This window comes from Podarcis melisellensis (genome assembly GCF_964234715.1).
Source record: "Podarcis melisellensis genome assembly, chromosome: 8".
NCBI lineage: Eukaryota > Metazoa > Chordata > Lepidosauria > Squamata > Lacertidae > Podarcis > Podarcis melisellensis.
Genome location: NC_138540.1, coordinates 78508495 through 78623765, shown reverse-complemented (window position 1 = coordinate 78623765; position 115271 = coordinate 78508495). Strand labels below are relative to the sequence as shown.

The following is a 115271-nucleotide window of genomic DNA, read 5'->3' as shown; positions in this document are numbered from 1 at the left end:
TAGTGGAGTCTGTAACCTGAAGCATATGTAACCGGAAGCGTATGTAACCCGACGTACCACTGTATTATTAAAACCCTCAGTGTCTCCCCATCTCTCCTTTACCTTTGCTGTTGTTTAAAACAAGCCTTTCTTTCACATTAATTGTCCCACTCTTCTTGCTGCACCCAAATGTCTCTCTTCCATTCCTTGGCTGCTTCACAGGAGAGAGAAAGGATGTGGAGCCCTCAAATAAATGACATTTGCGTCCCTTTCAACTGAAAGTCTCTATGATTCTTGTTCAACTGGCTCACGTTGGTTAGTGTGGGGGTGTTTCAGAGGGCAGTGACCTGGAACGCCTTACTTTGGGCATGTATTTGATTTAGTTCAGTGTCATGTGATGGACCTGGCAGTCTTGCAACCTGCAGTTGCTTGTAGGTGGTTTAGGCTTTGGTCTTTTAAATAAATTACTATTGTTATTTAAAATAATATGATCTGTTAACAGAATTGCATTTTTAAACACATTCACATATCATCATTTGCTATCAGAACCTTAGTGTAAACTTTCTTCCTGGCAGACTCTAGGAACTGCAGTGCTGTGATGTCTTCTAACAGCAAATTTGATTTGGTTTCACTGGACTCCAATTCAAAGGATCTTTTGGAGGATGATTCTATGTCTTTTGAACCTGGATACCTCCTAAATGGAATGCATAATTGGAGTAGATATTAGGATGACATATGTTCAGAGCAGATTTTGAGATGGCCTGATCCTGCAGGCCATGCCCTGTAACATTTCTCCTCTGAAAACCCTGTCCCTGGAGCTTACCCCCCAGGAAGGAGACATGACAACAGTGGATGGGTTTAAAATTAGGCTACAACTTTATTGAATTTCAGGTGTAGGGACCTTGGCTTAGGCCTTGGAAGATATCTCTCTCATAATTGACAGGGGCTGAGGATGCGCAGGGCAGTCAGGCATTGTGGGAGGGGACTATAAAGCGTAAACGTACACAGCATGCCCTCCCACTTCACCAAAGCTGGGAGTTTGACATTATGATGCCACTCCAGGGCCAGTGACTCCCGCAATCCACCCTTTAATTGACCCTGCTAACGCTGCCATGTGGGGGTGCATGAAGATGCTACCCCGAATCACAAAGATAGACATTAGAATACCGACCTAGGCCTAAAACTGCCACCCAAGACCCCAAACTGCGGAGTTGCCACCAAGATACCTACAGCTGAAGCCAACCTCCTAAACAGAAGGGCTGTGCCCTGCCAGTCACCAGTCCTTGAGGCCCCGATGCACATCGCACAACCAAATGGGGGGGGGGGTCAAATGTATTCCATCCACACGTAACAGTTCAGAATTGTCCTTTGTAATTTTGGGGTGGCGAATGGAGACACCGCTGATTTGGTGCATTGTGTTACGCATGGCCCTAAGAATTTTTTGCACTGTATGATTGATGCGAGAAAGTTTATTGGCCCCTCTCCAGCACTGTCGGGGAAGGAGGTCGGACCAGAGGATGGTCGTTGCTGAGCATAGGGCATGCACATTTTTGTGGTCCGCCTTCTCAGATAGAACCAGGCTGATGCCTTTTTGCGCATTTCCTCCCAGGTGCAGTATCAATGCCTCTGGCGGGTTGTGGGCATTGACGGCTCCGCGTAGCATGGGCATCAGTGCACCCCAATGCATGCCTCATTGTCCTATCCAATGTATGCTGGCATTAGGGTGGATGTCAAGGTTAGTTCCCCAAATGTGCGAGGCGACATGGATCGTGGCCCAGGATACAATGCTATGCCCCACAACCCAGATGTTTGTGCCGGGCACACCTGCAATAAAAGTCAAAGGGAAACAGTATATGAAACTGTGTGGGGACGAATGTAGCCCTTGTAGGGCACAGAATTCCATCAGCCCAGAGCCTTGATACTGGCAGAGTCCCAACCCTGGGCTGCTGCTGTTGAAGCTGCACCAATGTGGAAGGAATGACCTGAGAATTCCCTTGGATTGCCACCACAGGACTCAATGGCCATAGGTAAGACTGCCGTGAACTGGCAGCACATCCAAGGGCGTTTGTCTGCATGGATGAGGAAGGCACCCCAGTGGTTAGGACACACTCAAAGGAACCTGCCCGTGTCTCACCACAGGCAGGGGCCATCCTGCTCAGAGGGGGCCAGTGTTGTGGTGTTACCCCTCCACAACTGGTCAGTTTGGATGAACAAATCTTAATTTTTAGGTGGAGCCCTAAGAAACATACATCAGTGTCTGTTAAACCTGAGTGTGGTGAGGAGGGGCTACTGACAATACATTCACCAATGCATAGAGCCCCAAAGAAGACCAGGGAGAATGCTGCATGGAAGAGGTGCGTTTCGAAGTTCGACCAGCTCAGCTCTGGCAACTTGTCCCAAATTAACCTCAGGGTATCTGGTGTTATAGGCTTCCTGCCATCTTGGCGGGGAGGGATAATACAATGCCACCCCACGTGCAGCTTCTTGACATGGAAGCTTTCACAAGGGTCAGGCCACCGGAAACATTTACAGAAGAATGAAATAGCTGCCTTGTAGAGCACTAACGTTTTGATGGCCAAGCCTCTACATTTTAGGTGGAACCAGAATTTTAGCATGTCAGAGTCAGAGGCACGTCTGGAGGCCGAGCCATAGCGGCCACAGAAACACTCCAAGGATGACCAAACTCTGGCATATGAGCGCCTAGTGAGGGTGCTAATGCCAAAAATATTCCCTGCATTACTTCTCTCATCCAATCTGCCACAGGTCATCTGGGAAGTGGTCAGGTATCTGTGCTGCCTCGGGTGCCAGTTCGCGGAAATGCTCCATCTGGAAATGAAATAAAGCATCCGCAATGTCGTTGTTATGACCTGGTATGAAACGTGTCATGAAGGAAAAGTTGTGCTGAAGGCATTCTAGCTCGAACAGGTGCAACACTCTGATGGCCTGGTCAGACTTTGCTGACTGCCCGGCTATAATCCTTACCACTGTCCAACCAGAAGCAAACCCTGGAATTCCTGAAATGGTTTCTCCAGATGTGAAGGGCAACTAGAATAGGAAAGAACTGGGGAAAAGTTAAGTCCCATATGATGCCTGTTGCATGCCTGAGAATACAGTGTAGGCTCCATTACCAATAAAGGAATCAACGCTGCATTTTCTGAGAAGTGGTTGGCGACTAAAGTATTGCAATGAAAGAATTTAAAGTGGATTGGTGACCTTTTCCTTCAGAATTGTAAGAAGGGCTTCATATGTCAGTGTCACCATTTCCTTCCTTTGGTACAATTATTTGTACTTTTATTTATTAAATTTATACACCACCCTTCATCATACGATCGCAGGGTGGTTCACATAATAAAATATAGGATAAAAACAAGGAAGAAATAGAACAAAACTTCAGAACAACACCCCCCCCCTTCCCACAGACGCATTTAAAAGAAAGTGGATTTTCAAACTATGCACAGTTAAATCAGGGAAACTACAAAATTGAATACGTAAACTTGGCTGGATCCAGGAATGTCATTAGGTTCCAGTATCACCAGATGGCTGGGAAGAATGAGCATGTGATGCATTAATGGTTGATTACTTTGTGCCTGACTGAGAACATCTTGGTCCCAATGACATTGTGATGAAACTGAGGTGGGGATAATATAGGAGGGCATGTGGTGAAATTTCATGGAACTCCAGAAAATAACTCATCTACTCACAATTCCTGTTTTACAAGAGTAAGGCTGAGATGGACTGGAAGGGACATTTATCTTGTATTCATCTCTGGAATTTGCTTGCACAAGCCCTAGGCTCAGTGGTTTAGGCCACAGCGTTACCCGTGTCCCCGGCCCTGAAATACAGAGACCTAATTAACCAGGGCAAGGTCCATAGGCAACATGCCCACTTCTCCTCTCTAGGCAGGCCACTAAAAACTGGGTGACGGGATGGATAATCCCGTGATGATCAGCCAGGGTCCCAGGTAAGGGGATATTGTCCTTGCTATAACTTAGCATTATTATTAAAACCATCATTGTCTCCCCATCTCTCCTATACCTCTGCTGCTGTTTAAAACAAGCCTTTCTTTCTCTTTAATTGTCTCACTCTTCTTGCTGTACCCAAATGTCTTTCTTCCATTCCTTGGCTGCTTCATAGGAGAGAGAAAGGATGTGGAGCCCTCAAAACCACTAAAGGACCTTTGCACAATGTATTTACTTCCTAGAACAATGAATTGTCTTCAACATGAAATTCCAAATTCAGTGTTGCTGGGAAACAATAATGGGAGAGTGGTGTTGCTTTCATGTCCTGTTTTCAGGCTATGCACAGTCAAGTGGTTGGCCACTGTAAAAATACTTTTCTTGGGCAGATGGCCTCTCGCATGCACAGAAGCACTAAATCACATTCTGTGTATGCGCAGAAAAGCCGAATCGCGACGCTGCAGGTTGTGAACGTCTGCGGATTGGGAACGTGCCTCCCGCATGGATTTGATATCCTGCGTTCACAATCCAAGCATCCATTGTAATGGAATTCATTCTCGTATAGTACCCATTATTCCTTCCTAGAGTATACTGGGGGTGGCATTTTTGTGAGGACTATGGACAGAATATTTGATTCAGCTTCAAGGAACCACACTTCCAAATATTTCTAGATATATTTTGAAAAATGGTGAAATACTACAAAACGGAACATACCTCGTTGGCTGGTTCTAGGAATAAAGTCATGTTCCAGCATCACCAGATTCCTGTGAATAATATATATATGTGATTTACCAATTGCTGATCATTGTATCTGATCATGGACATCATTTCCCCAGAAGCATTGTGATGAAATTGAGGTAGGATATATGGGGGGGGGGTGTCATTTGATGAAATTAAATGGGGTTCTCAAAAAGGATTCAATTAAGTATTGGTCCCTTAACTTTCCCGCTCTGACCTGGCCACAGTGATCCATGCGATGGTCATCTCCAGGCTTGACTTCTGTAATTCGCTCTACGCAGGGCTGCGCTTGAAGCTGACCCAGAAACACCAGAGGGTACAGAATGCTGCAGCGAGGCTCCTCACGGGGTCTCTGCCATGGGAGCATATTCACCCAGTGCTTTTCAAGCTGTATTGGCTCCCAGTGTAGTACAGGGTCAGATTTAAGGCGCTGCTTTTGACCTTTAAAGCCCTTTACGGCCTAGGACCCTCGTACCTATGGGACTGCCTCTCCCAGTATGCCCCACGGAGAGCCTCAAGGTCCATAAATAGCAACACCCTAGTGGTCCCAGGCCCTAAGGAAGTTAGATTGGCTTCAACCAGAGCCAGGGCCTTTTCAACTCTGGCTCCGGCCTCGTCGAACGCTCTGCCTCATGAGACCAGGGCCCTGCAGGATCTGATTTCTTTCTGCAGGGCCTGTAAGACAGAGTTGTTCCGCCTGGCCTTTGGCTTGGAACCAATTTGATTCCCTCCCGCTCTTTCCTTTTTCCTTTCCTTCTCCTCCTGCAAGGAGGCTACATTTTAATATTTTAACGTTTCAATATTTTAATGTTGTATTTTAATTTTGTTTTTACGTTGTAATCATTCAACTTGTTTTTATTGTTGCTTGTAAGCCTCTCTGAGCCTGGCCTTGGCTGGGGAGGGTGGGGTATAAATAAAAATTATTATTATTATTATTATTATTATTATTATTATTATTATTATTTAAAATACCTGTTTCTTAACCCTGAGAATGGGATGGAGTGTAAAATGCAGGTGGCAGAATTCCATACCGTTTCTAAAAAAGAGTTAATCCAATTTTCACATTGTACTTTGTGTTCCGGTATAAAATTGTACCATGTCTGGGAAAGCATGCAATCTCTAATTTCATCATTTCCCACCCCCTTATTGGACTAGTTCTTTCCACCTAGAACCCTCAGGCTCCCTTCTTGGCCTATAAAACCCTCCAAACTAGGCTCATCCTCCATCCTTCACCTGCTTGTTTGTTCTAAGTACTCTCAGCTTTTGATCTCTTCAGCACTATGACGACTTTCTTGAGTACTTGTCTCCTCTTGGTCATCCTTTGCCCAGGTGAGTAGGAGCCTGAGATCTTGAATTCTTTCTCCAAGAACATTCATTTTTTTATAAAAAAAAAAAATTATTCATTTTCCAAACACAAAATTAAACACAAACAACACACAAAACAAAAACATACAAACATTTAAACATGTATAATTTCATAAACTTATTTTCCTAAACCTTCTTTCCCTTGACTTCCCCATACCTCCCTTTCGCTACATCCTTGTTTTACAATTCTTTAGCAACTCCTCCAGTCCCTTAATTTTTTAATTCCCTTCATTAAGTTCTTTTTAACTTATTTAATTACAGCTGTAGTTCTCTGTTTCTTACTCCTTGACATCTTAACACTCCTCAACTTTACAATAGTTTTTAAGGTATATTTTGAATTTCTTCCAATCTTCTTCCACTGTCTCTTTCCCCTGGTCGCGGATTCTGCCGGTCATCTCTGCCAGTCCCATAAAGTCAATCACCTTTGTCTGCCATTCTTCCAGAGTAGGTAGTTCTTGCGTTTTCCAATACTTTGCCAGGAGAATTCTTGCTGCTGTAGTAGCATACATAAAGAACGTCCTATCCTTCTTCACCACCAGTTGGCCAACCATGCCCAGGAGAAAAGCTTCAGGTTTCTTTGGAAAGGTCCACTTAATGACTTTCTTAATTTCGTTATAGATCATTTCCCAAAAGGCTTTAATCCTCGGGCAGGTCCACCAAAGGTGGTAGAAAGTACCTTCAGTCTCATTACATTTCCAACATTTGTTATTGGGCAAGTGATAAATTTTTGCTAATTTGACTGGGGTCATGTACCACCTATAGATCATTTTCATTATGTTCTCTTTTAAGGCATTACATGCCGTAAATTTAACACCAGTGGTCCATAACTGTTCCCAGTCAACAAACATAATATCATGACCTATGTCTTGTGCCCATTTAATCATAGCTGATTTCACCGTTTCATCCTGTGTGTTCCATTTCAACAGCAAATTATACATTCTTGACAAATTCTTAGTATTGGGTTCTAACAATTCTGTTTCTAACTTTGACTTCTCCTTCTGAAATCCTATTTTCCTGTCCTGTTTGAATGTTTCATTTATCTGATGATAATGCAACCAATCTCGTACTTTGGACTTTAACTTCTCATAACTCTGTAGTTTAACTTTTTCACCATCATATTCTAAGATTTCGTAATATTTTGGCCATTTAGACTCCATTTTAAGTTTTTTCACCTCCTTAGCTTCCATTGGTGACAACCACCTGGGAGTTTTACTTTCCAGTAGATCTTTATACCGTATCCAAACGTTATACAATGCTTTCCTAACAATATGATTTTTAAAGCCCTTATGGACTTTTACCTTGTCATACCATAAATATGCATGCCAACCAAAGTTATTATCATACCCTTCCAAGTCCAAAGTATCTGTGTTTTCAAGAAGCAGCCAATGTTTCAACCAGCAAAAAGCTGCTGATTCATAGTAGAGTCTTAGGTCTGGCAGAGCGAAGCCCCCTCTATCTTTTGCATCAGTTAAAATCTTAAACTTTATTCTGGGCTTTTTGCCCTGCCAGACAAATTTAGATATATCTTTCTGCCACTTCTTGAAACAATCCATCTTATCCAAAATCTGCAATGTCTGGAATAAGAATAACATTCTAGGCAATACATTCATCTTAATAACAGCAATTCGGCCAAACAAGGAAAGTCTCAACCTTGACCATATTTCTAAATCTTTCTTTACTTCCGTCCAGCATTTCTCATAATTGTCCTTAAATAAGTTCACATTCTTAGATGTTAAATTTACCCCCAGGTACTTCACTTTTTTCGTTATTACTAAACCTGTTTCACTCTGAAATCTCTCTCTTTCATCCATTGTTAAGTTTTTTTCCAACACTTTTGTTTTCTGTTTGTTCAGTTTAAATCCTGCTACTTGACCAAATATCTCAATTAGTTCTAATACTCTTTTGGTACTAGTGTCTGGCTGTTGCAAAGTCAATACTAGGTCATCTGCAAATGCCCTTAATTTGTAGTGTCTAACTCCGACCTGAACTCCTTTAACCAACTGGTCCCTTCTAATCATGTTTAACAAAACCTCCAGGACTGATATAAAAAGTAAAGGGGATATTGGGCATCCCTGTCGTGTACCTTTTTCTATAGATATTTCTTCCGTTACCACATTGTTCACAATTAACTTTGCTTTTTGTTTAGAGTATATTGCACCTATACCGTTTTCAAAACCTTGGCCTACCCCCATCCCTTGGAGATTCTTCTTCATAAAGCTCCAACAAATGTTGTCAAAGGCTTTCTCCGCATCCACAAAAATTAAAATGGCCTTTCTGTTAATGTCCTTTTCTAGCAACTCCAATATGTCTATAATGTTCCTCACATTGTCTAACATATGTCTCCCTGGGAGAAAGCCGGTTTGGTCCTTATGAATCTCCCCTAACAGCACTCTCTTTAATCTTTTTGCCAAAATGTCTGCAAAAATTTTATAATCCACATTAAGTAATGATATAGGGCGGTAGTTTTTAACCTGGTTCTTTTCAGTCTCTGTTTTCGGTATAAGTGAGATAAATGCCTCTTTCCACGATTCAGGTGCCTTTTCCCCCCTCCATGATTTCATTGCAGACTTCCTTCAGTGGTTATATTAACCATTCCTTTAATGATTTATAATATCTCACAGTCAAACCATCTGGTCCTGGTGATTTTCCCAGTTGCATGTTCTGAATCGCACCCTCTATTTCTTGTTCTGTTATTTTCTCATTCAAAGTCATTTTACTTTGTTCTGAAATTTTTGGTAGTCCATATTTTTTAATAAATTCTTCTATTTCTTGTTCATTTACTGGCCCTTGTGCATATAATTTCCTGAAAAAACTTTGAAAACAATTACTTATCTCATTAGGTTTGTGGATAATCTTTCCATCCATTTCTAAACTTGTCACAGTGTTCAGTTTTTGTCTCTTTTTCAATTGCCATGACAGGAGTTTCCCACATTTATCTGCTGATTCAAATGTCTTTTGTCTCATTTGTTTTATTTTCCATTCTATCTCTTGATTCATCAATTCCATATATTGCGTCTGGTAATACTTTATTTCTCTCAAAATCTCATGAGACTTTGGTTTAGACCTCAGTTTCTTTTCCCCTTCTTTCATTTTTTCCATTTTTTTTCTTTCCTTTCATTTTGTTTTTTCCTCTTTATAGAGTTCTGTTGAATTAGGAAACCTCGCATCACGGTCTTACTTGCGTCCCAAATTGTTCTTTTCTCCACTTCTGTTCTCAAATTTATCTCAAAGTAATCTTTCAGTGTTTTTTGGGCCTTCTTATAAATCTCTTCATCTCTTCATTGTCCTTAGCGCCAGACTGCTAGTTACCCAGATTTGTTCTCTCCTAACTACCCAGATTTGGTCAATTCTTGTCCATGTCATTTTTGCTTCAGAGAAAAATGTTCCCTCTCTCTCAAGAGGGTTCTTTGTTCTCCAAATATCAATCAAGTCCATAGTTTCAGTCATCTCAAAGAAAGTCTTAGGTAATCTCCCTTCTTTGGAGATCACTTGTCTTTGTGCTTTGTCCATGTTTGTGGAGACGACTCCATTCATATCTCCCATCATTATTATTTTATAATCTAAATAGTCCATTAAAGTCTCATGCAACTTCTTAAAAAATTCGGCCATCCCAACATTTGGTGCATATATTCCGACTATCAAAATTTTTTCTCCTTGAGTTTGTATTTCAATTGCCAGGTATCTTCCTTGTTCATCTTTAAATATCATTTTTGGAGCCAATTTTTCTTTTGCATAGATCACCACACCTCTTTTCTTAACTTTGTCCGATGAAATAAATTCCTGTCCAAGTCTTTTATTTATCAACAATTTTCTATGTATCCTGGCCACATGGGTTTCTTGTAAACATATTATATCTAAATGTTCTCTCTTCAAAATATGAAAAACTTGGCGTCTTTTTCGGGGAGGGTTCAAACCGTTGCAATTCCAACTAAGAAGTTGCAGAGCCATTTTGTTACTAAGTACCTGTTCCTCCAACTGCTCCCAACTTTTGATCTTCCTCCGATGGTGGAATAAGTCCAAATGTTAAGTTTGCAATATCTGTCGGTCCTTTTTCTTCTGTCTCTACTGTTCCTTTCTGCAGGTCTTCCAAATATCTCTCCAAAAACTGTTCTTTGTCTTGGATTGTTTTTATTTTAATTTTCCTTCCTTTGAAATTAAAGGACAGTCCTTGTGGGAACTCCCACCTGAAGGGTATGATATTTTTCTTCAGCAGGTTGACCAAATCTTTGTAGAGGGTTCTCACCTCCAGGATGTATTTATGGATATCTTTAAAAATCTGTACTTGACAATTTTGAATCACCAATGCCTTTTGATAATGCAGGTTCAGTACTCTATCTCTTTCTTCTTTGGACCTCAATGTCTTCTTTGGACCTTGGCTTCTTTCCTTGTCTCCTGCCCAGCCGAAAAGCTGTTGTTATTTCAAATTCTTCTTCTTCCTCCCATTCTTCTTGCCAAAATTCCGAAAAGTTTTGTGTGAGGAATTCCACCAGACTATCTCCCTCATTCTCAGGAACCAGTCTTAATTTCAGGTTCTTTTCCTTTTTCTGTAATTCCCATAGGGACAAGGTTGCATCATGTTCATTCACCTTTTTTGTAATCGGTACAAGCTTTTCCCTTGTCTCCTCTGCAGTATTTTTTGCACTTTCAGCAATCTTTCGTGTTTCTGAACTTTCCTGGATTAATTTGTTAATAGAGTCTGTATTAGATGATACGCTTGCAGTGTTCAAATCCAATCTTGCTGTCAGTTCTGTCAATTTTTTTGAATTCTCTGTAGACAGCTTTGTCAGTGCCTCCAAAGATTGGTTTATTTTGAGCAATGCCTGTGTCATTGATTCCATAGATGCTGTTGTTGCTTTTTCCTGTGCAGCTGGTATTGTGCCTGATATTGAGCCCCTTTTCTTTTGTGCTTGTTTTGTTTTTGCTCTAGTTACTATCTCTTCTGCTGGGCCACTCATATCCTCAAGGTCGTTCTCACAGGAAAGACTTGCCAGTGGAAAAATCCCACTGTTTCTCTTTCAATGTAACAGTTTCTCTTTAAACCCTCTAGAGGGAGCATTCAGTTGTATCCAAATAGAAAGAAACATAGAAGCAAAAAAAGCATAGAGTAGCGGAGAAATTCAAAAGTCCATACTGTAAATCCACACTTTTTTCAATGTAAGCAAAAGTTCAACAAGAAAGTTCCAATAAAATCCAATAACTTTGTTTCAGATAAAACCCCCACTTTGTATCCAGTCTAAGTTGACAGTTAGCTTACTCAGGCAGCCCGACCTGGGGAGTTCGGCAGTGGAAGATCTTTTTCTCAAATTAGTTTCAGGCAGATTTCTAATGTCCAATTTTTCTTCCCCCCCTCTCCTGCTGATTGAGGGGAAGTTTAAGTCCAATGTCAGGTTTTGACAGCTTAAAAGCTACTTCTCTTTTAAAAACAGCTTGTTCTTTCCGTTGCTTTATTTGTCATGCAGTTCGGGGAGGCAGACTTCCTTAGTTTATGCCTTTCCCGTTTTCAGCCAAATTTCAAAGTTTAACTTTAAATATCCCGTTCAGTCTCTCAATCTTACTCACGGGTGTTCCAGTCGAATTTCAGTTTCAGGAAGGAATCGGCGCTCTCCGTTCATGGCGAGGCGGCTTCACTCCACAGGCTGGGTTGCGACTCTCAGCACCGCGCTCACACCCGATGCCGCTCCGGAGCCTTTAAAAAGGCTCTTTCGCAGTGCCGGGGGGGCGCAAAAGGTGCCCAGCGAGTCTCCTTGTTCACAGGCTTCTGCGCCTGTGATTTTAGGGGTCCCCCGCTCGCCGTTGCGGGTCAGACCCGAACTCACGGAGCAGTCCTCCTTCGGAGCTCGAAGCAAGGACCGCCATTAAACGCTGGCGCCGACCGGAAGCATCCTTTCTCCAAGAACATTCAGTCAAGGGGCTAGTAGTGTCCATATGCCACCTTTGAAGTAAGAGAGGCAAAGTAGTTGTTGTGGAAGATGATAGGCATCCAAACAACATGACCAGTCCAACACAGTTGATGCTACCTACGCCCTTGCAGCCATACAGAGCTCTGCAGGAAGGAGAGGAGGTCTAGCTAATCAGAGGACTGGATGAGGGAGAGCAGAGCAGGGAGGCTGGCAGGAGAAGATAGAATCAGCAGAGCCAACTGTCTAGAGAGGCAAGGGGATTGGTCTTCTTTACTGTTCCATTTACTCATGAGGAGGCCAGTGGAGAGGAGTAACTTTAGCCCTGCAGTAGGCTGCGTGCTGCAGATAACTATGGCTCTTGCTGGAGGCAACAGATCAATGGTTCTTTGAGGCACTGAGAAACCTCTAACCATAGATGCCAACCCTATGGGGCTGGGAACACCTCTGCCTCCCCAAGTATGTGATGATGGGACTGAAAATTCCCCAAACGTGAGAGGCCCCATTGTGCCTCCTTGCAACCTCCTTGAACAGGTTGTACTTGTGGTCTCAAGTGCACACAATGAGCACCCCCAACGTCAGGCAGAACTTGGTGTCTCCCTTTAACCACAAGTTGAAAGCACTGGTTGCATGAGCGGGGAACCAGTGCAAGGGCCATCCCTGGTAGGGGATTTGCTTTTGGGGGGGAAATCTCCCTAGGTGGAAGTAGCCAGTTAGCAGTGACTGGGGATGGAATATGGCCCCTGCTGTTGTGGGACCTGGGCTGGAGGAGTGGTATAGAGAGGGGTGAAGGGGTTTTCTTCATAACTCCCCAGCCATTTTCCTGTGGATAGGCAACAGTTTTGATATTTTCCTGGTAGGTAGTGTGGTGTAGTGGTTAGCATACTGAGCCCAGGAGCTGAGAGAGATCAGAGTCAAAATTCCCAATTCAACCACAAAGCTGATCTTGAGTCTTGTTTAGTGGTTGGGTCCTGAGGGTCCATTTAGAAAGTGTGCTTATATTTCCTTATGGAATGGGGCAAGGGGCAATTTTTACATTTGCAGAGCCTTTTTTGAGCGTCAGGATTATTATGGGGAGTGGGGTGCATTTAGGATGGCTCCAGGTAAAGGCAAGTCTAAGGTGGGCCCTAAGGGCAAAGGAAAAGCATGCATAGGCATCCCATTCCCCTCCTGTTCTGTGGAGGAAGAGTCAGACTAGGGGGCTATATTGATGTTCCTCGAGGCCCTGAGAAGGCAGAAGGCAGCCCTACTGCAGCTGTAACTTCAAGTGCTTGTCAGCTAGCAGAAGCAAGAAACACAAAATCCTAACCAAGGTGCTGGTAATTTAATTTCAACAGGTTTGGATGCCTTGGAAGTAAGTACCGATTTTGCTTTGCAGGAAGTGCCAGAGGTGGAAGGCACGCAGGAGGTGGTCATGGCAAAAGGTGAGGCATTATATTCTCAGCAGTGGAGTTGGCCAGGGTGGCATCCGAAATTGCCATGGATTTGTCAGGGTTGGAGTCCAGCTCAGTGGCCTTTCTCCCTTCCAGTGGTGGCTGTGGCTTCCACTGGATTCCCCCTTTATACAAGGGGATCTGCTATCTTGTTGGATGCTTGTAATCAGGAAAGGGGCCCAGGATCTGTGGATGTGACCAGCCACCCTGATCTGCAGGGATAAATCTGATGCCCCCCCTTCATCCAGTAGCACCCACCAGCTCAAAGGGCAAAGGAAAGGGAGAAGGCGGATCTGGATCATCAGTTTTGCCCCACCCTGATCCCTTGGATGTGGTTAAGTGAACGCCATTGCATTTTCAGAGCCATCAGCCCCCACTGGGTTTCCATCTTCTCCCAGCTACCAAAGAAAGGATTTGGAAAGGGGAATATTGTGTTGTGTTCACTCACTTAAATAGGGAAATTCCCAAGAAAGGAAAGGACTTTGTAGGTGAGATTGATGCAGGCAAACCAAAGCACAGGAAGGTGCCAATTGGTTACTGGGGTATTTAAATTTATGCCAGAATTAATATATCAAATTATGGATTTATGGAGCATACTCAGAGTTCATGGGGGGGGGGATTGAAGACCTATGATGAAGCTTTATGCAGCTGGGCAGCTACTAATTAGGCCTGGAGTGTGTGTGTGTGGGGGAAATACTAGCAAATGGGAAGAAGGCTTTGTGTCTTTCCATTTCTGTGTCTGGAGATGTTCCTGTATGAAGAATTGGGGGGGGGGGGAGAGAGAGATGTGCGTTGGTGTGCATGCAGTCTCTAACCCACCACTACATGTGGATCCCGAGACCATTAACATTGCTCGTGTTTGGCTTGGAATACTCTGTTTCTCAAAGACTGGACAACTTATGTTTCCTCTCCTCTCCTCTCTGCAGTGAAAAGCGTGCAATGTTTCAAAAACAATGGGTATGCTTATAATATCGAAGGAGGAAGTTGCTTTTCTCAGCGTACTGAAACCTATTTAAGTGAGTATGAAGCCTTTCTGTCATATTAACTCTAAGTGTGTGAGTGCATCCTGTCCCATTAAACTTTAATTAGTTTAATGCTAAGTAAATGTCCAGTGCACTTCCATCTTCACAAGTCCCATTACAGCAGAGCATTTCGCACAGCGGTTTAAGAAGGGCAGGAGAGGCAGTATCTTTTCAAAGAGGAATCTTGGAGCAAGCGGTTTGGAACTCAAAGAAAAGGTTTATTTACAAAAGAAAAAAAAACCCTGGCGACGAACCACACATATCAGCAAACACGCCCAAGGGGACAAACACACGGGAGACTGACTATTTATACAAACTCATATTCCTGGAAGCTTAATGACTTCCAGCTGCTCAGTGATTAGAGCGTCTTGCTACCTCTTAACCCTTTGATAGCAACACCCCCTCTCGCTCGTAACACTGAGCTGTACCAACCTTAATTCAAATTTAAACCTGAACAGAAACATTTATGAGATTGTGGACTCAAAGCTTTCGTAAAACCGTCTGCGAGATTTTCTTGGCTTGGACAATACTTTGGTTCAATTAAACCTTGTTTTACACTTTGGCATACATTTTGATAACGGATATCCAAGTGTTTTGTGTGTGCCTTGAATTGACCTGATTTAGCTAGTTTAATACAAGGCTGATTGTCTTCCCACACTCTGATAGGTAGGGAACATTCTCCAAACAATTCTTGTACCAGTTGCTTATAAAATTCCAGTTCTCTACATACATCTGATAATGCATTGAACTCAGATTCAGTTGAACATAAAGCTATAAGTGATTGCTTTCTTGATCTCCAACCAATTAATGCATTTCCAAATTTTATCGCCATTCCTGACACTGATTTTCTATCTGGTCCAGCATCTGCCCAACTGCTGTTGGTCCAATATTCAAGTTGTGTGCTGCCCTCTGCTGATAGTTTTAAACGAAACCTTTTGGTAGTTTGGAGATACCTTAAAACTCTTTTTACTCCTTGCCAAGCATGCATTGATGGTTTTTCAGCTTGTCTACACAGCATGTTGACAGCATATGTTATATCGGGCCGAGTCCACTGTGCAATGTGGAGTAGACTGCCTATCACTGACTGGTAAACCCCGGGATTACAGAACTCTGCCTGTTGCTCGGCTTGATCATCCTTTATGTAACTTAACTCCATTGGGGTTTTAACACCAGCACAGTTGTCCATTTTAAACCTTTCCAGCAACTGCTGAATCTTAGCTTCTTGGCTGAGCCAATAGTTCCCATTTTCACCTTGCTGAATTTTAACTCCTAGATAAACAGATACATTGCCTAGTGATTTTATCTGAAACTTTTCTCCAAGCTTTGTGGCAAATTGTTGTGCAAGTTTATCATCCTTTCCACTGTATAATAAATCGTCAACAAATATCAAGACTGCTTCTTGTTCACATCCCGAGCCTTTTAGATAAAGACACGCATCTGCTGCACTCTTTCTGAACCCCATGCTCTCTAGAGCATCGTTTAAGCAGGAATTCCAATTACGGGTGGACTGTTTCAACCCATAAATGGATTTGTGTAGGCGCCAGACCTGGTTTGGCTTGTCTCCTTCAAAACCTGGTGGTGGTGTCATATAGACTTCCTCCTGTAAGTCTGCATTAAATAAGCCACATTGACATCAAAATGAAACAGCTTATTTCCCTTCTTAGCTGAAGAGGCTAGAAGCATTCTTAATGACTCCGATCTTGAAGTAGGGGCATAGATTTGAGAATAGTGAACACCTTTGCGCTGTGAAAACCCTTTTGCAACTAGTTGGGCTTTATATTGCAACTCCTCAGTAGTTGTGGGCTTTAAACGATATACCCATCGACAACCTACAGCTTATTGCCCTTTCGGAAGCTCTGTACTTGTAAACACACCGAGAGACTTCATTGAAGCCATCTCCTTTTCCATTGCTTCCTGCCACTTTACGGCTTCTGAGCTTGGAAGCTGCTGTACTTCCATATAGCTATCTGGCTCACACTGTGCCATATTTACGTATACACTTGTCACCTTAAACCGCTCTGGCGGCTTGCCCTTGGTGGCACGTTTTGACCTGTGCAATTGCTCCTCTTGTGCCCCCTCTGACCGTTGGCTGTCAGAATCTGTCTCAGACTTTATATCTGGATGCGCCCCTAGGGATAAAGACCTCCATTCAGATACCTCCCTTGGGCTTGGTGTTGCAGGTGACCTGCTTTGCTTTTGCTGTCTGCTAGGCCTACTGACTGGCGATGCTGGAACACTCCTAGATTCTGGCTTTTCTACCTTGGGAGAAGAACCTTGTGCCTGGTCAGAATCTGCATCTGAACCATGTGCACCATCTCCTTCTGGCTCACAACCCTCTGGACTTTCATTCTCAGCATAAATGCCTAAAACATCTCTCAAAATGTCAGGGTTAGCATGTAAGTGAGTCCATCCGGACTGCTCACAAAATTCAGCGCTCCTACTGAGGACCACTCTTGTAGTATCCCCATTTGGGTTCATGAATCTTCAAGATTTGGCGTGTGGTTCGTACCCACAAAAGATGAGTTTCCTAGCCCTTGGACTTCCCTTTTTCCTTAACACTTTTGGGATAAGTACATAGGCTTGACATCCAAAACCCGAAAGTAATTAACTTTGGGCTTCTTCCCATATAAAGCAAAATATGGGGTAGTATCAATTACCGAATTATATATTCGGTTCAGAATATGAGTAGCCGCCTGCCAGGCTTCCGCCCAGTAACTTTGAGGGAGTTTAGCATCAAACAACATAGAGTTTGCCAACTCTTGCAGAACCCTGTTTTTACGTTCGGCCACACCTCCTTCTTGGGGGGAATAAGGTGTAGACAGACGATGCTTAATTCCCTTTTTCTTAAAGAAACTCTGCAACACAGACCCGGTAAATTCTACTGCATGAACCCAATTTTTAACTGTTTCTGCAGTATCTGCTTTTGTTTAGAGAGGAAAAAACCATGTAACCTTTGTTTTGTCATCCGAGAGACACAGTGCATTCCTCGAACTTCCCATGCTAGCAACAGGCATTGGGCCACATAGATCCATATGCACAAGTTGGAATACTTTGTCAGATTTCCTATCTGAACTGGGATAGCTGCATCTATGAACCTTCGCCCTTTTGCATGCAGTACAATCCAAATACTTAGTACATTTGTTCATTTTGCACCCTTCTGATAATTCAGGTTGCCTTTTAACATACTGAAAATTAATATGTCCCAGATGGCGGTGCCATAAATGAACACAAGAATCATGGGTAGGCGAGTTCACACAACCAGCATGAACCTGTTCAACTTCATCTGGACTTGTCTCAAAATAATATAACCCATCTCTGCATTCCACCTGCAAAAGAGATACGTTATTCTTTGAAATAGCGCAAACCCCATTTTCAAACACAGTTTTAAACCCATCTCTATCAAGTTCTGACACAGACAAAATACACCCGTTCATTCCCTTTAGCACGTAGGCATCAATTTCTGTTTGCAAACAATTCAAGAACACTGTGCCTACGGTCTCAAAGGAACGTTTAGTTGAATCTGCCATTGTCACAACTTTAAGGGTTTGCAAATGTCTGCAATTCTGCAAACGGACACTAGATGGCGCCACCAGGTGGTGAGATGCACCACTGTCGATCAACCAGCATAGATTGCTGCCTTGGCCACGCTCTTGCATCAACGCCATTGCTGAAGCCATGTGCTGTGTGCTGTGGGAGTAGCCACAACCTCCTCCTCTTCTTCGACGTCCCCTGGAACTCCTTGTCTGGTAACTAGGGGTAACGGCCTTGGTGCTGTCTTGACCAGGTTCACGTGTGCAATTCCTAATTAAATGGGAAGGGGAACCACAGCAAAAACAGTGTCTAGCTGCAAAAGCATTTACTGTGTTCTCAAACTCAGCATCCCCACTCTTAGGCACAGCATAACTCCCCTTTGAAGATAAACCTCTTTCTCTTTGCCTTTTATCCTGTTCATCTGCAAGCCGAGAAGAAATGTATTCAAGGGTTAATTCAGTTGAAGGCATAGCTTCCAAAGTTAGAGCTAGAGTCTCATAGCTTTTATCAAGAGAAGACAACAATATGTATGACTGCTGCTCCATAGAGAAAGGAATGCCCAGCTGTCTTAGTTGATTAAAGGCAGACACCATTTTGGCAATATGTTATTTCACACACGCTCCCGGTTGGAGATGTAAATCAAACAAACATCTTGTAGCATGGATCTTGGCTCCCGCAGTGTTTCTGGAATTTAACCGCTGCAGAACCGTCCAGACCTCATGCATGTTCTTTAACTCAGAAACATAAGGCATTTGCTCTGGTCCCACTGCCAAAACTAGTAGACCTTGGGCTTTCCTGTCGCGTTTCTGTGAAGCTGCTGCTGCTGCTTTGTCTTCTGCAGACGCGTCTGCAGCTGCCTGTAAAGGCGGTGCTTCAGTACAACTCCACAACTCTTTTGCTTGCAACCAAAACCTTACTCTAGCCTTCCAATCTTGACAATTTTTCCCATTGAGTCGCATAAACGGGACAGTAAAACTTTCCTGGGACTCTGCCATCCTCCCTGGGGCTTACGAACGATACTCACACACCTATAGACCGTCTCCCAGCTGCTGAGGTGGCTCCTTGAGGAATAAGACGTCTTCCAGCGAGTACAAACTGCGCAGTGCCTGTTTAAAACTTTCTAGGCACGTTGCAGGACTCAAGCTGCTTTGAAGGCTTTCGTTGTCGGCAACTGCTTCTGTCTTCGCTCCAGTCCTTGCATAAATCACTCTGAACTGCACTCCTTATCCCCTTCTTGACGTACAAACAACCATAACCTGTCGCATTAAACTTTAATTAGTTTAATGCTAAGTAAATGTCCAGTGCGCTTCCATCGTCACAAGTCCCATTACAGCAGAGCATTTCGCGCAGCGGTTTAAGAAGGGCAGGAGAGGCAGTATCTTTTCAAAGAGGAATCTTGGAGAAAGCGGTTTGGAACTCAAAGAAAAGGTTTATTTACGAAAGAAAAAAAAACCTGGTGACGAACCACACATATCAGCAAACACGCCCAAGGGGACAAACACATGGGAGACTGACTATTTATACAAACTCATATTCCTGGAAGCTTAATGACTTCCAGCTGCTCAGTGATTAGAGCGTCTTGCTACCTCTTAACCCTTTGATAGCAACACATCCTTAGGTCTATGGGGTATCGAGTGTGACAACAGAATGATGATCTCACCAACCTTGAGGAACTCAACTTTTTCAACAATTAAATATTAGAATTAAAACTATATTAAAAATCTGTTTAAAATGTACCAATAATTACAATAAAAACAACACAACCCCAACCCTTTCAGTAAAAGCAGTCACTCTCCAAAAACCTGTTGAAACCCACTTGTAAAATGACAAGGTGGGATTTAGTCTAGATTCTTGAGTGAGGTACAATAAAAGCAAAAAAGAAAATAAAGAAGAAAACCTCATGTTGAAACCCATCCATCCCTCTCTATGTTGAAACCCATCCACCCCTCTCTATGTTGAAAACTCTCTCTCTCTCTCTCTCAGCAAGGGAATTCCAGGGTCTGCAAGATGAGATGGCCCATTTCCACATCATTAACTAATAGTGTGGAACCTCTCTCACTCTCTCATACTTTGACTCAGGGAAGCCTCATAGATCCACAGAGCCACTGGTAACCTTCTCCTGACTTTTACCAGCTGCTTACTGTGAACAAACTGTGCACAAATATTCAGGCCTCATCTTTCTCTGACATTTGTCTCATAGCTCCCCCTTAACTCCTAAATGACAATCCCTCAGTGAATGATAATTCCCAACTGCTTAGAAAGCAACCAAATCAGAGTCTACTCTTGGTTGGTGCAGGCAAATTGATGTAGCAATGAGGTGCGCAGCAAGTGAATGCACAGAAGGAGACATGTGTTGCATTCAGATTAGTCCAAAACTTTATTGATTACAGGGATAAACAGCTTTGACACAGACACTGGACATGTAACCAGTCCGCCTACTGACTGATAGACTATTGGGGATGACCAATATTGTAATCCATCAACAGCATGAAGAGCATCCTGTGAACCTCAAGTAGACACTGGCAAGGGGTTCTCTGTGCCCTGAATCCCTGAGCTGGATGTATGGACAAGGAATGCATTCTTCCAAGATCCCTGAGAGGGATCCCATCTGACAGGGTGGGGCTTCACCTCCCATTCCCACTAGGAATCCAGCCCAATGATTCTTCTGCTGCACAAAGTGGTGAAATAGAAGGTTGCATAGAACGTGACTGCCAAACCTACAACCCCTGGAACAAGTCCAGCATGCCATTAAGGATATCCACTAGCCACGCCTTGTAGCCAGCTGCTTAGTAGTGTATAATCTGTCTTGTAAAAAGTCCCCTTGGGCATGCACATTTTGCTTCATCACTTAGTTCATCTTACTTGGTCCTTGTTAACTCAGATGGGCAACTCCACACTTGCCTCTTTCATTTGCTGGGAAACCAAGCAACAGACAAGCATTTTCCTTGTCCTCCTACTGTGTTCTGCCCACACAGACCACCCAATCTCCTCCTCCTCCTTCATTTGTTGTCTTCTTCCCTTGAGTCCTGCAGTGTTTTCAACTGAAAGCAAAGCAGACTGCTGTGACTTGGGTCCATTGGTCACTTCACTTTACTCTCTCTCTCTTTTGTAATTCATTTTTATTGGTTGCTTGAGACATACATGTGAGAGTTCAGAACTTAACTGGTTAAGTTGTTCTGAGTGTGCGTCACATTCCGACGTCAGCTTTTAGAAGCTGGGAGGAGACAAAAGCTAAGGAGGAGCTTGTTCCCTGTACGTTCAGTTCTCCCTGTGATTCTGAGGGAGAAAGATGTTCTCTCCGTGTGTCTGAGAGAGAAAGACATGATTTACTATGGCTGAAAAAAGTGACGGACTTTGTAGCTGAAATGCCGCAATAAATAGCTGTTTATGGACACAAGTGTCTGCTGTGTTACTGTGGGACAGTTTTACACCGCTGCCGTTTTACTCTGCTACGCGTGACCTGAGAAGAAGCTGAGCCAAGCTGAGTGGCGCAGTCGCTGAGGAAGCGTACCGGACCCGTTGTAAATCTCTAATTGGCGATCGTAAAGCAATTAGAGTGTCACGCGAAATCAATAAATTCCAACAAATCACATTGTAACAACTTGATTTTTCTCTAATTAAACATATAGTTTTAAAACATAATGAAAGAAAAAAGAACAAAAATGTGTATTTGATTGATTTGATTCATTTGTAATCCATTTCCGTTTGACTTCCCTCCCCTTCTTACCTCAGTCCTCAGTTTTACTTAGTTGACTGCCCCTCCTAACACAGCCATTTATTCAATAACCTAATTCCATTATGTTTTACTTTTTTCTTTTTTTCTTACAGGAGTTACTCTAAACCGGTCAAAAAAAATTATTCTCCATAATGGTCTTTCAAATAATATTTAAATATATTTCAATCATTTTTAATTTTTTGTATTGTTTGATCTTTTTATCTGACCTGTCTGCTTGTCCAGTTCTGTATACTCCATCAATTTGATCAGCCAGTAACTCTTTGTTGATAAGGTCTCCATTTTCCAATTCTGGGCATTCAAGACTCTTGCTGCTGTGGTGGCATACATAAATACTTTCTTAAAGTTTCTTGGAATTTCATCCACCATGATCCTTAAGAGGAATCTTCAGGCTTTTTAGGGAAGGAGCTTTTAAACATATTTTTAAATTATTTATAAATTCCCTCCCAAAATTCCCTCATCTTTTTTCAGGTCCAACAAACATATGTTGTGCCTGCCACTTCTTTACATTTCGAACACTAGTCCGATTATTTGTTTTAACATTTTTTATCATCCATTCTGTTTCCTGATTCAAAATAACTGATAATTCAGTTTGAAGCATTTTAATAGTTTCTGGTTCTTTGGGTTCTTAGCTATTTCTTTTTCATCATTTTTTTTTCATCTTCTCTAATATTTCCATTCTTTCTTTCTTTTTCAATTTCTTATGAATTGCATTCTGGTTGATGAAAGATCCTCTCATGGATGCTTTCCCTGTCTTCCAGACAGTCTTAATATTAGTTCCTTTGTTTATATTAAATTTGAAGAATTCTTCTATTTTTTAATATTTTTAATATAATATTTATTATTATTATTTTCTTTTTTCCCATTATAACAACCAAATAAAATTTCTTCATCACATATATCTTTGCTCTAACTGAGCTTTGACTTTCTCATGTCCCCCTCCCTGATTTCCATCTGTTATCACTTTTATCTTAGCATTTCTAAATCACCCTATTTATCTTATCTCCATACTTAAAAGACTTCTAATTTTTATAAACAGGTATCAAATCATAACCTACCAATATTTTAAATGAACCCTGCAAGTGTTTTCAAATGTTTACAATGTTCCTTCATATACGTTTTTACTAAAGGTATTTTTGAAAATCTTTTTCAGTTCATTATATATCATATCCCAGTAGGCTTTAATCTTAGGACAAGTCCACCACATATGAAAGAAATTCCCTTCCTTCTCCTTATATTTCCAACATATCTTATATTCTAAATTTTAGTAAGTTTAGTCAGCGTCAAATACCACCAATACATCATCTTCATTAAATTTTCTTTTAATGTCATGCATGCAGTGAATTTAATTGTTTTTGTCCATAGTCTTTCCCACTTCAAATCTGAAGAATTCTTCAAAAGCTTTCTTAGATTTCTGAATTATTCCTTCATCAATAAGTAACGCTTTGTTCATCCTCTATCTTTTCCGCCCTCTTTCTTTCCCCCTCAGGAATAAGGACACTGAATTGTGATCTGATAGGGGCTTTGGATCAATTTCAAATTCTCTCACTCTTAATGTTAATTCTTTTGAGATCCAAATTCCATCCTGCCTGCTGGCAGACTGGTTCAGCTCGGAATAGTATTTGAATTCCTTTGCCCTTGGATATTTAAACCTCCAAGCATCTACTAAATTTCTATTAACTGGAAAAAGTTTGAGATAATCATCCTGTTTTATTACCTACACTTCTCTGAGTTCTATCATGTTTGAAACAACTCCATTCAGATCTCCTGGAAGAATTAATTTCTCCTCCATATAGTCTAACACTGTTTCTTCCAGGTGTTTATAGAAATCAGCTTTATTATCACTGGGTGCATATACTACTCAAGGCGGAGTATGTTTTACCAAGTAAGAGGGGACTTTCTTTTGACCCCTTGGTTCATGCCAGATTTTTTTGTTCAATTTTAAATTTCATTTGTAAGATTTCCCTTTTCTGCTCTGTTAAACTATGGGGATATGGAGATTTCCTGCTTCTTGGAACCGGCATCATGGGCTGCTGCTCTCTTGCATCAGGACCATCCCCTTTCCCCCCCTCCTTACAAAGAGACGAAGAGACCCGGGAAACTCCTCTTTGACAATAACACTTCTATGCTGACCCCAAGACTCCCTCCTGGGGGTTGGGGGGATGCGTAGCCTTCGCGTCTTCCCCCTCAAAGCCCATTAGCGATTGAGCCCTTCTGAGCTCATGCCATGTTCCATCTTGTGGGAAACCAGAAGTCATTTTACTTTACCCCAGGGTAGTCATACCTACCGCCCACTAACGCCCATCTTTCTTGATGGTAAGGAGGATTCAGCTTGTGTTGTAGAACCCCCTACTGCCCACCTAGAATCCTGAAATGGCCACTAGTGGGTAGTAGGGATTGTCCCCAATGCCACCACCCCTCTTTCTCTCTTTGGAACCAGTCTCCATCAATAGGAGTATTGCATCTAGATCAAGGGAAGTAATAGTGCCACTGTATTCTCCTCTGGTCAGACCTCACCTGGAGTACTGTGTCCAGTTCTGGGCACCACAGTTCAAGAAGGACACTGACAAACTGGAACGTGTCCAGAGGAGGGCAACCAAAATGGTCAAAGGCCTGGAAACGATGCCTTATGAAGAACGGCTAAGGGAGCTGGGCATGTTTAGCCTGGAGAAGAGGAGGTTAAGGGGTGATATGATAGCCATGTTCAAATATATAAAAGGATGTCACATAGAGGAGGGAGAAAGGTTGTTTTCTGCTGCTCCAGAGAAGCGGACACAGAGCAATGGTTCCAAACTACAAGAAAAAAGATTCCACCTAAACATTAGGAAGAACTTCCTGACAGTAAGAGCTGTTCGACAGTGGAATTTGCTGCCAAGGAGTGTGGTGGAGTCTCCTTCTTTGGAGGTCTTTAAGCAGAGGCTTGACAACCATATGTCAGGAGTGCTCTGATGGTGTTTCCTGCTTGACAGGGGGTTGGACTCGATGGCCCTTGTGGTCTCTTCCAACTCTATGATTCTATGATTCTATGATTCCAATTAAGGTAAAGGGACCCCTGACCATTAGGTCCAGTCGTGGACGACTCTGGGGTTGTGGCGCTCATCTCACTTTTCTTTTTATATAATATTTATTAAGATTTTTTATAGTAATACAATAAAAATTAAAAAAAGTAACAAAAATACAAAATAAAAATAATTAAAAACACACAGATTTTCCATTGCTTATTTTCCTTTAGCTTGTTTCCCGGACCTCCTCATACCTCCTCTTTTTGTATTCCACTTCAGATTGTTGGTTCAGCAAATCCTTAAATCATTAAATTTTTACCTGTTTCTAACCCTTTTTTCATATTCATCTCACTTTTCTGGCCGAGGGAGCTGGCGTACAGTTTCTGGGTCATGTGGCCAGCATGACTAACCCGCTTCTGGCGAACCAGAGTAGTGGATGGAAACGCTGTTTACCTTCCCGCCAGAGCGGAACCCATTTATCTAGTTGCACTATTAGCTGATGCCAAATAGGCCTGCAACATATAGTAACAGCACATAGCATTAAATGCTAGAATACTCTGGTGACAAATGAAGCCACAGAAAGTTTTTAAAAAGGAAAAAGGGGAAAAACATACTCAGACAGATATAACTGCTTTTCCCCATAGAAGGTTGCATGCAAAAGGATTTCTTGTATTGAGATAGCCAGAGAGAAGTGAGTTCAAGAGATCAGAAAATTAGAGGAAACAGATGTAAAACCATCTTCTCCCATCTCTCAGAAATATAGTACAAAATATAAGGAAGCTTCATGCGTCAGGTCCCTTGATCAGCTAGTTCCATATCAGGTAGAGATGGGTAGTGGATCAAACTATTCTAGGCTCTTTTATAGGGGCAGAAGAGGAAGTCCATCTAGTCCCAATTATGTGCAAGTTGTTAAGGAACTATCCTAGAATATTCACATGGTATTGCAGAAGAAATTATATGTCAGAGGACTGCCATCGGAGAGTCAGGTGGTGGAAGGGCTCAAGGAGGCTAGGAGACCTTTGGATGCGGAGGAAGGAACCAGTAGGGGGAGAGGGAGAGTTCCTGCAGAAACTCAATCGGAGGAATGGCTCCAAGATGTTTCCAGTGAGAACAGCGGGGAGGGCTCAGAACCTCCGCTGGGGTCACGCAGAGAATCCAGAAGGAGAGTCTCCGTCAAGGAACTCTTATGTTGGCATAAATTCCGAAAACGCCCACTGACGGATTCTGCCAGCGATTGAGGTAGCCATGCACCCATGGCTCCTCGGACTGGGAAAGTTTAGGAACTGATGGTAAAGCTTGGAGGACTTAAATGCTTACGCACGAGCAGCCCCCTTTTCCCATTACATTATACTTCAAAGAAACTACTTTATGGATTAGTTTGCTGAATTCAGTTGTTGCCAGGTATTTTCTCTTAAATCACCCATTTGCCCAATGTATTTATATTTCCACGTTCATCAATTTGAATTTTTGAATATCTTGCTATTCCTTCAATTCTTTCTAACAGATGGCTCTAAAGAGACCTACAAGAACAAGGGTTGTGCTAAAGATTGCATCTCAGCAAATGCCACCTTTTCTTCAGTAGAAAACAAATACTTCCAGCATTTCTACTATTGCTGTCAAAAAAAACTCTGCAACAATAGATTACCTGAAAGTAAGTATAACTATCTATCTGTCTATCTATCTACCGCCAAAGATAAATAGCATTGAGCTTTCCAATTTCTTTCCTTGTTACTCTAAGACAAGCAATACTGTTCCAGTCCAAGATTCATTCCTGGGTCATTCAATATCAAGTATTCCAACTTTTTTACCTCAAGAAAAGCCTAACTAGCTTTTCAGACACCTTTTAATTGAATAACTTTCAAAAGAAATGCCTGAAGCAACTAATATTATAGTTGAGATCTTGTTTATTCTGTTATATTTTATTCCAAGAAGACTCATTTATCCCAAATAGAATCCAATAAGGCAAACATTTATGTACAAAATATATTTTTTTAAAAATGAAATTTGCAGGTTGCTCTTTGAAATATTAAATAATCAGTATATTTTTTGAATTTTTAAATCATATTAATTTTGTTAATCCTTTTTTAAAAATTGAAAATTTGGTAACTTAGATTTTTAGATTTAGAGTAAGTCCATTATGTGACATATCATGAAGCTCAGGTTCTGCAGGGATTTGTGTTTTTAGTTTTGACATATCTCAATGCTGGGCTGAGCTTTTAAGGCCTTTGAGTATTCTGGCAAGGTCAAATTTCTCTCTCTCTCGCTTTGAAATTTCAAACCCTCATAACTCAAAAACGGGATGAGATAAAAAAATTAAATTTTAGATTTATACTTAGTTTTGATCACTCAACAAGTATACAAAAGATTAAGAAAATTAGATGACATGAGGTAAAAAAGTTGTATCACTTGATTGGGTGCCAGTGCAATGTTCCCTTGCCAGTAATTAGGGACAGAATTTTGATATACAGTATGTCAAAAAAAATGTAGTGAACTGCCCTGTGATTCTTGAACGAAAGGCAGTATACAAATTTAATTCCTAATAAATAAATAAATAAATAAATAAATAAATATTGAGCTCCCAATGGGACCTCGATAATTCCTTGGAGGTGTTCAGTAAATGCCCCAACCTAGTTTGTATGAAAAATTCTTGGAATCAGCATCACCATGTCATGGAGAAGCACTTTCTACCCAAAAGATTCAAATGACCACTGGGTGTGTGGAAGAGAATGCCCCAAGTAATTGGGGAAACAGAGACAGAGATAAGAACACATGCCCCCTCTTGCTCACTCTGGGACTCATCTTGGAGGGGCAGAACTGCAGAGGTAGTTAGTGAAACTATCTATTGCTGCTGGATGCCATCTAACTGGAGAACCACAAAAGTCGCACTGCTTGGGAAAAGTTGTTGAGCTCTATTTGAGAATAAAATTATTTGGGAACAAAAATATGTTTTTGGGTTTTGGAGGAGATTTTAAAAGCATTGTAAAAAACAAAAATCACCCTACATGATTGGAAAATATGGACATAGGGTAGCCCTAAGTTCCTCCCATTGCTATATTTCATGTCTCAGTTAGTGAACTGTTTCTTTTCTCTCATTGGTTTCTACAGTAGGTCTGCCAAACATTGACGTTTTCCTGTGTCCAGGAATTATTATCAGAAATCAGCAAAATAGCCGGGGGGGGGGGGGGATGCATGAAAGCTTCAAATTTGGTGTCCTCCTGATTTTCACTTTTTTAAACTGCAATGACTGGCAATGGTTGCTGGTGATTGAGTGAGAGATGACTGGGGTGACTGGATGGATTATGTATCTGTGTGCATTTGTGCAGTAAAATGGGATGAGTGATCATGAATAAGAAGCTGGGACTGAAACTGCCTTGGTCATGCTGGCTGATAATATCTGGTGGGCTAGGGACAAAGGTGAAAGCTATTTCCTAGTACTGCTGGATCTCTCAGCAGTTTTTGATACCATAGACCATAACATCCTTCTGGATGTTAAAAGCAACATTTTTCAGCCGTGGGCCAGTCCACCGTCCCTCAGACTATGTGGTGGGCCAGAGATGCATATTAAATAAAACCACACATTCTACTCATGTAAAAACATGCTGATTCCCAGACCGTCTGCAGGCCAGATTGAGAAGGCGATTGGGCCACATCCGGCCTGGGGATCTTGAGTTGCCTGTCCCTTTTCTGGACCATCTAGAGGGGCTTGGAGCTGGAGCATGGTTATATAGTGGTTCTGCTCCTTCCTCCTGGGCCATGTTCAGAAAGTGGTGGTGGGGGGATGAGTGATCAGACCAGACCCCCTTTCTCATGTTTTGCAACATCTACATGAAGCCACTGGGAGAGATCATCAAGGGGTTCGGGTTGGGTGTGCATCAATATGCGGATGATACCCAGCTATACCTCTCTTTTAAATCGGAACCACTGAAGGTGGTGAAGGTCCTGTATGGGTGTCTGGAGGCAGTTGGAGGATGGATGGTGGCTAACAGATTGAGGATGAATCCTGGCAAGACAGAAGTACTGTTCTTGGAGGACAGGGGGCGGTGGGTGTGGAGATTTCCCGGGTCCTGAATGGGGTAACTGTGCCTCTGAAAGACCAGGAGGGCAGCTTGGGAGTCATTTTGGACTCACAGCTGTTCAAGGAGGTCCAGGTCAATTCTGTGTCCAGAGCAACTGTCTACCAGCTCCAACTGGTATGCAGGCTGAAACCCTACCTACCCATTAGGAAAAAAATAAAATTTTAGATTGAAACTTAGTTTTGATCACTCAACAAGTGTACAAAACATGCCCCCTTGCTTTCTGAAAGCCCAGTTCACCATGGGACTTGTTTGATGGGTTTGAACTGCAGATGTAATAACTTTATAGTTTGTGGATATTAGAGGAAGAATCTTAGTGTGATGTGTAGCATTTTGTAAGTTAGGAGATACTTTATGAATGCTGTAAACTGCCCAGAGTGGCTGGGGGAACTGAGCCAGATGGGCAGGGTATAGATAATGAAATAATAATAAAATTATTATTATTATTATTATTATTATTATTATTATTATTATTATTATTATTATTGGAGTACTGAAGACAGAAGGGTTCCTTCACTTTAAACACACTTCAATATATGCTGATGTTTTTGGTTTTTTTGAGATTTTATATTTTATTGCACTGTAATGCATTTAGGTATAAAATTAAATTTTATTGTAGTTTCTGAGTTTTTATATCACTAGGAGACTCTTTTTAGTATTAACTGATATATAATAATCATTAATAAATAAACAGATAAGCACCAAGGCACCATTTATTCATTCATTCATTCATTCATTTGTTGTTTAAGAACTTTACATAGTAACCTTAATCAGAGGTGTGTTTCCAACATAATAACAAAGTATGCAACATGTTATACTTAAACAAGATTATATACCTATTTCATAGTGAAAAGCACTACATAAGTATATGTAATTAGTTTTTGAACACTATATATAATAAACCAAGCACCAAAAACAACTGTGGTCAATAAGTCACATTCACAAAAATAAACTCCCCAACTCACTCCCTAAAAAATACCACTGCTTGTCTGCTCATCTCAGGTCTAAATATCTACATCATCAACATCATTCATTGCAGAAACAGAATGAAGTAGAGATGTTGCAACCCTCTCACAAGATTAGAGAACTGAAGCCTAGGAATTAGAATAAAGATAAATATCTCCAAATTTGTCTGGCAGGGCAAAAAGCCCAGAATCAAGTTTAAGATACTAACTGATGCTAAAGAAAGAGGGGGCTTTGCCCTGCCAGACTTAAAGCTGTACTAAGAATCAGCAGTTTTCTGCTGGTTGAAAGATTGGCTGCTTCTTGAAAACACTGATGTTTTAGATTTGGAAGGATTTAACAACGTTTTTGGATGGCATGCATATTTGTGGTATGACAAGGTTAAAATTCATAAGGCTTTCAAGAACCATATTGTCAGGAAAGCAGTGTTCAATGTCTGGATAAAATATAAAGACTTATTGGAGAATAAGACCCCAAGGTGGTTGTCACCAATGGAGGCTAATGCCCGGAAAAGACTCAATATGGAGGCCAAATGGCCGAAATATTGGGAAATAATAGAAAAAGATGGAGATAGTTGGAGGTTGCAGAGTTTGGAGAAACTAAAAGATAAAGTGCGAGATTGGTTACATTATGCTCAGATCAAAGAGGTTTTTAAGATGGATAAAAAGATAGGATTCCAGGTGGAAAAATCAAAGTTGGAAACGGAATTGTTAGAACCTAAGACTAAGGTACTTTCAAGAATGTATAATTTGCTGCTAAAATGGAATACACAAGATGAAACGGTTAAATCGGCTATGATAAAATGGGCACAGGACATTGGGTACAATATCATGTTTGCTGACTGGGAAAGGTTATGGACCACCGGGTTGAAATTCACGGCATGTAATGCCTTGAAAGAAAATATTATGAAAATGATATATAGGTGGTACATGACCCCAGTCAAGCTTGCAAAAATATACCATTTGTCTGATAATAAACGTTGGAAATGTAAAGAAACTGAAGGAACGTTCTTTCACCTCTGGTGGACCTGCCCTAGGGTTAAGGCTTTCTGGGAAATGATATATAATGAGTTGAAAAAAGTATTTAAGTATACCTTCCCTAAGAAACCAGAGGCCTTCCTTTTGGGCATTGTCGGCCAGAGGGTGCTAAAGAAGGATCGGACATTTTTTATGTATGCAACAACAGCAGCAAGGATACTTATTGCCAAGTACTGGAAAACCCAAGATTTGCCCACACTGGAAGAATGGCAGATGCAACTGATAGACTATATGGAATTAGCAGAAATGACTGGAAGAATCCGAGACCTGGGAGAAGAGGCTGTGGAGGAGGACTGGAAGAAATTTAAGGACTATTTACAAAAATACTGTAAATTGTATGAGTGTTAAGAAAGATGTAAGATTATTAATAATATGGCACCATTAAGATAGTTAAAAGGAGTATGAAGATAAATGAAAATATAAGAAAAGACAAATTTTGGATAAATATTATGCTAAAATTAAGCTTTTAAGGTTTGGGTAAAACTATCTAAAATTAGGGACACAATATTAGAAATCATAATATAAGAATTGAAACAAGGTGATAAATTGCTGGGTAAAGTTCGAAAAACTTAGAACGCAGGAACGAGAGATGCGAGGAAGTCCAAAGAAGTGAAGAAAATGTGGATATTGAAAAAATTATATGTTATTTTGTGTGCTTTTTTGTTGTATTGAGAAAACCTTTAATAAAAAATTAAAAAAAAAATAGAATAAAGATAAATGGGCTGGAACCATGTCTTGACTTTAATATTTACCTCTTGCAGTGCCATTGAGGCGCTTGAATGGGCTGGTGTGCCCAAACCTTGGTGTAGCTGAATCAGAAGTTTCTAAGGGTTCAAATGCCATCAAGTGTTACAACAAGGAGACTCAGTGCATTGAATTTGTTCTTGTTCATGGTAAGTAGAACTGCCTTGCAATGAAGATGAGCCCTTGCCCCAGAAGAAAAGAAAAAAATAGACTTTTTTCGCTCTAACCTTTAAACACCTCTCTCATATTCATTTCATGTGGTGATTTTCAGATGTTTTCTATACTTCCTCAACATAGTTATTAAAAATTAAGGTGCTCCTATTTTTTCTTTTGCACACACACACAGAAACACCGGTTGCTACCAAGATGCTCATCTGACCTTGTCTCTTTTTCTTTACTAGACAACAGTGAAGTTCCTGATAAAGTCGTCAAAGGCTGTGCATCACCAGCTTTTTGTGAATTGGCCAAGACATCAATGCTTAACAAGTACTTTTCAGGCATGATAACACAAACACGATGCTATGAAACTATAGTTTCACCAAAGCAACTCAGCTTTTAAAGGTAGTTAGGAGAGAGCAATGTCTTCTTCCTCTTGGATTCCACTATTTTCTGCAACAGTGGAAGTGGTGGTTGCTTGTCTGAACATGGGAGTCCAGAGCAACTGGTATTCACAGGACTCCTGAGGCTTCTATTTGGTGAATGGGATGCAGGGAATAGAAAACTAAAGTAGAAATGTGGGGCTTTGGCTCATGAAAACATGGGATATGTGTAAAAAATTCCTCTGTTCGTAATCAAAATAAATTGTTGAAGCAAATCAAAACTGTGTTGTGTGTCTGCATTTATCAAATTAAGAATATTTGGTGGCAGTGGTGATGAAGGGCACTGTTTTTAGAATGAAAAACAATGGGTAATTATGAGTTATCTTATTGATTTAGGAAATGTATATTCCAGTCCATATTTCAAAGAAATCTGAGTGGCTTTCAATAACATAAATCTGGAATTCCAAGACTGGAATTATACATTCGTTCTTATTTATTGACAAGTTTCAAATATTGAAGACCTGCTGATGGTCATAATCTCCTCAGTTGGGCAACCTTAGAATACACACACAGTATATAACACTTTTTTTGGGTGGATAGTATTAGGATCAAAACATTTGAAGTCCCTACAACTCTTGAAACAAGCCAATTAGAAAGATTTGGAATATATTAGCTAATAAAAATAAATTCATTTTCACATGCTAAATCCTACTTCAATAATGTGCAGAGAGGAATGATAATATGGAAAAACTGTGTGATAATGGGTGTTATGGTTGGGTCTCTCTCATAGAAGCGAGACAAGTCTGGCAGTAATTAACTCAGGTTTATTGGTCAAAACACACAAATCACTCTGGAGCTCAGTCACTCAGTGTCTGCTTCCAAATTAGCTGTTGCTGAGTCTGAGTTCCGCCCCTTCCTATTCCCACATTTAAAGCCCCACTTTCGTTTCTTTTTCTGTTCTTGCTTCTCATTAATTCTTGTGCACCTATGCATCATGGGATGGGCTATTTCCGGTGCCCCCCCCTCTGAGTCCGAGCTTAAACTGTCTTCCCCCTTGAACTCCCCCCTTCTCCTTGTTCTCCATCTCCTTGCTTTCCATCCAATATACCATTTCTACTCTTAAGGGGAGTTTCCCTTCATATGAGGACATTGACAATGGGTGTTAATGTGAAAAGGGATGCAAAGCAGGACTATAGCAGAGAGAAGTGGCTTCAGATACTTATTAAGTATCTTAACATATCTTAACATGATATGTTAAGACATATCGTAGATGGAATAACAAAAGAAGGAACATTAGAATGCTTAGAGAGTGGTACACAGGAAATGAGGGAGAAGTTAGTGAAAATATTATTTTCAATAGGCAATGGTGGCAGAATATTGAAAATCCCTTATTAAGAAACATTGAGATACGGGCGAAATATAAAGGAAAATTGATACCAGTAAATTCCCCACTGATGATAGAAGACTTCCGAGTAAATTTTAAAAAGGAAATTGAAAAAGAAGAAAAAGAGAAGAAAGAACTTAAAATAAAAGAATGGGTGCAGAAAATGAGAAGCAAACAAATAAGAGATGCACTAACAGGAAGTAAAATAACTTGTTGCGTGTTGAGTTCCACAGTGCCGCCCCCCAAATAATTACACACTTCACACATCAATTTTTGTTTAGGTTTTTGGCATAATTTTGGCCACAACTTTATTCAAAATACAAAAAATTGTGAGTGGTTGCTTAGGCATTGGTTATGACTATCTGTCCTGGCCCTCAAGGACAGAGCTGGCCCTTCCGGACTCCACCGGAAGCCAGCGTGGGAAACAAGTATTGGATGAGAAAGTGAGGCCGGGAAACAGATCCTCACTTCTCACCCTCATGTTCCGGTGGGGCTTGCACGGCCCAAGTCTGGCTCCACGGACAAGGACGAAAGAATGGCAAGCCCCTGGATTCCTTTAACGGAATTCCCTTTCCGCATCATTTGGAGGGGTAGGCACTTACCCCTCCAAGTACCAATTAACCAATGCCTAACCGCCAACCTTACAAGTTGTGACGATTTGCTACGCAGTAGGCAAAAACCAAATGGCACCAGCCAATCAGCCAGATGGCAAAATTCCTACCAGGCCCCCGCTCAAAGGCGAACGACCCCATGACAGGCATAGCAAGGTCAAGCGATCAACTTAAATAAGAACCCCCCTATTAAAGGGAGGGAGGGCGGGTGATCCGATGCAAATGGCCAAGAGGACGTCCCCACGTCTGGCCCTTCTATTTATAACTTCTGACTCCTCCTCCAAATTGGTAACAATCAATATTCCCCAGCAACCCAGTTAACCCTTAAGGCCAGGGTTGCTGATCAATTTGCCTAGTCATGGCAGGGCGGCCTGTTCCCCAACCGCAACACGTGCTCTCTGTTAGGGAGAACACGCTTTGCGTGTTGAGTTCCACAGTGCCGCCCCCCAAATAATTACACACTTCACACATCAATTTTTGTTTAGGTTTTTGGCATAATTTTGGCCACAACTTTATTCAAAATACAAAAAATTGTGAGTGATTGCTTAGGCATTGGTTATGACTATCTGTCCTGGCCCTCAAGGACAGAGCTGGCCCTTCCGGACTCCACCGGAAGCCAGCGTGGGAAACAAGTATTGGATGAGAAAGTGAGGCCGGGAAACAGACCCTCACTTCTCACCCTCATGTCCCGGTGGGGCTTGCACGGCCCAAGTCCGGCTCCACGGACAAGGACAAAAGAATGGCAAGCCCCTGGATTGACTGATGTACCCTTGGGATGTGACAAATTATGAATTAGTCGAAATTCACCAGGGGCCTTTTTTGGCACGATACCCAATGGGGATACATGCAAATTAGGAAACGGGGGGTCGCTAAAAGGACCGGCCATGCGCTGCATGGTCACCTCTTTTTCTATCTTCTTGCGAGCAACCTGAAGTAGCTCGCGAACTGATTTCTGGTTAGCAGGATTTCGTGCCACGGGAGACATGGCTACTGGAATCCGAAAACCAAACGAAAAACCATTACTCAAATAACATGCAGTCTCCCTATTGGGGTAGGATTGCAACCAACTTTGCAAGACTTGCAGGCGAACAGGTGTAAAAGCCAAGGAAGTCAACACATTATTTTCCTGTTCCCGAGGTTGAAGCGGGGGGGTTGCTTTGGGGGTTTGATGAGAACCCCCTTTTCCTCCGCGAAAGGGCCGCCGACCAGCATAACAGGAGGAAGCGGCATGCAAACCATTGCACCTTTCGCACATGTGAGCATATTTGCACCCCTGGCGCTGACAGGAACCCTTATTAAAATCCCAGCATAGAAGGCGACGGGCGGTTTTAAAGGCCCCTGATCTCATTCTCTGTTGTTCTGGCGCCTTTTTATCAATGAGTGGAGCCACGTAAGTGGTCCACACATCAAGATCTTTACGATCCCATCGGGCCGAGGGGATCTTAGCCGCCCTGCGCCTGAAATTCTCATCATATTTGATCGCGGCTTTTTCACCAGCTTTGGTGAAAGCAGAGCAAACAATAGATAAGTAAACTAACAAATGAAGAGATCTCCGCGGATAAGCCGCCATGACCACTCCAGCAAAGACTTGGAAACAATCAAGCCAATGTTCGAATGTCCTGTCTGCACTGGACCCACCAGAGCGCTTCCTTGAAGAGCTCGCCCTCTCCTGGTCCTCTGAAGGAGGGGCCAACTTAAACATCTCAACATAACGGCCATTTGGAATCCTAGCTCGTAACTTAGCCAACAAATGCGAACCTGGAATGACGTCTCTGGCGGAATTGGTAGAGACCTTAACGTCAGGTACCAACACGCCATCTTTACATTCCTGTACTGCCCCATACTTTGCCCAGTGCGTGTTAGCCCGACATTCCCAAGCCCACCTCGGGAGCCCTGAGGCTGCTTCCCCATAGCTCCAGTAAAGCTCCATAGAACTACCTGCCTCACCATCAGAACTAGAGGAAGACGTACTGGTATAAGAGGACGACGAGTCGACCCTCCTCCGTTTTGCGTGCCTCCGCGAAGATCTCTTGCGGCAACGCTTTCCGCCTGAAGACCTTCTGGCAGGCACTGGCAGGCTGTCTTCAATAGAGGACTCAGAATCAGGATCCTGCCGTGAAGGACCTGGGACTGATGGAGAAGAAACAACACGTGAGAGGCCGAACACCGGCGCTGCCTCATCCGGAGGCTGGGCACTCCCTCCTCGGCAGGTGGAAGGTGCCGAACGGCTCCTCCGTCTTGAGGCCCTCCGTGAGGAATGACCCATTCTCCTGGAAGGACCGCTAGTAGCAGGTAAGTGAGGGGGCTGGGTTGACTGGGGATCAACCCCCGAGCCCCAGTTGATGATCCATCTCTCCCTTCTCACTAGATGATGACAATACTGGAGACGAGGCCCCCACTGGATGAGGCGGTCTTGCAGACGTAGACGGCTGACTGGAACAATGCTGAAGGAAGCCATCCATTTCAGCCGCAAAACGAGATAAGGCTGCCGGGTCACCGGCCATGCTTGACACCAGGGACTGTACCCGCCCCACCGGTTGACTCGGTGCCGGTGAACGCAGAGCCTGGGATGGGCCTCTAATAGGCCGTTTTGCTGTGGTAGTTGAGCCAGGGCGAGCTGAAGCCTTCTTTGGAGCCATAGCTGCTAGTTAAAGACAAACACAAGGTCAATATATGGCTTGCCCAAAGGATCACCAACCAAGAAATTAAACAAAAACTAAAATATTAAAATTAGAATCAGAACTAGAATTAACTTAACTTAGAATTAAAATTAAAATTAAAGTTAAAATTAAATTAAAATTAAAATTAAAATTAATTAAATCAAAATTAATAAGTCAGTTAACTGCAGCTAAAAAGAAGATGAATTAAGCTGTAAGTCAAATGAAAGTAAGAAGCCAACAAATCACTACTTGCGTCTTTGCCAGTTATTACAATGAGCACAACACCCTTCTTACAGGAACGGCTGGCAAGCGTTATATTCCCCAGGCAGCCAGCAGGGGTCTCCCACCGGCCCAACAATAAAGTATCAGACGCACTACTGTGCAGAGTCACTTGGGGAGCTGCTGCGCAGCTGAGCCGCAATAGCTCCCGTCGGCCCCTAGGGGGCGGCAAACCAGGAATTAATAAAACTACACTCCCTCTGATGCTGACGTGCAAAATCCAAAATGGAGGTCTGCAAGCAATTACGCAGCAAAAATAGCAAATGCAGGCTGCACAGAGGCCTAGTAGGCCTGAGCAGGCCTCAGACAGGCTACCGCAATTGGCGGGCCACGCCGACGCTCCGCAAAGCACTCCAAGAAACCGGGGGAGGCCAGCGCCCAACGCCCCCCCCGAGACACAAATAAGTCCCTGAAGTGCCGTGAAGGTGGGAGATCGGCGAAAGGCCCAGCCAAAAGGCCAGGGCCTGACAGAATTAAAAACTGTCCCCAGGGGAGCATCAGGTAAGCCAAACCGCCGATGGGGAATGAAGGAGGGTGGCCGGCCGTGCTCCGCAGCCGCGGCGCTGTGAGGCGAATAGGGGGGGGTGTTACCCTTAACAGTCACTCCCTTATGAAAAACCAGGCCTCGCTGAGAACCAGGCCGATGGGGGATAGGAGGAGGGGGAAGCCCACCCGCGCTCCGCAGCCGCGACGCAGCGTAAAGCGAACGGGGGTGTGTGCGAGGCCTTAAAAAAGCTGCGCGATCACTCCCTTTACAACCAGGCCTTGCCCAGAAAACCATGCCGACGGAAGCCCCAGCCGCACTCCGCAGCCGCAGCGCTGCGTAACAGCGAGCGGGGTGTATGTGGGGCGCCAACAAGACACGCAATCCCCATCCACCCAAGATCGGGCCTTGTGAGGGGAACTGGGCCCTTAGAAGGCTGGGAAGCGAGGCTTCCCCCGCCCGGGGGGGGGTCCCCGCCCTCAGCCTCACCTCCAGCAAAACAGGGGTAATTCAGCAAAATTAACAGGGGTAGGATAAACCGAAAAGCGAGGAAGGACGGAGGGGAATGGGGAGTATTCAGATATAAGAGGGGAAGAGAAGCAAGGACAAGGGAAAGAAGGGGATTAAAGGTGCAAGAAATAAGGCTCTGACTCAGTAAAGGCTCAATACAACCGTCTCAAGCGAAGTCTGCTCCTTGATCCGATGCAAACGGCCAAGAGGACGTCCCCACGTCTGGCCCTTCTATTTATAACTTCTGACTCCTCCTCCAAATTGGTAACAATCAATATTCCCCAGCAACCCAATTAACCCTTAAGGCCAGGGTTGCTGATCAATTTGCCTAGTCATGGCAGGGCGGCCTGTTCCCCAACCGCAACACGTGCTCTCTGTTAGGGAGAACACGCTCTTTAACTGTATACAACTTGAGCAATGGACAAAGAAGTAGTTAAGGGAAAACAAGAAATGCAATGAATAAACTCATGATATTTATAAAATATTAGTACAAATGATTATAAAAAGGAGAGATAAAGAAGAAAATATAGTTATAGAAGGGAAAACCTGTGAAATGTACAAAATTTTAGTACAAATGGAGGATGAAGAAGATGAATTAAAAGAGGTGTGGGAAAAGGAGGCAACAGTGCAGATAACTAGTCCAAGTTGGGGGGGTATGGGAAATATTGGAAAATATTGTTTATAAGGATAAAATAAAATTATTATAAGTTAGTATAGAGATGGTTTTAACATCAGTAAGATTAAATCAAATAAACAAGGAACATTTGGTGTTATGTTGGAGGGGATGCTAGGAAACAGGGACTTATGTTCACATTTGGTGGGGGGTGTAAATATGTTCATATTTTTATTTTTTTGAAAAGGGTGTTTAAAAAGATAACAGAAATTACTGGGTTAAAGCTGACTGAAAGTCCAGAGGTAGCATTGTTATCCATTTACGTTGGGGTGGATGGTTCACGGGCTATGAAGGACTTGCTCACAAATTTATTGACACGAGTTATTATAGCTAGGAAGTGTAAGGGGCAAGGCAAATACAAAATGGAAGAAAGGTATAAAGAGGTGTGGGATATAGTTATTAATGAGAAATGAATGTGTGCTATTAAGGTAAGATGGGGAATACGCAGGAGAAATGATTATGAGGAGATATGGAAGCTATTTGTAGAATTTGTACTGTTAAAACAGAAAGGGGTCAAACCACGGCAAGAGGTGTTGAAATTTTGGGAGGTTGGATAGTTACAATGGAATTGTCTCGGGGGTGAAATTGATTTTTTTAAAAAAATGTACAAAATGAAAAAAAAACAGAAAAAACTGTGTTCTGTGGCTGTATTTAGCTAATTACAAATATTTAGTGGTGGCGATGGAAAGCAATTATTAAGTATTTTACTGATTTAGGAAATGTATATGCCAATCCATATTTTGAAGTAATCTCTGAGTGGCTAACAATATCATAAGGATGTCACAAAAATTAAAATAAACAAAAGAGCAATCATCCTACCCAGATTATCAAGAGGAAAACTTTGAAAAAGCTCTAAAATGCAGCCCACTGTGGGTTTTTTATAGCTGTTTTTACTGGAGATTTGCCACACAGCACTAGGCAGCCAGAACAGATTATTACTGTTTGACCGAGTTCTGGAGAGCCACTATGGAATTCAGGAGTCAGGAACATAAGGGGATCCCTGCTGGATCACACCAAAGGTCCATCTAGTTCAGCATTCTGCTCCCAGATTGTCTAATCATATGCCTACGTGGAGCCCAAAAAACAAGGCATGTACACAATAGCCCTCTCCCACCTGGGATCTCCAGTAACTAGTATAAAGAGCAATGCAGTCCAGCTCATGATTGGGGCACTGCTCTCCCACCGAAAATGTCAAGCAATGAAGAACAATACTGCTCCTCAAAATCTCAAAGCAGCACACTCTTTCCTGTCTCATACACATTTTATATATCCATTTCAGTCAGTCTCCTATACTCTGGCCAATCCACTTTTTGCAACGCTAACACAGTCCTCGTCCAAAATATAACTATGGCAAATAGGTTTCTTCCGTGTGTTTATAAGGAAAAGCAACACGATGTGACTGCTTGTAGTGAACCCCCTCCAACATTTCTCTGATAAAAATAGGGATGTCATTCTCTTCCTCCTCTTCCTCCAGTGTATTATTGATACCCTGTCCATCTGAGCGGATACTCATTGAATTTGCTGATGACATCAAGCAGAGAGGGGTAGCTAATGCCACAGAAGACAGAATCAGAATTCAAAATGACCTTAACAGATTGGAGAAGTGGGCTCAAGCTAACAAAATGAATTCCAATAGGGACAAATGTGAGGTTCTCCACTTAGGCAGAAAGAACCAGATGCACAAATACAGGATGAGGGACATCTGGTTTACTAACAGTACATGTGAAAATGATCTGGTGGTCTTCGTTGGCCACACTCTTAAATGTGTCAACATTGTGTGCAGTAGGGAAAAAAAAGCTAACACTATTCCAGGCTGCATCAACAGAAGCATTGTGTCCAGATCAAGGGAAGTAATAGTACCACTCTATACTGCCTTGGTCAGACCATACCTGGAATACTGTGTCCAATTCTGGGTGCCACAATTTAAGAAGGATGTTGACAAGCTGGAATGTGGTTTTTGTTGTTTTTCTGTTTGTTCTCTTTCTGAATGATGACATGGCCTATGGCTAGTACAATAAAAAGTTTAATTGGAATTTCTCTATTTAAAATAATATAATCTGTTAATAGAATTACACATTTAGACTATGGTTCAAAAAATATGTCAAAATTATATAGAGACTTTGGGCTCTATATACCTGAATGCATTTATATTTCAGTTAATTTTGACCTGTGCTTAGGAAACACAAATGAATTTCTATGGATTTAATATCTGATTCCTTCATTTGGAATGATTTTATTATTACCGTATTTATTAGATTTCTAAGCCACCCTTTATCATACGATGACAGGGTGGTTCACATCATAAAATATAGGATAAAATATAGGATAAAAATATAGGATAAAAATAAACAACTTTTTCCAGGCATATAATGGACATGGCAGGTGACCTCAGGGTCATAAGAATGACATAAGAGACTGGCATTGGGTTGAATTAGGCCACAACTTTATTGATTACAGGAAAAAGTAGGTTTGACTATGGCATTGGGCATGTATCCTGCATCAGGCAGCCTGCCTGCTACCTGATATAGGATCAAACTACCTAGCTGGGTCAAACCAGTGCTGGAGTATCAACTGCAAAATGGATTGGATGCCACAACCCCATACTGGCTGTCAGTGGTAGAAATGTATTGGCCCATTGGTCCATTGGTGGACTTTTGGGCAGAGTCAACCCTCCTGGATCCCTTTAATGCGGTGCCCTTGTGACTAAGGATACAGTCCAATGCTTAATCCACCAAAGTAATGATGGTTGCTACAAGGTTGGCAAAAACCTACAAGTTGGCCAGATTGCTTGCAGGAGAAAATTCCTCCCTTTCCCTGAAATACGGAGACCAAACTAACCAGAGCAAGGTCTATAAGCAACGTGCTCACTTCCTCCCTCTGGGTGGGGCCCTAAAGACTGGGTGAGTGGGTGGAAAATCCTGTGACAATCAGCCAAGAGGGCAGCTGACACCTGGCTGCCCCCTTAAAAAGGCTGGGGGTGGGCTACTCCTAGCCCAAAACCCCAGACTCTGATTGGCTGATGAGGCACTAACTTCCCTTACCTGAGGGTCCAATGCAGCTGAAGGTGGGCAGTGCCAGCCATGCCCTCTCCTGGATGCACCTGGAAGTTGGCAGCCTCCCTGAACCCATCCCAGCCACTCCATAAGGCAATGGCTGCCCACCCAGGGACCCAGGTGAGGGGATATTGTCCTTGCTACTACCCAGTATTACAGTGATACCTCGGGTTAAGAACTTAATTTGTTCTGGAGGTCTGTTCTTAACCCGAAACCGTTCTTAACCTGATGCACCACTTTAGCTAATGGGTCCTCCTGCTGCCGCTGCGCCACCACTGCACAATTTCTATTCTCAACCTGAAGCAAAGTTCTTAACCCGAGGTAATATTTCTGGGTTAGCAGAGTCTGTAACCTGGAGCGTATGTAACCTGAAGTGTATGTAACCCAAGGTATCACTGTATTTTTAAAACCCTCAGTGTCTCCCCATCTCTCCTTTACCTTTGCTGTTGTTTAAAACAAGCCTTTCTTTCACATTAAGGCACTCCCGACATAAGGAGGGGGTCTTGCGGGCCCCGCGCCCCACCTACATCCTCATGGGGCTAGCTCAGCCCCGCGGGACTTGGGTATCCCGGGAGTCATCATTCACCACACCAGCCAATCAGCTGGTGATGGGGGCGGGCTTAGGAGAGTTCATTTAAGGTCCGGGCAGCCCCTGCTCGCCCCTTTCTTTTCTTTCAGCCAGCTGCAGATTCCCACCCACCCACCCTCTAGGTTGTCATTTGGACTTTGCTCTGGTCTTCGGCTGGTCGCTGTAAGGGGCCTGGTAGGAGTTTTTTCCATTTGGCTGTATTTTGGAAGCCACTTGGTTTTTTCGCCTACCTCATAGCAAAACGTCACAACACCTTTGGTCTTGGCGGTTAGGCATTGGCAGGGGTATGTTTTTGCAAATGAGTTGGGGGGGAGGAATGCCATCACCTCCCCCAAATGATGAAGAGTAATTCATTAAAGGACTCTGAGGGGGGGGCGTCGCCTCATCCGAAACCTATGGAGGCTAGGGCCTAAAGCGCGATCCCGAGCGGTAACCCCTCGGGGAGTGCCTAGGGATGTGCATCTTGGGGGCTCCCCCTGTTGGTGCTTAACCCTTCCCAGATATATACTGGTTACTCTGATAGGGCCAATGCCTAAAGCCAATACCGCTCTTACCTGTAATCAATAAAGTTGTGGCCATTTTTCGCCCATTAACCTAAATTCTTGTGTCCGGTGTCTTTATTTATTCCATCTGTGGGAGGGGGCAGGAATCGCCGCACAAATTGTCCCACTCTTCTTGCTGCACCCAAATGTCTCCCTTCCATTCCTTGAGTACTTCAAAGGAGAGAGAAAGGATGTGGAGCCCTCAAATAAATGACATTTGCGTCCCTTCCAACTGAAAGTCTCTATGATTCTTGTTCAACTCGCTCACGTTGGTTAGTGTGCTGGTGGTACAGATGGCAGTGACCTGGAGCACCTTACTTTGGGCACATATTTGATTTAGTTCAGTGTCATGTGATGGACCCTTGGCAGTCTTGCAGCCTGCAGTTGCTTGTAGGTTGTTAAGGCTTTGGGCTTAAAAATAAATTACTATTGCTTTTTAAAATAATATTATCTGTTAATAGAATTACATATTTAAACACATTCACATATCATCATTTGCTATCAGAACCTTAGTGCAAACTTTTTTCCTGGCAGACTCTGGGAACTGCAGTGCTGTCTTCTAACAGCAAATTTGATTTGGTTTCATTGAACTACATTTAAAGGATCTTTTGGAAAATGATTCTATGTCTTTTGAACCTGGATAACTCCTAAAAGGAATGCATAATCTGGAGTAGATATTAGGATGACATATGTTTAGAGCAGATTTTGAGATGGCCTGATCCTGCAGGCCATGCCCTGTAACATTTCTCCTCTGAAAATAAGGATATTTTTTCAGGAAGCTTTTGCGAACCCACGCACTAAACCCTGTCCCTGGAGCTTACCCCCCACTAAGGAGACATGACAACAGTGGATGGGTTTAAAATTAGGCCACAGCTTTATTGAATTTCAGATGTAGGGACTTTGGCTGAGGCCTTGGAAGGTATCCCTCTCATAATTGACAGGGGCTGAGGATGCGCAGGGCAGTCAGGCATTGTGGAAGGGGACTATAAAGTGTGAACTTACACAGCATGCCCTCCCACTTCACCAAAGCCGGACGTTTGACATTGTGACGACACTCCAGGGCCAGTGACTCCCACAACCCACCCTTTAATGGACCCTGCTAACGCCACCATGTGGGGGTGCCTGAAAATGCTACCCCCAATCACAAAGATCGACTATAGAATACCAACCAATGCCTAAAACTGCCACCCTAGACTCCAAATTGGGGACTTGCCACCAAAATACCTGAAGGCCCCCTCCTAAAGAGAAGGGCTGTGCCCTGCCAGTCACCAGTCCTTGAGGCCCTAATGCACATCGCACATCCAAAGGGCATTAGCGGGGGTGGGTGTCAAATGGCGCCCCTTGAGGGTGGTCTCAGACCGAGGGAAACAATTTACGTCCAGGTTCTGGAGGAAGCTCATGAGCTTACTGCACGTAGAGGTAAATTTTTCGACTGCCCGACACCCTGAAACCAACGGGCAGGCGGAAAGAGCAAACGGTATCCTCCAACAGTACTTGAGGTGTTATGTCAATGACAGAGAAAATGATTGGGTAGAAAAGTTGGCTCTGGCAGAATTTGCCTACAACAATGCGGAGAATGTGTCCACAGGGATGAGCCCCTTTTTGGCCAACTATGGGTGTCATCCCAGGGCTTTTCCAGGGGAAGGAGGGGAAAGATGGAGCGTCCCGGCAGCAGAACAATTTGTAGAAGAGATGGAAGCGATCCATCGTCAGCTCCAACTCAACCTAGAAAGGGCCAAAGAAGAATACAAGAAGCAGGCAGACAGGAACAGAAGGGATGGTGAAACCATAAGGGTGGGGGACCAGGTGTGGCTATCGACCCAAGGGTTGCCGTTCAAAGGCGGTTGTAAGAAATTGAGACCCAAAAGATTGGGACCATTTGAGGTCATACAACAGGTCAATCCGGTGGCGTTCAAACTCAGGTTACTGAACCACATGAAACTGCACCCAGTATTCCACAGGTCATTACTGTCACCGTACAGAGGGGGACGGGAAGGGGAGGTTACGCAGGGACCGGTCATAGAAGAAAGGGAACGTAACAGCCATGTGGCGGCAATCATTGACTCCAGGTGGAAGGGGAATCAGGTGGAGTATTTGGTAGCTTGGGAAGGGGAACCAGAGGCAGAAAACACCTGGGTAACTGCAGATGAAGTCAATGATGAGGTTTTAATAGAAACGTTTCATCAACGGTTCCCAAGGAAACCTCAGCCTGTGACGAGGTTCCGGAGGGAACATTTTGGCACCACCGACGAGGAAGAGGAGTTCGAAGGGTTCCCAGAATCGGAGCTGGAAGAAGGAGGAGACTCCGATGAGGAGGAGTACTCAGGGACAAGGGACGGCAGACAGTGGAGGGAAGTGTTCGAGTCTTTGGAAGATGAGGGAGGTTCTTTCCGGGGTTTTGCATCCTCACCACCCGTGGAGGAAGGGGCGGAAGGGGGTGAAGGGGGCCCTGGAGGGGAGGTGGATGTCAGGGAACTGCCATCGGAAAGGCAGGTAGTGGAAGGGCTCACGGAGGTTAGGAGAGACTCAGCAGCAGAGGAGGGAACCAGCAGGGGGAGAGAGGGAGCTCCAAGGGAAAGTGAGTCGGAGGGATGGCTCAGGGACACTTCCAGCGAAAACAGTGGAGAGGTTTCAGGACCTCCTATAGGTACACCCACTCCTCGCCGGAAACTGTCGCGCTGAGAATCCCGAAGACGCGTTTCCGTTAAGGAACTTTTATGTTGGAAGAGATTCCGCAAACGCCCACTGTTGGATTCTGCCAGCGATTGAGGGAGCCATGCTTAAGGGGCTCCGTCATAGACAGAGCTTTGCTAATCTGGCCAAACTCTGAGGGACTACACTTTTATGCACAAGCAGCTCATCATCCCATCACACACACGTAACAGTTCGGAATTGTCCATTCTACCGTAATTTTGGGGTGGCGAACGGAGACACCGCTGATTTGGTGCATTGTGTTAAGCATGGCCATATTATTTTTTTGCACTGTATAATTGATGCGAGAAGGTTTATTGGCCCCTCTCCAACACTGACGGGGAAGGAGATGGTCAATGCTGGGCATAGGCCATGCACATTTTCGTGGTCCGCCTTCTCAGATAGAACCAGGCTGATGCCTTTTTGCACTGCCAGGTCATATCCTCCCAGGTGCAGAATCAATGCCTCATGGCGACATGGATCGTGGCCCAGGGTACAATGCTATGCCCCACAACCCAGATGTTTGTGCTGGGCACACCTGCAATAAAAGTCAAAGGGAAACAGTAAATGAAACTGTGTGGGGATGAATGTAGCCCTTGTGGGGAGCAGAACCCCATCAGCCCAGTGCCTTGATAGTGGGAGAGTCCCAACCCTGGGCTGCTGCTGTTGAAGCTGCACCAATGTGGAAGGAATGACCTGAGAATTCCCTTGGATTGCTGTCTCAATGGCCATAGGTAAGACTGCCGTGAACTGGCAGCACATCCAAGGGTGTTTGTCTGCATGGATGAGGAAGGCACCCCAGTGGTTAGGACACACTCAGAGGAACCTGCGCGTGTCTCACCACAGGCAGGGGCCATCCTGCTCAGAGGGGGCCAGTGTTGTGGTGTTACCCCTCCACAACTGGTCAGTTTTGATTAACAAATCTTAATTTTTAGGTGGATCCCTAAGAAACATACTTCAGTGTCTGTCAAACCTGAGTGTGGGGAGGAGGGGCTACTGACAATACATTCACCAATGAATAGAGCCCCAAAGAAGACCAGGGAGAATGCTGCATGGTAGAGGTGCATTTCGAAGTTCGACCAGCCCAGCTTTGACAACTTGTCCCAAATTAACCTCAGGGTATCTGGTGTTATAGGCTTCCTGCCATCTTGGCGGGGAGGGATAATACAATGCCACCCCACGCGCAGCTTCTTGACATGGAAGCTTTCACAAGGGTCAGGCCACCGGAAACATTTACGGAAGAATGAAATAGCTGCCTTGTAGAGCAGTAAGGTTTTGATGGCCAAGCCTCTAAATTTTAGGTGGAACCAGAATTTTAGCATGTCAGAGTCAGAGGCACGTCTGGAGGCCGAGCCATAGCGGCCACAGAAACACTCCAAGGATGACCAAACTCTGGCATATGAGCGCCTAGTGGAGGGTGTTAATGCCAAAAATATTCCCTGCATTACTTCTCTCATCCAATCTGCCACAGGTCGTCTGGGAAGGGGTCAGGTATCTGTGCTGCCTCGGGTGCCAGTTCGTGGAAATGCTCCATCTGGAAATGAGATAAAGCATCTGCAATGTCATTGTTAAGACCTGGTATGAAACGTGTCATGAAGGAAAAGTTGTGCTGAAGGCATTCTAGCTCGAACAGGTGCAACACCCTGATGGCCTGGTCAGACTTTGCTGTCTGCCCGGCTATAATCCTTACCACTGCTTCATTGTCCGATCAGAAGCAAACCCTGGAATTCCTGAAATGGTTTCCCCAGATGCGAAGGGCAACTAGAATAGGAAAGAACTGGGGAAAAGTTAAGTCCCATGTGATGCCTGCTGCATGCTTGAGAATACAGTGTAGAGCTCCATTACCAATAAAGGAATCAACGCTGCATTTTCTGAGAAGTGGTTGGCGACTAAAGTATTGCAATGAAAGAATTTAAAGTGGATTGGTGACCTTTTCCTTCAGAATTGTAAGAAGGGCTTCATATGTCAGTGTCACCATTTCCTTCCTTTGGTACAATTATTTGTACTTTTATTTATTAAATTTATACACCACCCTTCATCATCTGATTGCAGGGTGGTTCACAGAATAAAATATAGGATAAAAACAAGGAATAAATAGAACAAAACTTCAGAACAACATCCCCCCTTCCCACAGTTAAATCAGGGAAAGTACAAAATTGAACACGTAAACTTGGCTGGATCCAGGAATGTGATTAGGTCCCAGTATCACCAGATGGCTGGGAAGAATTAGCATGTGATGCATTAATTGTTGATTACTTTGTGCCTGACTGAGAACATCTTGGTCCCAAGGACATTGTGATGAAACTGAGGTGGGGATAAAGTAGGAGGGCATGTGGTGAAATTTAATAGAACTCTAGAAAAGTACTCATCTACTCACAATTCCTGTTTTACGAGAGTAAGGGAAGAGTCTGGGGTTGCTGCACTCATCTTGCTTTAGTGGTTGAGGGAGCCGGCATGCAGCTTCTGCGTCATGTGTCCAGCATGACTAAGCAGCTTCTGGCAAACCAGAGCAGCGCGGAAACGCCATTTACCTTCCTGCTGGAGCAGTACCTACTGTATTTTTTACTCTATAAGACACACTTTTTCCCTCCTAAAAAGTAAGGGGAAATGTGTGTGTGCCTTATGAAGCAAATGCAGGCTGTGCAGCTATCCCAGAAGCCAGAAAAGCAAGAGGGATTGCTGCTTTCACTGCGCAGTGATCCCTCTTGCTGTTCTGCCTTCTGAGATTCAGAATATTTTTTTTCTTGTTTTCCTCCCCCAAAAACTAGGTGCGTCTTGAGGTCTGGTGCGTTTCATAGGGTGAAAAAATTTCACTTTGACATGCTTTTGAACTGCTGGGTTGGCAGGAGCAGGGATCCCCTTTGTGGGGATTCGAACTGCTGACCTTCTGATCAGCAAGCCCTAGGCTCAGTGGTTTCGGCCACAGCACCACCCGCATCCCCGGCCCTGAAATACAGAGAATTAATTAACCAGAGCAAGGTCCATAGGCAACGTGCCCACTTCTCCCCTCTGGTCAGGCCACTAAAGACTGGGTGATGGGATGGATAATCCCGTGATGATCAGCCAGGGTCCCAGGTGAGGGAATATTGTCCTTGCTGTAACTTAGTATTATTATTAAAACTATCAGTGTCTCCCCATCTCTCCTATACCTCTGCTGTTGTTTAAAACAAGCCTTTCTTTCTCTTTAATTGTCTCACTCTTCTTGCTATATCCAAATGTCTTTCTTCCATTCCTCGGCTGCTTCATAGGAGAGAGAAAGGATGTGGAGTTCTAAAAAACTCTATAGGACCTTTGCACAATGTATTTACTTCTTGGAATAATGAGTTGTCTTCAACATGAAATTCCAAATTCAGTGTAGTAATTTATAATCAAGGGAGCACACTCACTCTCTTTCATACACACAACTTCAGTAAACTGGTTAACTTTCTCTAACTGAGCAACCAACATGCAGGCTTCCTCTTATATCATCATGAGATATGCGCTGAAAGAAGACTGCAAAATAGCAGAAAGCAGGAAACCAGGAAAAGGGAGCGGTTTATGTGCAAGGGAGTAAGAAAAAAGAGGAAAGGTGAAAAGGGGGGTGAAGGGGGTGGTTGTGAACGTTGGTGTGTCTGTGAAAAGGAGACTGCAGAAAAGGAGAGAGGAGAAAGAACAGAAATAGGGGAATATTTGTGCAAGGCAGCGGTGAGATAATTAAAGAGGAAGGGAGGAAGAGGAGGTGAAGCTGAAGATAAGTGAGACAAGTGGTTTGCAAAAAGGGAGTATCAGGCATGGGGGCATGGTAATTTGGAAAGGAGGGTATGAAAATGTCTGCAGAATAGGAAGGGGTGGTGTCACCATAATTGGGTGGAAAATGAGAAGGTGCTTTAATTGTTGCAACGTGTTGCAGGAGGAAGATATAGGAGGTTTTCACAGGCTGGTTTTCTTTCTTTGTGGGGTTGCGTGGCAAGTCCCCTCCCCCTATGAGAAATGAAGACACTGGACACATTATTTAAGGTTAATGGTCATAAAAAGGCCACAACTTTATTGATTAGAGAGTTGAAAGGTATTGGCCTTAGGCATTGGCTCCTATCGTCTACCCGGCATGGAGACTGGAAAGGGTTGTCCACAAGCCGTGGGAGTCCTGTTGAAGTACGCCAACTAGGATCCCACGGGTGTCACCGCTCGGGGGCGTGCCGGGGGCCCTTACCTCCCTAGGTTTCGGACAAGGCAACGCCCCCCGGAGTCCTCTACCGGACTACCCTTTCCATTGGGGAAGGTGATGGCGCTTCCTTCCCCCCATTCATTTGCATAACAATTAACCCCTGCCAATGCCTAACCGCCAATACCGTGGAAGTTGTGACGTTTGCTACGAGGTAGGCGACAAAACCAAAAGGCTTGAAGTGTGCCAACTTGGAAAAATTCCTACCAGGCCCCTTGCGGCGACCAGCCAAAGTCCATAGCAAGGTAATAGCTAGCTAATCCTAAAGGGTGGGTGGGATGGGAAAACCGCTCGGCTGGGAACGGGAAAAGAGGGCGGTCCCCAAGCGTGCCTGGCCTTAAATGGGCTAGGCCCTGCCTCCCCGGCCCGCCGATTGGTGGACGGGGTGGAAGGCACGCCCGGGGATTCCCTGTCCACGCGGGGCAAGATCCCGCCCCCGCATGTGTGGGTGGAGGGTTTAGCCCGCAACCCCCTCTCCTCCCAGGAAGAAATGGCTTTGCAGGAAAGGAGGGGGACATTTCATGTGGACACGGACGTGGGTTTTAAAGTGAAAATGGGTGGAGAGCAGGATTGCAGGATTGAAGAGAAAAGTGGCTTGAGATATGGAGTTTGAAAGGTTAAATTCATGACTAATGGTTGCATTGGATGGGAAGGGAGAGGTTTAGGGTGTTAGCGAACAGAGGGAGCTGAGGAAAGCCCTACTAAAATTGTTAAAAGGTAAGAATTGTAACAATTTATCCACTCTATCTGCCTATCAAAGTGGTCAGGGCTGAATAAAATAATCAACTTCGAATGACTTTAGGCTATTATGCCCCCTTTTCTGGAAATCTGACAAAAAACACTAGGCAACTAGGGCAAATTACTGTTCTTTGGAAGACCACTTAAGATGCACTGAGGGATTCAGGAGTCAGAGATATAAGAAGATCCCTGGTGGATCACACAAAAAACTCATATAGTCCAGCATAGTATTCTTAGGAAACATGCTTGTGAGAAGCCTCTCCCACCTGTGATCTCCAGAACCTTAACGGAGAGTCTCATTGGCTCTTATACGGGAAGAAATGTAGCTATTGTGACTAGTACTCATCTGTCTCTCATAATATGAGAACCTGTGGACATGCAACTTGATGGTTATGTTCTACCTCTGCTGTTGGGGAAAATGTGGATCTGAATGTCTGTTGCTAGGAAACAGTAGTGGGAGAGTGGTGTTGCTCTCATGTCCTATTTTCAGGCCACTGTAAAAATACTTTTCTTAGCCAGGTGGCCTGATTCAACAGGCTGATGTAAGTTCTAGCCTGTTGCAGTTTATAGGAAATCTTCTTACAGCAGCCAAACTCCTCATTGCTTTCAAGTGGTGTTCACCCAGTGTACCTGCTGCAGAGTTGAATGTTCCATAATGTACCTGCTGAAGACGTTTGGCTTCATAATTTTATCTAATCTGACTGCTCATGTGGCTGAGTGAGGGGAGCCAAAAGAGTGAACAGGTTGAGACACTATCAAGCCCTTTTTTAATATGCTCCTGGGGTTGAGAACTCCTGGCCTGGGAGCCAAATGCAGCCCCCACATAACTCTTTACCTGAAGTTTCACTAAATCAAAATGGGTGAAACTTTGAGAGCTGCACAGCCCCTTTATTATCTATATGGGCCACCACGATGAATATACTATTCATCATCAATTTTATTTATGAAATTTCTATCTCATCATTCTTGCCAAAGGAGCCCTGGCTGGATATTCAAATGATTTTTCATTTGAAAATCCCAGTTTATCCTGTCTCTTCTCCTCTCTTCTCTTCTCTTCTCTTCTCTTTTCTTCTCTTCTCTTCCCTTCCCTTCCCTTCCCTTCCCTTCCCTTCCCTTCTCTTCTCTTCTCCAATTACTATACGACTATTCCTCCCACACAAGTCGAAATTGGATGATAAAAAACATTATAATGTAGGGCTGGCAAACATACACATTTTCCCAGACATTACAGGGAATTGACCTCTGAAAAAAGCTCAACAACATTTGGGTTCTCCTTTAACCTCGGGTTAAGAACTATGAATCAGGATAAGAAAAGAAATCGTGCTCCATCGGCCCCATTAGCTAAAGTGGTGCTTCAGGTTAAGAACAGTTTCAGGTTAAGAACAGACCTCCAGAATGAATTAAGTACGTAACCAGAGGTACCACTGTATTGGGTTTGGGGCTTTTCAACATTTGTTATTTGGTCCCACACATCCTGTCAAAGAAACGTAAGGAAGCAAACAACAGAAAAGAATAGAGTTTCAAAGAAAATGAAATGTAATTAAAACTTTTGAAAACATCAATAACTTTAAAAGTCCGAAACACACCCTCCCAGTCAATAATCTGAAGGCTAATAGCCTTCAAATTATTGCAACCTTAACTCCCTGGATCAATAGGAATTTTAAAAACTTGTGAAACATCAAAATGGGAGAGGTGAATGCAGTGCACCAGAGTGGAAATTCCCTGTCATGGGCCAGCAACAAATGGGAGCTACATCATGGGGACTTTCCTTGTTAATCATATGGTCCATATTTTATGAGCAAAATATTTTTTAATTGCTATGTATATGATTTATTTTTTAGAAGTTAAAGTTGTATGAGTTTTAGTTGTAGCTGGAGCTTGTAAACATTGCTTTATCAGCTGGCCTCTCTACTTGACCTTTGTGCCTCTTGGTTAACTGTATCTCTCCCTAGGTAGAGAGTGGCCAGGATGATTTTAATACCTCATTGAAGAAGGGAAGGTGTGGTCCTATAATAAGAACAATGGCTGCGCGGCCCTTCATCCTTCATGGATTTGGATAATTTCAGGCTTTCTTGAATGAGATAGATTATGGAGACAGGGGTAGACAACATAGTGTGCTCCAGACAATTCCCATCAACCCTAGTTGGAATGTCTGGCTTTTGAGGCAATGAGAGTTGTAGTCCAGCCACCTCTAGAAGTCAGCATACTACCTCTCCCTGATCAATATCAATTTCTAGCTCAGCAGGCTCAGCTTTAGCTAAAACAACCTGTGTTATATTATTTGTAAATCACAGTTTGATATGACAATATTGGTGCAGACAACTATATACAGTCATACCTCGGGTTACCTTTGTGTTGCACGTTTTCAGGTTGCGCACCACACCGAACCTGGAAGTACCGGAATAGGTTACTTCGGGTTTTGGTGCTTTTGCATGTGCAGAAGCACAAAATCACATTTTGCACATGCGCAGAAAAGCCGAATCGCGATGTTGCAGGTTGCGAACGCTGTGGATTGGGAACGTGCCTTCCACACAGATCACGTTCGCAACCTGAGCATCCACTATAATGGAATTCATTCTCGTATAGTACCCATTATTCCTCCCTAGAGGATTCTGTGGTTGGCATTTTTGTGAGGACTATGGACAGAATATTTGATTCAACTTCAAGAAACCACACTTCCAAATATTTCTAGAGGATATATTTTGAAAAATGGTGAAATAGTACAAAACTGAACATGCTCTGTTGCCTGGTTCTAGGAATACAATCATGTTCTAGCATCACCAGATTCCTGTGAACAAAATATATATGTGATTTACCAATTGCTGATCACTGTACCTGATCATGGACATCATTTCCCCAGAAGCATTGTGATGAAATTGAGGTAGGATATACTAGGGGGTTATTTGGTGAAATTACACAGGGTTCTCAAAAAGGATTCAATTAAGGAAAATACCTGTTTCTTAACCCTGAGAATGGGAGGGAGTGCAAACTGCAGGTGGCAGAATTTCATACCGTTTCCAAAAAAGAGTTAATCCAATTTCCACATTGTGCTTTGTGTTCCAGTATTAAATTGCACCATGTTTAGGAAAGCATTCAACCTCTAATTTCATCATTTCCCACCCCCTTATTGGACTAGTTCTTTCCACTTGGAACCCTCGGGCTCCCTTCTTGGCCTATAAAACCCTCCAAACTAGGCTCATCCTCCATCCTTCACCTGCTTGTTTGTTCTGAGTGCTCTCAGCTTTTGATCTCTACAGCACTATGACAACTTTCCTGAGTACTTGTCTCCTCTTGGTCATCCTTTGCCCAGGTGAGTAGGAGCCTGAGATCTTGAATTCTTTCTCCAAGAACATTCAGTCAAGGGGCTAGTATTGTCCATATGCCACCTTTGAAGCAAGAGAGGCAAAGTAGTTGTTGTGGAAGATGATAGGCATCCGACCAACATGACCAGTCCAACACAGTTGATGCTACCTACCCCCTTGCAGCGATACAGAGCTCTGCAGGAAGGAGAGAAGGTCTAGCTAATCAGAGGACTGGATGAGGGAGAGCAGAGCAGGGAGGCTGGCAGGAGAAGATAAAAGCAGCAGAGCCAACTGCCTAGAGAGGCAATGGGATTGGTCTTCTTTACTGTTCCATTTACTCATGAGGAGGCCAGTGGAGAGGAGAGGAGTAACTTTAGCCCTGCAGGAGGCTGCTTGCTGCAGATAACTATGGCTCTTGCTAGGGGCAACAGATCAATGGTACTTTGAGGCACTGAGAGACCTCTAACCATAGATGCCAAACCTATGGGGCTGGGGACACCTCTACCTCCCCAGGTATGTGATGATGAGGCTGAAAATTCCCCAACTTTGAGGGGCCCCACTGTGCCTCCTTGCAACCTTCTTGAACAGGTTGTACTTGTGGTCTCAAGTGCACACAATGAGCCCCCACAATGTCAGGCAGAACTTGGCACCTCCCTTTAACCACAAGTTGAAAGCACTGGTTGCAAGAGTGGGGAACCAGTGCAAGGGCCACCCCTGGTAGGGGATTTGCTTTTTGGGGGAAATCTCCCTAGGTGGAAGTAGCCAGTTATCAGTGACTGGGGATGGAATATGGCCCCTGCTGTTGTGGGCCCTGGGCTGGTGGAGTGGTATAGAGAGGGGTGAAGGGGTTTTCTTGATGAACTCCCCAGCCATTTTCCTGTGGATAGGCAACAGTTTTGATATTTTCCTGGTAGGTAGTGTGGTGTAGTGGTTAGCATACTGAGCCCAGGGGTTAAGAGAGATCAGATTCAAAATTCCCCATTCAACCGCAAAGCTGATATTGAGTCTTGTTTAGTGGTTGGGTCCTGAGGGTCCATTTAGAAAGTGTGCTTATATTTCCTTATGGAATGGGGCAAGGGGAAATTTTTACATTTGCAGAGCCTTTTTGAGCCTCAGGATTATTATGGGGAGTGGGGTGCATTTAGCATGGCTCCAGGTAAAGGCAAGTCTAAGGGGGGCCCTAAGGGCAAAGGAAAAGCATGCATAGGCATGTCATTCCCCTCCTGTTCTGTGGAGGAAGAGTCAGACTAGGGGACTATATTGATGTTCCTTGAGGCCCTGAGAAGGCAGAAGGCAGCCCTACTGCAGCTGTAACTTCAAGTGCTTGTCAGCTGGCAGAAGCAAGAAACACAAAATGCTAACCAAGGTGCTGTTAATTAAATTTCAACAGGTTTGGATGCCTTGGAAGTAAGTACCGGTTTTGCTTCGCAGGAAGTGCCAGAGGTGGAAGGCACGCAGGAGGTGGTCATGGCAGCTGATACTGCAACAGGTGAGGCATTTTTTTCTCAGCAGTGGAGTTGGCCAAGGTGGCATCTCCAATTGCCATGGATTTGTCAGGGTTGGAGTCCAGCTCAGTGGCCTTTCTCACCTCCGGTGGTGGCTGTGGCTTCCACTGGATTCCCCCTTTATACAGGGGGATCTGCCATCTTGTTGGATGCCTGTAATCAGGAAAGGGGCCCAGCATTTGTGGATGTGACCAATTACCCTGATCTGCATGGATAACTCTGATGCCCCCCCCCTTTCATCCAGTAGCACCCACCAGCTCTCAGGGGAAAGGAAGGGGAGAAGGCGGGTCTATATCATCAGTGCTGCCCCACACTGATCCCTCGGATGTGGTTAAGCGGACGCCATCCCATTTTCAGAGCCATCAGCCCCCACTGGGTTTCCATCTTCTCCCAGCTACCAAGCAAAGGATTTGGAAAGGGGAATAGTGTGTTGTGTTCACTCACCTAAATAGGGAACTTCCCAAGAAATGAAAGGATATTGTAGGTGAGATTCATGGGGGGAATTGAAGTCCTATGATGAAGCTTTATGCAGCTGGGCAGCTACAAAGTAGGCCTAGAGTGGAGGAAAAAATACTAGCAAATGGGAGGAGGGTTTTGTGTTTTTCCATTTCTGTGTCTGGAGATGTTCCTGTGTGAGGAATGGGGGGGGGGGAGAGGAATGTGTGTTGGCGTGCATGCAGTCTCTAACCTACCACTACATGTGGATCCTGAGACCATTAACATTGCTCGTGTTTGGCTTGGAATATTCTGTTTCTCAAAGACTGGACAACTTATGTTTCCTCTCCTCTCTGCAGTGGAACTGCAATGTGTAACAAACAAGGTGAGAGCTTGTCTTATCGAAGGAGGAAGTTGCTTTACTCAGCTTACTAAAACCTATTTAAGTGAGTATGAAGCCTTTCTGTCATATTAACTCTAAGTGTGTGAGTGCATCCTTTGGTCTCTGGGGTATCTAGTGTGACAACAGAATGCTGATCTCACCAACCTTGAGGAACTCAACTTTTTCAAAAAATAAATATTAGAATTAAAACTATATTAAAAATCTGTTTAAAATGTAACAATAATTACAATAAAAACAACATAACCCCAACCCTTTCAGTAAAAGCAGTCATTCTCCAAAAACCTGTTGAGACCCACTTGTAAAATGACAACAAAGTGGGATCTAGTCTAGATTCTTTAGTGAGGTACAATAAAAGCAAAAAATAAAATAAAGAAGAAAACCTCGTGTTGAAACCCATCCATCCCTCTCTATGTTGAATACTCTCTCTCTCTCTCTCTCTCTCTCTCTCTCTCTCTCTCTCTCTCTCTCTCTCTCTCTCTCTCCCAGCAAGGGAATTCCACAGACTGCAAGGAGCCACTGAGATGGCCCATTTCCATATCATTAACTAACAGAGTGTGGAACCTCTCTCACTCTCTCATACTTTGACTCAGGAAAGCCTCATAGATCCACAGAGCCACTGGTAACCTTCTCCTGACTTTTACCAGCTGCTTACTGTGAATAAACTGTGCACAAATATTCAGGCCTCATCTTTCTCTGGCATTTGTCTCATAGCTCCCCCTTAACTCCTAAATGACAATCCCTCAGTGAATGATAATTCCCAACTGCTTAGAAAGCAACCAAATCAGAGTCTACTCTTGGTTGGCGCAGGCACATTGATGTAGGAATGAGGTGCACAGCAAGTGAATGCACAGAAGGAGACAAGTGTTGGGTTCAGATTAGTCCACAACTTTATTGATTACAGGGATAAACAGCTTTGACACAGACACTGGGCATGTAACCAGTCCGCCTACTGACTCATAGACTATTGGGGATGACCAATATTAGCGTCCATCAACAGCATGAAGAGCATCCTGTGAACCTCAAGTAGACACTGGCAAGGGGTGCTCTGTGCCCTGAATCCCTAAGCTGGATGTATCGACAAGGAATGCATTCTTCCAAGATCCCTGAGAGGGATCCCATCTGACAGGGTGGGGCTTTACCTCCCATTCCCACTAAGAATCCAGCCCAATGATTCTTCTGCTGCACAAAGTGGTGAAATAGAAGGTTGCATAGAACGTGACTGCCAAACCTACAACACCTGGAACAAGTCCAGCATGCCATTAAGGATATCCACTAGCCACGCCTTGTAGCCAGCTGCTTAGTAGTGTATAATCTGTCCTGTAAAAAGTCCCCTTGGGCATGCACATTTTGCTTCATCACTTTGTTCATCTTACTTGGTCCTTGTTAACTCAGATGGGATGGACAGTTCCCCTCCACACTTGCCTCTTCCTTTCGCAGGGCTAACCAAGCAACAGGCAAGCATTTTCCTTGTCCTCCTACTGTGTTCTGCCCACACAGACTACCCAATCTCCTCCTCCTCCTTCATTTGTTGTTTTCTTCCCTTGAGTCCTGCAATGTTTTCCACTGAAAGCAAAGCAGAATGCTGTGACTTGGGTCCATTGGTCACCTCACTTTGCGCGCTCTCTCTCTCTCTCTCTCTCTTTTGTAATTCATTTTTATTGGTTGCTTTAGACATACATTCATCAAATCACATTGTAACAACTTGATTTTCCTCTAATTAAACATATATTTTTAAAACTATGAAAGAAAAAAAAGAACAGAAATACATATTGATTGATTGATTTGATTCATTTGTAATCCATTTCTGTTTGACTTCCCTCCCCTTCTTACCTCAGTCCTCAGTTTTACTTAGTTGACTGTCCCTCCTAACACAGCCATTTATTCAATAACCTAATTCCATTATGTTTTACTTTTTTCTTCTTCTTTTCTTACAGGAGTTACTCTAAACCGGTAAAAAAAAAAAAATTCTCCATAATGGTCTTTCAACTACTGTTTGAATATATTTCAATCATTTTTAATTTTTTGTATTGTTTGATCTTTTTATCTGACCTGTCCGCTTGTCCAGTTCTGTATACTCCATCAATTTGATCAACCAGTCTCTTTGTTGATAAGGTCTCCATTTTGCAACTCTGGGCAATCAAGACTCTTGCTGCTGTGGTGGCATACATAAATACTTTCTTAAAGTTTCTTGGGATTTCATCCCCCATGATCCCTAAGAGGAATGCTTTGGGCTTTTTTCCTGGTGCATAAAAGTAATATTATTTAAATATTTCTAGAAATCAGCTTTATTATCATTGGGTGCATATACTCCTATCATCACTAATTTTTCTCCTTGTACCGTTACTTGAATTATTACGATCCTTCCCTCCTCATCTTTGGAAAGCAGTCTGGGTTTCACATAGATGACCACGCCTCTCTTTTTACTCTTATCTGACAAGATAAATTCTGCTCCTAACTTTTTATTAATCAGCACCCTTCTGTGCTTTCTGGATATATGTTTCTCCTGGAGACATATTATGTCTAGTTAGTTTTCTGTTAAGAGATGTTCCACTCTGTTCCTTTTAAATTTGCATTTTGGTGGGTGGATGAAAAATTCTCTCATGGATACTTTCCCTGTCTTCCAGACAGTCTTAATATTAGTTCCTTTGCTTATATTAAATTTGAAGAATTCTTATATTTTAAAAATATTTTTAATTATTATTATTATTATTATTATTATTATTATTATTATTATTATTATTATTATTATTCTTCTCCCCCTTTTATAACAACCAAATAAAATTTCTTCATCATATATATCTTTACTCTAACTGAGCTTTGACTTCCTCCTGTCCCCTCTCTGACTTCCATATGTTATCACTTTTATCTTAGCATTTCTAAATCACCCTATTTATCTTAACTCCATACTTAAAAAACTTAATTTTTATAAACAGGTATCAAATCATAACCTAACAAAATATTTTAAATCAACCCTGCAAGTGTTTTCAAATGTTTACAATGTTCCTTCATATAACTTTTTACTAAAGGTATTGTAATGGGATAAGGGGTTGCTTGTGCGTAAGCGGAGAACCGCTCCAAGCTGAGTAGTTGGCTAAAAACTTTCCCTAACTGGACAGCCCTTACTTCATGGCTGTCTTAATCACTGGCAGAATCCGTCACTGGGCGTTTCCTGAATTTCTTCCAACATAAAATCTCCTTGACAGTGAGTCTCCGCCTAGATTCCCTGCGCGAAAGCTTTCTGCGCAGAGTGGGCGTCCCATGGGGAGGTCCTGAGCTCTCTCCACTGGTCTTGCTGGAAGCGTCCCTGAGCCTTCCCTCCGACGCCCCCTCCTCCTCTCCTTCCTCAGCGGAAGCTCTCCCTCTCTCCCTGCTGGTTCCCTCTCCAGCGTCTGGGAGCCTTGCCACCACCCTAGTCTCCAATGGCAGTTCCTGACAGGTATGTTTGAAAATCTTTTTCAGTTCATTATATATCATATCCCAGTATGCTTTAATCTTAGGACACTTCCACCACATATGAAAGAAATTCCTTTCCTTCTCCTTATATTTCCAACATACCTTATCTTCTAAATTTTAGCAAGTTTAGTCAGCATCAAATACCACCAATACATCATCTTCATTAAATTTTCTTTTAATGGCATACATGCAGTGAATTTAATTGTTTTTGTCCATGGTCTTTCCCACATCTAATTTGAAGAATTCTTCGAAAGCTTTCTTAGCTTTCTGAATTATTCCTTCATCATTAAGTAATGCTTCATTCATCCTCTATCTTTTCTGCCCTCTTTCTTTCCCCTTCAGGAATAGGGTAAAGGTAAAGGGACCCCTGACCATTAGGTCCAGTCGTGGCCAATCTGGGGTTGCGGAGCTCATCTTGCTTTATTGGCTAGGGAGCTGGCGTACAGCTTCCTAGTCATGTGGCCAGCATGACTAAGCCGCTTCTGGCGAACCAGAGCAGTGCACAGAAACGCCGTTTACCTTCCTGCCGGAGTGGTACCTATATATCTACTTTCAGTTTGACGTGCTTTCAAACTGCTAGGTTGGCAGGAGCAGGGACCGAACAACAAGAGCTCACCCCGTTGTGGGGATTCAAACCACGACCTTCTGATTGGTAAGGGCTAGGCTCTGTGGTTTAACTCACAGCACCACCCGCATCCTCCTTTAAAGATAAAGGGACCCCTGATCATTAGGTCCAGTCATGGCCGACTTTAGGGTTGCGGCGCTCATCTCGCTTTATTGGCCGAGGGAGCCGGCTTACAGCTTCTGGAATCCTTCAGGAATAAGGACACTGAATTGTGATCTGATAGGGACTTTGGATCAGTTTCAATTGTTTTCACTCTTAATGTTAATTCTTTTGAGATCCAAATTCCATCTTGCCTGCTGGAAGACTGGTTGGGCTCAGAATAATATGAGAATTCCTTTGCCCTTGGATGTTTAAACATCCAAGCATCTACTTTTTCTTTCTATTAACTGGAAAAAAAGTTTGAGGTAATCATCCTGTTTTATTATCTACACTTCTCTGAGTTCTATCGTGTTCGAAACAACTCCATTCAGATCTCCTAGGAGAATTATTTTCTCCTGCATATAGTCTAACACTGTTTCTTCCAGGTGTTTATAGAAATTAGCTTTATTATCATTGGGTGCAAATACTACTCTAGGAAGAGTATGTTTTACTAAGTAAGAAGGGACTTTCTTTTTACCCCTTTCTTCATGTCAGATTTTTTTGTTCAATTTTAAATTTCATTTGTAGGATTTCCCTTTTCTGCTCTGTGAAACTATGGGGATATGGAGATTTCCTGCTTCTTGGAACCGGCATCATGGGCTGCTACTCTCTTGCTTCAGCACCATCCCCCTTTCCCCTCCTTAACAAAGAGACGAAGAGACCCGGGAAACTCCTCTTTGACAACGACACTTCTATGCTGACCCCAAGACTCCCTCTTTGGGGTTGGGGGGATGCGTAGCCTTCGCGTCTTCACCCTCAAAGCCCGTTAGCTATCGAGCCCTTCTGAGCTCATGCCATGTTCCATCCTGTGGGAAACCGGAAGTCACTTCACTTTACCCCAGGGTAGTCATAGCTACTGCCCACTGCCGCCCATCTTTCTTGATGGTAAAATTTCCTTACCACCCACCAGTGCTCGATGGAAGGAGGATTCAGCTTGTGCTGTAGAACCCCCTACTGCCCACCTAGAATCCTGAAATGGCCACTAGTGGGTAGTAGGGACCAGGTTGACAACCCCTGCTTTACACTCTCATGTACCTTTGAGTTTTTTCTTGCACAGGCATGTCTGCAAGATTTGGGACGCTGCCTGGGCCAGAGTAGGTAATGACCAGAGGCGCAGTCTATCCACTGTCACACTGGGATGCAAACAACACTCCTGAAAAGGAGGAAGGGGTGAATGGAGATTCTCAGACCAATCAGAATGAATTTACCTGATCCAGGCCACATCTTATAAATATTGTCCCCAACGCCAGCACCCCACTCTCTCTTTTTAGAACCAGTCTCCAATTAAGGTAAAGGGGCCCCTGACCATTAGGTCCAGTCATGGATGACTCTGGGGTTGCGGCGCTCCCTTTATTGGCCAAGGGAGCTGGTGTACAGCTTCCGGGTCATGTGGTCAGCATGACTAAGCTGCTTCTGGCAAACCAGAGCAGCGCATGGAAATGCCGTTTACCTTCCCACCAGAGCGGAACCTATTTATCTAGTTGCATTATTAGCTGATGCCGAATAGGCCTGCAATGTATAGTAACAGCACATAGCATCAAATGCTGAAATACTCTGATGACAAAGGAAGCCACAGAAATCATTTTTTAAAAAAGGAAAAGGGGGGGAAACATACCCAGAGAGATATAACTGCTTTTCCCCATAGAAGGTTGTGTGCAAAAATATTTCCTGTATTGAGAAGTGAGTTCAAGAGATCAGAAAATTAGAGGAAACAGATGAAAAACCATCTTCTCCCGTCTCTCAGAAATACAGTACATAATATAAGGAAGCTTCATGAGTCAGGCCCCTGGATCAGCTAGCTGTATATCAGGTAGAGATGGGTGGTGGATCAAACTATTCTAGGCTCTTTTGTAGGGGCAGAAAAGGAAGTCCATCTAATCCCATTTATGTGCAAGTTGTTAAGGAACTATCCTAGAATATTCACATGGTATTGCAGAAGAAATTATACTTCAAAGAAACTACTTTATGGATTAGTTTGCTGAATTCAGTTGTTGCCAGGTATTTTCTCTTAAATCACCCATTTGCCCAATGTATTTATATTTGTACGTTCATTAATTTGAATTTTTGCATATCTCGCTATTCCTTCAATTCTTTCTAACAGATGGCTCTATAGCGAACTACAGTAACAAGGGTTGTGCTGAAGATTGCATCTCAGCAAATACCACCTTCTCTTCAGTAGAAAGAAAATACTTCCAGCATATCCAGTATTGCTGTCAAAAACTTTTTTGCAACCTGGGATTTCCTGAAAGTAAGTATATCTATCTATCATCTATCTTTCTATCTGTCTATCATCTATCTATCTATCTATCTATCTATCTATCTATCATCTATCTATCTATCTATCATCATCTATCTATCATCATCTATCTATCCATCTACTGCCAAAGATAAATAGCATTGAGCTTCCCAATTTCTTTTCTTGTTACTCTAAGACAATCAATACTGTTCCAGACCAAGATTCATTCCTGGGTAATTCTATATCAAGTAATCCATCTTTTTTACCTCATTTAACACATGTTTAAAAGAAAAGCCTAGCTAGCTTTTCAGACACCTTTTAATTGAATAACTTTCTAAAGAAATGCCTGAAGCAACTAATATTATAGTTGAGATCTTGTTTATTCTGTTAAATTTTACTCCAAGAAGACCCATTTATCCCAAATAGAATCCAATAAGGCAGACATTTATGTACAAAATATATTTTGAAAAATGTGAAATTTGCAGGTGGCTCTTTGAAATATTTAATAATCAGTATATTTTTTGAATTTTTAAATCATATTAATTTTTTTAATAAAAATTGAAAATTTGGTAACTTAGATTTTTAGATTTAGAGTAAGTCCATCATGTGACATATCATGAAGCTCAGGTTCTGCAGGGATTTGTGTTTTTAGTTTTGACGTATCTCAATGCTGGGCTGGGCTTTTAAGGCCTGTGTGTATTCTAGCAAGATCAAATTTCTCTCTCTCTTTTTGAAATTTCAAACCCTCATAACTCAAAAACGGGATGAGATAAAAAATTAAAATTTTAGATTTGAACTTAGTTTTGATCACTCAACGAGTGTACAAAAGATTAAGAAAATTAGATGACATGAGGTTAAAAAGTTGTATCACTTGATTGGGTGCCAGTGCAATGTTCCCTTGCCAGTAATTAGGGACAGAATTTTGATATACGGTATGTTAAAAAAATATGTAGTGAACTGCCCTGTGATTTTTGAATGAAAGGCAGTATACAAATTTAATTCCTAATAAATAAATAAATAAATAATGAGCTCCCAATGGGGCCTCAATAATTCCTTGGAGGTGTGCAGTAAATGCCCTAACCTAGTTTCTTGGAATCAGTATCACCATCTGTATGTCATGGAGAAGCACTTTCTGCCCAAAATATTCAAATGACCACTGGGTGTGTGGAAGAGAACACCCCAGAAAAATTGGGGAAACAGGTAGAGAGATAAGAACACATGCCCCCTCTTGCTCACTCTGGGACTCATCTTGGTGGGGCAGAACTGCAGAGGTAGTTAGTGAAACTATCTATTGCTGCTGGATGCCATTTAACTGGAGAACAACAAAAGTCGCACTGCTTGGGCAAAGTTGTTGAGCTCTATTTGGGAACAAAAATATTTGGGAATAAAAATATTTGGGAACAAAAATAATGTTGGGGTTTTGGAGGGGATTTTAAAAGCATTTTTAGAAACAAAAATCACCCTACTTGATGGGAAAATACGGACATAGGGTAGCCCTAAGTTCCTCCCATTGCTATATTTCATGTCTCAGTTAGCGAACTGTTTCTTTTCTCTCATTGGTTTCTACAGTAGGTCTGCCAAACATTGACGTTTTCCCATGTCCGGGGGGCATTATCGAAAATCAGCAAAATGGGGGGGGGGATGCATAAAAATTTCAAATTTGGTGTCCTGATTTTCACTTTTTTAAACTGCAATGACTGGCAATGGTTGCTGGTGATTGAGTGAGAGATGACTGGGGTGACTGGATGGATTATGTATCTGTGTGCAGTAAAATGGGATGAGTGATAATGAATAAGAAGGTGGTGAAGGTCCTGTATGGGTGTCTGGAGGCGGTTGGAGGATGGATGGTGGCTAACAGATTGAGGATGAATCCTGACAAGACAGAAGTACTGTTCTTGGGGGACGGGGGTTGGGTGGGTGTGGAGAACGACCTGGTCCTGAATGGGGTAACTGTGCCACTGAAGGACCAGGTGTGCAGCCTGGGAGTCATTTTGGACTCACAGCTGTCCATGTAGGTACAGGTCAATTCTGTGTCCAGAGCAACTGTCTACCAGCTCCAACTGCTATGCAGACTGAAACCCTATCTGCCCATGAGGAAAAAAAATAAAATTTTAGATTATAACTTAGTTTTGATCACTCAACAAGTGTACAAAACATGCCCCCTTGCTTTCTGAAAGCCCTGCTCACCCTGGGACTCATTTTGTTGTGCAGAACTGCAGAGGTAATAACTTTATAGTTTGTGGATATTAGAGGCAGAATCTTAGTGTGATGTGTAGCATTTTGTAAGTTAGGAGATGCTTTATAAATGCTGTAAACTGCCCAGAGTGGCTAGGGGAACCAAGCCAGATGGGCAGGGTATTGATAATGAAATAATAATAAAGTTATTATTATTATTATTTATTAAGAATATTATTGGAACACTGAAGACAGAAGGATTCCTTCACTCTAAAGACACTTCAATATATGCTGATGTTTTTGATTTTATATTTTATTGCATTGTAATGCATTTAGGTATAAAATTAAATTTTATTGAAGTTTCTGAGTTTTCTATACCACTAGGAGCCTCTTTTTAGTATTAAGTGATATATAATAATCATTAATAAATAAACAGATACACACCAAGGCTTTATTTATTTATTTATTTATTTATTCATTTGTTGTTTAAAAACTTTACAAAGTAACCTTAATCTGAGGAGGGTTTCCAACATATTAACAAAGTATACATAGTCATAGTCATAAGCACTACATAAGTATATGTAATTAGTGATTGAACACTATATATAATAAACCAAGCACCAAAAATAACAGTGGCCAAGAAGTCACATGCACAACAATAAACTCCCCAACTCACTCCCTAAAAAATACCACTGCTTGTCTGCTCATCTCAGTTCTAAATATCTGCATCATCAACATCATTCATTGCAGAAACAGAATGAAGTAGAGATGTTGCAACCCTCTCACAAGATTAGAGAACTGAAGCCTAGGAATTAGAATAAAGATAAATGGGCTGGAAACATGTCTTGACTTTAGTATTTACTTCTGGCAGAGCCACGGAGGCGCTTGAATGGGCTGGTGTGCACGAACCTTGGTGTAGCTGAATCAGAAGTTTCTGAGGGTTCAAATGCCATCGAGTGTTACGATGAGGAGACTCAGTGTATTGAGTTTGTTCTTGTTCATGGTAAGTAGAACTGCCTTGCAATGAGTGAGAGGGGGGGAATGGGGTGTGTGTGTGTTACTATTTCATTCTGTTTGTGGCTTCCTTCCAGAAAATAGATTATTTGTGCAAAAAAAAATTAAAATAGATTATTTGTGCATTTGAGGAAAAGTTTCTTTTTTTCCTGAAAACATAAATCACATTTGCTTTGTATGTATATAGATGAGTATGTATATATCCGGGGTGGAGGTTTGACAAGGTGAGAGAAATAGTCTGTTTGTTAAATTACATATAAAAGTTTATTAAAAGAGTGTTTTCATCAGTCTTTAAAAGAAGTAAAATTAGCCATGGAGAACTGATCTGGAAAGCAATATCAATGAAGATGAGCCCTTGCCCCTTAAGAAAAACAAATAGACTATTTAAACACCTCATTTAAAAACCTCTCTCATATTCATTTCATGTGGTGATTTTCAGATGTTTTCTATACTTGCTCAACATAGTTATTAAAAATTAAGATGCTCCTATTTTTTCTTTTGCACACGCACACACACACACACACACAAACACAGGTTGCTAGCAAGATGCTCATCTGACCTTGTCTCCTTTTCTTTACTAGACAACAGTAAAGTTCCTGATAAGGTCGTCAAAGGCTGTGCATCACCAGCTTTTTGTGAATTGGCCAAGACATCAGTGCTTAACCAGTACTTTTCAGGCATGATAACCGGAGCACGATGCTGCGGAGCTATAGTTTCACCAAACCAACTCAGCTTCTAAGGGTAGTTAGGAGAGAGCAATGTCTTCTTCCTCTTGGATTCCACTATTTTCTGCAACAGTGGAAGTGGTGGTTGCTTGTTTGAACATGGGAGTCCAGAGCAACTGGTATTCACAGGACTCCTGAGGCTTCTATTTGGTGAATGGGATGCAGGGAATAGAAAACTAAAGAAGAAATGTGGGGGTTTGGCTCATAAAAACATGGGATATGTGTAAAAAAATCCTTTGTTCATAATCAAAATAAATTGGTGAAGCAAATCAAAACTGCGTTGTGTGTCTGCATTTATCAAATTAAGAATATTTGGTGGCAGTGGTGGTGAAGGACACAGTTTTTAGAATGAAAAACAATGGGTAATTATGAGTTATCTTATTGATATAGGAAATGTATATTCCAGTCCATATTTCAAAGAAATCTGAGTTGCTTACGATAACGTAAATCTGGAATTCCGAGACTAGAATTATACATTCGTGCTTATTTATTGACAAGTATCAAATATTGGAGACCTTGCTGATGGTCACAATCTCCTCAGTTGGGCAACCTTAGAACACACACACAGTATATAACACTTTCGGTTGGGTGGATGGTATTAGGATTAAAATATTTGAAGTCCCTACAACTCTTGAAACAAGCCCATTAGAAAGATTTGGAATATATTAGCTAATAAAAATAAATTCATTTTCACATGCTAAATCCTACTTCAATAATGTGGAGAGAGGAATGGTAATATGGAAAAAAATGTGTGATAATGGGTGTTATGGTTGGGTCTCTCCCATAGAAGCGAGACAACTCTGGCAGTAATTAACTCAGGTTTATTGGTCAAAACACACAAATCACTCTGGAGCTCAGTCACTCAGTGTCTGCTTCCAAATTAGCTGTTGCTTAGTCTGAGTTCTGCCCCTTTCTATTCCGACATTTAAAGCCCCACTTTTGCTTCCTTTTCTGTTCACACCTTTCATTAATTCTTGTGCACCTATGCATCATGGGATGGGATATTTCCAGTGGCCCTCCCTCTGAGTCCGAGCTTAAACTGTCTTCCCCCTTGAACTCCCCCCTTCTCCTTGTTCTCGGAGCTCAGGCTTCTACTGCAACTAGGCTGCTCCTCCCTTGTTCTGCATTCCTACATAATTACCTCCTCCTGTCTCTCCACGCTCTCCCCTATGTCAGCAATGGGATGCAGCTGACATGGAGTTCATGACCTTGGACCAACTGATAGATGAGGAAGACTTCTATACGTACAATGCATACATCAAATACCATTAGGATAATAAGAATAAATATACACATTTGTATATTATTGTATGTTTTACCATCCTGACGCCCCCAGGACTTTCCTGGTATGCATGCCTGCACTCTCAGACTTCAGGGCATATAAACAGTTCAGCAGAGTAACTCAGCAGGGTTGGCAGCCAATGAATCACATGAAGAGCTCATTTCATCAGCAGATGCGCTTTACTGAAGCATTTTAGTAAGCATACTGGTTGCAAATCCTCGAGACAGATCCCTGGATGGGTACATAGCTCAAAAACAGTTTCAGAGAGAGAAATGCGAGCAACAGTTTCAGTGAGAGAGATGGCTCATCATAATAAGGGATATGGGTTAAATTTTCCTTTGTTCATAATCAATTAAATTGTTGTGGCAAGGTGATGTTGAAGAATCATTGCTTCGCCACTGGTGATCTTTGGTTGTAGGGATGATTGCTGGGTCCAGAGCACACTCCTCACCCGCAGGCAGCCTCATGACCTTGGGGTGCGGAGCACACTCCACTTCACAGACAAAGCCACAGCTGTCTGAACATTGTGCCCTCTGTTTAACCTTCTGCGGTCTCAGTAGTCTGTGGTGTTCTGTCTGTGACCTTTGCCTCTGAGACCTTTGTCTCCATCATCATACACTGTGCAATGGGAAAATGATGTGGTGGAAACAGGTGGCAAAATAACTTTGTACCACCCCATGATCTCGGGACTGGAAGATATGTACAGTGGTACCTCGCAAGACGAATGCCTCGCAAGACAAAAAACTCGCTAGACGAAAGGTTTTTCCGTTTTCGATTTGCCTCGCAAGACGAATTTCCCCTATGGGCTTGCTTCGCAAGACGAAAACGTCTCGCGACGTCTAAAAACAAAGACATGTTTTGTTTATAAAGTTAATTTATTTTCCCTTCAGTTTTTGAACTGCTCTTTACAGTATGTGTGACTTTAAAGAGCAGTTAATAAACTGTTGTTGTACCAAATTTGGCTTTGTTTAGACTTTTTTTGACCATAGGAACGCATTAATTGATTTTCAATGCATTCCTATGGGATTTCGTGCTTCGCAAAACGAAAAATTCGCTAGACGACAAAAATTGCGGAACGAATTAATTTCGTCTTGCGGGGCACCACTGTAAAGGTTAAAATGTATCTGCCTAGGTTTGCATGTGTCAATAAAATGAGCCTTCACAGAGCTGGCCAGCAACTTGCTTGCAGGTCACCTGTGCATAGCTCACCTGCATTATTAACTCCTGCCTCATGTCCTTCACTTCATTTGGCGTTTATAAATGGTCCAGGTTTCACAAGCATACAGTAAGGTTGGTAGTACAATAGCTTTATAAACAAGCATTTTGGTTTCCCTGCAAATGTCCCGGCCCTCAAACACTCTGCACTTTAATCGGGAGAAAGCTAGGCACTTGTAGAGCTCAGGCGATACTGGATTCCAGCATCAATGTTGGCCCTTGTGGAAGGATAACTTCCAACATTACACCACTGAGTTGGATTTGTGGTACTACAGAGGGGTTGTTTTGTGCTTGTTGGTGCAGCACTTTGGTTTTTGGGAAGCTGAGCGATAAGCCAACCATTTTGTAAGCTTCTGCGAAGATATATAGGATGGTTTGGAGGTCATCCTCTGAAGTGTGCACTCAGTACATTGTCTTCAGCTCTATGACAGAAGTTACAGTAACTTTACTCTTTGCTTTCAGCCTGCTTAGATTAAAGAGCTTTCCATCCATCCAATATACCATTTCTACTCTTAAGGGGAGTTTCCCTTCATATGAGGACATTGACAATGGGTGTTAATGTGAAAAGGGATGCAAAGTAGGACTATAGAAGAGAGAAGTGGCTTCAGATACTTATTAAGAGGGCGGTGCTGGACAAAGTAGTCAAGTGCAGCTGATGTTGGGCTATTGTGCTCCCTTTCCAGGAAATATGCCATACAACAGAAGGCTACCAGGGTAAATTTCTCTTTGACAGACCTCTGGAGATGCACTGAGGGATTCAAAAGTCAGGGACAAAAGAGGATCCCTGCTGGATCACATAAAAGGTTCATTTAGTCCAGCACAGTGTTCTCAGGAAGCAGATGCGTGTGAGAAGCCCAGAAAATAATGAATGAGCAGAGTAGCTCTCCCACCTGTGAACCCCAGAAACTGTTCCTAAGAGGCTTATTGTCTTTTATACAGGACTAGGGACTAGTACCTGTCTTCGATAATACTAGAACCTGTGGAATGGAACAAGTGAAGTTAACAAATAAAAGAGGGAAATTAAGGAAAAGCTGGTTCAATATAGGAAAATAAAGCTCTCATGGTTTGGAAGAATAGCAATAATTGAAAAGAAAATTTTGTATAGAATAATTTTTTTTATTTAGAATGTACCAATTAATGTATCAGAGACAGAAATAAAGGATTGGCAAAGCATGATTAATAAATTTGGTAATGGGGATATGAAACCTAAAATTAATAAAAGAAGATAGTACAAACCCCAGAAAATAGGTGCACTCGGTCTCCCCAACATCAGGTTATGTTATATAGCAAATCTGTTAAGATATATCATAGATGGAATAACAGAAGAAGGAACATTAGAATGCTTAGAGAGTGGTACACAGGAAATGAGGGACAAGTTAGTGAAAATATTTTTTCCAATAGGCAATGGTGGCAGAATATTGAAAATCCCTTAATAAGAAACATTGAGATACGAGCAAAATATAAAGGAAAATTGATACCAGTAAATTCCCCACTAACTCCAGTGGTGATGATAGAAGACTTCCCAGTAATTTTTAAAAAGGAAATTGAAAAAGCCGAAAAAGAGAAGATTTTTCCCCCCGTACAAATGGAGGATCAACAAGATCAGTTAAAAGAGGTGAGGGAAAATGAGACAACAGGGCAGATAACTAGACCAAGTTGGGGGGTGGTATTGGAAATATTGGAAAATATTGTTTATAAGGATAAAATAAAATTAGTATAAGTTAATATAGAGATGGTTTTAACACCAGTAAGATTAAATCAAATAAACAAGGAACATTTGGTGTTATGTTGGAGGGGATGCTAGGAAACGGGGACTTATGTTCACATTTGGTGGGGGGTGTAAATATGTTCATATTTTTATTTTTATTTTTTTAAAAAGGGTGTTTAAAGAGATAACAGAAATTACTGGGTTAAAGCTGACCGAAAGTCCAGAGGTAGCATTGTTATCCATTTACGATGGGGTGGAAGGTTCACGGGCTGTGAAGGACTTGCTCACAAATTTATTGACAGCTGCATGAGTTATTATAGCTAGGAAGTGGAAGGGGCAAGGCAAATACAAAATGGAAGAATGGTATAAAGAGGTGTGGGATATAGTTATTAATGAGAAATGAATGTGTGCTATTAAGGTAAGATGGGGAATACGCAGAAGAAATGATTATGAGGAGATATGGAAGCTATGGTGCCCAATTTCCCCATTGCTTTTTATATCGGTCCTGGAGGTCCTGCTGAACATGATTAGAAGGGACCGGTTGGTTAAAGGTATACAGGTCGGAGCTAAACAGTACAAACTGAGGGCATTTGCAGATGACTTAGTTTGGACGTTACAGGAGCCAGAATCTAGTTCTAAAAGGGTTTTAGAATTAATTCAAGAGTTTGGTCAGGTGGCAGGATTTAAACTGAACAAGTCAAATACTAAGGTTTTAGAGAAAAACTTAAAATTGACTGAAAGAGAGAGGTTTCAGAATGAAACAGGTTTAACTGTGGTTAAGAAAGTGAAATACCTGGGGATTAATATGACAGCAAAAAATGGGAATTTGTTTAAAGATAACTATGAAAAATGCTGAACAGAAGTGAAAAAAGATTTAGAAATTTGGTCAAATTTGAAGCTTTCCTTGTTGGGTCAAATTGCAGCTATAAAGATGAATGTACTGCCTAGAATGTTGTTTTTGTTTCAAATATTGCAAATTGTGGACAAGATGGACTGTTTCAAGAAGTGGTAGAAAGACATTTCTAGATTTGTCTGGCAGGGCAAGAAGCCCAGAATAAAATTTAAGATATTAACTGATGTAAAGGAAAGGGGTGGATTTGCCCTGCCAGACTTTAAACTTTACTATGAATCAGCAGCATTCTGCTGGTTGAAAGACTGGCTGCTTCTTGAGAACACAGACATTTTGGATTTAGAAGGTTTTAATAACGTTTTTGGGTGGCATGCATATTTGTGGTATGACAAGGTTAAAGCACATAAAGCATTTAAAAATCATATTGTCAGGAAAGCATTGTTTAATGTCTGGATTAGATATAAGGATCTATTGGAAAATAAAACCCCAAGGTGGTTGTCACCAATGGAAGCGAAAGTTTAGAAAAAGCTCAATATGGAGGCCAAATGGCCGAAATATTGGGAAATTTTGGAAAAAGAAGGAGATAGACTGAAACTGCAGAGTTATGAGAAATTAAAAAATAAAGTGCGAGATTGGCTTCATTATTATCAGATAATGGAGGCATATAATTTGGACAAGAAAATTGGCTTCCAGGTGGAAAAATCAAAATTAGAAACAGAACTGTTAGAACCTAAAACTAAGATTTTGTCAAAGATGTATAACTTGCTGTTGAAATGGAACACTCAGGATGAAACAGTGAAATCTGCTATGATTAAATGGGCACAAGATGTTGGACATAACATTATGTTTGCTGACTGGGAACAGTTATGGACCACAGGTATGAAGTTTACGGCATGTAACGCCTTAAGAGAGAATATTATGAAAATGATTTACAGGTGGTACATGACCCCAGTCAAGCTTGCAAAAATTTATCATTTGCCTGATAATAAATGTTGGAAATGCAAAGAAAATGAAGGTACATTCTTTCACCTTTGGTGGACATGCCCATGGATTAAGGCTTTCTGGGAAATGATTTATAATGAAATGAAAAAGGTATTTAACTATACCTTCCTGAAGAAACCAGAGGCCTTTCTCCTGGGCATAGTCGGCCCATTGGTGCCAAAGAAGGACAGAACTTTTTTTATGTATGCTACAACAGCAGCAAGAATACTTATCGCAAAGTACTGGAAGACAGAGGATTTACCCACTCTGGAAGAATGGCAGATGAAGATGATTGACTACAGAAATGACAGGCAGAATCCGGGACCAGGGAGAAGAGTCGGCGGAAGAAGATTGGAAGAAATTCAAGGACTATTTACAGAAATATTGTAAAATTAATGAATGTTAGAATGATGTTGGATAGAAATTAAGTGGTTTCCAGCTGTAATGTTTTAAGTGATAGGGGGGGGGAAAGATATAGAAATAGGTTAAAACCTATCGATAAGGATTTGCTGAACTAACAATTTGAACTGGAATACAAAAATGGGAGGTATGAGGAGGTCGGGGAAATATGTTAATGAAAAATAAGTATTGTGAACTTTATGTGTTTTTAACTACTTTGTATTTTTGTATTTTTTCTTCTTTTTTCTTTTTGATTTTCTTTTATTGTATTAACTTTAAAAACTTTAATAAATATTATTAAAAAAAACAAGAAATTTTGGGAGGTTGGATAGTTACAATGGAATTGTCTTGGGGTGAAATTGTTTTTTTTTTTAAATGTACAAAATGAAAAAAAACAGAAAAACTGTGTTCTGTGGCTGTATTCTGCTAACTACAAATATTTAGTGGTGGTGATGGAAAGCAATTATTAAGTATTTTATTGATTTAGGAAATGTATATGCCAATCCATATTTTGAAGGAATCTCTGAGTGGCTAACAATAGTAATCTCTGAGTGGCCTGGAAGAAGCGGACCATTTGGATCCCTTCCAGTCGGGATTCAGGCCTCATCATGGGACTGAAACTGCCTTGGTCGCACTGGTTGATGATCTCCGGTGGGCTAGGGACAAAGGTGAGAGCTGTTTCCTAGTTCTGCTGGATCTCTCAGCGGCGTTTGATACCAGCGATCATAACATCCTTCTGGACCGTCTTGAGGGGCTGGGAGCTGGGGGCACTGTCCTATAGTGGTTCCGCTCCCTCCTCCTGGGCCGTGTTCAGAAAGTGGTGGTGGGGGATGAGTGTTCAGACCCCTGGGCTCTCACTTGTGGGGTGCCTCAGGGTTCTGTCCTCTCCCCCATGCTTTTCAACATTTACATGCAGCCGCTGGGAGAGATCATCAGGAGGTTTGGGCTGGGTGTTCATCAGTATGCAGATGATACCCAGCTCTACTTCTCTTTTAAATCAGAACCAGTGAGGGCAGTGAAGGTCCTGTGTGAGTGTCTGGAGGCGGTTGGAGGATGGATGGCGGCTAACAGATTGAGGTTGAATCCTGACAAGACAGAAGTACTGTTTCTGGGGGACAGGAGGCGGGCAGGTGTGGAGGATTCCCTGGTCCTGAATGGGGTAACTGTGCCCCTGAAGGACCAGGTGCGCAGCCTGGGAGTCATTTTGGACTCACAGCTGTCCATGGAGGCACAGGTCAAATCTGTGTCCAGGGCAGCTGTTTACCAGCTCCATCTGGTACGTAGGCTGAGACCCTATCTGCCTGCAGACTGTCTCGCCAGAGTGGTGCATGCTCTGGTTATCTCCCGCTTGGACTACTGCAATGCACTCTACGTGGGGCTACCTTTGAAGGTGACTCGGAAACTACAACTAATCCAGAATGCGGCAGCTAGACTGGTGACTGGGAGCGGCCGCCGAGACCATATAACACTGGTCTTGAAAGACCTACATTGGCTCCCAGTATGTTTCCGAGCACAATTCAAAGTGTTGGTGCTGACCTTTAAAGCCCTAAACGGCCTCGGTCCAGTATACCTGAAGGAGCGTCTCCACCCCCATCATTCTGCCCGGAAGCTGAGGTCCAGCGCCGAGTGCCTTCTGGCGATTAACTCATTGCGAGAAGCAAAGCTACAGGGAACCAGGCAGAGGGCCTTCTCGGTAGTGGCGCCCACCCTGTGGAACGCCCTTCCAGCAGATGTCAAAGTGATAAACAACTACCTGACATTCAGAAGACATCTTAAGGCAGCCCTGTTCAGGGAAGTTTTTAACGTGTGATATTTTACTGTATTTTTGGTTTTTATGGGGAGGCCCAGCCAGATGGGCGGGGTATAAATAATGAAAAATTATTATTATTATTATTATTATTATTATTATTATTATTATTATTATTATTTATTTATTTATTTATTAAAATAAATAAAAGAGCAATCATCCTACCCAGATTATCAAGAGGAAAACTTTGAAAAAGCTCTAAAATGCAGCCCACGGTGGGTTTTTACAGCTGTTTTTACTGGAGATTTGCCACACAGCACTAGGCGGCCAGAACAGATTATTACTGTTTGACCGAGTTCTGGAGAGCCACTATGGGATTCAGGAGTCAGGAACATAAGCGGATCCCTGCTGGATCACACCAATGGTCCATCTAGTTCAGCATTCTGTTCTCAGATTGTCTAATCATATGCCTACGTGTAGCCCAAAAAACAAGGCATGTACACAATAGCCCTCTCCCACCTGGGATCTCCAGTAACTAGTATAAAGAGCAATGCAGTCCAGCTCACGATTGGGGCACTGCTCTCCCACTGAAAATGTCAAGCAATGAAGAACAATACTGCTCCTCAAAATCTCAAAGCAGCACACACATTTTATATATCCATTTCAGTCAATCTCCTATACTCTGGCCAATCAACTTTTTGCACCGCAGTCCTTTGGACACAGTCCTTGTCCAAAATATAACTATGGCAAATAGTTATTACATATTTAGAATTACATATTTAGACTATGGTTCAAAAAAATGTCAAAATTATATAGAGACTTTGGGCTCTATATACCTGAATGCATTTATATTTCAGTTAATTTTGACCTGTGCTTAGGAAATAAAAATGAATTTCTATGGATTTAATATCTGATTCCTTCATTTGGAATGATTTTATTATTATTTATTAGATTTCTAAGGCACATTCCTAGAAGGAGTTAGAGCAATATACACACAACAAAGAGCCAGATTAATTATAAATAACAACCTGACAGAACAGTTTGAAATAGCAAAAGGTACTCGACAGGGGTGCCCTCTATCACTGCTGCTGTTTATCATAGTCTTAGAGACAATTACAAATAAGATAAGGAAAACCCCAGAGATCCGTGGTATAAAAATCGGCGCGAATGAACATAAATTGAAAACATATGCAGATGACCTTATGTTGTCATTGGAAGAACCAAAGGAGAGCATCGGCGAATTTATAAAATTACCAGAAGAATTTGGAAAACTATCGGGATTTAAATTGAACAAAGAAAAAACTAAAATAATGACTAAAAATATGAAAGAAGACATCATAAATGAGCTTGAAAGACAAACTGGAATTAAAATAACCAAAAAAGTAAAATACCTTGGAATTTGGATGACTATGAAAAATATAAATTTGATGGAAAATAATTATAAGAAAACATGGAAAGAGATAATGAAGGACTTGGATACATGGAACAGATTACATCTCTCGTGGATGGGCAGAATGGCGGCAATCAAAATGAGTTTATTACCCAAATTACTCTTCTTATTCCAGAACATTCCAATAATTAGGGGAATTGCAATATTTAGAGAATGGCAGAGACTACTTTCCAAATTTATTTGGCAGGGAAAAAGACCCAGAATTAAATTTAAACTACTTACAGACCAAAGAGATAGGGGGGGGGGCCTTGCGGTCCCAAATCTGAGGTTATACTATGAGGCCGCATGTCTTTGTTGGGTAAAAGACTGGATCGTCATTAAAAATAGAGAGATGTTAGATCTAGAGGGGTTTAATTTAAGATTCGGTTGGCACGCTTATCTATGGCGAGATAAGGGAAGGGTTCATAAAGGTTTTTCTAACCATATTTTCAGAGGGCCACTACTGGAAGTCTGGGAAAGGAATAAAAAATTGCTGGAGCAGAAGACACCCTGGTGGCTATCACCAATTGATATTTTAACAATTAAAAAATTAAACATTGAGGGGGAACGATGGACGTATGAGGACTTACTAACTAAAACAGAATCCGGGTGGAGGATCAGACCATACGAAGAAATAAAAAATAAGTTGACTGGTTGGATTCAATATCATCAAATAAATTCAATGTGGACGGAAGACAAAAAGATTGGAATAAATGAGAAAAAATCTAGATTCCAGATTGAAATAATAGAAAGTAAAACAAAATTATTATCAAAAATGTATAACCAGTTGCTTGAGTGGGACACCAAGGATGAGGAAGTAAAGGAGGTGATGGTAAGGTGGGCGGTAGATCTAGGGTATAATATAGAGTTTGATAAATGGAAGGCTTTATGGTGTAAAGATATGAACTTTTCGGCATGCACGACACTTAAGGAAAATATGTACAAGATGATGTACAGATGGTACATAACGCTGATAAAATTGTATAAAATTTATAGAACAGGCGACAAACTGTGTTGGAAATGTAAGAGTAAAGAGGGCGAATTTATTCACATGTGGTGGACGTGCGAGATTCTCAAAAAATTCTGGGAATCTATCTATAATGAATTAAAAAAAAATCTCAAATATACGTTTGTTAAAAAACCTGAAACCTTCCTGCTGGGGATAATTGGCAAAGATATTAAAGAAGAAGATAGAACCCTTCTTCAATACACAACAGCGGCCGCTAGAACCCTCATAGCACAGTACTGGAAAACAGCAAAAACCCCAACATTAAAGGAGTGGCAATTTAAATTAATGGATTATTTAGAATTGGCAAAATTGACTCAGAAAATAAGAAATCAAAAACGTACAAAATTTAGTAATGAATGGGATAAATTTAGAATATATATGGAAATAGAGACAAGGGGAAGATCAAAATGTTAATCAGAAATATAGATGTATCTTTAAAAAAAAAATTCACAGTAGGCATGAGATAACGCTTACTACGTTATAAATTTTATTTTGGAATAGATACAGCAGAAAGATAATTAAGATAACATTATCCGAAATCAAGATAAAGGGAAGTCGATCAATGTTGTTGTAAAATTAATGTAAGTTGTGTTGTTCATGTTGTACGTATTTTATGTTCTTTTTCTTTTCTTTTTTTCTTTTCTTTTTATGTTTATTTCATTTACTTTTGTCTGTTGTATGTCTGTGAAATATGTTTATGCAAAACTTAATAAAAATATTTTAAAAAAAAAGATTTCTAAGCCACCCTTCATCATACAATGACAGGGTGGTTCACATAATAAAATATAGGATAAAAATAAGTAAAAAAGTAAAACAAAACAAAACAACACACAAACAACTTTTCCACAGATACAATTAAAAGAAGGTGGTATCTCAAACCATGCATAGTTAAACCAGGAAAACTACAAAACTTGGCTGGATCCAGGAATGTCATTAGGTTCCAGCATCACAAGATTGCTGGGAAGACAAATATATGTGCATGTGATGTACTACAGGTAATTGTTAATGGCCTTGTGCCTGATTGAGAACATCTTGGGTCCACGGACATTGTGGTAAAACTGAGGTGGGGATAAAGTAAAAGGACGTGTGAAAGGGACTGATTTACTCATGATTCAGTCAGGGAAAACATACTGGAGGAGCACAGAGGCGGATTTCCGCCTCTTAGTTCAACCCAGATGCTCGCAGGAACTCTGGCATGGCCCTGTTCCCGAGAGGGGATCGGACAGAGTGAATTGAGCCCCTGGATTTCTTTAACGGAAACTGAGGTGGGGATAAAGTAAAAGGACATGTGTGAAATTTCATGGAATTCCTGAAAAGGACAGATTTACTCATGATTCCTGTTTTCTGACAGTGAGGGTGAGATGAACAGGAATGGACATTTGTGTTGTACCCATCTCTGGTGTTTGCCAGAACAGGCATATAATGGACATGGCAGGTGACCTCAGGGTCATAAGAATGACATAAGAGACTGGCATTAGGTTGAATTAGGCCACAACTTTATTGATTACAGGGAAAAGTAGGTTTGACTAAGGCATTGGGCATGTATCCTGCATCAGGCAGCCTGCCTGCTACCTGATAGGATCAAACTACCTAGCTGGGTCAAACCAGTGCTGGAGTATCAACTGCAAAATGGATTGGATGCCACAACCCCATACTGGCTGTCAGTGGTAGAAATGTATTGACCCATTGGTCTGCTGTTGGACTTCTGGGCAGAGTCAACCCTCCTGGATCCCTTTAATGGGGTGCCCTTGTGACTAAGGATACAGTCCAATGCTTAATCCAACAAAGCAATGATGGTTACTACAAGGTTGGCAAAAACAGACAGGTTGGCCAGATTGCTTGCAGGAGAAAATTCCTCCCTCTCCCTGAAATACGGAGACCAAATTAACCAGAGCAAGGTCCATAAGCAACGTGCTCACTTCCTCCCTCTGGGTGGGGCCCTAAAGACTGGGTGAGTGGGTGGAAAATCCTGTGACAATCAGCCAAGAGGGCAGCTAACACCTGGCTGCCCCCTTAAAAAGGCTGGGGGTGGGCTACTCCCAGCCCAAAACCCCAGACTCTGATTGGCTGAGCAGGCACTAACTTCCCTTACCTGAGGGTCCAATGCAGCCGGAGATGGGCAGTGCCAGCCATGCCCTCTCCTGGATGCACCTGGAAGTTGGCAGCCTCCCTGAACCCATCCCAGCCACTCCATAAGGCAATGGCTGCCCACCCAGGGACCCAGGTGAGGGGATATTGTCCTTGCTACTACCCAGTATTACAGTGGTACCTCGGGTTAAGAACTTAATTCGTTCTGGAGGTCTGTTCTTAACCTGAAACTGTTCTGAACCTGAAGCACCACTTTAGCTAATGGGGCCTCCTGCTGCCGCTGCGCCACCACTGCACAATTTCTGTTCTCATCCTGAAGCAAAGTTCTTAACCCGAGGTAATATTTCTGGGTTAGCGGAGTCTGTAACCTGGAGCGTATGTAACCTGAAGTGTATGTAACCCAAGGTATCACTGTATTATTAAAACCCTCAGTGTCTCCCCATCTCTCCTTTAACTTTGCTGTTGTTTAAAACAAGCCTTTCTTTCACATTAAGGCAATCCCGACATAAGGAGGGGGGTTGCGGGCTCGCGCCCCACCTACATCCTCATGGGGCTAGCTCAGCCCCGCGGGACTTGGGTATCCCGGGAGTCATCATTCCCCACACCAGCCAATCAGCTGGTGACGGGGGCGGGCTTAGGAGAGTTCATTTAAGGTCCGGGCAGCCCCTGCTCGCCCCTTTCTTTTCTTTCAGCCAGCTGCAGTTTCCCACCCACCCACCCTCTAGGTTGTCATTTGGACTTTGCTCTGGTCTTCGGCTGGTCGCTGTAAGGGGCCTGGTAGGAGTTTTTTTCCATTTGGCTGTATTTTGGAAGCCACTTGGTTTTTTCGCCTACCTCATAGCAAAACGTCACAACACCTTTGGTCTTGGCGGTTAGGCATAGGGTATGATTATGCAAATGAGTTGGGAGGGAGGAATGCCATCACCTCCCCCAAATGATGAAGAGTAGTTCATTAAAGGACTCTGGGGGGTGTCGCCTCATCCGAAACCTATGGAGGCTAGGGCCTAAAGCACGATCCCGAGCGGTAACCCCTCGGGGAGCGCCTAGGGATGTGCATCTTGGGGGCTCCCCCTGTTGGTGCTTAACCCTTCCCGGTTATATACCGGTTAGTCCAATAGGGCCAATGCCTAAAGCCAATACCGCTCTTACCTGTAATCAACAAAGTTGTGGCCATTTTTCGCGCATTAACCTAAATTCCTGTGTCTGGTGTCTTTATTTATTCCATCTGTGAGAGTGGGCAGGAATCGCCGCACAAATTGCACCCAAATGTCTCCCTTCCATTCCTTGAGTACTTCAAAGGAGAGAGAAAGCATGTGGAGCCCTCAAATAAATGACATTTGCGTCCCTTCCAACTGAAAATCTCTATTATTCTGGTTCAACTCACTCATGTTGGTTAGTGTGGGGGTGGTACAGATGGCAGTGACCTGGAGCGCCTTACTTTGGGCACGTATTTGATTTAGTTCAGTGTCATGTGATGGACCCTTGGCAGTCTTGCAGCCTGCAGTTGCTTGTAGGTTGTTAAGGCTTTGGGCTTAAAAATAAATTACTATTGCTATTTAAAATAATATGATCTGTTAATAGAATTACATATTTAAACACATTCACATATCATCATTTGCTATCAGAACCTTAGTGCAAACTTTCTTTCTGGCAGACTCTGGGAACTACAGTGCTTTTGTGTCTTCTAACAGCAAATTTGATTTGGTTTCATTGAACTACATTTCAAAGGATCTTTTGGAAAATGATTCTATGTCTTTTGAACCTGGATAACTCCTAAAAGGAATGCATAATCTGGAGTAGATATTAGGATGACATATGTTCAGAGCAGATTTTGAGTGGGCCTGATCCTGCAGGCCATGCCCTGTAACATTTCTCCTATGAAAATAAGGATATTTTTTCAGGAAGCTTTTGCGAACCCACACACTAAACCCTCTCCCTGGAGCTTACCCCCGCCCCCCTCAGGAATGAGACATGACAACAATGGATAGGTTTAAAATTAAGCCACAACTTTATTGAATTTCAGCTGTAGGGACCTTTGCTGAGGCCTTGGAAGGTATCCCTCTCATATATGACAGGGGCTGAGGATGCGCAGGGCAGTCAGGCATTGTGGAAGGGGACTATAAAGTGTGAACTTACACAGCATGCCCTCCCACTTCACCAAAGCTGTGAGTTTGACATTGTGACGCCACTCCAGGGCCAGTGACTCCCACAACCCACCCTTTAATGGACCCTTCTAATGCCACCATGTGGGGGTGCCTGAAAATGCTACCCCCAATCACAAAGATCGACTATAGAATACCAACCAATGCCTAAAACTGCCACCCCAGACTCCAAACTGGGGACTTGCCACCAAGATACCTGAAGGCCCCCTCCTAAAGAGAAGGGCTGTGCCCTGCCAGTCACCAGTCCTTGAGGTCCTAATGCACATCGCACATCCAAAGGGCATTAGCGGGGGTGGGTGTCAAATGTACTTCATCCGCACATAACAGTTTTTGAATTGTCCATTCTAATTTTGGAGTGGTGAACGGAGACACCGCTGATTTGGTGCATTGTGTTAAGCATGGCCCTATTAATTTTTTGCACTGTATAATTGATGTGAGAAGGTTTATTGGCCCCTCTCCAACACTGACAGGGAAGGAGGTTGGATCAGAGGATGTTCAATGCTGGGCATAGGGCATGAACATTTTTGTGGTCCGCCTTCGCAGATAGAACCAGGCTGATGCCTTTTTGCGCTACCAGGTCATATCCTCCCAGATGCAGAATCAGTGCCTCTGGCAGGTTGTGGGCAGTGTCTCACCTGCACGTGTCTCACCACAGGCAGGGGCCATCCTGCTCAGAGGGGGCCAGTGTTGTGGTCGGTTTGGATGCACAAATCTTAATTTTTAGGTGGAGCCCTAAGAAACATACATCAATGTCTGTTAAACATGTGTGTGGTGTTGAGGTGCTACTGACAATACATTCACCAATGCATAGAGCCCCAAAGAAGACCAGGGAGAATGCTGCATTGAAGAGGTGTGTTTCGAAGTTGGCGGGGAGGGATAATACAATGCCACCCCAAGCGCAGCTTCTTGACATGGAAGCTTGCACAAGGGTAAGGCCACCGGAAACATTTACGTAAGAATGAAATAGCTGCCTTGTAGAGCAGTAACGTTTTGATGGCCAAGCCTCTAAATTTTAGGTGGAACCAGAATTTTAGCATGTCAGAGTCAGAGGCACATCTGGAGGCTGCAATGTCGTTGTTAAGACCTGGTATGAAACGTGTCATGAAGGAAAAGTTGTGCTGAAGGCATTCTAGCTCGAACAGGTGCAACACCCTGATGGCCTGGTCAGACTTTGCTGACTGCCCGGCTATAATCCTTACCACTGCTTCATTGTCCGATCAGAAGGAAACCCTGGAATTCCTGAAATGGTTTCCCCAGATGCGAAGGGCAACTAGAATAGCAATGAACTGGGGAAAAGTTAAGTCCCATGTGATGTCTGCTGCATGCTTGAGAATACAGTGTAGGGCTCCATTACCAATAAAGGAATCAACGCTGCATTTTCTGAGAAGTGGTTGGTGACTAAAGTATTGCAATGAAAGAATTTAAAGTGGATTGGTGACCTTTTCCTTCAAAATTGTAAGAAGGGCTTCATATGTCAGTGTCACAATTTCCTTCCTTTGGTACAATTATTTGTACTTTTATTTATTAGATTTATACACCACCCTTCATCATCTGATTGCAGGGTGGTTCACAGAATAAAATATAGCATAAAAACAAGGAAGACATAGAACAAAACTTCAGAACAACACCCCCCCTCCCACAGACACATTTAAAATAAGGTGGATTCTCAAACTATGCACAGTTAAATCAGGGAAAGTACAAAATTGAACACGTAAACTTGGCTGGATCCAGGAATGTCATTAGGTCCCAGTATCACCAGATGGCTGGGAAGAATTAGCATGTGATGCATTAATTGTTGATTACTTTGTGCCTGACTGAGAACATCTTGGTCCCAAGGACATTGTGATGGAACTGAGGTGGGGATAAAGTAGGAGGGCATGTGGTGAAATTTCATGGAACTCCAGAAAATAACTCATCTACTCACAATTCCTGTTTTAAGAGAGTAAGGGTGAGATGGACTGGAAGGGGCATATATCTTGTATTCATTTCTGGAATTTGCTGGCATAGGCATATCATGGACATGGCAGGTGACAGTAGGGCCACAAGAATGACATAGGAGACTGGTATTGGGTTGAATTAGGCCACAACTTTATTGATTACAGGAAAGAGTAGGTTTGACTAACGCATTGGTCATGTATCTGTATATCAGTGTATCTGTGTATCTGAAGAAGTGTGCATGCACACAAAAGCTCATACCAAGAACTAACTTAGTTGGTCTTTAAGGTGCTACTGGAAGGAAATTTTTTATTTTGGCATTGGTCATGTATCCTGCAACAGCCAGCCTGCTTGCTACCTGAGAGGATTAAACTACCTTCTGGGGTCAAACCCCTGCTGGGGAGTCAACTGCAAAATGGATTGGATGCCCCAACCCTAAAAAGCTGCCAGTGTCACCCTTCCTGGACCCCTCTAATGGGGGTTCCCTTGTGACCAAGGATGCAGTGCAATGTCTAATCCACCAAAATTGTGACAGTTGCTACAAGGTGGGCAAAAACATACAAATCGGCTAATTTGCTTGCAGGAGAAAATTCCTCCCTTGCCCTGAAATAGGTAAAGGTAAAGGGACCCTTGACTGTTAGGTCTAGTCGCAGACGACTCTGAGGTTGCTGCGCTCATCTTGCTTTAGTGGCCGAGGGAGCCGGCATGCAGCTTCCGGGTCATGTGGCCAGCATGACTAAGCCGCTTCTGGCAAACCAGAGCAGCGTGGAAACGCCATTTACCTTCCTGCTGTAGCAGTACCTACTGTATTTTTTACTCTATAAGACACACTTTTTCCCTCCTCAAAAGTAAGGGGAAATGTGTGTGCGCCTTATGAAGCAAATGCAGGCTGTGCAGCTATCCCATAAGCCAGAAAAGCAAGAGGGATTGCTGCTTTCACTGCGCAGTGATCCCTCTTGCTGTTCTGCCTTCTGAGATTCAGAATATATTTTTTCTTGTTTTCCTTCTCCAAAAACTAGGTGCGTCTTGAGGTTTGGTGCGTTTTATAGGGCGAAAAAATTGCACTTTGACATGCTTTTGAACTGCTGGGTTGGCAGGAGCAGGGATCCCCTTTGTGGGGATTCAAACTGCTGACCTTCTGATCAGCAAGCCCGAGGCTCAGGGGTTTAGGCCACAGCACCACCCGCATCCCTGGCCCTGAAATACAGAGACTTAATTAACCAGAGCAAGTTCCATAGGCAACGTGCCCACTTCTCCCCTCTGGTCAGGCCACTAAAGACTGGGTGATGGGATGGATAATCCCGTGATGATCAGCCAGGGTCCCAGGTGAGGGAATATTGTCCTTGCTGTAACTTAGTATTATTATTAAAACTATCAGTGTCTCCCCATCTCTCCTATACCTCTGCTGTTGTTTAAAACAAGCCTTTCTTTCTCTTTAATTGTCTCACTCTTCTTGCTATACCCAAATGTCTTTCTTCCATTCCTCGGCCGCTTCATAGGAGAGAGCGAAAAGATGTGGAGCCCTCAAAACCTCTATAGGACCTTTGCACAATATTTTTCCTTCCTGGAACAATGTGTTGTCTTCAACATGAAATTCCAAATTCAAAAACCCCCAGGTGGTTGTCACCAATGGAAGCTAAGGCGGTGAAAAAACTTAATATGGATTCCAATTGGCCAAAATACTGTGAAATCCTAGAACAAGATGGGGGAAAGTTTAAACTTCAGAGTTATGAGAAACTAAAGTTCAAAGTTCGAGACTGGTTACATTACCATCAGATAAATGAGACATTTAAGCAGGACAGGAAACTAGGATTTCAGAAGGAGAGGTCAAAGCTAGAAATAGAACTGCTAGAACCCAATACTAAGAACTTGTCTAGAATGTATAACTTGCTGTTGAAATGGAATACACAAGAGGAAACGGTTAAATCAGCTATGATTAAATGGGCACAGGATATTGGTCATGACATCATGTTTGCTGACTGGGAACAGTTATGGACCACTGGTATTAAGTTTACGGCATGTAGTGCCTTAAAAGAGAACATAATGAAAATGACCTACAGGTGGTACATGACCCCAGTCAAGCTTGCAAAGATCTACTATTTGCCCAATAATAAATGCTGGAAATGTAATGAGTCTGAAGGAACCTTCTATCACCTTTGGTGGACCTGCCCAAAGATTAAAGCCTTCTGGGAAATGATCTATAATGAAATTAAGAAAGTCCTTAAGTGGACATTTCCAAAGAAACTGGAGGCTTTTCTTTTGCGCATGGTTGGCCAATTGGTGCCAAGGAAGGATAGGACATTCTTTATGTATGCAACTACAGCAGCAAGAATTCTTCTGGCAAAGTATTGGAAGATGCAAGAACTACCTACTCTGGAAGAATGGCAGACAAAGGTGACAGAATTTATGGGACTGGCAGAGATGACTGGCAGAATCCGTGACCAGGGGAAAGAGACAGTGGAAGAGGACTGGAAGAAATTTAAAATATATCTTAAAAACTGTTGTAAAATCGTGGACTGTTAAGATGTCAAGGGGTAAGAAATAGAGAATTACAGCTGTAAACAATAACTTTAAGGAAATCTAAAGAGAACTAATAGAGACATTGACCAAAGGGTTGCTAAAAAATTGCAAAACAAGGATGCAGTGAAAGGGAGGTGTGGGGAAGTCATGTGTTATATGTTTTTGTTTTTTGCTTTGTTTGTTTTTTTTGTTGTGTTTTTGAGGTTTGTTGTGAAAATCAATAAAAATTAATTAAAAAAAAAGAAATTCCAAATTCAGTGTAGTAATTTATAATCAACATTTCAATAACAAGGGAGCACACTCACTCTCTTTCATACACACAACTTCAGTAAACTGGTTAACTTTCTCTAGCTGAGCAACCAACATGCAGGCTTCCTCTTAAGATCCAAATAAATTTAAATATACATTAAATATCATCATGAGATATGCGCTGAAAGAAGACTGCAAAATAGCAGAAAGCAGGAAACCAGGAAAAGGGAGTGGTTTATGTGCAAGGGAGTAAGAAAAAAGAGGAAAGGGGGATGAAGGGGGTGATTGTGAATGTTGGTGTGTCTGTGAAAAGGAGACTGCAGAAAAAGAGAGAGGAGAAAGAATGGAAATAGGGGAATATGTGTGCAAGGGAGCGGTGAGATAATTACAGAGGAAGGGAGGAAGAGGAGGTGAAGCTGAAGATAAGTGAGCCAAGTGGTTTGCAAAAAGAGCGTATCAGGCATGGGGGCATGGTAATTTGGAAAGGAGGGTATGAAAATGTATGCAGCATAGGAAGGGGTGGTGTCACCATAATTGGGTGGAAAATGAGAAGGTGCTTTAATAGTTGCAATGTGTTGCAGGAGGAAGATATAGGAGGTTATCACAGGGTGGTTTGCTTTCATTGTGGGGTTGCAGGAAAGGAGGGGGACGTTTCATGTGGACATGGACGTGGGTTTTAAAGTGAAAATGGGTGGAGAGCAGGATTGCAGGATTGAAGAGAAAAGTGGCTTGAGATATGGAGTTTGGAAGCTTAAATTCATGACTAATGTTTGCATTGGATGGGAAGGGAGAGGTTTAGGGTGTTGGTGAACAGAGGGAGCTGAGGAAAGCCCTACTAAAATTGTTAAAAGTTAAGAAGTGTAACAATTTATCCACTCTACCTGCTTATCAAAGTGGTCAGGGCTGAATAAAATAATCAACTTTGAATGACTTTAGGCTATTATGCCCCCTTTTCTGAAAATCTGACAAAAACACTAGGCAACTAGGGCAAATTACTGTTCGTTGGTAGACCACTGAAGATGCACTGAGGGATTCAGGAGTCAGAGATATAAGAATATCCCTGGTGGATCACACAAAAAACTCATATAGTCCAGCATAGTATTCTTAGGAAACAGATGCTTGTGAGAAGCCTCTCCCACCTGTGATCTTCAGAACCTTAACGGAGAGTCTCATTGGCTATTATAGGGGAGGAAATGTAGCTATTGTGACTAGTACTCATCTGTCTCTCATAATATGAGCACCTGTGGACATGCAACTTGATGGTTATGTTCTATCTCTGCTGTTGGGGGAAATGTGGATCTGAATGTCTGTTGCTAGGAAACAGTAGTGGGAGAGTGGCGTTGTTCTCATGTCCTATTTTCAGGCCACTGTAAAAATACTTTTCTTGGGCAGATGGCCTGATTCAACAGGCTGATGTAAGTTCTAGCCTGTTGCAGTTTATAGGAAATCTTCTTACAGCAGCGAAACTCTTAATTGCTTCCAAGTGGTGTTCACCCAGTGTACATGCCGCAGAGTTGAATGTTCCATTATGTACCTGCTGAAGACGTCTGGCTTCATAATTTTATCTAATTTGACTGCTCATGTGGCTGAGTGTGGGGAGCCAAAAGAGCGAACAGGTTGAGACACTATCAAGCCCTTTTTTAATATGCTCCTGGGGTTGAGAACTCCTGGCCTGGGAGCCAAATGCAGCGCCCACATAACTCTTTACCTGAAGTTTCACTAAATCAAAATGGGTGAAACTTTGAGAGCTGCACAGCCCCTTTATTATCTATATGGGCCACCACAATGAATATACTGTTCATCATCTATTTTATTTATGAAATTTCTATCTCATCGTTCTTGCCAAAGGAGCCCTGGCTGGATATTCAAATGGTTTTTCATTTGAAAATCCCAGTTTATCCTGTCTCTTCTCTTCTCTTCTCTTCTCTTCTCTTCTCTTCTCTTCTCTTCTCTTCTCTTCTCTTCTCTTCTCTTCTCTTCTCCTATTACTATAACCACTATTCCTCCCACACAAGTCGAAATTGGTTGATAAAAAACATTAAAATGTAGGGCTGGCAAACATACAGATTTTCCCAGACATTTCAGGGAATTGACCTCTGAAAAAAGCTCAACAACTTTTGGGTTCTCCTTTAAAAAAGCTCAATATTTTTGGTGGTTTCCTAAAAAAACAAGTTTTGAGTGTACTGGCTTTTACTTTTGGGGATGTGGGAACCCTAAGTTCACCATGAAAGACTTCTGAGTTAGCTTAGCTGTCCTGGAAGACAAGGAAATGTCAGTAAAGAATATGAAACAATATAAACCTGCAGTATCCACAATGAAGACGGGTCAGAAGTGGGGTCTCTCAATGCTCAATACAGTGGTACCTCTGGTTACATATGCTTCAGGTTACATACACTTCAGGTTACAGACTCCAATAACCCAGAAATAGTACCTCGGGTTAAGAACTTTGAATCAGGATGAGAACAGAAATCGTGCTCCATCGGCCCCATTAGCTAAAGTGGTGCTTCAGGTTAAGAACAGTTTCAGGTTAAGAACGGACCTCCAGAATGAATTAAGTACATAACCAGAGGTACCACTGTATTGGGTTTGGGGCTTTTCAACATTTTTTATTTGGTCCCACACATCCTGTCAAAGAAATGTAAGGAAGCAAACAACAGAAATGAATAGAGTTTCAAATAAAATGAAATGTATTTAAAACTTTTGAAAACATCAATAACTTTAAAAATCCGAAACACACCCTCCCAGTCAATAATTTGAAGGCTAATAGCCTTCAAATTATTGCAACCTTAACTCCCTGGATCAATAGGAATTTTAAAAACTCGTGAAACATCAAAATGGGAGAGGTGAATGCCGTGCACCAGAGTGGACATTCCCTGTCATAGGCCAGCAACAAATGGGAGCTACATCATGGGGACTTTACTTGTTAATCATATGGTCCATATTTTATGAGCAAAATATTTTTTAATTGCTATGTATATGATTTATTTTTTATAAGTTAAAGTTGTATGAGTTTTAGTTGTAGCTGGAGCTTGTAAACATTGCTTTATCAGCTGGCCTCTCTACTTGACCTTTGTGCCTCTTGGTTAACTGTATCTCTCCCTAGGTAGAGAGTGGCCAGGATGATTTTAATTCCTCATTGAAGAAGGGAAGGTGTGGTCCTATAATAAGAACAATGGCTGCGCGGCCCTTCATCCTTCATGGATTTGGATAATTTCAGGCTTTCTTGAATGAGATAGATTATGGAGACAGGGGTAGACAACATAGTGTGCTCCAGCCAATTCCCATCAACCCTAGTTGGAATGTCTGACTTTTGAGGCGATGAGAGTTGTAGTCCAGCCACCTCTAGAAGTCAGCATACTACCTCTCCCTGATCAATATCAATTTCTAGCTCAGCAGGCTCAGCTTTAGCTAAAACAACCTGTGTTATATTATTTGTAAATCACAGTTTGATATGACATTGTTGGTGCAAACAACTATATACAGTCATACCTCGGGTTACCTTTGTGTTGCACATTTTCGGGTTGCGCACCACACCGAACCTGGAAGTACCGGAATAGGTTACTTCGGGTTTTGGTGCTCTCGCATGTGCAGAAGCACGAAATCACATTTTGCACATGCGCAGAAAAGCCGAATCGCGACATTGCAGGTTGCGAACGCTGTGGATTGGGAACGTGCCTCCCACACAGATCACGTTCGCAACCTGAGCATCCACTATAATGGAATTCATTCTCGTATAGTACCCATTATTCCTCCCTAGAGGATTCTGTGGTTGGCATTTTTGTGAGGACTATGGACAGAATATTTGATTCAACTTCAAGGAACCACACTTCCAAATATTTCTAGAGAACATATTTTGAAAAATGATGAAATAGTACAAAACTGAACATGCTCTGTTGGCTGGTTCTAGGAATACAATCATGTTCCAGCATCATTTACCAATTGCTGATCACTGTACCTGATCATGGACATCATTTCCCCAGAAGCATTTTGATGAAATTGAGGTAGGATATACTAGGGGGTTACAGTGGTGCCCCGCAAGACGAACGCCTCGCAAGACGAAAAACCCGCTAGACGAAAGGGTTTTCCGTTTTTGGAGGCGCTTCGCTAAACGAATTTCTCTATGTGGTTGCTTCGCAAGACGAAAAAGTCTTGCGAGTTCTCGCTTCCCCCCCTGCTTTTTTCCGCCCTTTCCCTAAGCGCTAAGCCGCTTATCAGCTGTTCCGCTGATAAGCCGCTTCTCAGCTGATCGCTAAAAGCCGCTAGACCGCTAATAGCGCTAATCCGCTAAGCTGTCAATGGGCTTGCTTCGCAAGACGAAAAAACCGCTAGACGAAGAAAATCGCGGAACGGATTAATTTCGTCTTGCGAGGCACCACTGTATTTGGTGAAATTACACAGGGTTCTCAAAAAGGATTCAATTAAGGAAAATACCTGTTTCTTAACCCTGAGAATGGGAGGGAGTGCAAACTGCAGGTGGCAGAATTTCATACCGTTTCCAAAAAAGAGTTAATCCAATTTCCACATTGTGCTTTGTGTTCCAGTATAAAATTGCACCATGTCTAGGAAAGCATGCAATCTATAATTTCATCATTTCCCACCCCCTTACTGGACTAGTTCTTTCCACTTGGAACCCTCAGGCTCCCTTCTTGGCCTATAAAACCCTCCAAACTAGGCTCATCCTCCATCCTTCACCTGCTTGTTTGTTCTGAGTGCTCTCAGCTTTTGATCTCTTCAGCACTATGATGACTTTCCTGAGTGCTTGTCTCCTCTTGGTCATCCTTTGCCCAGGTGAGTAGGAGCCTGAGATCTTGAATTCTTTCTCCAAGAACATTCAGTCAAGGGGCTAGTAGTGTCCATATGCCACCTTTGAAGTAAGAGAAGCAAAGTAGTTGTTGTGGAGGTTGATAATCAGGCATCCGACCAACATGACCAGACCAACACAGTTGATGCTACCTACGCCCTTGCAGCCATACAGAGCTCTGCAGGAAGGAGAGGAGGTCTAGCTAATCAGAGGACTGGATGAGGGAGAGCAGAGCAGGGAGGCTGGCAGGAGAAGATAAAAGCAGCAGAGCCAACTGCCTAGAGAGGCAATGGGATTGGTCTTCTTTACTGTTCCATTTACTCATGAGGAGGCCTGTGGAGAGGAGAGGAGTAACTTTAGCCCTGCAGTAGGCTGCTTGCTGCAGATAACTATGGCTCTTGCTAGGGGCAACAGTTCAATAGTACTTTGAGGCACTGAGAGACCTCTAACCATAGATGCCAAACCTATGGGGCTGGGGACACCTCTACCTCCCCAAGTATGTGATGATGAGGCTGAAAATTCCCCAACTTTGAGGGGCCCCACTGTGCCTCCTTGCAACCTCCTTGAACAGGTTGTACTTGTGGTCTCAAGTGTACACAATGAGCACCCCCAATGTCAGGCAGAACTTGGCACCTCCCTTTAACCACAAGTTGAAAGCACTGGTTGCAAGAGCGGGGAACCAGTGCAAGGGCCATCCCTGGTAGGGGATTTGCTTTTTGGGGGAAATCTCCCTAGGTGTAAGTAGCCAGTTAGCAGTTACCGGGGATGGAATATGGCCCCTGCTGTTGTGGGCCCTGCGCTGGAGGAGTGGTATAGGGAGGGGTGAAGGGGTTTTCTTCATGAACTCCCCAGCCATTTTTTTGGTGTATAGGCAACAGTTTTGATATTTTCCTGGTAGGTAGTGTGGTGTAGTGGTTAGTGTACTGAGCCCAGGAGCTGAGAGAGATCAGATTCAAAATTCCCCATTCAACCACAAAGCTGATATTGAGTCTTGTTTAGTGGTTGGGTCCTGAGGGTCCATTTAGAAAGTGTGCTTATATTTCCTTATGGAATGGGGCAAGGGGAAATTTTTACATTTGCAGAGCCTTTTTGAGCCTCACAATTATTATGGGGAGTGGGGTGCATGGCTCCAGGTAAAGGCAAGGCTAAGGGGGGCCATAAGGGCAAAGGAAAAGCATGCATAGGCATGTCATTCCCCTCCTGTTCTGTAGAGGAAGAGACAGACTAGGGGGCTATATTGATGTTCCTTGAGGACCTGAAAAGGCAGAAGGCAGCCCTACTGCAGCTGTAACTTCAAGTGCTTGTCAGCTGGCAGAAGCAAGAAACCCAAAATCCTAACCAAGGTGCTGTTAATTTAATTTCAACAGGTTTGGATGCCTTGGAAGTAAGTACCGGTTTTGCTTCGCAGGAAATGCCAGAGGTGGAAGGCACGCAGGAGGTGGTCATGGCAGCTGATACTGCAACACGTGAGGCATTTTATTCTCAGTAGTGGAGTTGGTCAGGGTGGCATCCCCTATTGCCATGGATTTGTCAGGGTTGGAGTCCAGCTCCATGGCAATTTCCCCTCCGGTGGTGGCTGTGGCTTCCCCCTTTATACAGGGGGATCTGCCATCTTGCTGGATGCTTGTAATCAGGAAAGGGGCCCAGGATCTGTGGATGTGACCAGTCACCCTGATCTGCAGGGATAACTCTGATGCCCCCCCCCCCTCATCCAGTAGCATCCACCAGCTCAGAGGGCAAAGGAAGGGGAGGAGGCAGGTCTATATCATCAGTGCTGCCCCACCCTGATCCCTGGGATGTGGTTAAGCGGACACCACCCCATTTTCAGAGCCATCAGCCCCCACCAGGTTTCCATCTCCTCCCAACTACCAAGGAAAGGATTTGGAAAGGGGAATATTGTGTTGTGTTCACTCACTTAAATAGGGAAATTCCCAAGAAAGGAAAGGACATTGTAGGTGAGATTGATGCAGGCAAACCAAAGCACAGGAAGGTGCCAATTGGTTACTGGGGTATTTAAATTTATGCCAGAATTAATATATCAAATTATGGATTCATGGAGCATACTCAGAGTTCATGGGGGGGGGATTAAAGACCTACCTATGATGAAGCTTTATGCAGATGAACAGCTACTAAGTAGGCCTGGAGTGAGGGGAAAAGGTGGCTGACTTATGGCTCCATTTTATATCTCACATATGTCCCATTGAATCCTAGAGCTGTAGAGTTGGAAGGGACTGGGAGGGCCATCTAGTTCAACCCTTTGCAATGCAAGAATCCTTTGACCAACATGGGGCTCAAATCAATAACCCTGAGATAAAGAGTCTCATGCTTTACACACTGAGCTCACTTAATGCCTAGGCAAACCCAAGCCACATTACCCATATCAGAGGGGTAAGGAGTTCAACCCCACCTGTTGGGTTGGGTATAGAGTTCCTTCAGTACTTGTGACAAACACCCATGGTGCTACTCCATTGCATCTGTGCACTGTGTGCAATGCCTCTTCACAAAGACACACCCCAGGTTTGTTCATAATTTTGCTTCCTGAGCCCAAGATTGGGAATATTAAATGGAAAATTGGAAGTGAATGGGAGTTTGGTTTTAGAGTCAACAATTATAGGGATTCCCATGCTGATCTCATGAAGACTCAGCCGTTCATGATCTCATGATCTCATGATCTCATGAAGACTCAGCCCATTGCTTTCAGCAGAGGTCACCTAACTGTGGTCCATGGGCCTCATATATCTGCAGGTTGCCAATTTTCCATATTTGTTGATTCAGCCCTTGCTCTGCTGTGGCAATCGTGCTTCCCTCAGATGGCTAAGGTCCTTGGCAGGGTTTGATGGACATTATTTCCATGAGGTGGGTGGTTGATAGGGAAGACACTCTCATGTACAATTCTCCCCATGCTCTCTTCATTGACCCCAAATTGATTTGTTTGGTTAAGGAGAAGCACCATTACCAGTGTGCTGAATGTAAAAGTATGTAATGAGACTGCTGAAGTCCCATTCTGCGATTCACTGGCCAACAACATGTAGTGGGTAGGGAGGAAGAGTATGTCCCTGATTTAGCATGCATAGTAGCAAATGGGAAGAAGGCTTTGTGTCTTTCCATTTCTGTGTCTGGAGATGTTCCTGTGTGAGGAATGGGGGGGGGGAGAGATGTGTGTTGGTGTGCATGTAGCCTCTAACCCACCACTACATGTGGATCCTAAGACCATTAACATTGCTCGTGTTTGCCTTGGAATATTCTGTTTCTCAAACACTGAACAACTTATGTTTCCTTTCCTCTCCTATCTGCAGTGAAACCTGTGGAATGTTTTGCAAACAGGAAGAATACTTGTCGTATCAAAGGAGGAAGTTGCTTTTCTCAGCTTACTGAAACCTATTTAAGTGAGTATGAAGCCTTTCTGTCATATTAACTCTAAGTGTGTGAGTGCATCCTTTCGTCTCTGGGGTATCTAGTGTGACAACAGAATGCTGATCTCACCATCCTTGAGGAACTCAACTTTTTCAACAATTAAATATTAGAATTAAAACTATATTAAAAATCTGTTTAAAATGTAACAATAATTACAATAAAAACAACACAACCCCAACCCTCTCAGTAAAAGCAGTCATTCTTCAAAAAGCTGTTGAGACCCACTTGTAAAATGACAACAAAGTGGGATCTAGTCTAGATTCTTGAGTGAGGTACAATAAAAGCAAAAAATAAAATAAAGAAGAAAACCTCATGTTGAAACCCATACATCCCTCTCTATGTTGAAAACTCTCTCTCTCTCTCTCTCTCTCTCTCTCTCTCTCTCTCTCTCTCAGCAAGGGAATTCCAGGGTCTGCAAGATGAGATGGCCCATTTCCATATCATTAGCTAATAGAGTGTGTAACCTGTCTCATACTTTGACTCAGGGAAGTCTCATAGATCCACAGAGCCACTGGTAACCTTCTCCTGACTTTTACCAGCTGCTTACTGTGAACAAACTGTGCACAAATATTCAGGCCTCATCTTTCTCTGACATTTGTCTCATAGCTCCCCCTTAACTCCTAAGTGACAATCCCTCAGTGAATGATAATTCCCAACTGCTTAGAAAGCAACCAAATCAGAGTCTACTCTTTATTGGTGCAGGCAAATTGATGTAGCAATGAGGTGCGCAGCAAGTGAATGTACACAAGGAGACATGTGTTGGGTTCAGATTTGTCCACAACTTTATTGATTACAGGGATAAACAGCTTTGACACAGACACTGGACATGTAACCAGTCCGGCTACTGACTGATAGACTATTGGGGATGACCAATGTTAGCGTCCATCAACAGCATGAAGAGCATCCTGTGAACCTCAAGTAGAAACTGGCAAGGGGTGCTCTGTGCCCTGAATCCCTGAGCTGGATGTATGGACAAGGAATGCATTCTTCCAAGATCCCTGAGAGGGATCCCATCTGACAGGGTGGGGCTTCACCTCCCATTCCCACTAGGAATCCAGCCCAATGATTCTTCTGCTGCACAAAGTGGTGAAATAGAAGGTTGCATAGAAGGTGACTACCAAACCTACAACACCTGGAACAAGTCCAGCATGCCATTAAGGATATCCACAAGCCACGCCTTGTAGCCAGCTGCTTAGTAGTGTATAATCTGTCCTGTAAAAAGTCCCCTTGGGCATGCACATTTTGCTTCATCACTTAGTTCATCTTACTTGGTCCTTGTTAACTCAGATGGGATGGACAGTTCCCCTCCACACTTGCCTCTTTCATTTGCAGGGTTAACCAAGCAACAGACAAGCATTTTCCTTGTCCTCCTACTGTGTTCTGCCCACACAGACTACCCAATCTCCTCCTTCATTTGTTGTCTTCTTCCCTTGAGTCCTGCAATGTTTTCAACTGAAAGCAAAGCACACTGCTGTGACTTGGTCCATTGGTCACTTCACTTTGCTCTCTCTCTCTCTTTTGTAATTCATTTTTATTGGTTGCTTTAGACATACATTCATCAAATCACATTGTAACAACTTGATTTTCCTCTAACTAAACATATATTTTTAAAACATAATGAAAGAAAAAAGAACAAAAATACATATTTATTTATTTATTTATTTGATTCATTTGTACTCCATTTCCGTTTGACTTCCCTCCCCTTCTTACCTCAGTCCTCAGTTTTACTTAGTTGACTGCCCCTCCTAACACAGCCTTTTATTCAATAACCTAATTCCATTATGTTTTACTTTTTTCTTCTTCCATGAATTACTCTAAAGTGGTCCAAAAAAATTAATCTCCATAATGGTCTTTCAAATACTGTTTGAATATATTTCAATCATTTTAAATTTATTGTATTGTTTGATCTTTTCATCTGACCTGTCCGCTTGTCCAATTCTGTATACTCCATCAATTTGATCAGCCAGTAACTCTTTGTTGAAAAGGTCTCCATTTTCCAATTCTGGGCATTCAAGACTCTTGCTGCTGTGGTGGCATACGTAAATACTTTCTTAAAATTTCTTGGAATTTCATCCCCCATGATCCCTAAGAGGAATCTTCAGGCTTTTTAGGGAATAAGCTTTTAAACATCTTTTTAAATTATTTATAAATTACCTCCCAAAATTCCCTCATCTTTTTTCAGGTCCAACAGACATATGTTGTGCCTGCCACTTCTTTACATTTCCAACACTAGTCCGATTATTTGTTTTAACATTTTTTATCATCCATTCTGTTTCCTGATTCAAGATAACTGATAATTCAGTTTGAAGCATTTTAATAGTTTGACTTAACATCTTGTTCTTTGGGTTCTTAGCTATTTCTTTTTCATTATTTTTTCCCCCATCTCCTCTAATATTTCCATTCTTTCTTTCTTTTTCAATTTCTTATGAATTGCATTCATATTAGTTCCTTTATATTAAATTTGAAGAATTCTTCTATTTTTTAATATTTTAAATATAATATTTAATATTATTATTTTCTTTTCCCCCCATTATAACAACCAAATAAAATTTCTTCATCACATAAATCTTTGCTCTAACTGAGCTTTGACATCCTCCTGTCCCCCTCCCTGACTTCCATCTGTTATCACTTTTATCTTAGCATTTCTAAATCACCCTATTTATTTTATCTCCATACTTAAAAGACTTCTAATTTTTATAAACAGGTATCAAATCATAACCTATCAATATTTTAAATGAACCCTGCAAGTGTTTTCAAATGTTTACAATGTTCCTTCATATACCTTTTACTAAAGGTATTTTTGAAAATCTTTTTCAGTTCATTATATATCATATCCCAGTAGGCTTTAATCTTAGGACATGTCCACCACATATAAAAGAAATTCCCTTCCTTCTCCTTATATTTCCATCATACCTTATCTTCTAAATTTTAGCAAGTTTAGTCAGCGTCAAATACCACCAATACATCATCTTCATTAAATTTTCTTTTAATGTCATGCATGCTGTGAATTTTTTTTAAATTGTTTTTTTATTGCTTTTTAACATACATATCATATATATCACAAACATACTTACACAGCCAAGAAAAAATGAAAAAAGAAGAAAAAAAGAAAAACGAAACATGTAATACATAAAAACATAGACAACTCAACTTACATTGACAAACACTCATCGACTTCCCTTTATCTCGATTTCGGAATAAAGTTATCATATTTTTTATCCGCAGTGTCTCATTTTTCAAGCAATTTTTACGTAGTAAGCGTTATCTCATACCTACTGTGAATTTTTCAAATATATATTTGTTTTTTATCAACATTTTTATTTTCCTTTTATTTCTGTTTCCATATATAACTTAAATTTATCCCGTTCATTATTAAATTTTGTACTTTTTTGATTTCTTATTTTCTGTGTCAATTTTGCCAGTTCTAAATAGTCAAATAGTTTAGATTGCCACTCTATTATCGTTGGGATTTTAGACGTTTTCCAATATTGTGTTATGAGGGTTCTGGCAGCCACTGTTGCGTATTGAAAAAATGTTTTATCTTCCTTTTTGATTTCTTCGCCAATTATCCCCAGGAGGAAAGCTTCAGGTTTTTTGCTAAAGGTGTATTTGAGGACTTTTTAAAATTCATTATAGATACATTCCCAAAAAATTTTAAGTGTCTCACATGACCACCACATATGTATAAAGTCGCCCTCCTTACTCTTGCATTTCCAACACATTTTATCACCTGTTTTATAAATTTTATCCAATTTTACCGGCGTCATGTACCATCTGTACATCATCTTATACATGTTCTCCTTGAGTGTTGTACATGCCGTGAAGTTCATACCTTTACACCATAAATGCATGGTGTAAATGCATGCAGTGAATTTAATTGTTTTTGTCCATAGTCTTTCCCACTTCAAATCTGAAGAATTCTTCAAAAGCTTTCTTACCTTTCTTAATTATTCCTTCATCAATAAGTAACGCTTCATTCATCCCCTAACTTTTTTGCCTTCCGCGCCTTTTGATCTTTTTATCTGACCTGTCCACTTGTCCAGTTCTGTATACTCCATCAATTTGATCAGTCAGTTTCTCCTTGTTGATAAAGTCTCCATATTCCTTCATCAATAAGTAATGCTTCATTCATCCTCTATCTTTTCCGCCCTCTTTCTTTCCCCTTCAGGAATAAGGACACTGAATTGTGATCTGATAGGGACTTTGGATCAATTTCAAATTTGCTCACTCATAATGTTAATTCTTTTGAGATCCAAATTCCATCTTGCCTGCTGGCAGACTTGTTCAGCTCAGAATAATATGGGAATTCCTTTGCCCTTGGATATTTAAACCTCCAAGCATCTACTAAATTTCTATTAACTGGAAAAAGTTTGAGATAATCATCCTGTTTTATTACCTACAGTTCTCTGAGTTCTATCATGTTTGAAACAACTCCATTCAGATCTCCTGGAAGAATTAATTTCTCCTCCATATAGTCTAACACTGTTTCTTCCAGGTGTTTATAGAAATCAGCTTTATTATCACTGGGTGCATATACTACTCAAGGCGGAGTATGTTTTACCAAGTAAGAGGGGACGTTCTTTTGACCTCTTTCTTCATGCCAGATTTTTTTGTTCAATTTTAAATTTCATTTGTAAGATTCCCCTTTTCTGCTCTGTTAAACTATGGGGATATGGAGATTCCCTGCTTCTTGGAACCGGCATGATGGGCTGCTACTCTCTTGCATCAGGACCATCCCCCTTTCCCCCCTCCTTACAAAGAGACGAAGAGACCGGGAAACTCCTCTTTGACAATAACACTTCTATGCTGACTCCAAGACTCCCTCTTGGGGGTTGGGGGGATGCGTAGCCTTCGCGTCTTCCCCCTCAAAGCCCGTTAGCGATCGAGCCCTTCTGAGCTCATGCCATGTTCCACCTTGTGGGAAACCAGAAGTCACTTCACTTTACCCCAGGGTAGTCATACCTACCGCCCACTACCGCCCATCTTTCTTGATGGTAAGGAGGATTCAGTAGAACCCCCTACTGCCCACCTAGAATCCTGAAATGGCCACTAGTGGGTAGTAGGGACCAGGTTGACAACCCCTGCTTTACACTCATGTACTTTTGAGTTTTTTCTTGTACAAGCATGTCTGTAAGATTTGGGACGCTGCCTGGGCCAGAGTAGGCAATAACCAGAGGCGCAGTCTATACACTGTCACACTGGGATGCAAACAACACTCCTGAAAAGGAGTGAGGGGTGAATGGAGATTCTCAGACCAATTAGAATGAATTTACCTGATCCAGGCCACATCTTATAAATATTATCCCCAATGCCACCACCCCACTCTCTCTTTTTAGAACCAGTCTCCAATTAAGGTAAAGGGGCCCCTGACCATTAGATCCGGTCGCGGACGACTCTGGGGTTGTGGCGCTCATCTCACTTTTTTGGCCGAGGGAGCTGGCGTACAGTTTCTGGGTCATGTGGCCAGCGTGACTAAGCCACTTCTGGCGAACCAGAGTAGTGGATGGAAACGCTGTTTACCTTCCCGCCAGAGCGGAACCCATGTATCTAGTTGCACTATTAGCTGATGCCAAATAGGCCTGCAACATATAGTAACAGCACATAGAATAAAATGCTGGAATACTCTGATGACAAATGAAGCCACAGAAATTTTTTAAAAAGGAAAAAGGAGAAAAACATACTCAGATATAACTGCTTTTCCCCATAGAAGGTTGCATACAAAAAGATTTCTTGTATTGAGATAGCCAGAGAGAAGTGAGTTCAAGAGATCAGAAAATTAGAGGAAACAGATGTAAAACCATCTTCTCCCGTCTCTCAGAAATATAGTACAAAATATAAGGAAGCTTCATGAGTCAGGCCCCTGGAACAGCTAGCTGTATATCAGGTAGAGATGGGTAGTGGATCAAACTATTCTAGACTCTTTTGTATGGGCAGAAAAGCAAGTCCATCTAGTCCCATATATGTGCAAGTTGTTAAGGAACTATCCTAGAATATTCACATGGTATTGCAGAAGAAATTATACTTCAAAGAAACTACTTTATGGATTAGTTTGCTGAATTCAGTTGTTGCCAGGTATTTTCTCTTAAATCACCCATTTGCCCAATGTATTTATATTTGTATGTTCATCAATTTGAATTTTTGCATATCTTGCTATTCCTTCAATTCTTTCTAACAGATGGCTCTAAAGAGTCCTACAGTAACAAGGGTTGTGCTGAAGATTGCATCTCAACAAATGCCGCCTTCTCTTCAGTAGAAAGAAAATACTTCCAGCATTTCCAATATTGCTGTCAAAAAATTTTCTGCAACAGTAAATTACCTGAAAGTAAGTATATCTATCTATCTATCTATCTATCTATCTATCTATCTATCTATCTATCATCTATCTATCTATCTATCTATCTATCATCTATCTATCTATCTATCTATCATCTATCTATCTATCTCTACTGCCAAAGATAAATAGCATTGAGCTTTCCAATTTCTTTCCTTGTTACTCTAAGACAAGCAATACTCTTCCAGTCCAAGATTCATTCCTGGGTCATTCAGTATCAAGTAATCCAACGTTTTTACCTCAAGAAAAGCCTAACTAGCTTTTCAGACACCTTTTAATTGAATAACTTTCTAAAGAAATACCTGAAGCAACTAATATTATAGTTGAGATCTTGTTCATTCTGTTATATTTTACTCCAAGAAGACCCATTTATCCCAAATAAAATCCAATAAGGCAGACATTTATGTACAAAATATATTTTGAAAAATGTGAAATTTGCAGGTGGCTCTTTGAAATATTAAATAATCAATATATTTTTGGGAATTTTAAATCATTTTTTTAAAATCCTTTATTAAAAATTGAAAATTTGGTAACTTAGATTTTTAGATTTAGAGTAAGTCCATCATGTGACATATCATGAAGCTCAGGTTCTGCAGGGATTTGTGTTTTTAGTTTTAACGTATCTCAATGCTCGGCTGAGCTTTTAAAGACTGTGTGTATTCTGGCAAGGTCAAATTTCTTTCTCTCTCTTTGAAATTTCAAACTCTCATAACTCAAAAATGGGATGAGATAAAAAATTAAAATTTTAGATTTAAACTTAGTTTTGATCACTCAACAAGTGTACAAATGATTAAGAAAATTAGATGACATGAGGTTTTCCTGTGTCCAGGGGGGCATTATCGAAAATCAAAATGGTGGAGGGGGGATGCATAAAAACTTCAAATTTAGTGTCCTGATTTTCACTTTTTTAAACTGCAATGACTGGCAATGGTTGCTGGTGATTGAGTGAGAGATGACTGGGGTGACTGGATGGATTATGTATCTGTGTCCATTGGTGCAGTAAAATGGGATGAGTGATCATGAATAAGAAGGTGGGACTGAAACTGCCTTGGTCATGCTGGCTGATAATATCTGGTGGGCTAGGGACAAAGGTGAAAGCTATTTCCTAGTACTGCTGGATCTCTCAGCAGCTTTTGATACCATAGACCATAACATCCTTCTGGATGTTAAAAGCAACATTTTTCAGCCGTGGGCCAGTCCACCTTCCCTCAGATCATGTGGTGGGCCAGAGATGCATATTAAATAAAACCACACATTCTACTCATGTAAAAACATGCCAATTCCCGGACCGTCTGTAGGCCGGATTGAGAAGGCGATTGGGCCACATCCAGCCTGGGGATCTTAAGTTGCCTGCCCCTTTTCTGGACCGTCTAGAGGGGCTGGGAGCTGGAGCATGGTTATATAGTGGTTCTGCTCCTTCCTCCTGGGCCATGTTCAGAAAGTGGTGGTGGGGGGTGAGTGTTCAGACCAGACCCCTGGGCTCTCACTTGTGAGGTGCCTCAGGGTTCCTCCCCTTTCTCATGCTTTGCAACATCTACATGAAGCCACGGGAGAGATCATCAAGGGGTTCGGGTTGGGCATTCATCAATATGAGGATGATACCCAGCTATACCTCTCTTTTAAATCGGAACCACTGAAGGTGATGAAGGTCCTGTATGGGTGTCTGGAGGCAGTTGGAGGATGGATGGCGGCTAACAGATTGAGGATGAATCCTGGCAAGACAGAAGTACTGTTCTTGGGGGACAGGGGGCGGGTGGGTGTGGAGATTTCCCTGGTCCTGAATGGGGTAACTGTGCCTCTGAAAGACCAGGAGGGCAGCCTGGGAGTCATTTTGGACTCACAGCTGTTCAAGGAGGTGCAGGTCAATTCTGTGTCCAGAGCAACTGTCTACCAGCTCCAACTGGTATGCAGGCTGAAACCCTACCTGCCCATTAGGAAAAAAATAAAATTTTAGATTGAAACTTAGTTTTGATCACTCAACAAGTGTACAAAACATGCCCCCTTGCTTTCTGAAAGCCCAGTTCACCATGGGACTTGTCTTGATGGGTTTGAACTGCAGATGTAATAACTTTATAGTTTGTGGATATTAGAGGCAGAATCTTAGTGTGATGTAAGTTAGGAGATACTTTTGAATGCTGTAAACTGCCCAGAGTGGCTGGGGGAACTGAGCCAGATGGGCAGGGTATAGATAATGAATTTTTTTAAAAAATGTATTTTTAATAATAATAATAATAATAATAATAATAATAATAATAATAATATTGGAGCACTGAAGACAGAAGGGTTCCTTCACTTTAAACACACTTCAATATATGCTGATGTTTTTGGTTTTTTTGAAATTTTATATTTTATTGCACTGTAATGCATTTAGGTATAAAATTAAATTTTATTGTAGTTTCTGAGCTTTTTATACCACTAGGAGACTCTTTTTAGTATTAAGTGATATATAATAATCATTAATAAATAAACAGATAAACACCAAGGCTTTATTTATTTATTTATTCATTCATTTGTTAAAAACTTAATAACCTTAATCAGAAGTGTGTTTCCAACATAATAACAAAGTATGCAACATGTTATACTTAAACAAGATTATATACCTATTTCATTGTGAAAAGCACTACATAAGTATATGTAATTAGTTTTTGAACACTATATATAATAAACCAAGCATCAAAAATAACAGTGGCCAATAAGTCACATTCACAAAAATAAACTCCCCAACTCACTCCCTAAAAAATACCACTGCTTGTCTGCTCATCTCAGGTCTAAATATCTGCATCGTCAACATCATTCATTGCAGAAACAGAATGAAGTAGAGATGTTGCAACCCTCTCACAAGATTAGAGAACTGAAGCCTAGGAATTAGAATAAAGATAAATGGGCTGGAAACATGTCTTGACTTTAATATTTACCTCTTGCAGTGCCATTGAGGCGCTTGAATGGCCTGGAGTGCCCAAACCTTGGTGTAGCTGAATCAGAAGTTTCTAAGGGTTCAAATGCCATCAAGTGTTACAACGAGGAGACTCAGTGCATTGAATTTGTTCTTGTTCATGGTAAGTAGAACCGCCTTGCAATGAAGATGAGCCCTAGCCCCAGAAGAAAAGAAAAAAAGACTTTTTTCGCTCTAACTTTTAAACACCTCTCTCATATTCATTTCATGTGGTGATTTTCAGATGCTTTCTGTTCTTGCTCAACAAAAATTAAGATGCTCCTATTTTTTCTTTTGCACACACACACACACACACCGGTTGCTACCAAGATGCTCATCTGACCTTGTCTCTTTTTCTTTACTAGACAACAGTGAAGTTCCTGATAAGGTCGTCAGAGGCTGTGCATCACCAGCTTTTTGTGAATTGGCCAAGACATCAGTGCTTAACAAGTACTTTCCAGGCAAGATAACACGAGCACGATGTGGTGAAACTCTAGTTTCACCAAACCAACTTAGCTTTTAAGCGTAGTTAGAAGAGAGCAATGTCTTCTTCCTCTTGGTTCCACTATTTTCTGCAACAGTGGAAGTGGTGGTTGCTTGTCTGAACATGGAAGTCCAGAACAACTGGTATTCACAGGACTCCTGAGGCTTCTATTTGGTGAATGGTCTGCAGGGAGTAGAAAACTAAAGTAGAAATGTGGGGCTTTGGCTCATGAAAACATGGGATATGTGTAAAAAAATCCTTTGTTCATAATCAAAATAAATTGGTGAAGCAAATCAAAACTGTGTTGTGTGTCTGCATTTATCAAATTAAGAATATTTGGTGGCAGTGGTGATGAAGGGCACTGTTTTTATAATGAAAAACAATGGGTAATTATGAGTTATCTTATTGATTTAGGAAATGTATATTCCAGTCCATATTTCAAAGAAATCTGAGTGGCTTTCAATAACGTAAATCTGGAATTCCAAGATTGGAATTATACATTCGTTCTTATTTATTGACAAGTTAGCTGTTGTTGAGTCTGAGTTCCGCCCCTTCCTATTCCCACATTTAAAACCCCACTTTTGCTTCCTTTTCTGTTCACGCCTCTCATTAATTCTTGTGCACCTATGCATCATGGGATGGGCTATTTCCGGTGGCCCTCCCTCTGAGTCTGAGCTTAAACTGTCTTCCCCCTTGAACTCCCCCCTTCTCCTTGTTCTCCATCTCCTTGCTTTCCATCAATCCAATAAACAATTTCTACTCTTGAGGGGAGTTTCCCTTCATATTGACAATAGGTGTTAATGTGAAAAGGGATGCAAAGCAGGACTATAGAAGAGAGAAGTGGCTTCAGATACTTATTAAGCGGGCGGTGCTGGACAAGTCAAGTGCAGCTGATGTTGGGCTATTGTGCTCCCTTTCCAGGAAATATGCCATACATTAGTAGCCTACCAGGGTAAATTTCTCTTTGACAGACCTCTGGAGATGCACTGAGGGATTCAAAAGTCAGGGACAAAAGAGGATCCCTGCTGGATCACATAAAAGGTTCATTTAGTCCAGCACAGTGTTCTCAGGAAGCAGATGCCTGTGAGAAGCCCAGAAAATAATGAATGAGCAGAGTAGCTCTCCCACCTGTGAACCCCAGAAACTGTTCCTAAGAGGCTTATTGTCTCTTATATAGGACTATGGACTAGTACCTATCTTCCATAATACTAGAACCTGTGGAATGGAATGGTGGAAAATTAAGGACAGAAGAAAGCTAGAACTGCTCCACACAGCATGTGTTTAATCTTTGGAATTTGGTCTTACAAGAAGTAATGATGGTCCACAACCTGGATGTGTTTAATGGCGGATTAGCCTTCTCCTTCATGAATTTGTCCAGTGTTCAACCTCTGCTGTTGAGGACAGTTTGACTCTGAATATCTATTGCTGGGATCCAGTAGTAGGGACAGTGGTGTTGCTCCCAGGTCCTGCTTTCACACTATGCACAGGCATCTGGCTGGTCACTATGAACATAGTTTACTTGGGAAGATGGACTGATTCAACAGGGTTGTGTCAGTTCTGATTCTGTGAAGTTCATTTTTGAAGGGAAAAAATAGATATAAAATTAAGACATACAATAAAGTACTTGGAAATAAATATAACAATAAATTTAGAACAAGTGAAAATTAACAAATAAAAGAGGGAAATTAAGGAAAAGCTGGTTCAATATAGGAAAATAAAGCTCTCATGGTTTCAAAGAATAGCAATAATTAAAATGAAAATTTTGTCTAGAATAATTTTTTTATTTATAATGTACCAATTAATGTATCAGAGACAGAAATAAAGGGTTGGCAAAGCATGATTAATAAATTTGGTAATGGGGATATGAAACCTAAAATTAATAAAAGAAGATAGTATAAACCCCAGAAAATAGGTGCACTCCGTCTCCCCAACATCAGTTTATGTTATATAGCAAATCTGTTAAGACATATCATAGATGGAATAACAGAAGAAGGAACATTAGAATGCTTAGAGAGTGGTACACAGGAAATGAGGGAGAAGTTAGTGAAAATATTTTTTTCAATAGGCAATGGTGGCAGAATATTGAAAATCCCTTATTAAGAAACATTGAGATACGTGCGAAATATAAAGGAAAATTGATACCAGTAAATTCCCCACTAACTCCAGTGGTGATGATAGAAGACTTCCCAGTAAATTTTAAAAAGGAAATTGAAAAAGAAGAAAAAGAGAAGAAAAAAAACTAAAAATAAAAGAATGGGTGCAGAAAATGAGAAGCAAACAAATAAGAGATGCACTAACATGAAGTAAAATAACTTGCTTTAACTGTATACAACTTGAGCAATGGACAAAGAAGTGGTTAAGGGAAAACAAGAAATGCAAAGAATAAACTCATGATATTTATAAAATATTAGTACAAATGATTATAAAAAGGAGAGATAAAGAAGAAAATATAGTTATAAAAGGGAAAGCCTGTGAAATGTATAAAATTTTAGTACAAATGGAGGATAAAGAGGATGAATTAAAAGAGGTGTGGGAAAAGGAGGCAACAGGGCAGATAACTAGTCAAAATTGGGGAGGTATGGGAAATATTGGAAAATATTGTTTATAAGGATAAAATAAAATTATTATAAGTTAGTATGGAGATGGTTTTAACACCAGTAAGATTAAATCAAATAAACAAGGAATATTTGGTGTTATGTTGGAGGGGATGCTAGGAAACGGGGACTTATGTTCACATTTGGTGGGGGTGTAAATATGTACATATTTATTTATTTTTTGAAAAGGGTGTTTAAAGAGATAACAGAAATTACTTGGTTAAAGCTGACCGAAAGTCCAGAGGTAGCATTGTTATCCATTTACGATGGGGTGGATGTTTCCCGGGCTATGAAGGACTTGCTCACAAATTTATTGACACGAGTTATTATAGCTAGGAGATGTAAGGGGCAAGGCAAATACAAAATTTAAGAATGGTATAAAGAGGTGTGGGATATAGTTATTAATGAGAAATGAATGTGTGCTATTAAGGTAAGATGGGGAATACGCAGGAGAAATGATTATGAGGAGATATGGAAGCTATTTGTAGAATTTGTACTGTTAAAACAGAAAGGGGTCACACCATGGCAAGACGTGTTGAGATTTTGGGAGGTTGGATAGTTACAATGAAATTGTCTCGGGGGTGAAACTGTTTTTTTAAAAAAATGCACAAAATGGAAAAAAACCCATTAAAAAACTGTGTTCTGTGGCTGTATTTGGCTAACTACAAATATTTAGTGGTGGTGATGGAAAGCAATTATTAAGTATTTTATTGATTTAGGAAATGTACCATATTTTTTGCCCCATAGGGCGCACCGCCCCATATGAGACACCTAGTTTTTTTTTGGGGGGGGGGGATAAAGAAAAAAATTATTTTCCCCCCAGGAGCGGGGCTGGCGCGGGGGAAGACCGAGCTTCCCCCAACCCCAGCCCTGAGAACAGCCTGCTATCCGCAAGCCTAGGGAGGCCAGCAGTGAGTTGCACCGGTCTCCCCAGGCTTCGGAATGCAAGCAGCTCTGTGCAGCCATTGGGAGGTGGGTGCGACTTTGCGCCCGGCTCAGGATGGCTGTGCAGAGCTGTGCTCACCCCAGTACTGCAGGCAGCTCTGTGCAGCCATCGGGAGGCGGGTGTGAAGTGGCGCCGGTCTCCCGAGGTTTGCGCAGAGCTTCCTGAAGCCTGGAGAGCGAGAGAACAGATTACAGTATTACTGTTTGACTACGTTCTGGAGAGCCACTATGGGATTCAGGAGTCAGGAACATAAGGGGATCCCTGCTGGATCACACCAAAGGTCCATCTAGTTCAGCATTCTGCTCCCAGATTGTCTAATCATATGCCTACGTGGAGCCCAAAAAACAAGGCATGTACACAATAGCCCTCTCCCACCTGGGATCTCCAGTAACTAGTATAAAGAGCAATGCAGTCCAGCTCACGATTGGGGCACTGCTCTCCCACTGAAAATGTCAAGCAATGAAGAACAATACTGCTCCTCAAAATCTCAAAGCAGCACACTCTTTCCTGTCTCATACACATTTTATATATCCATTTCAGTCAGTCTTCTATACTCTGGCCAATCCACTTTTTGCAACGCTAACACAGTCCTCGTCCAAAATATAACTATGGCAAATAGGTTTCTTCCGTGTGTTTATAAGGAAAAGCAACACGATGTGACTGCTTGTAGTGAACCCCCTCCAACATTTCTCTGATAAAAATAGGGATGCCATTCTCTTCCTCCTCTTCCTCCATTGTATTATTCATACCCTGTCCATCTGAGTGGATACTCATTGAATTTGCTGATGACATCAAGCAGAGAGGGGTAGCTAATGCCACAGAAGACAGAATCTGAATTCAAAATGACCTTAACAGATTGGAGAAGTGGGCTCAAGCTAACAAAATGAATTCCAATAGGGACAAATGTGAGGTTCTCCACTTAGGCAGAAAGAACCAGATGCACAAATACAGTATGAGGGACATCTGGTTTACTAACAGTACATGTGAAAAGGATCTGGGGGTCTTGGTTGGCCACCATCTTAAATGTGTCAACATTGTGTGCAGTAGGGGAAAAAGCTAACACTATTCCAGGCTGCATCAACAGAAGTATTGTGTCCAGATCAAGGGTTTGTTCTCTTTCTGAATGATGACATGGCCTATGGCTAGTGCAATAAAAAGTTTAATTGGAATTTCTCTATTTAAAATAATATAATCTGTTAATAGAATTACATATTTAGACTATGGTTCAAATAATATGGCAAAATTATATGGAGACTTTGGGCTCTATATACCTGAGTGCATTTATATTTCAGTTAATTTTGACCTGTGCTTAGGAAATAAAAATGAATTTCTATTTAATATCTGATTCCTTCATTTGGAATGATTTTATTATTATTTATTAGATTTCTAAGCCACCCTTCATCATACGATGACAGGGTGGTTAACCTCATAAAATACAGGATAAAAATAAGTAAAAAAGTAAAACAAAACAAAACAACACACAAACAACTTTTCCACAGATACAATTAAAAGAAGGTGGTATCTCAAACCATACATAGTTAAACCAGGAAAACTACAAAACTGAACACGTAAACTTGGCTGGATCCAGGAATGTCATTAGGTTCCAGCATCACAAGATTGCTGGGAAGACAAATATATGTGCATGTGATGTACTAGAGGTAATTGTTAATGGCCTTGTGCCTGATTGAGAACATCTTGGGTCCACGGACATTGTGTTAAAACTGACGTGGGGATAAAGTAAAAGGACATGTGTGAAAGGGACTGATTTACTCATGATTCCTGTTTTCTGACAGTGAGGGTGAGATGGACTGGAAGGGGCATTTGTGTTGTATCCATCTCTGGTATTTGCCAGAACAGCCATATAATGGACATGGCAGGTGATGGAAGGGTCATAAGAATGACATAAGAGACTGGTATTGGGTTGAATTAGGCCACAACTTTATTTATTACAGGAAAAAGTAGGTTTGACTATGGCATTGGGCATGCATCCTGCATCAGGCAGCCTGCCTGCTACCTGATAGGATCACACTACCTAGCTGGGTCAAACCCGTTCTGGAGTGTCAACTGCAAAATGGATTGGATGCCACAACCCCACACTGGCTGCCAGTGGGAGAAATGTATTGGCCCATTGGTGGACTTCTGGGCAGAGTCAACCCTCCTGGACCCCTTTAATGGGGTGCCCTTGTGACTAAGGATACAATCCAATGCTTAATCCACCAAAGTAATGATGGTTGCTACAAGGTTGGCAAAAACCGACAAGTTGGCCAGATTGCTTGCAGGAGAAAATTCCTCCCTCTCCCTGAAATACAGAGACCAAATTAACCAGAGCAAGGTCCATAAGCAACGTGCTCACTTCCTCCCTCTGGGTGGGGCCCTAAAGACCGGGTGAGTGGGTGGAAAATCCTGTGACAATCAGCCAAGAGGGCAGCTGACACCTGGCCGCCCCCTTAAAAAGGCTGGGGGTGGGCTACTCCCAGCCCCAAACCCCAGACTCTGATTGGCTGAGCAGGCACTAACTTCCCTTACCTGAGGGTCCAATGCAGCTGGAGATGGGCAGTGCCAGCCATGCCCTCTCCTGGATTCACCTGGAAGTTGGCAGCCTCCCTGAACCCATCGCAGCCACTCCATAAGGCAATGGCTGCCCACCCAGGGACCCAGGTGAGGGGATATTGTCCTTGCTACCACCCAGTATTACAGTGGTACCTCGGGTTAAGAATTTAATTCGTTCTGGAGGTCTGTTCTTAACCTGAAACTGTTCTTAACCTGAAGCACCACTTTAGCTAATGGGGCCTCCTGCTGCTGCACCACCACCACTGCACGATTTCTGTTCTCATCCTGAAACAAAGTTCTTAACCCAAGGTAATATTTCTGGGTTAGTGGAGTCTGTAACCTGAAGAATATGTACCCTGTAGCGTATGTAACCCGAGGTACCACTGTACTATTAAAATCCTCAGTGTCTCCCGATCTCTCCTTTACCTTTGCTGTTATTTAAAACAAGCCTTTCTTTCACATTAATTGTCCCACTCTTCTTGCTGCACCCAAATGTCTCTCTTCCATTCCTTGGCTGCTTCACAGGAGAGAGAAAGGATGTGGAGCCCTCAAATAAATGACATCTGGGTCCCTTCCAACTGAAAGTATGATTCTTGTTCAACTGGCTCACGTTGGTTAGTGTGGGGGTGTTACAGATGGCAGTGACCTGGAGCGCCTTACTTTGGGCACGTATTTGATTTAGTTCAGTGTCATGTGATGCCAGTCTTGCAGCCTGCAGTTGCTTGTAGGTTGTTTAGGCTTTGGACTTATAAATAAATTACTATTGCTATTTAAAATAATATGATCTGTTAATAGAATTACGGTACATATTTAAAAACATTCACATATCATCATTTGCTATCAGAACCTTAGTGCAAACTTTCTTCCTGGCAGACTCTAAGAACTGCAGTGCTGTGATGTCTTCTAACAGCAAATTTGATTTGGTTTCACTGGACTCCAATTCAAAGGATCTTTTGGAGGATGATTCTATGTCTTTTGAACCTGGATACCTCCTAAATGGAATGCATAATCTGGAGTAGATATTAGGATGACATATGTTCAGAGCAGATTTAGAGATGGCCTGATCCTGCAGGCCATGCCCTGTAACATTTCTCCTCTGAAAATAAGGATATTTTTTCAGGAAGCTTTTGCGAACCCACGCACTAAACCCTGTCCCTGGAGCTTACCCCCCAGGAAGGAGACATGACAACTGTGGATGGGTTTAAAATTAGGCTACAACTTTATTGAATTTCAGGTGTAGGGACCTTGGCTTAGGCCTTGGAAGATATCTCTCTCATAATTGACAGGGGCTGACGATGCGCAGGGCAGTCAGGCATTGTGGAAGGGGACTATAAAGTGTGAACTTACACAGCATGCCCTCCCATTTCACCAAAGCCGGATGTTTGACATTGTGACACCACTCCAGGGCCAGTGACTCCCACAACCCACCCTTTAATGGACTCTGCTAACACCACCATGTGGGGGTGCCTGAAAATGCTACCCCCAATCACAAAGATCAACTATAGAATACCAACCAATGCCTAAAACTGCCACCCCAGACTCCAAACTGGGGACTTGCCACCAAGATACCTGAAGGCCCCCTCCTAAAGAGAAGGGCTGTGCCCTGCCAGTCACCAGTCCTTGAGGCCCTAATGCACATCACACATCCAAAGGGCATTAGCAGGGGTGGGTGTCAAATGTACTTCATCCACACGTAACAGTTTGGAATTGTCCATTCTACCGTAATTTTGGGGTGGCGAACGGAGACACCACTGATTTGGTGCATTGTGTTAAGCATGGACCTATTATTTTTTTGCACTGTATAATTGATGCGAGAAGGTTTATTGGCCCCTCTCCAACACTGACGGGGAAGGAGATGGTCAATGCTGGGCATAGGCCATGCACATTTTCGTGGTCCGCCTTCTCAGATAGAACCAGGCTGATGCCTTTTTGCGCTACCAGGTCATATCCTCCCAGGTGCAGAATCAATGCCTCTGGCAGGTTGTGGGCATTGACGGCTCCGCGTAGCATGGGCATCAGTGCACCCCAATGCATGCCTCGTTGTCCTATCCAATGTATGCTGGCATTAGGCTGGATGTCAAGGTTAGTTCCCCAAATGTGCAAGGCGACATGGATCGTGGCCCAGGGTACAATGCTATGCCCCACAACCCAGATGTTTGTGCCGGGCACACCTGCAATAAAAGTCAAAGGGAAACAGTAAATGAAACTGTGTGGGGACAAATGTAGCCCTTCTAGGGCACAGAACCCCATCAGCCCAGTGCCTTGATACTGGCAGAGTCCCAACCCTGGGCTGCTGCTGTTGGAGCTGCACCAATGTGGAAGGAATGACCTGAGAATTCCCTTGGATTGCCACCACAGGACTCAATGGCCATAGGTAAGACTGCCGTGAACTGGCAGCACATCCAAGGGTGTTTGTCTGCATGGATGAGGAAGGCACCCCAGTGGTTAGGACACACTCAGAGGAACCTGTGCGTGTCTCACCACAGGCAGGGGCCATCCTGCTCAGAGGGGGCCAGTGTTGTGGTGTTACCCCTCCACAACTGGTCGGTTTGGATTAACAAATCTTAATTTTTAGGTGGAGCCCTAAGAAACATACTTCAGTGTCTGTCAAACCTGAGTGTGGGGAGGAAAGGCTACTGACAATACATTTACAATGCGTAGAGCCCCAAAGACCAGGGAGAATGCTGCATGGAAGAGGTGCATTTCGAAGTTCGACCAGCCCAGCTCTGGGAACTTGTCCCAAATTAACCTCAGGGTATCTGGTGTTATAGGCTTCCTGCCATCTTGGCGGGGAGGGATAATACAATGCCACCCCACGCGCAGCTTCTTGACATGGAAGCTTTCACAAGGGTCAGGCCACCGGAATCATTTACGGAAGAATGAAATAGCTGCCTTGTAGAGCAGTAACGTTTTGATGGCCAAGCCTCTACATTGTAGGTGGAACCAGAATTTTAGCATGTCAGAGTCAGAGACATGTCTGAGGCCGAGCCATAGCGGCCGCAGAAACGCTCCAAGGATGACCAAGCTCTGGCATATGAGCACCTAGTGGAGGGTGGTGCTAATGCCAAAAATATTCCCTGCATTACTTCTCACATCCAATCTGCCACAGGTCGTCTGGGAAGAGGTCAGATATCTGTGCTGCCTCGGGTGCCAGTTTGCGGAAATGCTCCATCTGCAAATGAGATAAAGCATCTGCAATGTCGTTGTTATGACCTGGTATGAAACGTGTCATGAAGGAAAAGTTGTGCTGAAGGCATTCTAGCACGAACAGGTGCAACACCCTGATGGCCTGGTCAGACTTTGCTGACTGCCTGGCTACAATCCTTACCACTGCTTCATTGTCCAACCAGAAGCAAACCCTGGAATTCCTGAAATGGTTTCCCCAGATGCAAAGGGCAACTAGAATAGGAAAGAACTGGGGGAAAGTTAAGTCCCATGTGACGCCTGCTACATGCATGATTAAACAGTGTAGGGCTCCATTACCAATAAAGGAATCAACGCTGCATTTTCTGAGAAGTGGTTGGCGACTAAAGTATTGCAATGAAAGAATTTAAAGTGGATTGGTGACCTTTTCCTTCAAAATTGTAAGAAGGGCTTCATATGTCAGTGTCACCATTTCCTTCCTTTGGTACAATTATTTGTACTTTTATTTATTAGATTTATACACCACCCTTCATCATACGATCACAGGGTGGTTCACAGAATAAAATATAGGATAAAAACAAGGAAGAAATAGAACAAAACTTCAGAACAACACCCCCCCCTTCCCACAGATGCATTTAAATTAGGTGGATTCTCAAACTATGCATAGTTAAATCAGGGAAACTACAAAATTGAATACGTAAACTTGGCGGGATCCAGGAATGTCATTAGGTCCCAGTATCACCAGATGGCTGGGAAGAATGAGCATGTGATGCATTAATGGTTGATTACTTTGTGCCTGACTGTGAACATCTTGGTCCCAAGGAGATTGTGATGAAACTGAAGTGGGGATAATGTAGGAGGGCATGTGGTGAAATTTCGTGGAACTCCAGAAAATAACTCATCTACTCACAATTCCTGTTTTACAAGAGTAAGGCTGAGATGGACTGGATGGGACATTTATCTTGTATTCATCTCTGGAATTTGCTTGCAGAAGCCCTAGGCTCAGTGGTTTAGGCCACAGCGTTACCCATGTCCCCGGCCCCGAAATACAGAGACCTAATTAACCAGGGCAAGGTCCATAGGCAACGTGCCCACTTCTCCCCTCTGGGCAGGCCACTAAAAACTGGGTAACGGGATGGATAATCCCGTGATGATCAGCCAGGGTCCCAGGTAAGGGGATATTGTCCTTGCTATAACTTAGCATTATTATTAAAACCATCATTGTCTCCCCATCTCTCCTATACCTCTGCTGCTGTTTAAAACAACCTTTCTTTCTCTTTAATTGTCTCACTCTTCTTGCTGTACCCAAATGTCTTTCTTCCATTCCTCGGCTGCTTCATAGGAGAGAGAATGGATGTGGAGCCCTCAAAACCACTAAAGGACCTTTGCACAATGTATTTACTTCCTAGAACAATGAATTGTCTTCAACATGAAATTCCAAATTCAGTGTTGCTGGGAAACAATAATGGGAGAGTGGTGTTGCTCTCATGTCCTGTTTTCAGGCTATGCACAGTCAAGTGGTTGGCCACTGTAAAAATACTTTTCTTGGGCAGATGGCCTCTCGCATGCACAGAAGCACTAAACCACACTTTGTGCATGCGCAGAAAACCCGAATCACGATGCTGCAGATTGTGAACGCTGCGGATTGGGAACGTGCCTCCCGCATGGATCGCGTTCACAATCCAAGCATCCATTGTAATGAAATTCATTCTCGTATAGTACACATTATTCCTTCCTAGAGTATACTGGGGGTGGCATTTTTGTGAGGACTATGGACAGAATATTTGATTCAGCTTCAAGGAACCACACTTCCAAATATTTCTAGATATATTTTGAAAAATGGTGAAATACTGCAAAACTGAACGTTCCCTGTTGGCTGGTTCTAGGAATAAAGTCATGTTCCAGCATCAGCAGATTCCTGTGAATAAAATATAGATGTGATTTGCGTGTTGAGTCCCACAGTGCCACCCCCAAAAAAAATTCACACATCACACATTAATTTTTGTTTAAGGTTTTTGGCATAATTTTTTGGCCACAACTTTATTCAAATACAAAAAATGTGA

At 42.3% G+C, this 115271-nt stretch overlaps 1 protein-coding gene across 3 annotated transcripts; it reads left to right on the top strand.

Moving 5' to 3' along the window:
• Positions 1–13310: 13310 nt before the first annotated feature.
• LOC309376194 (uncharacterized protein) lies at positions 13311–104013 on the top strand (the record flags this gene model as incomplete). 3 transcript variants are annotated; one of them, XM_081922453.1, is made up of 5 exons in its annotated part: positions 13311–13359; positions 14295–14384; positions 62390–62536; positions 65571–65702; positions 103856–104013. In XM_081922453.1, the coding sequence occupies exons 1-5, from the start codon at positions 13350–13352 to the stop codon at positions 104011–104013; spliced, it is 537 nt and encodes a 178-aa protein (XP_081778579.1). In that variant the 5' UTR covers positions 13311–13349. The 3 variants fall into 3 exon arrangements, 2 of the variants coding, with proteins under 2 accessions (XP_081778579.1, XP_081778580.1); XM_081922454.1 differs by lacking the exon at positions 103856–104013 and adding an exon at positions 66295–66697; XR_014171085.1 differs by lacking the exons at positions 13311–13359; positions 14295–14384; positions 62390–62536; positions 65571–65702 and adding an exon at positions 103249–103614.
• Between the last annotated feature and the right edge of the window lie 11258 nt (positions 104014–115271).